Source organism: Salvia miltiorrhiza, chromosome 8, assembly GCF_028751815.1.
Source record: "Salvia miltiorrhiza cultivar Shanhuang (shh) chromosome 8, IMPLAD_Smil_shh, whole genome shotgun sequence".
Lineage (NCBI taxonomy): Eukaryota > Viridiplantae > Streptophyta > Magnoliopsida > Lamiales > Lamiaceae > Salvia > Salvia miltiorrhiza.
The window spans coordinates 21,407,860-21,536,937 of NC_080394.1; the positions used below are offsets into that span (position 1 = coordinate 21,407,860).

The window sequence follows — 129,078 nt, forward strand, 5'->3', positions numbered from 1 at the left end:
AGACGCCCAAAAAGGAAATTTGGGACGTTATTATTGGGACAGAGGGAGTAGTTAATTGTGACAGTCGGAGTGCTTTGCATTTAGCCAAGCATAAAATGTTTCATGAAAGATTGAAGCATATTGATATGAGATTGCATTTGTTGAGAGATTTGGTCAACAAAGGAGTGGTTAAACTTGTCAAAGTATCCACAGAAGATAATGCAGCTGATGCATTGACCAAGGCTTTACCAGCTACCAAATTTAAGTATTGATTGGAGTTGATGAAGCTGAAATCACTTCGAAGATTGAAGGTGGTATGCCCTCTGATGGGGCAGGATTGAGGGATGGTGGACAAGTTTTATTCTTTGATGATGATCATTGGTGAAGGTGGAGATTTGTCAGAAACTGTGACTGAATTGTCATCATTCTTGAAGGACTTATCAGCAGAACCAAATGGAAAGAGGGACTGATCAGCAAAATTGGTGCAGCTGGGATCTTTATCTAACTATCTGATCATAGTCGTTCAAAGTTGGAGACTGTGATTAAGTTTTTCAGCTACATATATAAGGTGTTTTAGTGTATATTGACAATTAATCTCGAGAGTGTTTTTGTAGGGAAAGATAGGCAAGAAAGAGGCTGTGGCAGTTTGTGTGTAAGTTAAGTTGTTTCTGTAACCTCTTGGAATTTCGTATCTCTTTCCCCTTCGATTGTTGAGCAATAAATCTGCCGAACCACATATATTGCTGTGTCCTTGTTTTCTTAGTTTCATAGAGGTTTTCTGATTGATGGTTATCGTGGTTTCAGTTATTGGTTTCATTCTCAATTTGTTCGTGTATTTGCAATTGCAACAGCAAACAAGGACATATTGCAACTATGACTAAATGAATTGCTGCAGAGACTAGACTAGAAATCGTTCTTCGTGATATACTTAGGTTAAAGCAATATCCAGCACAGAGCACAATTACTTCTCAAAACCAATTCAAAAACTAAAAAGCGTACCAACAAACAAACTCATAAATAAAGCTGAAGGAAAAATAAGGAATGGAGGAATTACCGGCCCGAGGTGACTTGGCAGCGGGGTTTTGGACTACAAGATGCGGCGGCATTTCTTTGTCTGGAAACTTCATGTCACTGAACTCATCACGCTGCTGCTCGAGAGAATCAGCAAGACACAACGCCTCCTCCAGCTTCACCTTTAAATGGGTTTGAGGCCGGAGCCTTGGCTGTACAACGAACAACCGGGGTGGGGCGTCGGGGTCCCTGTATGTTTCATCTTGATTTTGATTTGAATTCGAGAAATAGCGAAAAAAGGGGGAAAATTGAGATGGTATTGTTGAGAAATCCAAAGTTGATGAAGGGTTTATGGGGTTTAGGGTGGAATGGAGGGGTAGGGAGGAACGCCAGTGGAGAATGCTTCTTAGCATGTTTAGCTTTCTTTATTATATGTTTGATCGAACAATTCTCAAGTATAGCTGATCGAGATTCAGATTTCCGCTGCTCCGGAAAACGGTGAACGCAGAAGAATCAAAAATGGCGGTGATTTCTCTATGCATCGGTCCTGTTGGATGGAATAACGATGCTAAAACCAAAAGTACAACGCTTTGATCATTTTAGGTGTCAATAAAAAATAGTGTCACTTTTTATTTTAAGATTTTTTTATTTTTTATTTTTCCTTTTACAAACACCCCATACTTATAAAAAGATTATCTCTAATTCACCATTCATTTTAAATTTTGATAGGACCATTTTTTCACTACATAAAAATTATCACTCATTTTATTAAAATATGTGTCCACTAAAAGCATCAACATCGGCGGGTGCGAAGCCGGGATCGAGCCCGATCTATCGCACCCGCCACCCGCAACCGATGCCGCACCCGGGTGCAATGGAGGTGAAGCAAGGATGGGTGTGCTACACGCGCCCCATTTCCGTAATTAAAAAGAAAATTAAACGGTCAAATGACCGTTGCCTTCTCAACGGTCGAATTCGGCCATTTTTTTTTTCTTTTTCACCTATATATAATCACATATCCCCTTCCTCAATCACAAACACTATATCAAACTACTCATTTTCTCTTCAATTATTAAAAGAAAATGTCTTCATCCACCAATTCTTCCAACAATTATTCTTCCTCAAATTCTTCATCCGACGAAGAAGTTCATGTTGATCCCGCACAACTTCCTCCTCTTCCCGATCCTACTCAAGCCCCCGATTTATTTTTTATGAGATGTGCTGTGAATTTTATGACAGTGGCAAGTTCATATCGTTTTGATCCACCTCCACCACGCCCGAGGAAGAAGCGGATAGTGGTTCGTCGTGACCGTGAAGGTGGAGCCGAGCGCCTCCATCGCGATTATTTTTCTGTCGATCCTGTTTATGGGCCACAATTCTTTCGCCGTCGATTTCGCATGAGCCGGGAGTTGTTTCTACGCATTGGATGTTTTAAATATTTGTTGTTTTTTTTATTTGTAATGTTTGGATTTTTAATTGAATGAATTTTATGTTGTTAAAATTGAAGTTGTTTAATTTAAATTGAAAAAAGAATAAAAGTAAAGAGAAAATGAAATTAAAATCTATTGAGTCCGGGCGGGTGCAATACCATTGCTGAACTGGGTGCAATAGAAGTAGTCTCACTTCTATTGCACCCACTATGGGTGCACGGTTGTTGATGCTCTAAAAGTACAATATTTTTGGTGGTTGAAGGGAGTATTTTTATTATCAATATTTTATAAAAATTATCACTCATTTTATTAAAACATGTACCCACCAAAAATATTACTATACTTTAGTTGGTTGGAGAGAGTATTTTGTTATCAATATTTTTGAATTCTTTCTTGAAGCTAGCTGGGCTTTAACTCTCATAAGTAAACTGTATGTTATTAATATTTTTCTTTTTTACGTTTTATTGTTATTTAGTTGCAGAATAACTTGCCTTGTACAGTTAGCCATGATTTTAATAGATAAGTAAAAAAGTGGATTAATTAGGACCAAGATAATAGGGCAATTGTTCCTATTTTTCAGAAGCATGATTTTCAATCAACATTTCACGACAAACTAACAAGCAATTTTAGGGAGAGATTTTGTAGCGGTTATAGGAAGAATCCACACGTGGAAAATCGAGCATATTGACCAATGACCACAACATTGCCACTCTATAAGAGTTGCAAGAAGGCTCTCTCATGAGTCATGTGTACGACTTGGAAGTGCTTTATCACCGAGCTAATATTCACTACAATCATTTTGTCATTTTCCTGCTATAAACGTGAAACGATTGCTTCGAGTATTGCTTGACGAAGGAGTTTTAAGCAGCTAATCATGTAAAGATTATCTCTGTATTGTTGGGGGACAAGGGTAAAAATCGAAGATCAAGGTGTCATTAGAGCGTAGCAAATTGTTTATTTGATCGTTTAATCTTAGATCATTTGGCTATTTTATGTGTTAAATCAATATTTGATCACGAGGCATTCACGGATTATATTATATAATCCGTGAAAATATATCATGCATGTGTTATGTTAAATTTTGTTGCGTGTCAATTTAAATGTTATTAATATTATTATATTAACATTACTCTTACTCTTACAATTAGACAATATACTGTGATAAGTTGAAGCACTTCAGTGTTTCGTTGACAAGTGAGAGTTTCTAACTTAGTTATTAGAGTCCATTAATTTCAATTATTAACTTTAACTAAGTGCAATCTCCAACCGCCTTCATCTATGGTCTGGTTTCCACACGGTTCATATCTGAGGATATAATCAGATACTACATTTTTTCTTCTTCTTCTTCTTTTTTGGCAGCACAAGAGATCTTGATGTTTCATTTATATATGACATATGAATTTCTCAGTTTTTATCATTTTTAAAAGTTTTAGTTTTTAGTAGTTTAACTGTAATTAGGAGTATTAATTAGGATTTAGTTTTCGTAAGCATCCCTAGTTTTACTTCGGCGCTATATATGGAATTTATACATGTTTGGTATTATCATGTTTCTAGCTCAATATTGAACTTTTTTATTTATACTTGAAGAACGATGTGTGATGGTATAAAGAAGTATTTGGAATTTAGTTCAGAAAACATCTTTAATATATTTATTTTTCTTATTGTTCAATCAAACTTTTGAATTGTTGAATTATCAGAGTTTCATGTGTAATTTAGTACATGTACATCAAATTTTAACATAGACCTCGACAAATCCCTTGCGATTGAAGAGAATATCCTGAGTTGTTTGACATAAAATCGAAGGATGATTATCCCAAAATTTTAAATTGGAAAGTATATACACAAGGATTGATTGAGAAGCTGCTGCAGTTAGCATTTAATACACAACTATGCACACATTTTCGACATCTGCTTATATTTCATTTCTGCACAACTCTACTGCCTCTTCTTTCTCATTTTCACAGTAACCGAAACCTCTGCCACCATTTATTTGATTGGAGGAGCTCGAAAATACGCAGGAATCATAGCAGGGAAGAACATTTGTCTGAACCCTTCAGCTTTTATGATCGGAAAGATGATACCCGATGCAGCCTGAGAGATGAAAATGTGTCGTTCAATAAAGTTGGCAGATATACGAGCAGAAATGTCCATTCAAGAGGATGCTGTATGCATACCCAAATTAATCTGGCTCCAATCCACAATCGTTTTGGAGAAGGAAATGGAACCAACAACCGACCAACACCGAATATAGCAACAGCGAAAAAGTGGAGCACCAAGCTTAGTGGGCGAGGATTTAGACCTGAGAGCAAAGCAACAGGTCCTCTTGAACAAAGCCCTCCGATGCTCAAGTAATCAAAACATGCTTCGCGCATTTCATTCCTTGCTTGATCGGTGGAGGCACAGAATACTTTGTACAAGGCTCCAGCCAGAGTGTTAATGGTGGATGCCACTGGCTGTTAAGAGCACCAAACAAACCAGGAAATTAGAGACTTTACAATGGAGATCCTTTCCTATATACCTATAACCCATTTTCTTGGGATTGAACACGTTTCAGACTAGTGCATGCTTCATTTCTCTGGAATTAAAAATGTAGGAAATTCCCATAGATCAAGTACTTATAACTTGTGTAACACGGCTTCTAAAATTTAGATTGACAAAAATTAAACTTATAGGGGCACTTTAAGTGGATTGATTAATAAAAATAATTTAAGCTAGTCTACCATTTACTTTGATGGATTGATTAAATTTGCACTTATTTGACCATCTTATCCTTCAAATACTCAATCCTATATTTTATCATTCTATCCTATCGCTCAAAGTAAACGCCCCTATAGAGTAGTGTTCTTCCGCCTTCCTACGTCCTGCCCCCTAAAATATGAGTCTGCAGAATCATTCAAGACATCAACAAACATGAACCATAAACTAGCTTTACCTTACGTAAGGTGTAGAATGACTCAAGATATCTACACAATGAATCAGCATCCTTCAAGTCATGCAAGGGCTTCAGAAGATTCTGTAGCACAACAATGTCAGAGAGTGCCACGGTCATCCCTCCACCAGTTAAAGGATGACGCATATTGAAAGCATCACCCATCAATAGAGCTCCAGGGGTAGGATAAGGTGCTGCTGGCATGATTCTGTTGGGCATGGTTCTAATGCTTCCTTTATCAACAGCAGAGATGAAGGCATCATGCAGCTCAGTTGGAACCTACACTAGTAGCTAATTGGCATAATGCAGACCAAGTCCAGATGACACTCTCAATAAACAGATGTTAGAGAAACTAGAAAGCCATGCATACCTGTGGAGCTACTAGTGTCTTTAAATATTTTGCCATCTCACCACTTGAAACAGAAGGGAGCTTTTGCCCTGGTATATCAACCAAACAGCGAATCTCTGAGCTACTAATTCGATAAAACAAGATGGGAGAAGGATCTGCCAAAATAACATGCCCGTGGTTTTCAAACGGAAGTTGACAGTTCTCCAGTACCAAAGCAACAAAACATGAGGGGATATCTACCTGCAAAGAGACCGCGGTGTGCCAAATTTATATTCTCATTATTTCAAATTAGAGATTAAAAAGAAAAAGGTCAAAGTTGTCCTTTTATTATGTTAAGAGGTTCTGAAAATTTTACCTTAGGATTGCAGAGAGCACGCCTCAAATTTGAAAAACATCCGTCACAAACTATTGTTAGAGGGGCATATGCTTTTACCTCCTCACCTGCTTTGGTCTTATACTGTACACCTTTAATAGTTCCGTTTTCCTCGAGCAGAGATGTTACAGTACCTTGCTCCAGTTGTACACTATTAAACATTAATACGGATTGGGGGAACAAACTAAAAGTTATAGACGTTGAATATGTATATGCACTAAGACGATCCCAGTTCTATAAGGTGATGTACAAAAGAAACTGTGCATGATAAACTACTGAAAAATTTAACTCTCTTGTAAACAATTCCAGAAGTTCATTAACACAGCCAATATCCAATACTGTTCAGGACAACTCGGAGAAAGTGGAAGATGCTTATTAAAATTCATATATAAATTACCATTTTCTTTTCTCGTAATGTGCTTACACATAACATGCCAAAAATAGGCTCATTAGATATCACCCTTTACAAGTCAATGTCTCCTGCCTCCCTTCAAATCAAAATTATGAATCGGTACCTAAATTTTCTTATCTAACTTAAGGGCAGTAAAAGTTGGCAAATATATCAAATACAAACTAGAGAGCATGTATAAGGATGATGGTGTGAGTACTTGGGAAGTGTGGCTGCTTTCTCCCTCATCCTCTGTATGAAGCGTCCATTGTGAAAACCTCTTCCAGCCACATTAGACTGAAACTTCTCCAGGGGATAGGACAATTTAGTGCTTTTCCCATCCTTGAAAAGAGCATAGCCAAGCACATGCTGAGCATCAATATTCTCAACACAATCTGCAATTGATAAAAATATGTGTATACAATTTCATTCTAAAATTATATGATCCAAAGAAACAACATAAGTTGGGAAGTTAAACTGAGACTTCTATCAGCGAGACACACAAGAGGGGCGGAGCCAGGCCCCTAAAGACAAGGGGGGCAGAACATGATAAGAAAATTTAACATAACTTTGATAAAAATAATTCTCTATGATCACTCATATTCTGAAAGCGACGTAATATCAAATCATTATCAACTGTCTCAAAAATTTCTTTCTTAGTATAAGTAACTAATTAAACAATCATTCATCAAACGATCGCCCATTCGATTTCGAAGCTGACTTTGACAATCTAAATAGCAGAAAAAACTATTTCCACAGTTGTAGTTGTCACCGGTAAAACAAGTGCCAGTTTAATAAACTTATACACCAATGAATACACAACATCTTTTTTTGTCTTCACCATCTCCATTGCAAGACTTCTGAAATTGTGCAAATTTAACTTCTTTATTTTCTTTCCGATCTCCATGTTAGACAAAAGAAAAAGAATGTAGTTTATCAAACTCAACTTTTTTCCAATCTCCACATTTTGCCCCTTTTTTCTCAAAATTTTGGTGGGGCAAACTTTAAAAAAATAATAATAATTATACATATATATTAATATAGTAAGTACGCTAATTTTTTTTTGAAGGGGGGCAATTGCCCCACCACCTCATAGTGAGTTTCCCAGTTCACATTAAGTTTGAATTAATGTCATAGCCATTGAAGAAGAATAAAAGAAAAATTTGGTGAAGATCTTAAACAACACCTTCAAGCCCCAGTTCAATGAGTTTGAGATACCCCCCTGGCTGTAATAGTTCACCAACAATTCTGTCCGGCTCTGATAAGTCTCTATCAATGGCACGTACTCGTCGGCCATCCTGCAATACCACAAAAGTTTCAGTAATTTGTAGTGTACATGTATGAAGATTTAAACAAAGATATACTATGAACTGTCCCCAGATGCTCTTCATTCCTTTTTCTGTTTCTGTTTTCCCCATTAACAGGATTCAATATATACAAAATATAATTACTTGAATGGCATATCCACAAGAAGAATAAAAACATCAAATTCTGCTGAAACGCTGACCAAGCTGTATAGTGCATCTAAAAGATTTCTCTAAACTCTCACAAATGTCAAAGGGGGAAATATATTGGTGAATTGTGTTAAGATATAATTATTCTTTCATATATGAAAATTTTGCACTATTTTTTCATTACATCTGAGGAGAATCTTGTTCTAGAAATCTCAATGCACATTTCATCTATGTGCAACGCAGTTGCAAGTCGACTTAACTAAAAGTTCCTAAATGTCCGAGTATGCATATGCCAGTTCTATTGACAGGCATCACGATGGAAAGGAAAGAATTTAACTCATCAACTTTTTAATTTAGAAAATCAAGAACAGAACAATGAAAAAGTTACATGAGATCAACTCCTACTCGATAGCAATAGGATCCTGTAAACTGTTCCACCTATTTATCATATTAACACGTTCATCTTATCTTAATCTTTCTCAACAGAGCACAAATCTTTTGCTCCAAACACGAACTGTCTCCAAATTATAATACTAAGTTTCTCTTCTGAGTAATCAACTTGGGTCGGCAAATCAAGTATTATAGTGCAAAAGGTTGAAGAAGACTCCATCCTCTAAATTCGGAGATGCTTATATTTATTGTCAAATATATTAAGAGAAGATGCTATATCACCAAAATGTCGGCACACAATGTCCTGGATCCAACCCATCACCACCATTTAGCATGAATAGTAAGAACTAAGAAGTGAGTGAATGAGAGATTTTCTTCCCTGCTCACATCTCTGAACACAAACAACAAAAAAGGTCCTACTCATAACAGCTTAAGCCTTAGGCCGAAGTGATCATTCATCATGGTTTAACTAATCAAGCCAAATAAAAGGTTTATACGTTGGAATCTCACTACCACCAACTTATCAACGTCCAGAGCTAAAATACAAAGTAATCACACAGCCTAATCTGTTTCAAATTTCAATAATATGAAACTCTGACCTTTCCAAGAGTATAAGCAAGAGCCGCACCGGCAACGCCGGCTCCGACTATAATAACATCCGGTTCGGAGTCCTCATCGGGTCGGCATTCGCCATTGCTCGAGTTGCTCCGAATCTCAGACCCTCCACGTTTCATGCCATCATTCTTTCCCCTCGCTGAATCGATGCTCTTGCGGCGTAAAACGCACAAGGCAGTGACACCGAATAGAAAAGTGAAGAATGTCCAGACAATGTTGGCCTCCATCCTCACACAATTGAAACTGCTGAAATTCCAGCTCGAATACGGAAGGATTGCGCTAGTGTTCATGTGAAGGTGGAAAGCGGGGAAATATTTTTTTGTTTTTAGTCTTGCTACGCGGGAGATTCCGGCAGGAAAACGTAATTTTGCGGAGGCGGAAGAAGGCGCTGCAACGGCGGAGCAGAGGCGGTGGGATCTTATAAGATGCATGTGGATCTCGGACTCACCGGGGAAACTTTTTCTAACTAGCTTTGAAATAATTATTTTAATAATTTGAGAGTTATTTGAATAAATAATAAAGTAACTTCTATTGGAAACTTTGGTAATCAATTTTTTTTTCTTTGAGAACCTTAAACTTCAGTAGTATCGAAAGTAAAACTAAAAATTATTATTCAAAGTCAGTCCATAGAATTTTATTCGTCCATAAGACTATTCTCACTAATGACTTTTCCTCAATCCAACCTTCAGTTAAAATATTCATTTCTCTCTTTCAATATATACAATTCAACATTTATCTTAAATCTACTCCCATTAGTGACACTCACATGACCTAAATATTTTTTTTATTTTATTTCATTTTTATTCTTATATTAGTCATAATAATTTTTAAATATATTTTCAAAATTTTAAAAAATAGAGAAAAAATAAAAAATAAATAAAATTCAAAATTTACTTGATCATACAACAAAAATTACAAGAGTTAAATAAAATTAAATATACATAAAATAAATTACAAATACATATAGAAAATTTAAATTACAAGTACAATAGATGCAAATTACATATTCAATTAGTCATGCCAAATTTTTCCCATATATGCTCAATTAAATCCTTCTGAAGAGCATTGTGAGAGCTTCACGATTGTGAAGTCGATCCCTGTGATAAACACTCATTTTGCATAGTCTTTATATGGTTGATATTCTGTAAATTGTGTCGAGATTGTGCCCGTTGTGTTATCATTAGCGTTTATTTCATATCATTTCATGATTTCACGTTTTGGTGTAGTTTTGGCTAATTTGATGCAGGAATGAGTGTTATTGGAACATTATAAATGAGGGAATGTGTCTAAGGAAAGAAATGGAAGAGAAACAGGCTCAAATATCAAGAAAAGACTAGAAAATCCGTCTAAAGAAGCAAAACGGTGATCGGGGGTATTGGTCGCCGATTTTGGCTGTTTTGAAGAAGGAATTCGGCGCTCAAAACGGCGACCGCCGTTGAGCTCGCCGAAGTCCCTGTCTCAATTTTACGTTATGGTTTGGAAAAACGGCGTCCGTCGAGTTTGGATCTTTTGGAGGAGGATTTCGGCACCCTAATTGGCGATCGCTGTTTCACCCACCGAAATATCTGAACTGAATTTACACTATGAAGCAAAAAATCGACGGTCGCCGATTTAGAGGATAAATAGAGAGGAAACGGCGACCTGATCGGCGGTCGCCGATCCAGCCGATTCTAGGGTTTGTAAATAGTTAATTGAATTCATGTAATTAATTTGTTAATAACTTTTTGCCTTCCAGTTTATAATTCATAATTCATGGTACTTGAATTTTTGTGAATTATCTTATCAATAGTTTGCATGTGTAGTTGTTCGGTTTGAAACCTAACGGAGATAACTGTTTAGCGGATTCAGGAATGTATGATATGATTTTAACCTTGAGACCTAACGGAGATAGGTGGATCATAGGGAGCTATTCTTAGGAGCTTTTGGGAGTTAGTAGATTTTCTTAAGACCTAACAGAGATAGATAATTTACTAATGTACTGTTATTGCTGCTCTAGCGAGTGTAATATGAGTGATCTCTCATCATAACTGGATTAAACTGGTAAATAGGATTAATAGATTGAATACGTGAATTTGGTTAATGAATTTACTTCCCTAGGATCAGTCGTTTTATCATTTGATTTTCTACCTTAATTTTATTTGCTCTGTTTTAAATTTAGTTTTAATTAAACCTTTCATCTTGGTGTGCTGCCTGAATATTGCTAGAGTTTTCTTTAGGATTATTTAGAGTAATTTTCAATTATCAGTATTCGTGGATATGATACTCTGCTTGCTATTTGCTGCTACAATTACACTGCTATAGTTGCAGTTTTTGTTGCTAATAAATTAGTGATCACCATGTTGACCATTTAATTAGACAAACTTGCAATTCTGTCAGTTGAGTAGTGAATAGATGCATCTTCATCTGAAGGTAAATACATCAAAAATTCTGTGGGATCATACTCACTCCGTCCACAATTTAAAGCCCTACTTACTCTTAAATTATTTTTGTCCACAAATTAAAGTCCTATTATGTTTTTTGTACTTTTTTACTCTTCTTCTTTTCCTATATTTACTACTATTTGCCACTAATGGACCCACCTTAAAACATCTTTATCATTTTTATATTTTATCTTTACTACACTTTATCACTAGTTGACCCACTCACAACACCTTTATCACTTTAGTCAACTACCCTTATATTTCATCCACATCACATTTTTCAGCTTTCTTAGTCTCCGTGCTCACACCAAAGTGGGGCATTAAATCGTGGACGGAGGGAGTAATAGTTTTGGTATGTGTCTCGTTCATCTTCCACTATTATATTGTGCATGATGATACAAACCATCATAATTTTTCCCATCAAAATCTTATCCCAAATGAGACAAGGACGTCGAATAAATGCAAAACGAACTTGTAGAACTCCGAAGGCTCTCTCGACATATTTTTTTACAGTCTTTTGGTGTTGAGCGAACAACTTGTGCTTTTGGAGCACCGGACTTGCAATTGTCTTGACAAATGCAGCCCAAGAGGGATATATGCCATCAGTGAGATAATAAGCTCTATCATTCTGACGATCATTGACCACATAACTTATCTTTGGTGCTCTACCTTTTAAAATATCACTAAAAATTGGAGATCGATGAAGTACATTAATATCATTACACGAACCTGGAGTTCCAAAGAACGCATGTCATATCCATAAATCATATGATGCAACGGCTTCCAAAATGATTGTTGGTTTTCCACTTCTTCCTACATATTGACCAGCCCAGGCAGTAGGACAATTCTTCCATTCCCAATGCATGCAATCAATACTTTCAATCATGCCGGGGAAACCACGTTTTTCCCCAACATATAGTAGTCTTTGCAAATCTTGTTGATTAGGCTTTCTAAGGTATGTGTTACCAAAGCAAGAAATGGTACCTTCTACGAAATGAATGACAACATCCCTCGTGACTGTTGAACTTATTCGTAAGTATTCATCAACGGCATCGGTTGCAGTTCCATAAGCCAACACCCTCATAGCTCCAATGCATTTTTGTAGTGGTGAAAGGCCTTGCCTACCCGTGCAATCGGGTCTTTGTTGAAAATATTCGTCATTAGCAGTAACGACATCCACTATACGATGGAACAATGATTTCTGCATGAGAAATCTACATCGGAAGAGCACCGAAGTATACGTTGGATTAGGAAAAAAAATAGTCGTTCATCAAACGTTGCTCACCAACTTCACGTTCCCTATCACAATACATTTTTTTAGTGGTGGAAGAAGAAGTTCCTAAAATAAGATTGAGATTGTTTATGAGCACATCGTCAATAATGCAATCAATTTGACGATTTTATTGATAACGTCGTTCTTTCCATTCATCTGAAGATGAAGATGAAGATGAAGAAGACATGTTGGCTTTAGAATGGGTTAGGTACTGGATATGAGGTATGTTATATAGAAAAATAAATGCAGTTATAAAACTCAATTTTAAGTTATCTAACATATGCACATGAACCATTCCTTTATCGTTGTTGACACATTTGGATGCATGTGATGTTAGGTCCGGGGGGTCTCGAATAGGTGTATGGGGGGGGAATACACCTATAGGCTATTTTTGTGACTATCTACAAACCTCAATCAGAGGAATCTCAGTCAGAGATAGAAGCGAAACTTTACATGCAAACAAGACACCTGTTTAACCGAAATAAGTGTTGACCAACAGGGTTGACGATTGATACTGAAAGCTCTTCAGTAAAGAGTTATCAGTTAAGTCACTGGAACTTAACTGATCCACGTAAGGGCTTCAGTCGTGTTTGCAAAGATGAAGATGATATCTCTCTTCCTTACTATCAGAGGATAGTGAGTCAGATTGATATCATACGCAGCGGAAATTAAACTTAGTTTCGAATAGCCTCGGTGGAGCAGCTAGTTGGATTAAGGTTTCTCTTTTCAGTTAGTCAGCATTCAGTTTTATCAATTGAAATAACACAGTTATGAATGTAAAACTGAAAGCTGTAAATAACACAGAGACTTTTACGTGGTTCGGAAAAACGCTTTCCTACATCCACGGCTGGTTGATCAGACCAACAATCCACTCCGCAAGTGCTTCCCTGGTGCACTGCAAACCGTGAACTGAAGATAAACTCTCTCTTCAGCACCTACACACCTCGCGTAGGGTTTCCCTACCTACACACCTCGCGCAGGATTTCAGCACCTACACAGCTCGCGCAGGATTTCCTTGCTAAGCACACCTCGTGCTCAGACTTCCCTATCAGAGTTCAGAACACCTTCTGAAACTCCGAGTCACTCAAACACTCTTATGGGGGAGAGGTTTAAACGAGTGCCAACTATACTTACAAAGAACGAGTTCTTTGAAGCAAGTTTGACCTTTGGCTTCTGAGTACACAGAATATATGCCTAGGGTCTAAGAGAATGTATGTAATCAGCAGTGACTGATTTTGGCTTTGGAATTCTCTTCTTCGATTCAAGCTTTGGGCGGTTTAAGATTTAGGCTGAGTAGCTATTTCGGCAGAGCTTCAGCTTATGTCGTTGAATCGGTGAAGATTGAAGTGATCCTCGAGCGCTATTTGTAGGAGAACTCTTGAATAGATCCGTTGGCGTAAATCGTCCTCAAGATTTCTTCCGTTGGAGAGCAATTCGAATTTGGGCTGAGGCTTCAATCTTCGAGGTTCCTTGTCTGTGTGGAAACGGCTCTCTTTGATGGACAGGAGATGTGACATCTCTGAAAAGTAACCACCAGATAGGAATGACCTCTGCAGAGATAAGATATTAAGATATCTCTGCATTTAATGCGGCTGTACTTGAGCGTACGTGGCTTCCTCTGAACGTTGGAAGATCAGTCCTAGGAGGAATGTTCAACTGATACTTGACTTTAGTATCAGTCCATGGCGCGCATTAAATAATCAGTCTTCAACTGATTCTTCAACTGATACTTCAGTTGGTAACTGCAGTCTTCAGTCTTCAGTCTTCGTTCTTCAGTCTTCAGTCTTTGACACCGCAACTAAACTAGAAACGAACTCTAACACTTGAGTTCAAAAACGATTCTAGTCTATTACATTTAAGTCCTATGAATTTTGGTATCATCAAAACAAGGGTTAGGATATTCCACAAGGTTCCCAACAATTTCCCCCTTTTTGATGATGCCAAAACCACACAGCAGTTCTAGACAGCAAAAAGACTGAGCTCACAGTACAAGTTCTAGACAAGGGGTGAAAGCTGTTCCCCCTTAACAACAGAACCTAAATAACTTGTACTCAGAGCAAGAACGAAAACAGTTCTAAACACAGAACAGCAAGAAGACAGAAAAATAACCATAAATCAGAGCCTGGACAAAGAGTCATTGTCTTCAGGGTGAGATCAATAAGAAGTTGTCCTTTTTATAAGGGAAGCATCAATCTAAGATTACAGCTTGAGAATATAAAAAGAACATTACAGAGTATTGCAATCTAACTTAAGGTACTTGATTGTAGAGTTTGCAAACAACTTCCCATACCTTTTTGGCTTCTTTGGAGTCTGGATGAAAGTTCCAGATTCTACAGACGGCTCTGCATTCTTTCTTGATCTTCTCTCTGTCAACACCATTTCTGAACCTTGGTGGAACTACTACTTTCTTTTGAGGGTCAGGTATGCTTCGTCCATAAGCCTTATGAGCTTCCAACATTTGATGAATAGGTTCATGTTCTTGGAAATGCATCAGGAAGTACTTCCAGGCTTCATACCTGCGCTCCTTTTCGCCTTGAATATTTGCAAACACCATCCATTTGGTGTAGCGTTCCTTGAATTGTTCCCACCAGTCATTCAGCTTTGATGGTATCCATTTATCTGGTCTCTCAAACTTCTCCAGATAGGATACAATCAGTTCACTCTTGAGATAATGCTCAAGCTTTTGACTTTCCTTCAGAGTTGAGATGAATTCGACCGTTTTCTTCCTCTTCAGTTCTGATTCACTAGAAGAGTTTTCTCTGTCTCTCTTCCTGCTAGCTTCAACTGAGGCGAAGGTGGGAGCTACTCTTGCCGTGATTTCCTCAGCCCTGTTTTCCATCTTTTTGAGAACATCGGGGAGCATGTCCGCTTCTTTTTGCATTCGTCTCAATATATCCTCTTCCCCCTTTTTGGCATCAGCTGGAGGAAGTTGGCTCTGTAACTCTTGAAGATCAGTGAGCATTTTCTGAACAAGAGCGGTGTCAGTCGATTCTTTGGTTTGTTGGAGTTCCCTTTCCACATTTGCTAATCGTTCCATTATAGGCTGTACCGTGGTTGCAACTAGTTCCTGAACCTCTGTTCTTGGCATGAACCTCTTTAGGAACTCAAGTTCCATTTCCTCGAGCTTTGTGGTTAGACTGAGGAAGTGTGTCTTCCTTTCAATCTCTGATTCGAGAAAGAGAGTGTAGAGTTCTTCGTGCTCTTTCTGTACTTTGGGAAAGCCAATCTTTGTATCAACCATTTCAAGCTTGTAATTGATCAGAGAATCTATCTGTTTCTTCATCTTCTGATGGATCTCCTTGATCAACCCGTCATGATGGATCATATCTTCGGTTGCCTGTTCTCCGACTTCTTTGAGCTTTTTCATGAATTTTTCACCATAGATTCGCTGCCCTTCAAGCTCGTGTCTGAGAGAGTCGATCTCAAGCCTTTGATCAGCAAGCTGATTCAGCAGTACATCCATTGGGCTTTCTTCAGTATCAGCTATCCTTAAGAGATGTCTGCGTGGCCGATTGTGCTTCCAGATAGTAAGACGCGCATCAGTTTCTTCATCTGAATCAAATAGAACAGGTCCTTCCGGGCGTTCGACGTGTTCTATTGGAATGTCTGATTCGTCAGAGGAGTTCTCCTCTTGTTGACGTTCTTCTTCAGTCTTGGATGTGGAAGCCTCAGCTTGATTGGATGTGGCAGGGTAATCAGTTCTTCCTTCAATGGGTTGCAGAATCTCTGGTTCTTGACTAATGTTTTGGTCTTCCGGTGGAATTGCCTCATCAGTGTTTAAGAGCGTTGATGAAGTTGGTGGAGATTCGAAGATGTTATCAACTCGTTCTGGAATAGCTTTGTCTGCTGATCTCTCTTCTTCTACAGAAGGAGGAGTATCAATCGCCGTGATGCTCGTCGGATCCTTTTCAGCAGTGACAGTCGGATGGGTGGATGGTGGCTCCGGTTGACTGATTGAGTCAGTCATTGGTTGATCATAGATGGCATGATCAACAACAGCTTCCTCCGGTTGTTGAATGACTTCTTCTGTGATGAGAGGTTCTTTCAGCACTTTTGAAGTTTCTGCTTCTTTGTTGTATGTCAAGAAGCGTCTGTAGTATTTGGAGGAGAACAAGTAGCTCATGGCGAAGTTGTCGAAGTCATGAATTACTTCCCAAACATTTTCAATTTGGAAGAGGCTGAGTAGGGAAGCCTCCTCCATTTCAAATGAGTCTTCAGCTCCAGAGCCGAGAAGACTGTTAATTCTAGGGCATGGCGCCGTTTTCAGCAGAGTATACGTTAGGAGTCTGTGAAGGTCCCGGTAGACTCCTTGAGACAGATCCACATTTCCAATAATGCTTCGGAGGTGATTGGTGGCACATTGTTGAGCTTCAGTCAGAAAGTCGACTGCTTCCTGAGTTCCTTTCAAAGCAAAAGTGGGAGCTGATTCTGGTACACTCTCTACAACTGTTTTGCCTTTGGATTTAAGAGAGAATTTCCAAGGCATCTCTGTTGGTATTGACGGTTTCTTGGGAAGGGTGGTACGAGTACGTCGAGGTACTCTTGTGCGAGGATTTGATTGAGATGAAGCAGGGGCTTCAGAATCTGATGATGGAGGAGAAGAGATGTTGATTACCTTTTCCTTCGAGGAAGGTTTGGTATCTCTTCTGGCAATTTTGAAGAGGCGCAGGCTGTCTGTGAATTTGATCATCTGAGGCCAATGCACATACTTGTGCTTCTTTGTTCCTTCGATGATGATCTGAGATACTCTGTTCCCCTGTCGAACCATCGTTGCCGGTCGTGTGTTGTGGGCTTCATTGTACAGAAGCTTTAAGTAAGCTTCTTCCCAGTTGAAGCACTCCTTCTTCATCAGAGCAGCCATGACATGCTTCTGCGGTTGAGAAGCTTTGTCTGGAGTTCCTGTAGCGCCTATCCAGCATTTCTGGATAATCTTGCCCAATGTGGCAAATTCTGGATGAAGATGAGACAAAGTGATCTGACTCTTTGTTGATTCAGATTTATCCTTTAGTGCAGTCTTGAGGGTTTCATTTGCTTCATCATCAGTCAGTGAAGAGAGTAGAAATCCGTTGTTTGGGAGATTGAACAATTCCCCAACAATTTCAGAGATGTTGAGAGTCTCTTCAAAACGTTTTGCTCCATCAATGATGCTGACCTTTGAGGTAAGTACTCCCGACTTGTTGAATTTGAGATTTTTGTAGAACTCTCTGACAGCTTCATCGAGCAAGTAATTTGGTTTACTTGTGACAAACTTCGTCCAACCATTCTGGCGAAGTATTTCAGAGACCTTCAAAAATTCTGGCTTCTTTTCAAATGATTCTTCATGTATTGTCTGTTCATATCTGACTTCTTTCTTCATTGAAGCTTCCTTCTCTTTGTCAGTCTTCTTCATGTAAGTATTGGCCATTTCGAACAGAATATCAGTGAAGAGAATTTCTGCAAAAGGGGATCTCACAGTAGATTGCTGTGGATTTGGAATGTTAGAGAGAATGTGCAAAAGCGATGGAGAAGGTGGAATGGCAGTAGTAATGAAGAAAGTGTGATCGTGGGAGATGAACAGTTTCATAGGGTAAACGAAAAGACGTGGGCGCGGTTTGAAATGTGCGCGCTAAATCAATTATAATAAATTTTGACGTCCGTAGTAAGTGCCCTACATATAAATGCCTAGAAAAATGAGATATGCACTGATATAGAATATTTGTCATAATCATTTGCCGTAAATAGGCGGCGTGCAGTGTTTGCAGAGATTTGAAAAGATATGCATAAAAGGAGTTTTTGGAAATTGAAAGTCTAAAGACGAACGCAATCTCTCCAGTCAGTCAAAATCACACCTAGGCCCTATTAAAGATAGGACAAGTAAATGATACGAATAGGTTCCCAACAAATAGTAATTACAATCAGTCAGGTCCTGAAGAAGAAAAACAAGAACTTAAACATTGTTCCCCCTGAATAGTGTAACCCATAAACATCGTGTGAAAAGAGGCAAAGACTGAATAAGCATGAATCATCTATGAACAAAGTCTAAATCAAAAGGTATCATAAATACGGAAAATCATAACAAGGAAGAGCTAGCTAAGACAAACCAAGAACATCATATACAAAATAATGAGTTTCTGTTTAGATGACATTCCTTGTTCTTTCTTAGTCCTTAGTTGATGCGGAGTTGTTTGTTTGGCTTCCTTGGAGGACTTCCTTTTGATTCTTCAGTCAGCTTCCCTTTTCCTTTCCTGTCTTCTTCACGTGTCTCCTTGTTACAAGATTCAGGGACATTGATGACTTTGTCCTGGATGTCCAGTTGTTGTTGAAGGTGAGTGACTGTTGATTCCAGAATCGCGATTTTTACTCTTAGCTCATATGAGACTTCTTCATGAATGAGCATCCTTTCTTCCAGCATCTGGATCCTTTCATCAGTGGTATTTTCAGTAGGCTCTTTTTCTTCAGATTGCTTCTCTTTTTCCGTTGCTCTTGTTGAAGCCGACTGATGAAGTGGAATTTCATGGTGGACTTCAAAGTCCTCATCATTGTCTTCTTTGAGAAGACCTCTGGAGGTGAGGTACAGTCTAAAGTTGGGTGCCCAGTCGTGGATGCCATCCCAAACATTTGTGACTCTGAACTTCTCAAAGATGCTGTTTTCCAAAGCTTTTATCTCACCATCAGTGAGAACTTCATCAATCTCTTTGTATTGAGATTTGGGTAGAGTCTTGATGAAGATATAGAAGAAATAGCTGACAAGAGCTTGGAACTCTTCAGGATTCAGGGAGGCTAAGACTGTGGGAAAAAGGGTTGTGACACAGTGTTCGGACAGTTGTGTCACGAAGCTTTTGAGAAGGGCTTTTTGATTGACAAAGGTTGAGGATGAGGGTGTAGCATAGCCGTTAGAAACTTCATCAAACTTTGCCTTCTTGTTGAACCCTTCAAGACAGTAATGGAAGAAACCTCTGAGAGGAAGTTCTTCAGATTCTGTTTTCTTGTCAAAGGTTGCTCGAGTCTCCTCTGTTGGTTGATTTTCTTCATCTGCAGGAGTGACAGATGGAGTCTGTTGTTGAGGAGTTTCTGTGCTTGGCATTGGAACTTCTTCAGAAGATTTTGGAGCATCTTCTTCATGTTCCTCATCGTGGGATTTCAGTGGGGTGTCCAGCGAGATCTTGACTGGAGATGACATGCTATCGAGCTTTCTTTTGGTTGAGCCTCGAGTCTTGTATCGTGGCTCGGATGTAAGGAGAGGAATTTCAGTCGAGATGATGGAATTTCCTCTGAGTGAGCTTTTCTGGTTTTCAAACAGATGAATGGTGGAAGACACTTGAGTAGTGTTCTTCCAGAAGCAAGGAGTCCCCTTAGCACTATGGAGGATGAGTGCTGAGACTCTTGTTCCTTGACGCAGATGTCTGGTGGAGTGAGACTCTTTCTTCTCTTCAGCGAGGATCTGAATGTAGGCCTTCTCCCAGTTGAATGGGCCTTTCTGCATCAGGGCAATCAGCACAAGTTTGTGTGGTCGTGAGAGATGACCAGGAGATCCATGAGTGCCGAACCAGCATTTCTTGATTATCTTTGCAATGGTTCTGAGATGAGTGTGAATTCTTGAAATGCTTAGAACATTGGTGATGACGCGATCGGCAGTCGCATTGCTTGTCAGTGCTTCCCTCATATGCTCAGTGGCTTCTTCGTCAGTGAAGAATGGAGCTGATCCATCAGTTGGAAGGTTGAACATCTCTCTCACAGCTTCAGATACATTGATGGACATCTTGGTTGATTCTGAGAAGTCTTCGTTGGTGAAAACAGAAATCTCTGTTTTAAGTTCACCAGTCGATTCATCCGTCTTGATGTTGTCGTAGAATTCTCGGATGATCGACTCGTTGAGAAAAAAACTTGGTGAACATTGGACGAACTTCATCCATCCATGTCGTCCTAAGATCTCATCGATCCTTTTGAAGTCAGCAAGCTGTTGGAGCGACTCCAGTGTTACCACAGATTCGTAACACACAACTTGTAGCGAAGCTGATTTTCCCATTTGGATTGTTTTAGAGGTTTTCTGCAAAAGTCTGAAGATTGATTCTCACAGAGAAGGAACTGTGGATTCTTGCTGTTAGTTTTGCAGAGAAAGACACACACAAGAATTTTGGCACACTAAGATTTCTCAGAGATTGAGAAAATCTTTAGTCGAAGATGAAACGTTTTTGAAGAAAGTGTGAGAGATCGTGCAAAAGGCGGTTTCAATAAACGTTTGAAATCCGTGCAAATGGAGTCGTGCCACGTGGATCACTCCGCTTGTTAGTAAAAAAAAGGCGGGATCGTGTGATCGTGTGACAACCGTTTTCGAATAAATGTACACGTGTCTATAAAATAAGGAGTTTAAGCATTTAGACACATCAGATTTGAGTATAGTACAGCCAAAAACAAGTTATTAAAGAAAAGCAGTCATAGATACAAGTGATATTGTTGAGAAAGGCTTACACAGAGAGAATTACAAGATATGACTTTGTTTGAAGTGTAAGTTCCCCTGAGACTTATGACTGATTCTCCTTTGGTTTTGAATCCGTTGGCTGTTGTTGTATGCTTCTTTCTCGTTCCATCTTTCTTCTGTGCAGTAGTGATTCCTCACGAATCACTCTTTCAAGGACTTCTGACGTCGCTTTGAATTCTGTCTCTATTTCCTTGAGACGTTGAAGAAGTTCTTGTTTCTGAGACTGAAGTAGTTTCAGTCTGTGTGCCTGAACATTTCTTTTGTCTGCTTCGTCTTCATCTGTTATGAAGTGATGCATGACAATCCATCGAGCATCTTGCACTTGATCAGTCTCTTTGAGGATCTGTTTGTGCTCCCTAAGAAGATTTTCAAATCTTGTACTTAGGTTTTGATACTCTAGTCGTGTTTGATCATATCTGCTTGTTGCTTCTGTTTGTGAGTGGGTTGGACTCTGATTTTCTTCTGGAAAGATGAATCTTTCTTCTTCATCAGAATCCAATGATCCCATCTCAAGTCCGCTGATCCCTCGAAAATATGTATGAACATAGTCGCTGGTGGGATCTGTCTTGTTCCTGTACATGGTTAGAGAATGAAGGTAGAAGCACACAGGAAACAGGATATGGACACAAACCAAGCAGACACAAGGGTAATCTCGAGAAGAGATTTTTGATCAAAGACAACGGTTCCCCCAAAAAGGATCTAGTTCAAGTAGAACTAGTCAGAGACAGATAGTTCTTGCGAACAACCTGCTCTGATACCAATTGTTAGGTCCGGGGGTCTCGAATAGGTGTATGGGGGGGGAATACACCTATAGGCTATTTTTGTGACTATCTACAAACCTCAATCAGAGGAATCTCAGTCAGAGATAGAAGCGAAACTTTACATGCAAACAAGACACCTGTTTAACCGAAATAAGTGTTGACCCACAGGGTTGACGACTGATACTGAAAGCTCTTCAGTAAAGAGTTATCAGTTAAGTCACTGGAACTTAACTGATCCACGTAAGGGCTTCAGTCGTGTTTGCAAAGATGAAGATGATATCTCTCTTCCTTACTATCAGAGGATAGTGAGTCAGATTGATATCATACGCAGCGGAAATTAAACTTAGTTTCGAATAGCCTCGGTGGAGCAGCTAGTTGGATTAAGGTTTCTCTTTTCAGTTAGTCAGCATTCAGTTTTATCAATTGAAATAACACAGTTATGAATGTAAAACTGAAAGCTGTAAATAACACAGAGACTTTTACGTGGTTCGGAAAAACTCTTTCCTACATCCACGGCTGGTTGATCAGACCAACAATCCACTCCGCAAGTGCTTCCCTGGTGCACTGCAAACCGTGAACTGAAGATAAACTCTCTCTTCAGCACCTACACACCTCGCGTAGGGTTTCCCTACCTACACACCTCGCGCAGGATTTCAGCACCTACACAGCTCGCGCAGGATTTCCTTGCTAAGCACACCTCGTGCTCAGACTTCCCTATCAGAGTTCAGAACACCTTCTGAAACTCCGAGTCACTCAAACACTCTTATGGGGGAGAGGTTTAAACGAGTGCCAACTATACTTACAAAGAACGAGTTCTTTGAAGCAAGTTTGACCTTTGGCTTCTGAGTACACAGAATATATGCCTAGGGTCTAAGAGAATGTATGTAATCAGCAGTGACTGATTTTGGCTTTGGAATTCTCTTCTTCGATTCAAGCTTTGGGCGGTTTAAGCTTTAGGCTGAGTAGCTATTTCGGCAGAGCTTCAGCTTATGTCGTTGAATCGGTGAAGATTGAAGTGATCCTCGAGCGCTATTTGTAGGAGAACTCTTGAATAGATCCGTTGGCGTAAATCGTCCTCAAGATTTCTTCTGTTGGAGAGCAATTCGAATTTGGGCTGAGGCTTCAATCTTCGAGGTTCCTTGTCTGTGTGGAAACGGCTCTCTTTGATGGACAGGAGATGTGACATCTCTGAAAAGTAACCACCAGATAGGAATGACCTCTGCAGAGATAAGATATTAAGATATCTCTGCATTTAATGCGGCTGTACTTGAGCGTACGTGGCTTCCTCTGAACGTTGGAAGATCAGTCCTAGGAGGAATGTTCAACTGATACTTGACTTTAGTATCAGTCCATGGCGCGCATTAAATAATCAGTCTTCAACTGATTCTTCAACTGATACTTCAGTTGGTAACTGCAGTCTTCAGTCTTCGTTCTTCAGTCTTCAGTCTTTGACACCGCAACTAAACTAGAAATGAACTCTAACACTTGAGTTCAAAAACGATTCTAGTCTATTACATTTAAGTCCTATGAATTTTGGTATCATCAAAACAAGGGTTAGGATATTCCACAAGGTTCCCAACATGTGAAATCTTAGAGAATCTTATGGATCATAAAGTTGCATGTGGAATGGCAGAGATTAATAAGTATGCATGTGAAATGGCAAGAAAAGTGTGATGGACATTTGCATGTTAAAAGAAGGAAAAGTGTGATGGACATTGAGATGTGAAATGGTAGGAAATTTGTGATGAACTACCACGTGAATAGTGTCAGAGACTCTTATATTCATTAGTTGGATTGAAAATTCAAACAAATTACACAAGGTAAAATTACACAGGGCAATACAGAATTGAAATAACATAGTACAATATTACACAAACTAAAATTACACAATTGAAAATTACATAAATTAAAATTACATAATTGAAAACTACTTCGGAAATAAAATTACAATGAGATGACTTTTCATCTCTTCTTCTTATGGAGATAAATGATCATTCGCCAACAATGCGACAACATTTTTTTTCCATCTTCAGAGAATTCATTTTAAGCTTTTCATGTTTCAATTCAATTTTAGCAGTCATTAACTCATTTTCATGATCTCTACTAAGTCTCAATGCACGAATTTCTTCATACATTTCATTATATTCAGATGTCATTGCCTTACATTTTCCTTTCCTTTTAGCTTTGTCTCTATGTGTGTAAATTGAAGAAGGCCATTTATGGTTTGAAGCAAGCCCCTCGGGCATGGTATGATACGCTCACCACTGAGATTTGCAGCTTGGGTTTTAAGAAATCTACCTCAGGTTTTTCTTTGTTTTATCAGAGAACATGTTTTCCCCTCACTCTTATTCTTGTTTTTGTGGATGATATCCTCATAACTGGTCATGATTCTGCTCTAGTCAACTCAGTAATAGATCATCTTCATCAAAAAACTTCAGTCAAAAATCTTGGTGATGTCAATTATTTTTTGGGTATTGAGGTTCTTCATGATGCTGATGTTTATTTCTTGTGTCAACACAAGTATATCCATGAACTTATTGCTAAGACAAAGCTGTTGGATAGCAAATAGTGTGCTACACCTATGACACCTGCTACCAAATTATCTAAGGAGGGTGGTGTTCTATTTGATGATCCAACATTGTATAGGAGCACTGTTGGGGCACTCCAATACCTTACCATTACAAGACCTGATATAGCTTACTCTGTGAATAAGCTTAGTCAGTTCTTGACTGCCCCCACTACTCTTCACTGGACTGCTTGCAAGAGGTTACTATCATTAAGCCTTCTGCTACCTCTCAAATTGTAGGATACTCCAATGCGGACTGGGCAAGTTGCTTAGATGACCGTCGTTCAACAGGAGGTTACTGCATATATTTGGGTTCAAATCTTATCATTTGGTCCGCTAAGAAGCAGGAAGTGGTCTCACGCAGTAGTGCAGAATTCGAATACCGCAGTATGACCACTACAACGACAGACATTGTGTGGTTACATGTCGTGTGTGTTGAGCTTGGTGTTCATCTGCCTTCTCCGCGCAAGTTATGGTGCGATAATGTCAGTGCGCTTGCCTTGGTTGGGAATCCAGTTTTTGATGCAAGAACGAAGCACATCGAAGTCGATGTCGATTGTGTTTGTGACAAGATCAAGGATGGTATAGTAGATGTGGGTTATGTTCCTTCGAATGATCAAATTGCCGATCTTTTTACAAAGCCTTTGGCTGAAACACGCTTCTGCACACTCAGAGATAACTAAACTTGGTTGTCATCGATCATGGCTAGGCTTCAATGGGGGACTATTGAAGTATTCACATATGGTGAATGGCGCATGCAGCTCAGGGCTCCTCTACCACGTCACTATACCTTTAGTTAGATAATTACATAGTTGTTATGTAGTTAGTTATAATCGCTATTGTGTAAACATTGTATATAGTCTATCTTCTTCACAATGTATTCAGATTTGATTTTCACAATATTGAAATGAATACACAGCTCTTTAGTTTTATCTCTCAAGCCTAGCTTATCTAACAAAATTATTATTTACATATTTAGATTATATATTTAATTTAATATTTAATATTTAATGATTTGATACAATAAAATAAGACGAATTTATGATTATAAATAATAAATTGAAATTACATTTGATGATATTGTGAACTTGAAAAATAGGAACCTTGAATGACTAGAGTCAAAATTGTAAGAGCTTGAATCCATCATTTTAATTGGCATGAAAATGAAGCGAAGAAGATTGGAATGTTGGAAAGATGAGTGAAAATGTAAAATTGAAGAATAGATATATGTACAGGATTTTGCAAAAAAATAGCCGTTAGAAAAATTAATAAAATGGCCGTTGGAAATACTTTTCATTGGCACTGAAAATATTAATTATAAATAGGGAAAAGGTGCAGATTGGCCCCCGAAGTAGTAGCCCCCTATAACGTATATAACCCCTCTTACTCACTGTGTGCAACTAAACCCGTGAACTCCGAGAAAAGGGTGCAAATTCCTCCCCCCCCCTCTGACCTAACGCCGTTAAGTATCCGTTAACGTTTGGGTTTAATTGCACCCTCTACTTCAGGGGTAGATCTGCACCTTAATTTTTATTTTTATTTAATTTTAGCAACCCACCTCCGGCATCAACTTAACCACCCCCGTACTCATCGATTCGGACTTGCACCTTGTCATCTCGCACGCGCCCAATCTCTTGGTTGTCGACTGCCCACCGCTTACATGCAGCAACGCCACCAGCTTCTTCACCCCCCCCCCCCGCACAACAGCATCTCCTTCAACACCTTAACCTTTTAGGCTTATCTTATGATATTAATTGTGTATATATTTATCTATATAATATATATTTAAATTTTATTTATTTATTTTTGAATAATTATTAAAACTCTAGATAATAATTATGATTTTATTTTTGGTTAATTTAATATTTGTAAATTTATTTTAAAAGAGAAAAAAGAATGGATCCGGGTCAGGACTCGAGACCCTGTGAATCTAATGGATCTGGACATGAATCTCGTTTTTCTGGATCTAATGGATTTGGACCGGATCCTGACCTAAGTAAAAAAATACGGATATGGATTTGGATCAAGCAGGATTCGATCCAGGTCCACATCTGGAGTTGGTGATGATGCTGCATGTCGGTAGTAAGCAGTCGACGATCAAGAGATTGAGCGTGTGCGAGCTGAGAAAGTGTAAGTTGGAGTTGATGAGTACGGGGGGCGGTTAAGTTGATGCCGGAGGTGGGTTGCTGAAATTATAAAAATAAAATAAAAAATTAAGGTGCAGATCCACCCCTGAAGTAGAGGGTGCAATTAAACCCAAACGTTGACAGACACTTAACGGCGTTAGGTCAGAGGGGGAAATTTGTACCATTTTCTCGGAGTTCAGGGGTTTAGTTGCACACACAGTGAGTAAGAGGGGTTATACGCTATAGGGGCTACTACTTCGGGCCCAATCAGCACCTTTTCCTTATAAATATTTATATAATATAAAAAATTATAAATATTTATTATATAATCTATAAATTATGAATTTTGAACTTTTGAAATATCATCATTTGCTCGTCTCAAATTCAATTTGTACGATTTTATGTAGAATAAAAACTCCCATCATGACCTTTAACATAAGATATATGTTTCATGTTTGACATATTTTATATGAGTTAAAAGGATCATATTGTAAAATACACTAAAAAAATTCGAAATGAAAAACTATCAGAGAAGAAAAAAAAATTTAAAAGCTGCCAGTCGCCTCACGCGCCAACCAGCAAGTGTCGCACACGCGCCTTGGTAGATGATGAGGAATAATATATGTAGAGCAGAGAAAACGTCTTTATCAGAGGAATGGACCTCACCAAAGGAGCGGATATGTCAGGAAAATCATTCCCGATCAGAGAAATGGCTTTTGCCAGATAAATGACTTTTGCCAGAGAAATGATTCTTGCCAGAGAAATAGCTCTTGCCAGAGAAGTCATTTACACCAGAGAAGTCACTTACGCCAGAGAAGTCACGTATGCCAGAGAAGTCGTTGAAGAGCAAAGGAACCGCCCGCCTGGGGGGCAAAATTACCATTATGCCTTGGACCACGCGGGAAGCATGCTTCGAAGGCGAAATCACTATTTTACCCTTAGCATGTAGTCTATAAATAGTCGCATATACACACTTTGTAATCTTACGCCTTCAATACTTTTACTACTGCAGCAATCTTTCCTCGTGCTCTCAGCAATCTAGCAATCTTCTATCATTTTTACGATCAATCTCTAGGTAAAATCCACAATTCACCAAACAAACGATCACCGTTCATTCATGCTTTACCAGTAGACAAGCTGGATAAGAGCATCCGCAACGCACCTAGTCGAGTGCCTACTCGAGTAGAGCGTTGCACTCGAGTAGGGCGTTGCAGGGGGGGCTACTCGCGTGATACTCGAGTCTTCGAGTATGCACGATAGGGGGAGAGGGAAGGCGTGTGCAATGCAGGCGCCTTAATTTAATAAAAAAATAGAGAAATTCGAATTTTAAATTCAAAATTTGATTGTTTTTCCTCGATCTCCGTGCTTTGACCGACCGTTTCATATTATTTTTTCTTCTTTTTCTCCTCTTTAAAAAACCCATCCTCCTCCATTTATCCTCACATTTCTTCTTCTCCAATTTTCTTCTTCTCCATTTCTCTTGTAATTTTATTCCTTCATGGATCCACGCAACCCTTTCTATGATCCTAATTGGTGCCCCGATCTCTCCGCCGATTATCACCCCGATATGGGGGAATTAACTTGGAGGAGACCCCAGCCGAGGAGGAACCAGTTAGTGCAGAGCAAAGTGCCTCCAAACCAAAGAATGGCGGCCGGATGAAAGAAATGGCCAACAAAATCAAGCACGACAAGGAAGTAAGGATCCGTCATACTTACCTTCCCGAGCATACGGATCTCATCGTCCAAGTTTGGGCGGAGGAGACGAACGACGCCATCCGTGGGACGGATCAGAAGGGGGAGGCGTATTAGGGACGGATCCGCGCACGTGTCAACCCCATCATCAAGGCCCGAGTGAGCGCAGATGTGCGTCTCTGGGAAGCTATTTGGGTGGAGACGCGCAACAATTGGCCTTCCGGTCATTCTGACGATATGCTTCGTGACAAGGCCCAACTCCTCTTCAAGGCTCGAAGCCCACAAAAAGGCCGCATTCAATTTTTGGAACGCGTGGAAAGTTCTCCGGAACAATTCCAAGTTCAAGTCGATGTACCTCGTTGGAGACGTGCATGCCTCCAAGAGGACAAAGACTACGGAAGAGGGCGGCTTTACCACCTCGGCGTCGGGCGAGGAGATCTCTTCTTCCCGACCCATTGGCAACAACGCGGCGAAGGCGGCGGCAAAGGGGAAAGGGAAGGTGTCAGCGTCGCAGATGAGCTCGGAGCCTCCACCCAAAATAGTGGAGAGGTTGGACAGGTCCGACCAACAGATGAGGGCATTCACCGCCCAGTACACACGGAGGAACGATATCAAGGAGAGGGAGCTCGATATGCAGCTCCTGAACGCGGATACGACGCACATGACGGATGCACAAAGGGCATTGCACGCGTCCATGGTCGCCGACGTGCTCAGGCGTCGTGGTCTAGACTAGGATTTTAATTAGGGTTAAGGTGCAGATAGGCCCCTCAAGTGGATGCCCTTAGAGCGTTTCAGTCCCCTTACTAACTGTGTGTGCAGATTGGCCCTCAAACTCAAAAAAATGGTGCAGATCGCCCCCTCTGACTTAACACCGTTATGGGCCGTTAGTCAGAGGGGGCGATTTGCACCGTTTTTTTGGAGTTCAGGGGCTAATCTGCACCTTTTCCCTTTTTGGAGTTCGGGGGCTAATCTGCACACCGTTCATTAAAAAAAAATCACATCTCATCTTCTCCGACCAACTTTTCCGGCGTCAATCGCCGTCAGATGAGGAAAATCACGAAATCAAGTTCCCAAGCCCCAAATCGGGAATTCCAAATCGGCGTCATTGCTCCCGAAAATCACAAAATCGAAATGGAAACTCGAATTCTCCCTCGAACGTCACCGCCCCCCAATTACAGAATCACCCCCAACGAATCGAACTTCGCCTCGCCGTAGGCGGTGATCGTGACCCCAATCGAGATCGAGATCATGTTGGCCATGGTCTCTGATTTGGAGGCATCATTCTTCAACAGCACGCCGATAGTGTAGATGGCGACGGGCATCGTCGGCCTTTATCACCAGATTTCGCCGGATTTGAGAGAAAGAGGCGACTCCTTATCGAGAAAAGCTAGGCAACTCCTCATCCAGAAAAGTCAGGCGGCGGGTTCACCGGATATTGCGGCGGCGATTTATGACGGAATGGGAGAATTAGGGCTCGTCCTTGACGCTAAGCGTGTGCAGTCGAGCGAGCTCCGAGGTTTAGGGCCCAAGAGAGGAAGAAAGGGGCGGCGCCCTCCGCCGGCCTCGCCGGAGCTTGAATCAGCGACAACGACGATCAAATTTTGAGCGAGAGAGATGAATTAATTAAAAAGTTAAAAGGTGCAGATTAGCCCCTGAACTCTGAAAAAACGGTGCAGATCGCCCCCTTGACTAACGGCCCATAACGGTGTTAAGTCAGAGGGGCCGATCTGCACCGTTTTTTTGAGTTCGGGGGCCAATTTGCACACACAGTTAGTAAGGGGACTGAAACGCTCTAAGGGCCTCCACTTGAGGGGCCTATCTGCACCTTAACCCTTTTAATTATGTAATTTTAATGATGGGTTTTTATGATGTTTTAGGTGTTTTTAATTTTTATGTAATTTTTTATGATGTTTTAGGTGTTTTTAAATTTTATGTAATTTTTAATGATGTTTTAGTTTAATGGCGTATTTAACTATTAGAAAAATATGTTATCTAAATTTGAGCAATTAAATTTAAATGAAAAACATAAAAATCAAAACTAATGTTATCAAGTAGGCTATCAAGTAACCCCAATGCAGCATTACTTACTCAATGTGGTCCCTCACTATCAAGTAGGCTATCAAATAAGCTCATTGCTGATGCTCTAACGCTGGCGAGGCCGACAAATTTGAAGGAGAAGGAAGCTAGCTTCAATTTTGGAACTCGGTTTCTGGTTTCTGTCTTCCTCTACTGGTAGAAATTGGCCTCCAATATTTGGTTTTGATGATCCAAAGAGAAAAACATTTTTGGCTCAAGTCTCAAGTTTAATTGATATATGTTTGATATCTCATTTCTCATTAGTCATTTCCACTACTATGATGTTCTTTATGATATTACATTTTGGCCGAATTTTTAAAATGATTTTCTGTTTAAATTAGGCAAAAATAGATTCAGCCACAGCTTATACAAGATTCGTCAACTGTGCCAGCGGCCAAACCCGACCTAATTTAAACAAAGTTGAATGAATTTATGACGACAAAAGTTCAAATCATTAATTTAAAATACAACATTAGACACTCCCAGCTTGATCCATTTGACTTACCAGATGCAACACCAAACTGTAGCAGGAAATTGAAATTGGTTGCCAACATTATATTATGATGATGATACTCCAACCAAAATTTTCAGCAACAAGAAATTCCATTGATCAACTCAATGTCTTAAAAGTATTTGACACTCAATGGCATGACCAACAATATCAGCAAGTAATTAATTTAACGGAAACAATATACAATTCTTGAATATATCAATCCTGTAGCTTGCATATAATCTACTACAATCTACCAAAATTTCCAGTGCCCTGTAACTATCTCCTCCAACATGAATATAGAGGAACTTTCTAACGATTTGACAGCCAACTACACTTTTCCCACATCACATAACAGATTTTTCAATATCTACCAGACTACCACTATTCAGAATCAATGTGTGTGTACATTTTTTCTTTCTCATTTTTGGTTGAGTGGTTTCTGGGCTGAGGTTCGAGTCGAGCTCAATAACAAAGTCTCTGAAAAAAATTCATCTACCATCTTAAATCTGTAAAGGAATGTTGTCACAGCTGCTATTCCCTGGTCCTTGTGGTGCAGCTTTTTAATCTCACCTCATGATCCTGAAAATTTCATAGAACTGATTTTTTTTCCCTTTTTTATGTAACAGCAATGCAATTAGAAGGCACACATGGGATGGACTGTCCCTAACCAATCATACTAATTATGGACTTTCACAGCTAATGTATGTGAAGATTCGTACCTCAAGATTAATAACATCCACTTTAACTATAAGTTAATACTGTTTTCTGGTGTTAGTGTCCGTCATCCTGGTTTTTACCTTTCCTCTTCGTTCCACCTTTATGTCCCCGCTTTGGTGCCTGAAACCAAGACTTTATTTAAAAGGCAATGACATGGATACTTCTCAAAAATCACACAACAAAAAACTGCAATTGGTTGGCAGCTCTCACTCAAATAATTGTAGAAATAAGTTAAGCCAAAATAACATTTATGGTACAAGAATCCTATATAAAGAAGCAATTCAAATGCACAAATGTTGGAGCCATATGCAATCATTTGTGAGAAGAGACATGCAATACATTTTCAACAAGGATTTTTCCATTACGAAAAATTTGCATTGGACCTGGGTTCCTTACAAAGCAACTAGCAAAAAAGAGAATATAGAAGACGATAGTCACACAAGAGCTGGAAAGTAGTTTACCTCAGCAGAGAATGTTTTCAAGGGATCTCTGCTTTTTTTGAATTTTCCTTTGAACCCTTTGCGACGAGTCGAACCAGTATTTCCCATGGCAGCTCTAGCAAGCTTTACAATCTTGCTAGCTTCTTTTGTTGTTGCGTCCAGTAAGTACTCAGGCACATCACGAAGGTGCACTGCAGGTTCCTTTTTGCTCAGAACTTTGTCATGTTTCAACAGATCTGCCCAAAGAAAAAAAGCAGCTAGGCATCAACTATCCAAAGAGTTGATGATATTTTTATATAATCCAGTAACATTTCAGTTTACCTAAGTCGTTTGGGTTATCTTGAAAATGAGCCTTCAACCTACACATTTTCAGAAATATGACAAGCAGTGTTTGAAAAAATTAGATAAAATCAATACTAACATGCAATTGAAGTCAAAATATCCATTGCTACTATAGATGAGCCTAATATAAGACATCCATTCAATAATGCAAGATATGGAGCAAAGATGTTGGTTCATAACCGAAGTGGTAAATATCTCTAAATAAAGTCTAAAATAGAAGCTGAAGAACAAAAAAAAAAATGTGATATGGAAGAAACTAGTTGCTTTTCCCAGAAGAGCTCTCGTCAGAAGATAACTCACTTCTGAGAATTAAGAATTTCATTTCTTAGATCCTGTGCGCGTGATTCTCTCACTGCAATTTTTGTTATACTCCTCGCAACATCCTGAAATAACAAAGTTAAGGCTATGCATTCTGCATCAATCATTATAAATAAAGTCAAACGCCATGCATGTTTTATGCTGAGAACACAATTTATTTACATTCGAAAGATACGCTTATATGAAAACATCAATCACTGTAATTGAGCAATAATAATTATTAATTAGACAGCTCAAACAAGTCATAGGTTGTGCTTACAGGGCAACAGTTTTACTTTTAATGGCCTACAGAAAATACCAGTACCTTCTACAATATTAACTCTAAAAAGGGAAAATACAATTAAAAAGTTAATCTGAAATATGTTCAAGGTTTCACATTCAGTAAAATGAAGAGCATATACCTTGGGAGCAACAAAGAGTAACTATCATTGACAGGATACAGGTCACAAAAGAACTGATGCAATTGCTACCGAGTGAATTAAAGACGTTATTAGGGAAATTTAGAATAATCAGAAGTTAACATATAACAGTTCCAATGTAAAGATTTTCCAATCTTCAGCAATCATTTTCTCCACCAATACCCTTCCTGGGGAACTAAGATCATTGACGGAAATCTATTTGGGTGTTTCTAAAGTATATTTTGGGAGAGAAATGTATCGCATGATGTGGCACATTAGAAGGGAAACATGATTCAAAGATTGTGACTCATGTTTTTGCAATATTGGAAAGAAAAATGTTGTGATGGATTGTGGTTGTGGAGAAGCATAGCCTCAGATATTCTACACGACCTAATTTACAACACAGAAGAAGAATCACAATGTGAACTGCATGTTCTTTGTAAATAGAAATGTATGACATTATTGAAGGGGTTCTTCCAATTGTACAATGAAACTTTTACTGAAATGAATAATGAATTCAATTTACCTCGGCTCTGTAGCGTAAGGAGTCCACAGCATTTTTACTAAGCAACGGGAATGGAGCAATATATTTTGAGTCCTCCGTATCATTTTCACCCAAAATAGATTTAATCTCATCAAAAATTTCCATCTCCTCAGGACAAACCTATTCAAAGGTCGAAAAGGTTAGTGGAAGGCATGAGAAAATTCGAGCATATTCAACAAATGCTGCTACTAAAGAAAACTTCATTTAACTAGGTGAAACAAAAGTAAGTAATAACTAATAAGTCCTTTTGAAGGTGCAATGGAGATATCATGAATAATCTTACTAAAGAGACAGATGCACCAGTATTATATGCTCTTCCAGTACGTCCAATCCGATGCACATATCCAGCTGCAGTTTGAGGCATGTCATAGTTCACCACCTATAAAAAATTAAGATAGATCAAACATGCAGCATCAATTTGTCAGAAAAATAATTATCAAATAAACAAGCTAAGTAGTGCACAAATTATGTTAATGAAACAACTCGAAAACACAAATTTGCCATATGATCAGGGTTGCAGAAATTGACAACAAAGTCAGACTAGGGAGCATACAAGTTTCACACAGATAAAATGGTAAAATTACAATGTTAAATCAACATGAAATTAGTCATAAAAAATCTTCAGTTCATTTCACACACAAAAGTAGATAATATAGATTAGGAGACTATCACCAGAAGCCCATCCAGAATGACATACATAAACTATCTGACAATACTCAACTAAGAGATACAAGTGGCAAAGCATCAGCTCACCGTGTACACATTTTTGAAGTCTATTCCTCTTACTACACCGAATTCTGCATCCAACTTCTTCTTGGAGTGTTTTTTAGATTTTTTTTTAGAAGCATGATTTTCCTTATCATTCTGCTCTTCTGCTGATTGACTGTCGTCAGTAGCAACAAGGTAATCAAACAGACCGGCATTGAACTCCTGAGATAAAAATAAAAGTTTAGAATTGACTAATGATTGTGCAAGACAGTTCTAAAAAAAAAAAAAAACTAAGATTAGATCAGAACTAGCAAAGAGAACATTTCAAGTTTCAAAAATACCTCAAGAATATGTAGACGAGAGTTCTGAGGCAGCTCAGCATTTAAAACTGCAGATTTAATTCCAAACTGCCAGATTAAAACTGTAGTCAGTCTATTGATCCCCAATAACGAAAACACTATTACAAAGAATTAAGCTGAGTTAAACTATGATACTATTACTATATATTGGAAAATAGCATTTCCTGGTCAACCATCATGGCCATCGGGAGTTATATTAGACAACACACGGTCACATTCACTTGCCAATGATTATTTAAGTACATGTAATGGCCTATAAATTGGAATTAGTTTCAGCATTTAATTATAAAGAAAACAGGTCCAAACACAATAGTTATAATTTATTTGTAGTGATATGTATACATGCATATTTATCTAGAAGAATTCCAATTCCAAATTACATACAAGAGTTGCTTTTTACTTCTCATTTGTATCTGCAAGTATTTCTTTTTTCAATAATCTCTCATCGAGTTGCTTCCTTGTAAGTGATTGATATGTTCCTCTTCAATTATTCTGAGTTGAATCACAACAGGCAGAAAATATCATACTACAACACAATACACTTTTCTTGTCGGTAATGGTTTAAGGAGCTAATACTGATATACTGATTTTGACACTTTCTCAATGTTTTACCAAGAAATATTTAAGGCTGGACATGTGGTAATATGACTTTATACAACACATGGTCAGTCTACTTGAGAATTGAGAAAAACTTAAAGAGGATTCTCAGTTTCAATCACATTTGAGCATAAATATAACATCGCTCCATATGGTTAAGTGGTGAACTATTTACCTGTTCGAAGAAAAGCTTCAGTCTAAAACTCGTGTCAATAGAATTAACAAAAATCAGCACTTTCTTTTGAATCAGCTCCAGTTTTAAGAGAGCAAGGATATGGACAAGCTTGTCACGAGCACTACATGAAATCTAGACAAGTAATACGATCAACAACAAAAACCATAGTTAGGCAACAGATTAAAATCAAAATCCACTGAGGCAGGTTGAACTCAAAAATGGACATTAATTTACAAAGAAACATCAATAAAAAATTGAATAGAACAAGAAAATAGTTATTCAGTGCACAATTGTAAATTTGTAATATACAAAAGTAACATACCTAGAAAAATTACTTCAATAACTGTGGTAGAAACAAATAAGGATAACTTACATAAAATTGCTGAACATTTCTGGGAATGATATCATCCTTTACATCTCCCACCTCTGGTAGTGTTAGAATGTATGGATTATGTAGAATAAGCTTTTTCAGCTTTTCAACATCAGCACTGAATAATATCCAGGTCAAAGGAAGCATTAGAGCTGGCCATGTTTTTCAGTTCACAAAGTGAGAACATGGAAGCAAATATACATGGATTGAAACAAGCTAACTTGGTTAGAATGATAAAATACATTGATGACTGTCATGAAAGAATGTATGCAAGTGTGTGTGTGTGTGTCTTAAATGATTCAATTACACAGAAGAAACACAAGTTGGTTTAAACAGATAGCACTATGATCAAAGTCATCTGAAATAAGCAGCATGTACCTCACTTAGTTTAGAAAAAATACAAGTCCTATTTTCAAAAAGAAAAGGCAACTGGCTCCCACTGATCTAGAAAACAAGATATAGTTTTCAGAAAAGAAAATGCCAACTTAATGATTTATGGTTTTGGGTATATACATTAAGTCCAGATACAGACACAATATTGTATATGTGCATGTCTGGGTGTTTGTATGTTTGCAGGGATAACACACACAAGTATGTCGATGCCCACATTTAACAGACTCAAGCCACAGTCTGCCATGGAGCCAACTAGGGCTGGCAATTTTCGACACGACACGATAACCCGACACGAAACCGCACGAAATTAATGGGTTAGAAACACGCACGATAAGGTTCGGGTCCTTATCGGGTCGACCTGATAAGGATCTGATAATTTCGGGTCGGGTTCGGGTTGGGTCGGGTTCGGTTCAGGTAACCCGATAATAATATTATTATTTTTATTAAACATTTATTTTAAATTTTAAATTTTTATTTTCTTAGTTTACTTTAGGTTAGTAGGGTTTCATATCATTCATCCCTTCCAATTTCCCCGCCGCACACCCGTTTCGTCCCTTGACTCCCTTCCAATTTCCATTCTTCCAAGTTCCAACTCCGCCGCCCGCCGCCGCACTGCCCCGCCCCGCCGCCCGCACTCGACGTCGACTCTCAAGTCACAGCCACATCGACGACGACGGCCCGGCGCAGCCCTTCTTCGAGTCGCCGCCCCATCCCACTGTCGAATCTCACGGCTCCCTCTTCGCCGCCTCTCTCCCAAAGTTCCAGTCGGCGCGGAGGAGAGGAGGAGCAAGAAGAAGAAGCAGAGGAAGAGGAGGCATCGGAGTTACTTCTCGTCGTCTGAGTCCTCATAGTCGGATTCTGGTTCCGACTCTGATTCGGAGGAGAGGAGTCGTCGGAAGAAGGGTAAGAGCAGGAGGCATGGGAGAAGGCACTAATGGATCTTGATGTGATAAACCCTTTAGTTTTATGTGTTTCACTTGCAAAATTTGTGTTAATGGTTTGCAGAGATTCTCCTCTTGTATTAGGAACTATGCTTTGCTGAGTTTTATGTGTTTCGCTGGTTCCGAGTCTTCCGACTCTGATTCTCTCTCTCTCTCATGATCTGGATATTTATTTTCGAGATTGAGAAGACTTTGGATTGTGAAGAATTTAGGACTCGTAGATTTCAGATTTCTATGAGAAAAGAGTAATTCAGATTATTTCCTATTGTTTATTTGTTTTGTTTGGTAGAGACCACGTTAAACTGTTAATGGAAATAAGATGGTGTTAAACTGTTAATGGAAATAAATTGTAGACATAATCTACATTTGGAAAAAGATGATTTAGTTTCGAAAATGAGGCTGTGTTACACTTTCCCTTTGCTGCTGTTCTTGTGATCTCAATTTTTGATTGTCTTTTATTGCTCATTTAAATCTTATGTACTAATAGTTATTTGTTCTTTGTTGTTATAGGTAATTATGTCTAGCAATGATGATGATGGTGATGAAAATACTTTTACGACATATACAAGTGAAATGCCTTGTATTGCTTCTACTGCTAGCCCTGCAGCTGCTGCCCCTTCTGCTGCCACAGATGCAGAAACTGGTTTAGGGACGTCCAATCCTACAGCTAAGCCCCCAACGAACAAAAGAAAACCGAGGTCAGCTGTTTGGAATCACTATAAAGTTACTACTAGTGCAGATGGTTCCAAAACATGTGTGTGTGTCTATTGTGGGCATCGTTATTACAAAGTGACAAGCAAATGTGGAACTGGAAACTTGAAACGTCATTTAGATGGTTGTCAAAGGAAGAATACACATGATGTTGGTGAATTGATGACTACTAGTAAAACAAAATTTGATCCTGATCACTTTAGGGAGTTATTGTGTGCTGCTATTGTTGTTCATGATTTGCCATTTCGATTCGTTGAATATGAACGCATTATAGCTATTTTTGAGTATCTTAAGTGGGATATTAAGATGGTTACTAGAAATACAGTGAAGGCTGATGTTTTGAAATTGTATGAAAGAGAAAAGATGAAGATTAAGTCTGAATTGCAAAAAGCATGTGGTAGAATTTCCTTGACTTCTGATTGTTGGAGTTCTATTACAACAGATGGTTATATTTCTCTTACTTGTCACTTCATTGATGAGGAATGGGTGTTACGTAAGAAGGTGTTGAATTTTTCTTTGATGCCATCTCCTCATACTGGTGTAGCATTATCAAATAAGTTGTTTTCCATGCTTTGTGACTGGGGGATTGAAAACAAAGTATTTTCTTTGACTTTGGATAATGCTAGTGCAAATGATGTGTCTGTTGAGTTGTTGATCTCACAGTTGAACTTGAATAATGCACTTCTTTGTGATGGTGAATTCTTCCATATCCGTTGTTGTGCACATATTATCAATTTGGTAGTCCAAGATGGTTTGAATGATATTGAAAATTCTGTTGTTAAGATCCGTGAAAGTGTGAAATATGTGAGGGGTTCACAAATGAGGAGGCAGAAATTTTTGGAATGTGTAAGCAAGTTATCTTTGCAAAGTAAGAGAGGACTAAGGCAAGACGTCCCTACTAGGTGGAATTCTACCTTTTTGATGCTTGATAATGCACTATATTATAGGAAAGCATTCATGAATTTTCAACTTGTTGATCCCAACTACAAGCATTGTCCTTCTTCAGTTGAATGGGATAGAATTGAGAAGATTCGTGGTTTCTTGAGCTTGTTCTACGATGTCTCGAACTTGTTTTCTGGTAGCAATTATCCTACAGCAAATTTGTATTTTCAGCCCGTTGTCATGTGCTACAGTTCATTGAGACAAAGTTGCAATAGTTCGGATGTTTATATAAAGAAAATGGCTGAGAAGATGCTACCAAAGTTTGAGAAGTATTGGTCCGATTTCAGCTTGATCTTGACTATGGCTGTGGTCTTTGATCCACGCTATAAGTTTCAGTTTGTGGAATTCTTTTATAAGAAGTTGTATGGCCCTAACTCTCGTCAGTGTTCACTAGTAAGAGAGAAGTTATTTGCTCTATTTGAAGAATATCATAAGAGCAACAGTGACAGTTTTGGTCTTACTAGAAGTGGGGGTTCGACATTAAATGATTCAACCTGTGAATTCACAAACGAAGAATCTAAAGCGGTGGTTGAGGTAAATTACTAAATTATATTTACTTATGTTATTAATATTATTCAAATTTCTTACTTGTTAATTAAAATTTTCATTTGTATTTTAACTACAGGAGTTTAGTGCTTTGGATGAGTTTGGATTAAGCGAACAAAAGTCACAATTAGAGTTGTATATGCAAGAAGCAAGATTGGATGCCAAATCCAATCTTGATGTTCTTGGCTTTTGGAAAGGGAATCAATACAAGTATCCACAAGTAGCTCGCATGGCTCGTGATATTTTGAGCATTCCCATAACTACGGTGGCTTCCGAAGCTGTTTTTAGTGTTGGTGGAAGAGTACTTGATCAATATCGTAGCTCACTTAAAGCAAGCACAGTGGAGGCAATTATTTGCACTAGAGATTGGTTGTTTGGAGAAAAAGGTATAACTTCTTTGTGTTATTAATGTTGACATTTTAAATTATTGATATATATACCAATTCATATTTTTTTTTCTTCAAAGCCTTCAAAAGCGAAGTACCAACATGTGAGTTAGCCGAAGACTTTCTACATGGCGATGATGAACCTCAAACGGAATCCTCCTCGATCTCCACTATTGTTGTTGATGGTTAGTTTGAGCAAATTGATCCATTATTGAGATAAGATTATATTGAGTCTACAAATTATAAAACTTATGCCTTTTCCTAATTGGATTGACTTGATTTCAGCCTGATATGTTCTTATATTTTCATCTTGAAATTTTCAGGATGAGTATGTCTTGATATGAAGAACTATTTGTGGATTGGACTCCAAGAACGGGCACTAGATGGCGATATTTTTATGTTGTTAGACTTTTATTTTGTTGAACTTGAAACACTTCACTAGATGGCGATATTTTTATGTTGTTAGACTTTTATTTTGTTGAACTTGAAACACTTCACTAGATGGCGATATTTTTATGTTGCTAGACTTTTATTTTGTTGGACTCAACCTATGATTTATGTTGATGAATGGGACTTATTATGTGAGCTTTTAAATTTCATTGTTTTTTCAAACCATGAATCTGTTCAGTGGTTAATTTGATATGTAATTCACATATTATTGTATTATTATTGTGTTGTTTTAATCAGGTCAAATTCGTGTAATTATTGTGTTCGTGTTTAATCAGGTCAAATTCAGGTTATAAGCATATCGTGTCGTTATCGTATCGTGTCAACCCGATTTAAATCGTGTTGCTATCGGGTTCGTGTCGGGTTCGTGTCGTGTTCGGGTTTGAGTAAATCGTGTCGGGTTCGGGTTCGTGTCGAGCAATTCCTTAACAGGTCGTGTTCAGGTTTGGCCTTAACAGGTCGGGTCGATATCAGGTCGACCCGATAACGATCCGACACGCACGATTTGCCAGCCCTAGAGCCAACTAACTTTAATTCAAATGGTAAAGGTGCCAACCCAACTATCACGTAATTACTGCAACAATATTATAACTGAAATGAACCTTGAAGTAGCAGACATGAGAAGGCACTGGCAGCGCTTTGGAACATAAGCTGTAAGTGCTTTTATATCGTCCTCATATCCATATGACAACAGAAGATCTGCCTGAGATAATATTCAGAATAAATCACATGGTACAACTTTATCAACTTTATATTATTATGTAAAGATGATGAACATCCATAGAAACTACACACTTATAAAAAATACATGCTCTATATTTATTGATTCTTGGATGGTCTTGGCTAATAAGTTTATGTATTTTTGTATTGTGGCAGGCCACTAGTTCTTCTTCTAAACACACAGTTAAGTGATGACAGATCTTAAATATCAATAACTTATAGAAAGCCAGTGGCTAATGATAACTAAAACTGGTATTTTTACTGCAAATACCATATCCAACACTAATAATATAATTAAATTTATGCAGATAGTATCTACAACTGATACGAGAGATAGACAATAAGCAGACGAGCAGGTGCATACCCTTTCATTACAGTCTATGTCTCTTTTCCTATAGTTTTGTCTACAAAACTTTCTGAACGAACTTTTAAGCATCGGTTCTACAAACAACTTTCAATTATATTTATGTTCTACACGTCAATTAGATTCTAATAGAATTCAAATTATTAACAGAAATTTTGAATAGGACAAAAGGGGGGCTGCATACCTCATCAAGGACAAGAACTGAAAGTGATTCTTGAAGAGCTTTAGCTTGAAGAATACCATTTTTCAAGCATGTTTGTACACAAGCAGGTGTTGATACAACAATATCAGGAAGCCCAGCCAAAGACGTTTTCTATGAGAAAACGAATAAGAGATTTCATACTTTGCAAATTGACATTACAATTCGAACTGATTAGAACAATTTAGATCCCAAACTAATTAGATTGTGCCAAACTAAATTTACCAACCAAGTCAGAATCAGACATCGTGCTCCGCAGCTGAACTACTTTTAGTTGCACTCTGCATGACTCAATCAGTGACGTCACTTCCGAATAAACCTTGACAAATCACGAGCAAATTAATAACCACCAAAAAAAAGGAAAGTGGAAAATTCTACATTTCTGAAACTAGATTAAAAGAAACATACCTGTTGGCACAGCTCTCGAGTTGGAACAAGAATAATCACGGCGGGAGCAAGATTCAATTTTGACGGCGAATCAGCAAACAGTTTCTGAAGCAGCGGGAGCAGATAAGCTAATGTTTTACCGGAGCCGGTTTTCGCTCGAGCCACCACATCTTTGCCTTCCTGCGTCATAGAAAACACAAATTGAGCTTAAAAAATAACTAATCGCAAATTTAGCAAATAAATTATGAAGAACACATACGAGAATGAGAGGGATAGCAACGCGCTGGATTGGAGAGGGCTTCTCGATTGATTTCTTCGATAAGGCACGAACTAGGCGGGCGTCGAGGCCCAATTCTTCGAAGCTCCGCTCGTCGTCATCCTGTTCTTCTTCTACTTCTCCTGCAACAACCGCTTTTTCTTGTTCCTTCTTCTCATTTACGCTGTCGTTTTGGGGATTGCGTTTTCTTTTCGCCATTGATGCTGGGAGTTTTCGAGTGAAAGGCGCGTTGCAGGTGACGACGATGTGGATTAGGGTTTTTCAGAGGTTTTTGTTTCAGAATTATCGGACCGGGTTGGACTGACTTCGCTTTTTTTTCTTCTCTTTTTCCTTGCTCTTGTGGCTGTATAATTTATTACTATTAATTAATTAAAAATCTTGTTAAAATCTAATATTTCGACGTAAAATTTTACACAATTGGTGTGGCTTTTATGCTAAATTTATACTCCCTTCATCCACGAAAGAACTTCCTATCTTTCCTTTTTGGGACGTTCACAAAAGAACTTTCTACCTATTTTTGTACTATACCCCACCACTTATAATCTTCTTACTTTTCACTTTTCACAACTTTCAATATTAATTATAACACCTTTTCACCACTCCCAATACACTCAACTACCTTTTATCCACTTTCAATACACTCAACAATATTTTTTCTTAAAACCCGTGTCACTCCCTCCTAGGAAGTTCTTTTATGGACGGAGGGAGTATATATGAAGGGTGTGCTATCATAAAAATACTTTTTAAGTGTATAAAATATGAACAAATTATGTTCATTATATCATAATGAATTAATTGCTCAAATCAAATTATATGGAGATCCGAAAGTTGTAACGGTTTCCCTTGCAATTCATACGTTTTTCTTATTACGAATTGAAAATATTTTTGTTATGAATTATATTCTATGCACGAATCTTAAGTTCTTTTGTTACGAATTATGTTATGATTAGACAAATTTCAAGTCACAAGATCAATCAAGATTTAATTAACAAGATTTGTTTATATTGTATACACTTAAAAGTGTTCTTATTTTAGTCAACCCCACATATATATATATATATATAGGGAGAGGTTCAAATAAGAACCACTAAATAAAATTAGAACGGAGAACCATTTTAAGTCACTCGATCATCAAGATCTACGGTGGATGCATCATCTTGGTGGATGAATGCAGATCCTGAGTTCGAATCCTGAAGGGAGCAAAATTTTTATTATTTTCGGATGCATTAAATTTAATAGCGAATGCATTAATTTATATAGCAGATGCATTGATTTTAATGGTTCTTATGTTCTCACGATAAGTGTGGTTCTCATTATAACCACACCCTATATATATATATATATATAATTTTACTTACATGAATAATTAATATAAAAATAATAAAGTAATACTCATTCCATCCTTATAAAAAAGTAACTATTTGTAAATAGCACGAGCTTTAATAAAGTAGTTGAATATGTTGTGAGTGAAGTAAGGGTCTCACTTTATTATGAATTGAAACCTTACCAAACATAGATTGAATACATTTTATGAGGACGGACGAAAATGACAAATTGGATATATTTAATGAGGACGGTAGGAGTATATTAATACATATACTTCATCCGTCCACGAAAGAACTTCCTAGGAGAGAATGACACAAATTTTAAGAAAAAAGTTAAATATATTGAGAGTGGAGAAAGGTTGCTGAGTGTTGAAAGTGGTAAAAATGTATTTTTATTAGTATTGGGAGTGGTGAAAAAGTAAAAAGTAAGTGGTGAGGTATAGTTCAAAAATAGATGAAAAGTTCTTTTGTGGACGTTCCAAAAATGAAAAATAGAAAGTTCTTTCGTCGACGGATGAAGTATAACAATATTCTAAGAAATCTCTCTATGAGTATAAATACAATTTTCATCATCATCTTCGAATATAAGATTTTTTAGACATGACAATGAGTAACCCTTATCATATATAGTTACAATAACTATAAATAAGTACAAACCAACATATAAAAGAATATTGGCATTGTCCTAATTCACATACATTTCGCTCAAAAATCCTAATTGAACAACCCAATTTTCAATAATAAACAAATTTATATCAAAACTCTAACAGCTAATGGACAAAATCGCAATAAACAAAAAAAATTGAGGCCTACCTGTCTGTCATAACAGTTACAACTATGTCTCGATCAGGGACCACCACGTTCTCCACGGCATCTCTCTTATTCCTTGAAGACCAATCGCAATAAACAGATGTGTAAAAGTGTCGGAATTTATTCTTTTGATTCTCTGAAAATGATAGAATCGCAATCTTTAGCCCTAATTATGTTTTTCCCTTAGTATAAATGTATAATATCCTATTTAACGACAATACGATGTAGTTTAATTACGCCATGTTGAAACAACTTCATGTTTACTAATACATGTATATATATGTGTGATGTGATAAAATGACATGTTGAATTTCAGGACGCCGGACTTGATTTTTTTATGAAAAAAATTTGAACGAAGTGTTTTTATTATGGTATTAAAATAGTGTATCCCATTTTGAACTTGTTTTCTTTTTGTCTTTGATTTTTATTCTTCTAAATGGATCATTTTCTCATCGCTGATCGAAAAAAAAAGTAATAGTTACTCTTAATGATTTAAAAAAAACATCGAACTAAACAAAAAAATAAAATAAAAGCATCTGCTATGTTTTCCAACACTATTTTGAAATGAATATGATCGTAAATCGATTGTAAAAATGCTCATTTTATATGTAAAAGACTTGCACTAGATTTATGTATAATTAAATGAATGATGTTATTTGGACAAAATATTTTCGAATAAAAAAGATTAAATATTTTAAAAATTATTTTTAAAAAATTGTTTCAATTTAAAAAGAATTTAGTTAGTTTTATTATTTTCTTCATATTGTAGTTTTCTTATAACTTTTTAATAATTATTAGGATAAATAGCGCAAAAATTCACCAACTTTGAACGAATTCTCATTTTGTTCCTTGACTGTCAAATGTTAGTATAAAATACATAAATTTGGGATTGATTTTTATTTTTACCAAGGTAAAGTCTTTCGGCCATACTTTTGCTGACTTATAAATGACGTGGCTTACTAATATTGACTTGAAAACGATGTCGTTTGATAAAATAGATAAAACGACATTGTTTTAGTCACTGATTTAATTAATAGTCCTAAATTTATCATAAATTCATCATAATTTCATATTTGTTTCTTATTTTACTCTCATTTGTGTGCAAACACTAAGAAGTCACTGTCTCATGCCTTTCTAGTGGAGCCATTGGAATTGTTGTAGAAAATTCTTGTTTATTGAAGATGAATTTCGCTTGTTGTCTAGGACGGGGATGCAATTTATGGGAAAAATCATACTCAATCAAAAGTTTATGTAATTTACATTAACATTTGAAAGTCATAGGAAAAATGAGAATTCGCCCAAAGTTGATGAATTTTGACTCTATTTGTCCTAATTATTAAAAATTACAAAAAAAAACTATATAGTGGAGAAAACATTAAAACTAATTAAATTATTTTTTATTTTAATTGAAGTAAACAAAAAAAATAAAATAAAAGCATTTGCTACTATTATTTTTCAACATTGTGGATATTTATTGTTAAAATCAATTGTAAAAATGCTCCTTTTCTATATAAAAGGCTTGCACTAGATTTATGTATACTTGAAGCTGAAGGAGCAATGCTATTTGGACAAAATATGTTCAGACCAAAAAAATGTTAAATATTTTTAAAAATCAATTTATGTGAAATTTTGGTTCAGATTTAAAAATGATTTAGTTAGCTTTATTGTTTTCTCCATATTATAGATTTTTTTTATAATTTTATAATTTTTTATTATTCTTTTATAATTTTTGTACTTCAAAAATTATGAAAATATTATTTTTTGAAAAAATTAAAAAAGAACTATAATATGGAGAAAATAATAAAACTAACTAATTCTTTTGTATTTGAAATAAAAATTTTAAATAGATAGATTTTTTAAAATATTTAATAATTTTTTATTTGGATATATTTTGTCAAAATAATATTACTGTAATTGAAGATAGTATGTGGTACATGATGTTATACATAAATGAGCAGCGAATGGGATGAGCCTATGAGGGACTCAATGTTTGTGATTTGTGAAACTTTACAACAAACATGCGTTGCCTGGCCCCATTTCCATCATCACCAAACACGCCCTTCTTCTCCCACAACCTTTCATCACGTCTCTTGTATTTTCATACGTGCAGTAGTTTACAAATTATTTAGAGGGTGGGTGCTCGTCCTCTTTAGAGTATAAACTAGTTGGTAACCCGTCGATTTTTCGACGGGATCTATTAAAATATAAATTTTTATAATTATTCAATACATTTTTTATTTGAAGAATTTTTTTTCACTAAAATAAAATATTTAGTGAATATGTTTTTAAGTAAAAGATGTAATATTTATTTGAAATTAACTTAAATTAAATGTCTATGTAAGCAGAATTTTGATCCAAAAAATATTAAAAGTGAAATTGCAATATTTTAATTTTACTCATAGGAGACCGCATAAATAAACACATGCAAAATTTTTCCTCATGGAATGTGCATCTCTAATACATTTATCACCTGCTACTCTTTTTCCTCTATTCTGCTTGGCACAGCATGCACCTGAAATATAGAACACATGCTTGTAGCTGGAACCAGTAATTGAAAAAATAAGAAGAAAATATTATAAATAATATTAATAATGACTTAAAACATCTAAATAATGAATAAAATATTAAATTTGCATTTACCTCACAATCTACACCACGTTAGTTGTCGTGTCTTGCGTATGACTACTCTCATCACATACTAAAATCTTTAGACCTCTTTTTCTAGTGACTCTTAAGATTTCCATGTAGAGTTTCGATAGGTATAATTTATATTTGAAAGAGATTATCCCTGACTTTATTTATTGTCATAGCAAAACAATTATCTCGTTAAGGAACTGATGAAACTTTTTCTTGAACGCTATTGAGACATAAATTACTAAATTTGTAATTAATTCATAATCTAACGAAAATTTCATCATACACCATGTTAGTTGTTGTGTTATGCGTATGACCACTCTTATCATATACTAAAATCTTTAGACCCTTTTTTATAGTGACTTTTGAAATTGCCACGTATAGTTGTACATGACTAATCACATGTTATGATAGGTATAATCCTACATTAATTTGAAAGTGATTTGTCTCTAACTCTTGTTTATTGTTATAGCAGAACAAACATTCACTAAGAATTGCCTTCTTTAAAACCGAATAGGAAATTTAGTGAAAATAGTATAAATTGAAAATTAATAATTTTACAAAACTATTTATTTAATAAAACTATGATAAAACTTACTCATTCATCAACCACGATCATTTAAAGTGCTTCCTTGCTCAATTTATCTTTATGAACTCATAAGCGCAAAATTCTGACCACCACATTTTTATTTCGTATTTTTGAATTGATGGCATTCAAACGAATAGCTTCATTATTCATTGACATTTCCTATATTTAGAATAAATAAATCAATTATCAAATACGTAATGAATCATACAACAAATGATGTTTCGAATCATGCAAATCAAACATTACTCTTATTAATTATTTAACTTGATATAAAGTTATTTAGTTGGTAAAAAAAGTTCTTTATGCTTTGAGAAGATTTTCCTCATTATGAATATTTCATCATATTTAAGATTTTATTTTATTAAATCTATTTATGTGAAGAAAAATATTAAAAATATCCCTCCCAAATATATACATTAAATATTCATGTCATCTAATTTATTGAATTAATATCTATCTTAATTTTATTTAAAATCATTCTAAATATTTCATCATATTTAAGATTTTATTTTATTAAATCTATTTACGTGAAAAAAAATATTAAAATTATCCCTCCCAAATATATACATTAAATATTCATGTCATCTAATTTATTGAAGTAATATCTATCTTAATTTTGTTTAAATCATTATACATGATTGCAAAAGAAAAATTAGCTGCTTAAGAAAATCACCAATTTCCTATTGAATCGTTTTATGCGATGTAATCTAATTTAAATATTATATCTACCTGATTTCCATTATGCCAATAAGTAACACTCAACCAATTAGCACAAAATTAAAAGACACCAAAAGAAAAGGGATATAATTAAAATACAACGAATGGTATCAAAGCTGAGAAAGCAAAAAAGAAAAGTTAATCAAGATAAGATTAACCAACACAATGATAATTAAAGGGATGAATGAATACATCTACGTAGAAAGAGAGCATACAGAGAAATAGAGGAGAAATACTGGTATATGAACTTGCCAACCGAGAAGAATAGTTGAGGTTAAAGAAATAAAATTAATTATACACCTTTTTATAGATGAAATATAAGATAGTTAATTTCACAAAGAATTCTACCTTTGATAGGATTCATCTATATTTGAGTCAATCTTGAAATATTTGAAATGATAAATATTGAGGATAATTCAACGAAAACAAAATCAAATTTAACACTCTTGAAATATTTGATCCTATCTTGATGATAAGGTGGACTCAGATGAAAATACTACTGAAATATTAATAAGTAATTGTTGCACTTTCTTTTTTTTTGTCTTATATCCTGAATGCTAAGAACTCTCTCAGTGTCAACTTATTTATTTTGCTCATGCGAGATGCACTATACTGAATATCTAGATAGTATTCGTCATCTACATAAATGAATATTAGCGGATTGTGTATTAGTAACCTGTTTTTCCATTTCTTCCATGACTTGGACAACATTTTTTTTAAAGAAAATAAAGTGCATTGATTAGAGATTTAGAAAAAAAAAATAGTAGATTTGTCAAAGAATTCTTCTTTTGATAGGAAAAAAAATAAGAATGAATGAGAATTGGGAAAAATTAGAATGAAGTGATTATACGACGCCACATAGGATAGAGTTTATTTTGCTTTTATATATATATATATATAGATTTGCACATAACTGTGTGCGTGTGTTGGCATAGTGGTAGGAAGTTTAATGCCTAAAATCTGAAGTGTTGGGTTCGAATCTTTCGTCACGCAATCTTTGAATTTATTTATTTACTTATGTAATTTATTAAAAGAAAAAAAATTGCACATAGCCATACATTGCTTCCTACTTTATTAAATTTTACAGGCATATTAGAAGATGAATTGATTTTTTAATTAAAGTTATGTGCGACATTTCACAATACGGAAGATATAATATACTTAATTGACTTTTTCTAATAGAGAAAAATTATTATGATTAAAATTGTAAATGAATATAGCTACTCACAAATTATTCGAGATCCGACTTAAAAAAAGTTTGTTCGGAACTTGATTCGATCGAACCTAATTACGTTTATCTCGTTGAGCTCACGAACAAGTTCAGATTTGTTTGTTTGGAAACATGTTCGAGTAATATATTGATTAGGATCAAGAGCACATTTTGAATATTTCAAGCTTTTCATGAGTTTTAATGAGTTTGAGCTTGAGCATTGTTTATACGAATATCTGACGAATCGAGTTTGAACTCAAGCTTGAATTTGATCATATATATCAAGTGTTATATGAGACGAGCTCAAGCTGAACTCGAGCTCGATGAGTGAGCGACGAATCAAACTTAAATATTCAAATATTTAAATGAATCGAATTTGAACCTATTAATATTCAATTGGACGGATTTACAACCCTATTTTTTGGTGGATGTCCCATTCACAATGTTGAGCCAATATCAATAAGATCATGTATCATTCTAAAAGCAACATTACAACTCTGTAGTATTTTAAGATTTCGTTTGCTACGAGATACTTATGGTAATCTAATAATTTATATTTAAAAAATAAAACTCTCAATAATGCACGATCCAATATTTATGTATGCATGCGTAATAAAAAGTAAAAATGTATCAAGTACCTCGCCAAAATTGGGACATGTGATAAAAAGTCTCGTGAACAATGGCACATATAATTTAAAGTAAAAAAAATTAGATCATAAAAATCATGACGAAACAAGTAGCCACTCATCCACCAACCTCAATCATCATACCTGAAACGGACTTCTTGTTTTTTACTACAGCTATAATAAGTTTGTTTCCCACACTCAAACTCTACCCTTTTCAAAAGTTTCCAAAAGTTTGACTATTAGATTTTAATTTTATATCTATTTTTATTCATATGTATATGTAATAGTATAAGAAAGTGTTAATTACATTAATATGTACTCCCTCTGGCCCACTAATTAAGACACACTTTTTTTTTGAGCTGTCCCAATAATAAAGACACATTTTCAAAAAAGAAAATAATTAGGGCATAAGATACACTAATTAATTGCACCTTAATAAAAATACATTTCATTTTGCCTCTCTCACTCTCAATCCAGCTCTCCGCCTCTCTCACTCTCTCGTCTCTATCTCAATCCAGCTTCTCCGGCGAGCCTCTGACCACCGCCGAGCACCCCTCGCCTCTCCGACCACTGACGGGGGCAGAGGGCCGAGACCTAGCCCTAGCCCCGCCGAACAGCGCGGCGCCCCTCCCCTCTCTTCTCCTTCTCCGCCGCCGCCTGCTTTTCCTTCTCCAGCCGACGGCGGCTCTGGGGCCGCGCCGCGACCGCCTTCCTTCTTGTTTGCATCTCTCCCTGTCCGACTCCTCTCTCTTCCCCTCTCGGTTCTCCCTCGTCTCTCTCGCTCATCTCTCTCTCGACCTCTGTGTTTGCCGCCGCCGCCTTCTCCGACCGAACAGCCGCCACCCATTCTCTTCTCTTCTCCGACAGATCTGGTTCTAGTGGCTAGGGTTTGCAGGGCAGCAGAGCTGGGGGCTAGGGGCTAGGGTTTGCAAGTGTTCGATTTTGGGCAAGACCCCCTCCGCCTTGGTTCTAGAATCCTCCATTATCGCCGCCCATCTCCTCGCCCCAATTCTGCCACCGCCTCCCTCCTCCGCCAACGTCCGTGGCCGGTGTCACTGCTATTACAAATTTGATGTTAATTTTGAATCAAATTTTGGGGCTAAATTTTTTGGAATTGTTTGTGGGTTCGATTATCTCTTGGTTTGATTTGCAATTGTTTCTGGGTTCCGATTTGCAATTATTTTTGGGTTCGATTTTTCAATTTGCAATTTCCAATCTGTCCAATTGTTTCTGGGTTGATTCAATCAGTGCAGATGAGAGAGAGAGAGAGAGTTGGGGTTGGGGTTGGGAATCGACGATCGTGGTCGACGGCGGCGACGGCGCTGGTGGTCGGCGGTGGTCGGAGCAGATGAGAGAGAGAGAGTTGGGGTTTAATAAAGATATTAATCAACTACATTAATAGTGGTGGGCCACAACACTTTAACAACTAATCTATCTTTCCTTAATCTCCGTGCCCAAAAGACCTATGTCTTTATTAATGGGACAGAGGGAGTAATATGTAAGAAAATGTTAATTATGTATAAATTATTAAACTTTTAAAATATTCATATTTTGCATAACAATTTTTAAATTTGTATTAAATAGTATTTTTTTAATCATTTTACTATCCTACTCATTTTTTTCCGGCCAAAATTAGTGCTAAAGTAGCCGTCTGCAATCCTATGTATCCAAATTCGTCCATTACTAAAACTACGTCTGTTTGCAAAGGTAGCAAAATGAACGAGTTAAAATCAGTCAGACGGTTACTTCGGCAATAAGTTTGATTGAAAAGTTGGTGATATAAAACTCTAATTAGAGATTAGTAAACTCTAATTAAACTGATTGTCCGATACATTAAAGATGTACACAAATTTTTTCTATATAATTTCACATAACCTCGTTTTTCATGATTAAAGTGTTCCGAAAACAAAAAAGTAGTAACAAATTCGTGCAATGCCGATGCGTGAAATATGATGCCGATTAAATGAGGTTTGGGCTTTAAGAATGCAAAACATATTTTTGTCCAAACTGAATAAAGGATAATTGAAAAATATGTTGGAAATAAAATATATATAAACTTTAAAAATTTATAATTGAAAATTATAAAGCAAATTACATCAATAAACTAAACCGGCCGAATCTACATTTTGATTTCACATACAAATAAAAAATGGAACCCAACTCAAAATGACATCAAAACCAACCCTAATTCCCCTGCCACCGAATTTCAATTTCGATTGGATGTTGCTCACCCCTCCTATTTCCAAATCCAATGTACCAACTTCACCCAATCTTGTCACGTATGGTCAAATAAACCATTAAAAAAAAAAAACTTAAAAGAAATATATACTTGAGCCCCTGCCCTTCTACATGTATACTGGGCCCCAAATTTCCTGTATTTACATTACATTGTATTAAAAAGCGAATAAAAAAGAAAGGGAACAGATAAGCTTAAAAAATATCCCAAGGAAGCAATAAAAATGATATCATAAAAGAGTTGACTGAATGTCGCAACAAGAAAATGGGTTTCAAAGTTGGACTCAGCTTGTATATGAATGATGGATTTGAGAATTGGTAGAATGAAAAGAAAAAGAAAAGAAGGTAGTAATTTGTATAGAGTGGAAAAAGCAGATATTTCGATTCCATGTAATTAAGTAAAAGGGCCACGAGCTGTGGGTGCCTTCTTACCTTAAATTATGGAGCCACCCAACATTTCTGGTAAACGATGCCGGAAAGTCGTTTTGCGCATTTCACTAAATCATTTCCATATTTTCATCATTGTCATGTGCATTTCATTTCCTTTCGCACGCCAACAAATTTACTTTTCCGACACACGGATTCAAAACTCCAAAATTCATTCATTTCTTTACATATTTGTACTGAATTTGTCAAGAAAATGTACTAAGCTTAATTAAACATACGAAAAGAATCACGAGATGAGATGAGATGAGATGAGAAGATAGAAACAACAATGGCTTAGGCTACACCTACCCAATTACACTAATAATCCCCATTAACAATTAAAAAAAAAAAAAGCATACCTGCAAAATTAAATAATCTCCGAGCAATTAATGAATGACGATCTCAATAATCGGGCATAAGCTGGCTGATCTTGCCTTCATCGTTTTCCGATTTCTTATCGGTGACTCTCAACCAAACGCAGACGGCGGTGAAGCTGAGGACCAAGCTGAGAAGGCCGCTGCCGAGCCCGATCCCGACGATGGCCAGAACGGAGAGGCCGCTGCTCTTCATCGGCGGCAAGGGGTAGCCATAGAGGCCCTTATTCCCCGCGTAGGAGCTCGCATTGAAGCGGGGCAGGTTACCGCTCCGGTTCCCGAGGGAGGAGGGAATGGGGCCGGAGAGTTTGTTATTGGAGACATCGAAGACAGAGAGCCTCACCAGAAGCCCTAGCTGCTGCGGAATTAGGCCGGAGAGCTGGTTATCGTGGAGATCGATGACGTTGAGGTAAGCGCAGAGGGCCAATTGCTGCGGGATGTCGCCGGAGAGGTGGTTGGCGGAGAGATTGAGGACGGCGAGGTTGACGAGATACTGGAGGTCGGGCGGGATGGGGCCGGAGAGCTGGTTGGAGGAGAGGTCGAGGGCTTGCAGATTGGTGCAGTTGGAGAGGAAGGGGGAGATGGAGCCCTTGAGAGAGAGGTTAGAGAGAGAGAGCTTGTAGATGCGGCCGTTGTTGCAGGTGGCGCCCTCGAGGAAGGAGGTGAATCCCTGGCAAGGGCTGGCGAAGGTGTCCTTGGTCCAGTTCTGGAGATTCCTGAGGGGATCCTGCAGCGACTGGCTGAGGTGGGTGAGGCAGCGCTCGTCGTTGGGATCGGCGGCGGCGGCGGAGAAGAGGAGCGCGGCGGCCACCCAGCCCCAAATAATGCCCATCATTCTATTTCCAACACATATAAGATGCACGCCAAGTGTTTGTTGAAATGGCAGAGCGGTTTAGAGGATGATGATGGTGGTGATTAAGATAATGGTGTTAATGTTGGAGGGGTATACACTATGCAATACAATACCAAGTGGAGGAGTAATCAAATGTAATTACTAGCCTGCCTTTTTCTTTTTCTTGTGTTTATTTTTGTGTTGAAATAGGAATATGGAGATGCGTGTTGGCATGTCATGAATATTAATTTGATGATTATAGAGGTGTATAGTGTATATATATAGGTCACATGTGGGTGGGCAGCACTACCACTACACTTAAAATATGGATGAAAGTGAGAGAGCTGCTTCCCAACCCCACTCCTCCGCCTTTTATGTCCTTTAACTTTCTCACCATTTTCAATTTTACCTATTTGCGATTTTAACACGATTTCCAAATAATTAACTTTCAATTTATCCCAATTTACACCACCAACAACATAGCATGTACAATCTACTATAAACATCCTCAATTTTACAGATTATTGAGACTGCTATGACTTGAGAGTTGTGAATGGTTAAATAATCAGTACAAGTCAACGATTTACTTTGTTTTTGTTTATAGTCATTGTATATGAGATTATGAGTGAAAATTAGTATTTTGTGAAATATGTTATACCTAGCAATAATTAAATTTAAAAAGTCAAAATAGAGAATTCAAGTGAACTTGTTAGCTCATCTTATATATTTATCAAGACTAAATTATGAGCATTAAAATAATCCAGTATTCCATATATATTTTGTTAACTTTGTCTAAAGTCAAAAATTCTTACTGGTATATGAGCATAGAAGATCAATATTTTTATTAAAATTTAATTTTTTTTATAGATATATTGTTTTGTTAACCAATTTTGTTGCGAAGACTTATCTCCATTCAAATAACTCTTAATTTTAGACCAGACCAAATTATGTATAAATAAAATTATTATAAGCGTGTATACAAAGATTTAAATAATACTCCCTCTGTCCTAATAATCTTGTCTCAAAATTTTTGGATACGAGAATTAAGAAGGAAGTATAAATTGGTTAAAGATGGTAAAATCCACACATTTTGAAGGGTTAATTATACATTTTTTGAAAATGAGACGAAATGAGTACCACAATTTGTATGTTGTTTATTGTTTATTGTATGTTTATGGTGTTATTAATTTAAATTATAATATTTACAAACATATTACACTTTGAAACAAATAAATTTTTATCCTGTGTTAAATGTCTCAGCTTTGATATAGTTGATATTTCTTAACCCCATAAGAACTTAATTGCTTCAAATATATATAATAGGTAGTGGTTAAAGGTCTCGTTATACTATCGTAGTTGTTCAAGAAACTAAGCTTTTGCTACCCAGATTTTAAAGGTAAAAAGAAAACATGTGCGTATCCGTCATATATAATTGAATACAAGCCAGATTTATTAATTTTTAATTAAAATTTATTAATTATAATTAAGATCTAATTAAAATGAGAGCTTAAAAGCCTCTTCAAGTTGTCCATCTCAATCCAGCCTAAAATCCGTAGGCTGACCCGACTAGCCCGATAATTCAAGAGGATTAACGCTGAAAATTTTTAATCCGATAAAGTTACAGCTCGAATAGCTCGACACCCTATCGGTTGGCCTGAAAATAATTCGAACTCTATAGGGTTAACCCGAAAATAATGTATTCGCCTGATTATATGAAAATTTTCCTGTTATTTGATTTTCAACTTCATTACTTTGCTTTCTGAAAATTAGTATAATAAGACTTTTTTTTTTTGCAAAATTGTGAAATGTACTTTGATTCAATATTAAAAAGTTATACTCATTGATGAGGATGGAATTCGGGGCTCTAGTTTTTGGTCTCTGGACAAAACCGAAAGCCCAAATACCTCGGACATCCCAAAAAGGAAGACGCGTCTACCAGAGCGAAACCCGCTCGGAAGGGAACTCAGAGCGAAATTCAAAAGCAGGGGAACCTCGTTTATAGGACCCTTTGAGGAGAGATAAATTCGAAGAAGTTACCCCCTAGTACCAGAGCCGAGTGGTACAAGGTCTTAGTCAGATCGTATCAGAATGGGAGAAATACGGGCGAAAAGAAAGTAAATACGAAAAAGAGAAGTGTACTTGCAGACATTTAGTATAACTGAATTGTAGGCGGTCATTTTCTCCTTTTTTGCAGACTAACAATTTGTCGGTTGACGTGGAAGATGCTCTAAAGTAGAAAGGACCGTTCTACCCTCCCCCATAGCGAAAATGAGAAGTAAAAGGTCGGAACTACCCCTCCGTATCTGAGCAATGAAATTACTAGATTGCCCCTTAGGACATGCATTCTATAAAAGGTAGGGATATCAGTCTTTGAAAGTCCTAAGTTCAAATTATTACTCAAATTCCTTAGGAAAAGTCCAAAAGAAATATCTTGGTCATCCTCATTTGAAAAATCCTACCGTTAAAGAAGAAAGAAGAGCTTAGGAAAGAATAATCGAGGAAAAGGGAAGGAACACTGAAAACCTATGCGTCCCATCTTACTCCATGAGTTCGAAACCAGGTTAGGTCCGAGAATTGTGTCTTAAAACTTTTTTTTTTGGTAAGAAAAGCATTTTATTCAAAGGAGGTACCAGCGGTACCAAACTTACAAGATTCGGGAGAACAAATCATTGGAGCTCCATAAGGAGAACTCCATCTCATTGTTTAAAATACCAAAGCATCTATTCCAGCTCCACAGTCTAGCTTTAAGCTCCAACACCAGATTCTTCGGCTCCCAGTCCTTGTCCTCGAACCTTTTGCCATTCCGTCTTTGCCATAACAGCCAACAACATCCAACCCAGATCGCTTTCAACAGCTTCTCGATCTTCTTGCCCTTGCGAATGTAACAGAAACTCCGCCAGTGGTCAATCGGCGAGGCAGGCTGAACTGTTTGGATTCCGGTCCACCGCTGAATTTCATTCCACACTTCTTGTGTTGTTGAGCATAAAGTGAAAACGTGGCAGATCGATTCAGTGTGTGATCCGCACTGTTTACATCGATCTTCTCCTTCACCAAGGTTGACATTTCGCTTTCTCAGTTCGTCACAGGTCGGAAGTCGTTTCCTCAAAATTCTCCAAGCGTTGACGATAGCTTTTTGAGGCGCAGGCGTCTGCCAGACCGACGCAGCAGCCATCATTTCTGAACTTGGAGCAGCAGCCTGATATCTCCTTTCTCTGATGACGTTAAAACTAGTGTTGGTAAAAACCACATTCACCACTCATCATTTCATTTCTCTGTGTTTTTAATCAAATACTTAACATAAAATATTTAGATGTAGAAATTAAAAAGTGGTAGTTATTTAACAAAAATATTGCATTTTTATATTTCTAAGACTTGTATATTTGTTATCATATTAGTGGATGTTAAAATGTCACTTATTTATGCGTGTATTTGTTTATTAAAAATATATAACTAGCATTTGCATCTCATGCAATGCACGGAAATCATTATTATATTTTTATATATTAAATAAAAATGATACCAACTCAATTATTATATTTATAAATATAATAAAATTTTAATTTTAACTAAATATATTTGAGTTGAATATTGAAAAGAAAATATAGAGAAGAATTCACTATAAAAATTGATATTATGAAAAAGCAAAAAAACACTTAAAGAAATAAAATATAAATAAAAAATAATAGAAAAATAGATTTATTCAAAATAATATGGGTGATGAAAGAGAATTTTTAAAAATTTTAATCTTTAAATAAATATAACCTTTACAATTTAAATCAAATATTTACATAAAATATATTAAATTAAAGCTTTTTATCGTGATCTTTAATTTGCTATGCATATTAAATATTTTATAATTAGTCAAATTTTATAATTTGAGAAAGAAATAAAACAAAAAAAAATAAAGAAAAAGAAAATAGAAAGAAAGTGGTTTTTATGTTGATGATTTATTCATAATTTGACAGTTGAGATTTAATCTTTGAAAATCGTGTGTAAATGTCTTAATTCTAAATAGAATACGTTTGAATTCTCTTTGTAAACGTTAGAATTTCAAAAATTAATTTTTTTTGCTCCCTATGAGATTCAAACACATAACCTGTGATGAGTTCACAAAAAATAAATCACATTCAACACATTTAAATTGGTAGGGAAAAAATAACCTGATATGTTAATTAACTACTTTTTTAATCCCCTTAGAACACCCACATCATTATACTTGAAGGGGCTTACTCGAGTAAGCTCTGCGATGAGTAAGCCGATGTGGGCACGGCCTTACTCGAGGCTTGCTCGAACGGTGATAAGTACACGTGCCTATTATAAAAATAATTGATTTTGAAATTGGGTGATTCGACCGTTTCCAATTTTTTTTTATCTTTTATTTCCTTCTAACGGCTATTCGACCGTTTTAAATTTTTAATTTTTTAATTTCCAACGGTTATCTTTTCAATTTTTTTTAAAATAATTTTTCTTCTATTTAAACCCTCTTCCTCCACCAAAATCATACACCCACAACTCAATTCTCTTCATCCTCTATCTCTCAAACTCTTTCAATTTCCTCCATCAAAATGGATCCGAATAATCCCAACTACTACTCCCCAAATTGGACCCCTAATCTTGCCGGCGACTACCATTTCGATTTATCGGGATTCAACTTAGGGGAGGGGCCCCCAACGGTCGAGGAGGCGGCGGAGGAGGGGGGTGTGCCGGCGGCCCATAGTGAGACGGCGCCGAAGCATGCCGGGCGGCAGAAGGCGCCTTCAAGGAAAAGGAGCCGTCGGCGAAGGGCAAGCTTCGTCACACTTACACCCTTGAGGAGACGGACCTCATCGCTCGAATTTGGATAGAGAAGACGAACGACGCCATTCGTGGTGTCGATCAAAAGGGAGAGGCTTATTGGCAACGCGTCCTTGACCGAGTGAACGCCATCATTGGTGTCAACCTCAACCACCGCCAAATAAAATCTCACTGGGCTCGTGTGAGTTCGGAGGTCAAGTTGTGGGAGGCGATTTGGGTCAAGACCAACGCAAAGTGGCCTTCTGGGCATTCCGACGACATGATTTGGGAGAAAGCCCAAACTTTCCGCAAGGCGGTGCGGTGCCTTCAAATGGTAGAACGCGTGGAAAATACTCTGGACGAACTAAAAGTTTCAAGAACTTGTACCTCAACGGAGACGTGCATTCCTCCAAGAGGACAAAGACGAGTGAGAGCGGCAACTTCACCACCTCGGCTTCGGGTGAGGAAATCTCGTCTTCCCGCCCAATTGGAAACAAAGTGGCAAAGGCGACGGCGAGTGCGGCGAAGGGGAAGAGAAAGGCGAAAGGCTAGGCGTCACAAGGCTCAGAGGCTCCACCTGAATGCAAAGAGTACATGACGAATACGAACGCCAAGTTCGATCAAATGATCGATGAGTACGCCACGAAGAATGCCCTCAAGAGGGAGATCCACACGATCAGATCTTGTTTTTGGATACCTCCAACATGATGCCGGAGCAGCGAGAAATCCATGCGGCACGGGTGGCGGCGATTCTAGCTCGGCAAAAGGGTGGAAACTAGCTATTATTTTTTTAAATGTAATTTTAAATTATGTTTTTAGTTTTTTTTAATGTAATTTTTAGATTTTTTAAATTAATGAAATTTTAATTTGAAGTAATTGTGTTATTTAAGTTGGTGCAATTAAAATAAAATAAAAAATGCAAAAATCAAAATTAATGAATATAAGTAAGTGGCTGAGTCTCCCCAATACAAGCTCCATTGAGTAAGCTCCTTACTCAATTGATATAGATGCTCTTAAATAATCTTCCACCTATTAATGCATATTTTCATTGTAAAATACACAAGCTATTTGCGAGAAATATACACAACGCTTTGGATATTTAAGTTTTTCATTAGTTTAGGTTTTATTGACTTTTATTGTTTTATTCTAATAGGAGTATTATTTATTTTGAGCATTGCAATTATTATTATTATTGATGAGGAGCAATATGTGCAGAGCAGAAAAATGACGGTACCAGGGGAATCATGGGGAGCAGCGAGACGGCTCTCGCCAGAGGAATCACCCTCGCCAGAGGAATCACATTCGCCAGAGGAATCACCCTCGCCAGAGGAATCACCCTCGCCAGAGGAATCGCCTTCGCCAGAGGAATCACACCAGCCAGAGGAATCGTTCTCGCCAAAGGAATGGTTTTCGCCAGCGGAATCACCGAAATGCGGGGAAATCTCCTGCGTAGAGGCGATTTTACCATTATGCCCCCGATCACGCAAGACGCATGCTCCGGTGCTGATTTTACTATTTTACCCTTCATATGTAAATCTATAAATACCCGCATGCGTGCTCCTTTGTATTTTACGCTATCTCTACTCTTAATACAGCAGTAATCAGTTTTGTGCTCTCGACTTTACTTTCTTCTCTCGATCGTCAGTAACACTAGGTATAGTTCGTCGTTTTACCTTAATTCTCCAATTAAATCTACACCTACTAGATCATGTCTCACCATCTGGCGCCGTCTGTGGGAAAAAATGAGCTAAGATGTGAGAATTCCACCCCCGCGCATGCAGATCTGGAATCGCCGTCGGATTTGCATGCGCAAGGCCCGATTGCGTCGTTGTTTGGAGTGCCCAAGCTGTTCTAGCTCGATTTTCATGTTTTTACGCCGATCTACTTGCCGATCTGGGAAATCTGTGTTCAATTGCGTTTTTTGTGCATGGGGAAAGGTGGCGGAAGCTGTAAATTGGGAGATCTGTGATTATGTTTGATTATCTTACGGATTAGTTTGATAATTGTGTGTGGCTATGCTGATTTTGCGCTTACTGCCTGTTTTCATTATGGATCTGACGTATTATACCGGTGATTTGTCGATTAGCACTCTGTTTTTGCTGTGCTGGGTTTGTGCTGTTAATTTACGGCTATTGTCGTATAAGGGTGATAATTATCGGTGTTTTTTCATGTTTTCTCAGATAATCTTCGTATTTCACCGATGGATTGTGGGGTGGTACTCTGTTTTTGTTGTGCTGGGTTTGTGTTGTCGATTTATGGCCATTTTTCGGCTAAAGGTGATAATTATCGATGTTTCTCATGTTTTCTCGTATAATCTTCGCTTTACGTCATGTCTAAACATGTTTTGCTAACATTCTGATGGCCTGATGGGTTGTTTCTGCTATTTTTGGGTTTCATGGTTATTTTAATGCATGATCGTGGTAATTATGGGTTATGATTTTTGTGTTTCCTCGCATAATCTTCGTTTTCTACCATGCCTAACGCACTCCGCTAACGATTTTCTTGGTTGTTACTGCTGATAACGTGTTGCTTCTGCTAGATCTTAATACGAGTTCAAAGGGGACATCTCTATCATTCGTACTCTGTTATTTCGATCTATGCCCTGGGTTTATTTCCCAGCGTATAGAGATATTTTGAGGGAGAATTCATAACGGCCTCCGCGCCGGTGCTCTGGATTTCTTATCTCTCAGGAATTTCGATCATTAAAGGAGGATCGACTCATTTATTATCTGGATTTTTCTCACATCGTTTATGTGTAGGTACTATGGGATCTTCAGATGCTCACCGCACCTTGGAGAAGGAGTTCGACTCCGCTGCCCTCACCACTGAGGTGCCTACTTCACTGTTTAACGGCCTGCAGGGCAGCACCGCCTTTACCACGCTGCCGGGTTTTCATGCTATCTCGGCCACCCCGCTAGCAAGACAGAATGGCAGCTTCCAGAGATCTGCTCTGGTGACACCGGGTTCAGATACGCCAGGCTTGGCCCCCACGTCTGGTGGGGGCAGTTCAACTTTGGGTTGACGGAGCAGATGATGGCCCTGCTCCAATATTCGGCCGTGCGTCAGGCACTGGGGAATCCTCTGCTGACCATCGTTCCCGTTATAGCTCCCCTGGTAGGAGCGACCAATCCGCAGGGCACTGAGGCCCCACCTCCCGCTGCGCTGGAGGCAAACAATCCGATAATCAACAAACAGGCTGTGGCACCTGGGGAAATACAGAAACTACCCGCTGAGAGGGCACTGGAGAGAAGGCTAGAGGGGAGCCGGGTTAGGCTCAATAGCGTTGTCAGGAAGGAGAGGATCGACGAGTCTGATAGTCAATCCATCTCTCCCGTGTTCGAGGAGGAGGGGCCGAGGGAGAAAGCGCGACTGAAAGACCAAGTGTCGCAACTGAAACACCAGCTCCAAGATTTGGAAGAATCACTGAGGGAGGAATCCCAGAGGGACGATAGAGGGCAGAGGTCAGAGAAATCAGACAGAGCAGAGAAGTCGTATCGGTCAGAGAGATCCCATCGTTCAGAGAAATCACGTTACATAGAAAGGTCAGAGGGACGGGAGCTGGAGTACTCCTCTGGCAGACCAGGGCACAAGGGTCACAAGCGCCACCACGCTCACGACTCCCCAAAGGAAAGACGGGAGAGGTACAAGGAGGATAAAAGGGCCAAGACATCAAGGTTCCACCCCATCAATAACCGCAGTCCGTTCTCCGACGACATTCTGGCAGATACTTTGCCCAGAAGCTACAAACCTATTTCGCTGGACTATGATGGTACCACTGATCCAGAGGTACATCTCAACCGATTCGAGGGACTGGTTACTCTACACATGTATACAGAGGGCATCAAATGCCGCATATTCTCCACCACGTTGACCGGCCCCGCTCAGCTGTGGTTTGGGACGCTTGCCCCAAATTCCATCCATTCGTTTGAGGACTTACGAGTACATTTTCTGAGACAGTTCGCGAGCTCGCGAAGGGTTGGGAAATCAGCCATCTCGCTGATGGACATTAAACAAGATCAGAACGAAACTTTGCGGGAGTATACTGCCAGGTTCAATCTCGCCGCTCTGGAAGTGCCAGAGGCGGAATCCCAAATCAAGAATTGTGCCTATGTCAGAGGGCTAAAGCCAGGGCTCTTCTTTGATGAGCTGCAAATCAGACCGGCTAGGGACTTCGACGATATCATGTCTAGACTACCGGGATACTTACAGTTGGAAGATGCCAGGATGGCAAGGAAAGCTGAAAACGACAAACACAAGGCTTAAAAAGCCGAGGAAACACCAGAGAGGCAGCAACACCAGGATAGGGCCCCTTTCAGAGGATTACCCCCGAGGGTACCTCCCACCCAGGCAGAGGGACCACACCGCCAACAACGCACTGTGAATGAAGTTACTCGTTTCGACGAGTACACCCCTTTGAACAAGACATCGGAGGAGATCTTCCATCTGATCAAGAATCAACCGTTTTTCAAGGCGCCTGGGACTTACCGAGATGGGCAGCCCCAACAGGGACCTAACAACAAACTATGCGAGTATCACAATGCCTATGGGCATTTTACCAAACATTGCGGGCATTTGAAGCATCAGTTGGAGCTTTTGGTGCGGACAGGTAACCTGGATCAATTTATAGTCCGAAGGAACGAAGCCCAGGCACAGAGGCCAGAACAGAGGCATGTTACTTAGATGACACGACAATTTGTAGACCGAATACTCTTTTTCCCCACAGGGGTTTTAACGAGGTTCGGGGCCATGATATCAATAAAATTGGATACATGGTTCTAGGGAATTCCCTGGTGTTGTCTAGTTCATTTTTTTATAATCGTTTTTTCAAATTGCATATTTTACTTAACATGTTCATGCAGAGGCATTGCACATGTCACCAGAGGGGGGAGTAGGGTGTATACCCGTAGTCCCCAATTTACAAATTCAAAATTGCTTCTGAGCAAGTTAAGGGAAAAGCAGAGGAATCATTGCTATCGTAAGCCGCGAAAGTTGGTTGCACCCCCAGGGTCTTCCATGCTTCGCGCAGAGAAATGGAACGCGGAATTGCTTCTTAGCAAGTCAAAGGAAAAATAAAGGGCACCGCTCGAACACAGGGAAGAGCAGAGGAATCAGACTGCCACCAGAGCAGATGGATCATGCTGCGACCAGAGCAGAGGGTTACACTTAACCGTAAGCCACGAAAGTTGGTTGCACCCCCCGGGTCTTCCATGCTCCGTGCAGGGTATTATTTCTGTTCAACCGTAAGCCACGAAAGTTGGTTGCACCCCCCGGGTCCTCCATGCTCCGTGCAGGGTATTATTTCTGTTCAACCGTAAGCCACGAAAGTTGGTTGCACCCCCCGGGTCCTCCATGCTCCATGCAGGGTACTATTTCTGTTCAACCGTAAGCCACGAAAGTTGGTTGCACCCCTCGGGTCCTCCATGCTCCGTGCAGGGTACTATTTCTGTTCAACCGTAAGCCACGAAAGTTGGTTGCACCCCCCGGGTCCTCCATGCTCCGTGCAGGGTACTATTTCTGTTCAACCGTAAGCCACGAAAGTTGGTTGCACCCCCCGGGTCTTCCATGCTCCGTGCAGGGTATTATTCCTGTTCAACCGTAAGCCACGAAAGTTGGTTGCACCCCCCGGGTCTTCCATGCTCCGTGCAGGGTACTATTTCTGTTCAACCGTAAGCCACGAAAGTTGGTTGCACCCCCCGGGTCTTCCATGCTCCGTGCAGGGTATTATTCCTGTTCAACCGTAAGCCACGAAAGTTGGTTGCACCCCCCGGGTCTTCCATGCTCCGTGCAGGGTATTATTTTTGTTTAATCGTAAGCCGCGAAAGTTGGTTGCACCCCCCCGGGTCCTCCATGCTCCGCGCAGAGGGTTACTATCTAATCGTAAGCTGCGAAAGTTGGTTGCACCCCCCGGGTCCTCCATGCTCCGCGCAGTGTGTTCAAGCTTGGATGGGAAGCAGCGAAGGAATGCTTGGATGGGAAGCAGCAAAGGAATGCTTGGATGGGAAGCAACAGCGAAATCCTCGCCAGAGGAGTCAGCGAAAATCCTCGCCAGAGGAGTCAGCGAAATCCTCGCCAAAGGAGTCAGCGAAATCCTCGCTAGAGGAGTCAGCGAAAATCCTCGGCAGAGGAGTCAGTGAAATCCTCGCCAGAGGAGTCAGCGAAATCCTCGCCAGAGGAGTCAGCGAAAATCCCCGCCAGAGGATTCAGCGAAATCCTCGCCAAGGGATTCAGCGAAATCCTCACCAGAGGAGTCAACGAAATCCTCACCAGAGGATTCAGCGAAATCCTCGCCAGAGAATTCAGCGAAATCCTCAAAACAGGAGTCAGAAAAATCCCAGAGAGGAAGATCAGAGAAGCGCTTGGAACAAGCACAGCGGGCCAAACCAAAGATGTGTCCAGCAGAGGAATCACAAAGACTTCAACAAAAACAGAAAATCATACCATACTTTACAAAAACATACATCATAATGGGAGATCCGGGAATGCAAGCTCAACATCAATAAACAACAAAAGGGCATAAAGCACGAAAGGAAGCAGAACCAGCACAGAGATCTAAAAGCGCAACAAGCGGTGAAGAAATTTCATTGACAAATGCCAAAGAAGCAGACTACACATCAAAAACCACAGATAGGTACTAAGTTTTTACAAATCAAAAAGTTACAAAAATATCCATCAAGTCAAACAGGGAGATTAGGGCCATCAAGGAGGAGGAACCGAGGAGTCTGGAGCAGTATCAGAGAGCTTGGAAACAGCAGCAGCAGAGGGATCCGGGACAAGGGCAGGGATGGCAGAAGACTGGGGGGCAATAGAAGCTCCACCAGAGGGACCGCTCACCTCAAGCACCGGCAACATGTCAGTACCCCTCACTCTAGGGAGACGGGCTTCCACATCCAGCAGCTTCACAGCTTCTTGCACATATGATGTTTCATTTCTGTATAGGGCAAAAAGCTGATCTACCGCAGCAGAGGAGGAAGCAGAATCCTCGAAGGCCGAGGCCTTGAAACCAGAGGGCAGAGGAGGCTCCAGGCTGTATTGAGAAAATCCCCGGGTGCTGCTAGCAGCTGGACCTCGCAGCCAGTTCACGAAACCTAGCAGGGAGGCACAGAAGGCAGGCGTGTACACCGGAGCAGCAGGCAATGAGTCAGACCCGACCCCAAAGGCAAAATAGGGAAGGGCCTTCTCCAATACTGAATACCACCACTCCGGCTTCTTCGGGGAATCCTCAGTGATCCCCATCAGCTGGTTCACGTCTTCATCCTTGATGTTCTCCATCAAAGCCAGCATGTCCAGGGCAGCAATTTGCTCCGGGGCCACCCCCGCCATCTCCAACGCCTTTGTGGCGGACTGCTTTATCACATAAGCGAAGAGGGAACCGAAGCCCTCCAGGTAGTCTGGAGTTTGCTTGAAGGCCGCCAAGGTGCCCTCCAACATCATCCCCAGGAAGTGGTGACCTTGCGGAGACAAGAAATACTCCAGACGCTGGTCCCGTGCCCCCAGGACAGAACCACGGTTCTGAGCCTCCACACAGGTTTTCCTCCAGCCACGCCTGGCCTCCTTGTAGTCATCATCATACCTCGCCTTGAGTCTGGCAAGGCTCTCATGACTCTCCTTCGTCACCCTCGCCAGTTCAGAGGCCAAGGAGGCCCTCTCCACTTCTGACTGTGCAAGCATGGCCCGCAGCTCAGCCAATTCCGCCTCTGCCTTGCTGAACTGCTGCACAGTACCAGCAACTTGCTCGTCGCGTTCCTCTGTCCGTTTCTTCTCCGCCTCCAAATCCTTCTCCAATGCACCGTAATCATCGATGCAATGGACCACCGCCCGACCTGGGATTCCAGCTGTAAGGAATTGACGGGAAATAGTTAAAGCACGAAAATCAAAAGGTCAGAAATATAAAAATGCAAACTTGTTAATGGATGCAGGGTACCTGAAGCACCGGGCAGCTAATGGAATTCGCCAACGCAGCTTTTGCCATCTTCTGCGTGGACTCCCTATCCTTGGGATGGATCCGGGAGAGAAGGGTGTTAACGAAGTCACGCCCCTTTAGGGACGAGACTGGTTTGAAGCCAGGGCCCTCCGATTCTTCCTCGGGCATGGCTACTATCTTACCCCTTTCAGCACCCACGGAGGCAGCCTCCGCTTCACTTGCCAGCCCAACTTCTGGGTCTACGAGCTTGCTGCCTTTTTCGAAGCGCGCCTTGCGACGCTTCTCCGCAAGGTCTTCCGCGGCAGACTTCCTTTTATTCTGGACCACTCGGGACCCGGGAGTGGGAATGTTGCGGAGTGATCGGATAAGGGGCACATCATCCTCGGCGTCCTCAGCATCCTCCACAACCACCACTGGGATGATGGATTGTCCTCCACTTTGGCCTGCGCCAGAGTCCTTTGCCCTTTGGCTATCCGGGCTAAAGGAAAGAAGTACCTCCATGTTCTTCCCCTTGCCAGGGGGAAAGTGTTGCGCCGGAATAGTCTCCTCGGGCTCCACAGGAATCATCCCGGAGATGTCCACCCCGGTGTCCGCAGGCTGCCCAGAGCCTTGGCCCTCTGCGCCAGAGGGAAGGTCGGCGGAAAGATCGGACCTACATTTGTTCCTCCACGACATCCCTGCAAACAAACACAATCTTATCACCAAGAACAAGGTAACAAATAATTTTCACATACGCTACTAATGCCTATTTTACCTATGGATCCAGGAGGGTATAGGGGAAACAGGCAATTGGCTGCCAAAGCCGAGAAATTTTCAGTGAGATCTTTGCAGGGGAATGGCTCTTGGGTGTGGAGGGCATTAAGGTTACGCAACACTCCCAGGTCGTGATCGGAGGGGATTCCTTGGGAGACCGGCTGGTATGTGGTGCGGGAGGTATGCCATCGCAGCTCTTGGGCGCCATACTGGTGCCAAGTACCGGAAGTAGTCTTCACATAGCAATAGGAGTGAAGAAAGTCCTTATCATAAGAACTCAAGGAATTCAGGAAAAGGGCGGGATATGTCTTACGCGCGGCAAAGCTTTACAGGGGCCCCCTGCAATCTTAGGGATTGGGTCTGGATAAACAATTTAAAGGTATCTTTAACACCATGAGCGGTGCAAAGAATGTGAAAACAGTACAACCTCCGAATGGCTGAGGGAGCTATTTGATAAAAGGGGATTTTGAAGTGATTGGCCACGTTTACTATAAGCGGAGGAGGGGGAAGCCTCAGACCGACATCTATCTGGGCTCGCCAGATAACCACCATATTCATGTTCAGTTTGTCAAAGGCGGGCATCAAAGACTTGGATTGGGGTACGAATTTTAAACCCGGAGATTGCCTACAGAGGTCAAACATCTTGTGAAGGCTCTCCATGCTTAATCGGGATTCAGGCATGGATTTGGGCGTCCTAGGGGCTTTCTTCTTGCTCTTGGAGGTTTTAGGGGTTTCGGAAGTGGGGAGAGAAGATCCAGAAGCCGATGGAGAAGTCCGGGGAGAACTAGGGTTCGAAGGAGGGGGAGAATCAACCGGGGAGGGTACAGGAGAGAGAGAAGGGGAGGGGAAAAAGTCGGGCTGGGCAACAGGGGCGGAGGAGGAAGCCATTATCGAAAAAAAAAATCTAAAAAATCCTAGGGTTTTTCACGCTCAATCAGAGCACCAACAAATCTCAACACCACTTTATACTAAACACAAATATCGGGAGAGGAGGATACGCGAGTTACCTAAGTCAAAGAAAGATCGACGGTAAAGACTGGAACAGAAGGGTAGCAGGAAATACGTCGGAACAAGGAGAGGATCGCCGGAAATCGCAGATGAAGGAATTTGGAAAAACTGAAGGAGATGAATAGTGGAAAATAAAAATTCGAATCGACTAAGTAAAGGGTACGCGGGCAACTACCAACATACGGGATGAACGACACGTGGCCCTAAAAAAGCAATCAACGGTAAAGGATTTCTGCGGGGAGGCGAAAGGACGCGAGGGCTGAAAAAGGTAACCTGGGGATACGGAAAAGCACTTTAGAAAGGGCAGGCATTTAATGCGGGTGACGTCAGCCACGCAGATGAATACTCTGACTAGTGGCACCGTTCCAGAGCGAACTAGTCAGACCAGAGGGGGGAGTAGCAAAAATTCTAAAGAAAAATTTCAGCACTTTGATTAAAAGGGATAAACACGCCATTCTACAAGAAGGAAATTCAACTTGGAATTACAATTCCAAAGTCAAGGGGAAAATACTTACCTTTGCTTTCTTACAATATTAGAACTTTTATAGCTTCATGATTTACAGGGATCAAGGAAAACAGCATAACACTGGCTTTAACAATAAGTTCGCTGGTTGAACACGAAGAATACCCGGTTCAACCAGACTAGGGGGAGTAGCTGATGAGGAGCAATATGTGCAGAGCAGAGAAATGACGGTACCAGGGGAATCATGGGGAGCAGCGAGACGGCTCTCGCCAGAGGAATCACCCTCGCCAGAGGAATCACACTCGCCAGAGGAATCACACTCGCCAGAGGAATCACCTTCGCCAGAGGAATCACATTCGCCAGAGGAATCACCCTCGCCAGAGGAATCACCTTCGCCAGAGGAATCACACCAGCCAGAGGAATCGTTCTCGCCAGAGGAATGGTTTTCGCCAGCGGAATCACCGAAACGCGGGGAAATCTCCTGCGTAGAGGCGATTTTACCATTATGCCCCCGACCACGCAAGACGCATGCTCCGGTGCTGATTTTACTATTTTACCCTCCATATGTAAATCTATAAATACCCGCATGCGTGCTCCTTTGTATTTTACGCTATCTCTACTCTTAATACAGCAGTAATCAGTTTTGTGCTCTCGACTTTACTTTCTTCTCTCGATCGTCAGTAACACTAGGTATAGTTCGCCGTTTTACCTTAATTCTCCGATTAAATCTACACCTACTAGATCATGTCTCACCAATTATTATTATTATTATTATATCCCAACATATTAGCATTTTAACGAATATGTCATATCATTTGAATAAGTGCAAAAAAGTATCCAACGTATGAAAATTTTCTTATTTTTGTCCTGTAAAAATTTTCCGTCGACGGAACAGTGACGTGGATAGACGGAACAGTGATGTGACTTTTATGGCCATAAAAATTAAAGAAAAAGAAATAAAATTACATATCATTAACATTAATTCAAATGACTAATTACATAAATAAGAAACATAAGGAAACAATCGAAGAACACAAAGCTCCTCTAACTTCGAACGCTCCATCATGCCACATCCTAAGCAATACCACGAGATTCGACATGCTGAAAATATTTAAAACATGTTAGCTGCTGTAGAAGGAACTCAGACCTAAACCTAAAAAAACCAAATAAATCAAACTCAACAGTCGCAAGCATCTTTAATTGATTTAAGACCAAGAATCGAAACTCAACCCTAAACCTAAAAAAACGAAATTAAGCCCAATTCTCAACAGATAATGGAGCGCAGATTCGTCAACCACAATAAATCAAAAAATAGCAAAGTGCAAGCTGCATTGAGGAGCCACAAATTCAGCCCTAAATCTAAGTAGCAGAAATTGAAACGCACAATAAAGCCACAATAAAGCAAAAAAAATACTAGTAGGAATCAAAACGCCACACATACCTATATCAGAATCGAACTTGTTCTTTCTTCACTCCAAAATTTGGGGAAAATTTAGGGAAAACTTGAACCGCGAATTTGAGGGAGATTTCAGACGCGGGAGTTTTAAGAGCTTTGTGTTTCATAATCGAAAGTTAGAGGAATTGTGAATTCGAACTGCGAATTTCAGAATCGAAAAGCAAGTTTTGGGTAAATTTGAAATTTTAGACGCGATGAGCTTTCTCTGTCCCGTTTCTTTTTTTCTTTTTCTCTGTAACTAGTCATTTGAATTTGAATTAAAGTTAATGATGTGTAATATTATTTTATTTTATTTTTTTAAATTTTCGGCCATAAAAGCCATGTAGCTGTTCCATCTATCCATGTCACTGTTCCGTCGAAGGAAAACTTTTACGAGAAAAAAATAAGAAAATTTTCATACGTTGGGTACTTTTTTGCATTTATCCGAACGATAGAACATATTCGTTAAAACGCTAATACATTGGGATATAAAGTGATATTATTATTATTATTATTATTATTTTAGGTGGGCAGATGAAGGAGAGGATAGGAGCCCGTTGCTTGGATAGCTGCTGCTCTCGTTCGAATGGTTTGTTGGAGAAAGAGGCAGCTGATGCACGTTTGTGGTGGGACAAGGTAGGTTTTGGCGAGCTGTTTGTGGGGTGCGGCTGCCATCTTACTTTGGGTGTTTTTAGGTGGTTGGGTTTGGAGCGCGCCATAGCTTTTTCTCAGGCTTCGGGCGAGCTTGGGTCTAGAGTCATGGTTTCTGCGCTCCGTTGGTTTCTCCGCGTTGGCTGTTTTTTGCCTTCGTCGTCGAGTTCTTTTGTTCGCCAACTGAACTGTCATTGTCGAGTTGGTGATGAGTGTTGTTGCTCAGATCGTTTTCCTTGGACGTTGTTGTTGGTGCCGGCTAAGCGCTCTCTTCCCTTTCCTCCGGTTGGATGTCTTCTTGAGAAGCGTGGGGTTCGGATGTATTTGGGGGCGATGGTTAGGCCGGAGCTCTTGAAGTGCTTCCTCCTTGCACTCTCTTTCTTTTTGTTTGGCTCGTTTGGTCCTCTCTTAGACGAGTACTCTTTTTCCTTGTTATGGTTTTTCCCATTGGATTTTCCATACCAAGGTTTTGATGAGGCTCGACCCTGAATTTGCTTCTATGTGCATTCAAGGGTTCTTTTAGGTTTTTTCTCTTTTTTCGTCCTTAATAAAATTGTATTTTACTTATTATCATTATCATCATCATCATCATCTTCTTCTTCTTTCCATTTTTGTCCTGCGAGAATATACTTATGGGGTTCAATTCAGTGTAGTGAATTCACATTTATCATCTTAATTCTCAAGTACAGATTCAACTGTTGAGATATCTTCTATTTCCTCCATCCCTAAAAATTATAATAGTGAGAGGAAAAATTTGTGAGATCATTTTCAAATAAAAAATACCATAATTTTTAAGAAACGTCTTAATATAATAATAAAACCATAATTTTTAGGAACGAAGGGAGTACACTGATTTTTCTTTCAATGTGAATTACATATAAGTAAATGCACACACAATTTATTTGTTTATTTCTTGAAAAGAATACACACAAACACGTAGAGTTGAAAATTTGTGTGAGAAAACTAGGCATAATTCTATAGCTAGCTATACAAAAAAGACAAATAATAGCAGAAAGTGGCATGGTCCATTCTGCCCTCCACTTAGCTTGCTCATTCATCATACAACCATTAAGAATGGTCCTAAACGCATCTCATCTAAAAATAAAAAAACAAAAACCACAAGCAGCAAAAAGTCTGAAAATAACGGCAGAAATCTGTTTTTGATTGTGGAACCGAAATCTGTAATCACAAATGCAAACAAATATCCTACTAGTCCTGTCAAGATCACCTAATTGATACATTAAGTGAAGTTGTGACTCAAATAACATTATACCAATCATATTTATGCCTTTTTTAATATAATTTACGAGCTATATATTGTTAATAAGTTGGGGCAACCAAGATTTGAGTGAGTATATGAAAGGAAAGCAAAGAAGATCCACTACATAATACCTGGTCCAACAGACAACATAATATCAAGTTGTTAGGATGGAAGAATAGAATCTAAGCTCACACCAGAGAGAGAGAGAGAGAGAGAGAGGGAGGTTGTGGGAATATGTTAGACAATCCATTCTTGTTTGACTGCGACATATGTCCCTTGGTCTTGCTTACTTCCAATCAAATAATGTTTGTTACTTGGAAACATTAAGAAATTAAAATGGAGAGCTACACCGCGCCTACATTTAATATCTCTGCCAATGTTCTTTAGCTTAATTCAATTCAAAGACTTACTTGCATTTGTTTCCTAAGCTGTTCTAATCTAAAAAACGTGAATTCGGAACAATTTGCAAACATATTATAGTCTAATATCCGAACTATAATAAAAATGTCAGAGCTATATACATAACTACAACCAAATACCCAAGCTATTGCCATTTTTATAAAAATATTGTCTCCAACTATACATAATTACATTTACAATGAAATATCCTAACTATCACTAAACTAATAAGATAAATGTCTTATAATCAATTTCTGATCACATGAAGATTATGTGGTTTGTCATATGCTAATGTAGATTTCTTAACACAAATATATTGGAAATAAAAGCTAGCATCAAAGCCGCGCGCCTAAAGTTATTTTATTTTATTATTAATGTCTAATGAGCCACCTAATCATTCATTATCCGAAAATTGAATTTCGGGACATTTTTATTAGTGGTGTCGTAATTCGGTTATTTAATGGTGGTTATGCATAAGAGTTCATGGTGAGAAATATCATTTTGAAATAGTGAAAATTAATAGTTGTTCATCAATTTAATTTCAATAAATTTTAGCTAGATTTGTGTTAAAAGACGAAATTACGCTTATTTTTACATCACAATTCTTTATTTTTCATCTGGTCAATTTTTACAACCAACTCTTTCTTTGTCTTTTGGTTCTCTAGATCTCATGATATCTCTCTCTTTCTATTTTCTCTTTTTGAATTCTTCCTCCTTCTATTTTCTTTTTTCCAACTCTTTTGGTTCTATATTCCCTTCAACTCTATTTTGAATTTAAATATATGGTACATTTAGTACGAAAAGGAATTATTCGTACCAGGTGTGCTACTACGTTGCTTGCTTGACTCATACCAAATGTATGGAACACATGGTACGAAAGGAATTATTCGTATCAGCTGTGTTAGGATGTTGCGCACCTGACTCGTATTGAGTGTATGGTATACTTGTTTGTATCAGGTATGCAACCATGTTGTGTGTCTGACTTGTATCAAACGTTGTGCACCAATTTTTGAGATGAATGGTACGAAATGGTCCATTCGTACCATTCATGCCACGAGATTGCGCACCAATTCTTGGGACCAATGGTACGAAAATATTCCTTTGTACCAATCTTTCCAATTGTTGTGTGCTACCGCTTAGGACGAATGGTACGAAAGAATTCATTCGTACCATTCATTTCAAAATATGTGGCGTAAGGTTGACAATCGTTGTGCGCCGCCGCCCTCTCGTAAAAAATAAAATTCTCGCCAGATCTACTTTTGAGGCCTTTAAACGATCTCTTTGACTCCATTCCCTTAAATACGATATCTTTGTCTCAGAAACAGTTTTCCGTGGTCACCTGAATAAATTCAATAGGATTTCTATGGCAAAAGTTACGAAAATTGCCATTAATAATGACGGTGACGACGTGGTGGTGACGGCAGAGAGAAGTTCGATGGATTCTGGCAAGACAGACGGTGCTTTTGCGGGATTAGATGGAAGCATTTGTCGTCAGTAGCGGTGAATCCGAGACGAGAATGGCTTGGTGCAAGTGATGACAAGAAGAGACTGACTCGAATCTACGAAGTCAACTGTGCGATGCCGACAACGGCGATTTTCAGAGGATGAGGAGTTGCGGCTGCGATTCTCAAGGGAATGTATGACAGCATATTTCGAGACGGATGATGGTTGAGAGACAACGACGGTCGCAATCTGCAGAGGTGGCGACGCTACAGCCGCGATTCTCAGTGTAGAAGACATCGTGGCAGCGCACAATAGGTTTTGAAAAGAGGGGGAAATTAGGATTTTATTTAGGAATTTCGTAGATAGGGAGAAAAAGATAGGCGAGAGGGAGGTGGGAGGCAATCGCTCACTGGAGATGGAGCAACGACAACGATGGTGATGGCGATGCAGAATGGGGAAGTGGGGATCGCGCACGGAAATAAGAAGGGGGAGAATCAAAAAGGTGAGAGAGATAGAAAGAGGCGGACAAACTTTGAGTGGCGACGGCAGCGGCTTTGCAAAAGGGAAAGGGTTGGATGGGGGCGGTTAAAGTTTAGGTGGGAAGGAGCGGCGTGGGTTTGGAGAGGGGGGAGGGGGGTTTAAAAATGAACTTTTTTTGTTTTAATGATTAAACGTGTGTTCCCTTTGATCGATAAATTTATTATGAGAAAAGAAGGGATAACAAAAATTTATGTCTTTATTATATGCCTATTTTCTTTTTCCTTATTTTCTACAAAAGAGAAGTTCACAATTTTTCATTTATTCTTTTAACTTCAAGGAGAGATAATATTATCACACCACATTTAAAGACATAAAAAAGTGGGAAAATGAGGGGGGGAGGGGGGGGGGAAATGAGGCATATAAAGACATGGATTTTTGTGATCCCTCCTTTTGCCATGATAAATTTATCCATCAAAGAGAACACAACCTAAGTGTAAAATTGTACATTTACATAAAAGAAGTTACCAGTATTTTTAGTTTGTTATCTTTATGAGTATTATTTCTTTTTAACAAGTGAATATATAAATAGGCCTAATATATTTAGAACTTCGATCGATTTGCTTTGGACCGAAATTTGAATTGTCAAATTAAACCAATTTAATGTATCATACTTTGCTACACTTGATCCAAACCGAAATCGAATTTGCTAAAAATCGAACCAAAATAGTACGATTTGGTTGGGATTGAGTTTTGGTCATCATGTGGTCTTATTTATCTTCTCTTATATGTTGTGTCATTAACTCTTACCATTGTCATTTGGGACGCCATATTTAAGTGCTGAAACTAGAGTTGTTTTGCCTGTTAGCTGGTAGACATAATTCTTTAATCAGACTTGCTTGGATGGTGATTTATGAGCTCACCTCAATCATTTATATATTGAATTTCTAACCACCATAAATCACATTTGTGGTAGGTAATAAACTAAAATTCAGGGGCTGTGCTCAAGAATTGGAGATGTGGTTGCATTATTATCAAACCACATCATCTCAATTCCAATGGATTCTTTTCCTAATGCTATGTAATACAACTCTACATAGTATGCTATAGAACCACGTGCTTTAATCTGATTAGAATGTTATACAGAATTCAAGAACCATATCACGGAACAAAAAAAATCAGTTGGAAATGAAGACGTATTTTATATATATATATATATATATATATATATATATATATATATATATATATATATAAATTTAAAATCAACTACGTCATTAATGCTTTGGTTAATAATGAAATGAAAGTACTTTACAACTCAAAAGATTTAAGTTTGCCAGGCCCAAAACTAACCACACGGCGATACGCAGGGCACATAAAATAAATTATGTAGGTAGCATGCATATACAGCTGGAAATTGATATCCCAAATGTGTGTGTATACGTCAAAATTGAAACGTTAGCAAGTCGACCCACAATGGTCTGATGGTCTCGAAGGTTATGATTACTGAAAGTGAGAAATATATTGATTTGCATGCGACACTCAGACAAATTTGTTGTAGAATAATTTTACAAAGTGTATAAGGGGACCCCAGAGGACCAGCTACATTTTAGTTTGTAATTTTAATGGATATAAGATAAGAGTCCGACTCAATTTTGGATTTCATTCACTCACATATTTATTTTTTGAGGCACAGCCACGCTCTGCATCCGTTGATGAAATTTAATTTACGAACAAAAAATCAGAGAGAATATAATCTGAGACGTTACAATTGAGACAGACAAGAATATGCATTCCCCTGAAAATCGAAAGATTGAAGCAAATCAATCGGATTCCGCCGATAACAGCATTGTTAGCAGTCAAGTAGTCCTGATTTTTCGGAAGTTTGTGCTATCTTGAAGACCGTCACGTGTCTGATAAATAAGGGGTTATCTTGAAGATATGTATAAACTTGAAGAATTATAGCTATTATAAGCATAAAAGGAGTCATATTCCGACTATAATTATTAATGTTTTAATCTATATATAAGTGTAAAGTCTCAATATAAATGATCATCGCTTACATCTCATTACCTATGCACACTCAAATCCCTAAGTTAATACAAATTCCCAAAGTTTCACCCCATATTCGCGTTTCTTTAATTTTCTTTATCCTTTCATTCAAAATGTATGTAGTTTCATTCATGATAAAATATTCAATATATTTCTCTAATTAAATATCATGATAAGAATTTTAATTTGATATATACTATTTAGAAAATAGATTTCAAATTAAAAAAAATAAGAAATTAGACGTTTTAAACTAATTTATTTACACTTTGCTCTCTTGCAGAAAAAAGGTGTTTCATTTTATTGATAAGATAATTATGTAATTTGATGGTAGCACATAATTTGAATTTAATGAAATCATCTATGTTTTATTTGAAAGTGATTGATATCGGTCTCATGTTCAATCTATTTTTTCCACTAAACCATATAATTTAAAATGTAAATGTATGCAAAAATAATTGTTATCATGTTTATTCAAGTTACATGACTCACTAATAGCACCATTGTCATCAACTTTTTTAATAAAATTGAAATTCAATTAAAATAATGCAACATTATATTCAGTGTTACAATTTTTTTAGAACCAATGTTACAAAATTAAACTTACTAAATCAAGACAAAATATTTATAAAAATAAATCTTATTTTATTTGCAAAATCACATAGAAATTATGAATGTTGGTCCCGAAGTGAGTATGTTTTGGTGTATGGGGGATCAAATCGAATTAACAACTTTTGCTCGTGTTTCTCAGAGTATTGAACAACTTAACTGATAATGAGTTAGCTAGAGAAAGACATGTCAGCTTGCTGAGAGCTACCTTACTGATAATTCAAGTACGCTTACTCACATTAGGTGGACAAACATGGTTCCTGATTAATAACAAATGCAGAACTTCGTGGACAGCAAAACTCGTTCTTATGAAAATCTTTGATGTGTGTACAACATCAGTGAATTGAGTCAAACTGATAAGGTTTAGAAATCAGTGTGTGCAAGTGTAGTTTGTGTGATGTGTGAGGTTAGCTTGCTGAAAGGTTTGGCAGATAGAGCAAGACTAAACCTAAGTACAAATTATAAAAACACAATCAATTTTCTTTTGCAGTTGTCTTGTTGGTTTGGTGACAGATGATAAATCAAGGTAAGAACATATTTAATAAGAAAAGAATAGAAAACATGGATGACCAGTGTGGTCATTAGCTCACTCATAAGAATTTGAGCTTTCTTGAGTAGAGGGAGTTAATGATGGGATGTAGAGCCAAATTCTTAAGATTCTTAACTGTCCTAGATCATCACTGAACACAAATGTATCGATTTTGAAGGACATAGTTCACCACACAAGGAATCATTACTATGCATCCAAGGGTAGCTGACATGGATCACGCAAAGCATTACTGCGCAGGTACGCTGCATCAGCATCCCTCTCCACTGGGAGATGTCCTTAGCTGTCTCCCGAGAGAGATGTCTGAGACAATGGATGTAAATTTACGCAATTTCCATTATCACATTGTCCCATAGTTTCTCTCAGCTCGAGCCTTATGACCAACCTCTTTTTCATTGAGTTACAGATTGAGCGCTTTGGAGAGAAACTTTAGCTTTAAAGATCACAATGAACATCCTCAGGTCATCTAGGATGATTACTGAGACGACGGATTTCAGTTGGGCTATGTTCCCTTTCCAAGGCCACGATTTGGATAAGAAGATGAAGAAATTCGATTGTTCAAGGAAGATTCAAATGTCGTTGATATTGAATTTGTTGATTGTTGATGATATTTATTACTCCATTTACTATTTATTACTACTATTTATTTTTAAGGCCTTAAATTTTATTTAAATACTTTGAACTGTTGTTAAACAACTATTTAGAGTTTTTATTTATTTATTTATCATTTTGTTTGAATTGAATTAATTGATGTTCATTATAGTGTAATTTAAAATTTTTGTTTTATTTATAATTATGATTGTAAATTGATGTTAATTAATTTTATTTATTTATTTTTCATTTTTTAAGTAAGAAACATGATTTATATTAAAAAAAAATATTAAACGGATTTGACCCGATGGCCAAATGACCCTAATTGAGCTAGGTTGATCTTATCAAATTTCAAATGGATCGATATTAGGTGTAATAAAACTTGATCCCTGCACGTGTCACCCTATTGACTTGTTGCAAACCAGCCCAAATATACCGAACATTAAAAATCGCTTCTAATAGATCCAAATTTAATATTCCCTCACCAAAATTTGATTATCCAAAAAAGAAAAGCAATAGAAAAACGAAAACTGTGAAGTTGATCCAAAGCCAATTATTGCAGAATCCGTGGTTGTCAAATCATGATATGGGAGAGGATAAGAATTGAATAATTTGGCACTGGAAACATTTCCACTTAGGGTTGGCCAGAGATTCACCAAACCCATATCTTATCTTTCAGCCCAAATCGTAAAGATGGATTTATGATTTGACAATCAGGCCCACTTCACATTATTATTTCTGTCTATCTATATCTATATATACTCCCTCCGTCCCGCTTCAAATGTCTCATTTCTTTTGAATACGGAGATTAAAATATATGTATAAAATAAATAAAGTGTGTATAAAGTAGATAAAATGGGGTGGTGAAAATTGTTTAAATATTAAGTATAGAGAGAGAGAGAGAGTGTATTACCAAAAAAAGAAATGAGACATTTAGAGTGACTAACCAAAATAGAAATTGAGACATTTAGAGTGGGACGGAGGGAGTACTGTATAAAGTAGAGTTGCGAGTAAAAATATAAAGTCTTGATTTTAAAAAAAAAAAATCTTTGCACTTTCCATTAATGTAATTCTTAGAAATACCCATTTTATAAAGCAACATGTAGTTAGTAATACGGTGTAAAAATCGTGATACTTATGAAAATTGTCCTTTTTAAAATAGCTAATTTGTAATTTTGTTAGCAAAAAAAAAAAATTAAAGTTTCAACATGACATTATAAAAAGAGCACTCAAGTTCTTTTGCTATGCCAACCTGCAATGTTTCAGAATCCTCATTTGAGAGTCAAATTGAAAAAGATATAAATTCGTTAATGACACCAATAAAACTAAATATTACTACAAATTAACACAAAGTTAATAAACCTTTCAATATTTTACTCTTAAACCAGCTATAATTCGAATATTATCTCTCAAATTTTTTGTGTACAACTGTCCATCCATGTCTCACTATCAAATTTATTATTTTCATGGTATAAACTACAACTAAAGCTTACAAAAATTACACTCTAATTATGGCATAATCAATCGTAATATTCAATTAACATAGAATTAAAATTAAATGCTACAAATATTATAGATCCTAACTGGATACTCAATCTTCATGAACGATTATTAATTTAAACTAAACACAAATTTTTGTTGGACTCTAAAAAATTAATAGTAGTGGACATGTTATGCCCACAAATGAAATAAGTAGGAGAAACATTGATCTATTGTAATGTGACCTACAATTTTGGAGTCTGGAGAAATATTTAGTGTAGGCAGTAGGCCCACATCGTTTACTCTATCAATCGCCCAAGATCTTCGAGAAACAGTGGTCGATATACACGCGGTTCACTTTACATCGTTATATATTTATAATTATAATAAATAAAATAATATTTATATCAAAGTAATGAATTTAGAGGAAACTTATAAAAAAATATCATTTTTTAAAAATGATATGTTTTTTAGCCCCTTTTTAAAAACATCAACCACATAGCTAGATTCAACTATTAATTTCAAAGTTTGGCAGATTATGTGCGAATCTCAACGCTTCACGTCTACCAGTGAATATATGCACTCATTGAAGAAGTCCAAGGGGTTGGATGGGCATAGCACGACTACATTTTCCTAGCTAAACATAACAACGAAGCCCCAATGCTAGAATCGGGCATGCATGACAAAGGCAAAGGGAAAGAAGGTGGAGTCTTCAACGGGTGGAGACAACGCTCAATACTACGAGGCACTGAACCGCATCGCCAAAGAAACCGAGCTCTTCAGCGCCTCTCACAAGGAAGCCACCGATGTTAAAAGGGAAGCAACATCTGTCAAAAGTATGCTCTCGCGTGATTTTAAAATTTTCAATACGGACACTTTGAAGATATTTGGAAGACAATTGACATTGCACAAAAGTATACTCGAAGAAGTCATGTAGCGTAGATGATTAATGTAGTCTCAATTTTAATTATTGTAACAATTTTTTAAATTATTATATGTTATTTTAAATATTGTATTTTATTTTAATTAAAATAATATTGAAGTTTAATTTTAATAAATGTTGGATTTGAAAATTGAACAGTTAAAAGTAAAATAAAATGAAAAATTAATTCTCATTTTCAAGTGGGATCACCTCCTTAAAATCTCTCTTAGAGCCTCAGCATTGAAATGCTGTAAATAATGAGAAAATGTATCGAGATTTCCCTCCTTCAGGTGTTCATGTGTTTAAAATGCATTATTCCTTAATTAAAAAAAAAAAAAAAAAACGCATTTTTCCTTGTATCGCCTTGTTAAACAATTTTTTAGCACATAGGGTGACGCAAATTCACATTCTACTCATAGTTCATCATAAATTCCGTCCTCACACTCTTATAAGATTCTAATAAACAATTATTGCACACCAATTTCATGGTGAACAAATTTACATGAAATTTCATCGTGATTTACACTGATTTTAGTGGATGAGATTATCTGTTCTACAGTTTATTATGCATGTCTCATTATTAATTTTATTATTCTCTTCATCTACTAAATGAGTAAGTTCATATTTGTGGATGACATAAGTTTTAAGAAATTGATTAAGTATGTACGAGTAAAATAAGAATTTCATTTTTAATGTGAATGAATTACGTGGTACATTTACCAAAAACGAGAATGAATATTTATTTTGTGAACATACCAAAAAATAAATATGAATATCCATTTGGTAGACGAAGAGAGTATTTTATAATTATTTATTATAAAAATAAAAAAATATAATGAAACCTAGTTAATACTTTATTATTAAAAAATAAAGCTTACAAAAATTATATACCTTAATTTTGAATTAATCAACTCTAATATTCAATTAATAATTCAAAATTTCTAAAATAGACATAAAAACTATGAAAAACTCTAATTGAATCAGCGGATTCTAATTAATTATTTTAAAATTATAGCAAAATACTCCCTCCGTCCACGAAAGAATTTCCTATCTTTCCTTTTTGGGACGTCTACAAAAGAACTTCCTACCTATTTTTGGACTATGCCCCACCACTTATAATCCTCTTACTTTTCAATTTTCACAACTCCCAATATTAATTATAACACTTTTTCACCACTCCCAATAGACTCAACTACCTTTTATTCACTCTCAATACACTCAATAATATTTTTTCTTAAAACCCGTGCCTCTCCCTTCTAGGAAGTTCTTTCATGGACGGAGGGAGTATGTATTAAATTAAAATTGAAAATATATAAAGAATTATAACAAATTAAAAGTAAAACATAGAGTGAAGCACTAAAAATGGGAAAAAAAGGATCCCATATGAAATTTTAGGTGATCAAATTCGACGGTGCATGGGAAGAGGGTAAGTGAGGTAATGATAAAAAGGAAAGTGAGAATGTGCAATGATACCAACCTTTGGGGAAATTCTTCATGGGGTAGTTGTAAATGTAATGATAGGGCAATGAATGAATATCCCACTCTCTATTGTATTATGTATTGGCCGGCAAATCTTGCAGATGCCTGCAAAAATCTTAGACTTCCAAACATGCATCATTCTCATTCTACAGTCGCATATCTATCCAAATTGGACACGACGCCACTCTTAATGCCCTTCTCCCATTGGCCACACCACTATTAATTACTACTTAACCAAGATTCAATTACCAGTTTCTTAATGATAATCATGTTTGATCTGAGGGAACATTTCCCATGTTTAACTCACACAGTAGGGGCTCTGAATGAGACTGGACAGCGCAAAAGGAGGAAAACTTGATTACGTTCTAAGAGATCGATTTAAATGCCAAACCCAGTTTTCGTAGAAAGGGAGATGGAAATGAAATCATTACTCTGCATGGAAAGCTTCACCAAATTGGAGAGATTGAATCTTTTTTTTTTCTTAACTAGTTATGGCCAAGTCAACAAGAGTTGAGCAATAATTGTTGGAGTGAAAGTAAAAGGCATTTGTAACGCAGTGAAAAATGATTCATAATATTTTTTTTCATTGAAAGCTGCTGTCCAAACCGATTTAGTGGAAAAAGATTGGAGCTTGGTAATAAGAAAAACAATGGAAAAAAGCAACGCATGCAGCCTAGCTAGCACTAATACTTTGTTTTGTACAAGCAAAAGCAGAAGACATGGATGGGGAATTAGGAGGAAGCATCTGCGGCCCAGGCAGAGAAGAGGGGCACCTGCGGCTGAGGCCTGATCCACGCTGCATCTTCAGGCGCCGTGGGGCAGGGGAAGAGCTTGGAAGCGGGCAGGGACAAGTGGGGCCCAGCAGCAGCAGCATCATTAGAGTAAAGCCACTCGGTGCTGCTGCTGCTCTCCTTGGAGGCAGCTGCTTCATCTTTGGGGCGGCGCGCCATTTCGCCGGGAAGAAGGCCGTTGCTCTCCATGATCCTCTCCACGTCGTAACGCGTGATGTCGAAGTTGGTCACGGCGTTGACGCCTCGGAATTTGATCGCTGCCACGTCGTATGCCTCCGCGGCCTCTTCTTGCGTACCTGCTCGTCACCAATCATCATAAGACAAGTGTCTCAAACATTAATTCTGGGAGCAAAGGAAGCAAGTCGACTCACTGAATGTGCCCAGGTACAGATCCTTGTTTCCGGCCACGCGGCCGATTCGGGCTTGCCACCGCCCGTGTTGATGATGTCTGCTAAATAACAATGCAGATTTCAAATCAAATTTCATTTTTTAAATGAAAACTGTAATTTTAGTGAATAAAATAATAAAGGAAAAGCATGCGACGTATCCAGACCTTGTGACTCCTCTGTAGATTGAAGCTCCCCTGGAGAAACCACTGCTTTTCCTTCGGAGATGAGCAACATATTCCTGTCTGCTCATGTTCTTCATTTCTTCAAGCTCTTGTTGATAATTTTCCAACTGAAGTAATTAATTTGTTAGTAAATTGAATGGGGAGTAAGTGAAGAAAGAAAGGGAAAGGGAAAGGAAAAGGAGACCGGAAAATTGATGTGGGTGGAAGGTCCCCAGTACTTGAGTGCGGCTAAATCATAAGCCCGGGCCGCTTTTTCTTCCATATCATATCCCCCTAAATTGGCAAGACATAAATAAGCCTCTATAACAAGAAATGCTTCCCTCTCTACAAATAGCATTACAAATAAGAGATTTTTTACCAAGGTAAACTGCAAAAAGAGAGTTGGTCCGCGTCACGCCACAGCAACCGAGATTAATTTGATGCCCAAGAACATAAGTAAAGTGAGTCACATGAAAAATAAATTAGCATAGTTTGATGGAGTACAGTACACTAACCTTGCCTTCCCTTCCTGCTCTGCCCTTCTTTCTTACAACTATTGTCCCATAAATGTGCTTCATATCTCCCCGTCCATCGATGTCTGATTTTCAACATTAAAAAATAAATAAAAACCATCACGTGATTTTACTAGTAAATTTAAAAAAAAAAGAAAAAAAAAGGGGGTAATGAGGAACCTGGTGACACCTCTGTACTGCGAGGTCCTCTGGCCGAAGGTGTCAATGGATTTGCGATGAACAATCTGCTTCTGATCGACTTTGTCTTGGCCCCTTTTCTTGTTCTCCAAGTCAGGTACGGCCGGAATGGCGGTGACGCAGCTGGACTGCGAGCCGGGGCTCATCGACAAGCTTAGTGTTTGCAACTCGCCGTATCCCATGGAGCCGTCGTCAGCCTCCTTGTACATCTCCTGAGCTGAGTAATGGGGGTATTCTTGGAGCTGAAGGTGGTGGTGGTTGTCGGAGTTTAAGAAATCCAGGACGTTGCTACTTTGAGGGTTGCTGTGGTAGTACATGCTGTCCAGGCTCAGCGCCATTGTTGCACCGCCGAAGAAATCCTCCAGTTTCGGAGCTGCAGTTTTTTCTTTTTTTGGTAAGGAAGATTGGCATGCAATGCAAGTAAGACATATGCACATACCTTGTGGTTGTGAGCGGTTGATGGCTTCCATCAAGCACAAGGAGCCGTCGGATTTGAGTGGCATGACAGTTAAATGGGAGTAGAAGGTAGGGGTGTCGTAGCAGAATCCGGGATAGTTGAAAGCAGAGGAGAAGTTAACGGGGACGGGAGTGGAGACGGCGTTAGAGCAGGGCTGGGAGTGATCCATGCTTGGACTTGGACTTGGACTTGCAGATGAGAGGGAGAATCCCAACCAGTTGTTGTTGTTACTTTCGTCACCCATCTTCTATGCCTCTACCAAATAAATGTAAAAACTTCTTCTTCTTCTTCTTCTTCCTTTCTTTAGTTGTTGCGAGAAAGCAACTCAATCATTGGAAACAAATACACTAATGATGTTTCTTTCTCTCTCTTTCTCAATTCTGAAGCAGCTGCGTTTGTTTTGTTTTATAGCTGCAGACTTGAGTTGAGTATAGAAACAAAATCTACTCCAAAATCTATCATCCTCTGCTGATCATCGCTGAATCTATGGTCTCTTTCTTTTGCTTTTTCTCTCTCTAAACAGAGCAAAGCAAGGCCCTTTAAACTAAACAAAAAGAATGAGTTCCAGCAAGCAATGCTGGGCATCGTTCCAGCATTCCATAGGGATCCGTGCTTGAGAAAGACATTATCTTTTGCTTTCTCTTCTGCCTTTCACACTCTTTTTCCAATCTCATACGTCAAATTAATTAGTGCCATACTACTATATCAAAATATAAATATCAAAAGGGACCAAATTGAATCATATGCGCATTTAATAAACAGCTCGCAAAATCCAAAGCTCGCTCACATATTATCGCGATTATTTCTTGGACCCAATTATTTTTCACAAACACTTGAAAATGGAAATTATTTTATTTAACTATGCGAGTAAAGAAGCGGGCGGCTAAAATTTAATGTCGTATAACGTTAATCATTTTCCAGCTAGCTCCCAAGTCCCCACTTCAAATCTAACAAGGCCCCCCCAAAATACAAAAATCTTACTTGTGTTTTTCAATTATTATCTATATATTTCTACTTGCACCTGCTGAATTTGGAAATTAATGGCACACTGTTTTCATTCTTGAATTATATTTTAACTGCAAGGCGTTGCATTTTCTTTAATATAAATCACGTCGGTCTCATTTAGAACATCTGGTGCAATACCTTTTTTTTTTTTAGTTAATTATGGTGCAATACCATTTGATGCTACGAAATTTTCCTTCTTAAATCATACCACTATGCAAATTGCATGCAGACAGAATAATATGTAAATATAAAAGAATCTACATAGACATGAAGAAAATTTGCATTGTCTATATATCATCCCATTCAATCAACATTATTTGCCAATAATGTAAGCAACGTAATTTTTATGGATACCTACACTTGTTAAGAAAAAAAAGTGACACTCATATTGAAATTAAAATAAAATCTATTAATCATAAACAATTGCTGTTGCAATAGTAGGTTGAACGGCAGGATATGACCGCCCCCGTTGTATTTATTTGAAATTTTGGTCCAAATCTTATATGGAAATTAAAATATTGGTAAATTAATTAATGGACAGTCATTTCAAAAAGAAACAGTATAGACGTGTATGTTCTGGAGCTACTACACAGTCTAAGTAGCTACGATTCGTTGCATGGCAAAGGCTAAACGATGCCGTCTAGATAAAGTGTTGATAGAATTCCAGAAAAGTGTGTGACCTATCCATGTTCAGCGTTACAGAAATTCAGAAAATATGTGTAACAGTTTGATTTTATTTTTTTAAAGAAAAGAAAAGTGGTTTGACTGGAAATGCATGCTTGTGCTTTTTTCAAGTTTTATGGCAGTAAAAAGGGGGTTGTGTTGTACCTTTGTGAAGGGGGAATTGAAGAGCCAATATTTGAACTGCACATTGTCCAAATGTGGTTATTGAGCAGTTTCCAAATCTTAAATAACTTTTGTACATTGCGTTGCATTATATGTACGTACGGTTGGACTATCCATTTATTGTTCATTGACAATAATGTAATCCATCGCATTTTCAAACTCAATTTATACTCCGTATGGGAATGGAAAGAGTGGAACACCCTTTTCAAGTACATACATACATTTATTATTTTTACAATAATAATGGATATACAGACATCACATGCATCCATTTTTTTCCTTTTTCTTCAAGATATAAAAAATATATAGTAGATATCATATCGTGCTAACAAGTTTTTGAAGGTCTCAAATTTAGATCGGAGAGTCGTTATAATTACTTATTTGAAATATTGATTCTTATTAGGGCTGGCAATGGGCCGGATCTGGACCAGATCCAGATCCGCATTTTCTTATTTAGGTCTGGATCCGTTGGATCTAAAAAATAAAATTCAGGTTCAAATCCATAAGATCCACATGGTCTCGGGTCTAGACTCAGATCCATATTTTTTTTCTTTTTAAAACATTTATAAATTTTAAATAAACTCAAATTAAAATCGAATTTGATCTAGACTTTCAACAATTATTAAAAAATAAATAACTAAATCATAATCTATATAAAAAAATTACTATAAAAATTCATAATAAGTAAGAATATAATAATCAAGTACTAAATAATATATTAGTATTATAATGAGATATACACTTATTGTAACTGTGTATGTAAAAAATGGTGAAAATTAATTATAACATCATTAAAATCAACTTCATCTCTATCTTCAGCATAATATTTAGTAACAGTGGAACAATGTGTCTTCTATTTTGACATTGAAAAAAGAATAAGAAGAATAATAATAATAATAATAATAATAATAACAACAACAACAACAACAACAACAACAACAACAACTAAAATTTAAATTAAGATATAAGGAAAATATTAACTTTAATAGAATGATATATTATTGAGGAAAAGAGATGTATAGATTGGTAATAGATTTTAGGGTAGGGTCTTAAAATTTTTGCTCCAGATCCAGATCCGCAAATCTTAGAAGTGATCCAAATCCGGTCCAGATCCATCGGGTCCATTTTTTACAAGGCCCAGAACCTCTAAAAAAGATTTGGATCCGTGGATCTGGACCGGATCCAAGATCCATTGTCATCCCTAATTCTTATGGTGTGTGGTCGACTTGTCATCGACATGGTGGCCTCATCGTATTATTTCTTGTAGTACTAATTTGGTTCTAGAATTGATTTATATTAGTAATTACATCTGACTTTAAATGTGTACTCTTTACTTTAGGGATTTTTGGATTTTTCTCTGGATATTTTTATGAGGTCCAGACTCTTCCCTTTTGTAAGTTTTTGAACTCTGCTTTGCTCTCATGTTCTCTGCACTATATAATTAAATCTCTGGTTTTATTTTACGTCTCATATTTTAATGAGGCAGAAATTGATGATGGGCGTCCTGCAACAGTTAGATCAAATTATGAGATTGGATAGAGAATCAATGAAACATCAATTCCCTAAATTTCTACCAATAGTTTGGAAGAGTATTTATTGGTGCAAGTCGTGACATAATATTCTTGATTATACAGTGTTTCTAGTCAATAGAAAAACTAATTTGGTAAACCTTTAAGATTCCTAGTATATTGGATTAATTTGGTGTATTGGTTATTGAAGTGTCCCACATTGGATTGGAGATAGTGGCATGAGCCACTTTATATGGTGAGGCAACCCTCTCCCCCAATATCCATTTCTAACATGGTATCAAAGCCAACCCAATCCAATGATGCCCCCCCCAATATCGTTGTTAACAGATGGCGTTTGGGATAGTCCACGCTGCGCGTGCGGGGGGTGTATTGAAGTGTCCCACATTGGATTGGAGATAGTGGCATGAGCCACTTTATATGGTGAGGCAACCATCTCCCTTATAAGGCCTTTTAAGGGAGGAATGGGCCCAATATCCATTTCTAACATTGGTTGTAAGATATTTGTGTTTTTTTTGTTTCTATTCAAAAGAAGAAGTTGAGCAAAGTAAATCGGACGTCTAGTTTGTGTAAAGCTCACCACCGATTATATGAATTTTAAAATCACCAGAATATTATGTTGCCATGTTAGTTATAAGTTGTGTATGTAGGTCGTTTATAAAGCAACGCGGACTTATATGTATTCATACAGATTCGTGTGATTTTATATACTGCCTTTTAGATAAGATACTTAGGGTGCGTTGCGTTCTCTTTTGTTGGAAATTTATCATGAAAAAAGAAGAGATAAACAAAATTTCACCTTTAAATCATTATTTTATCTTCCCATATTTCCTACAATATAAAATTTGACCCTTACTCATTTGACCCTTTGAAAATGAGGAATGAGTGAAGGTCAAATTCTATTTTGTAGTAAATATGGGAAAATAAAGAAAGGATTTAAATGATGAAATTTTATTTATCCTTTCTTTTTCCATGATAAATTTACAACCAAAGAGAACGCATCCTTAATAGATAATATAATGTGTTAATAGGATGAAATACCCACAAAAATACCCACCTGCCTAATAAATAGTGATTTTTTATGTGGACACATATTTTCCACGCCTTTGAAGATAAAAACGTGGAATCGTATTATTGTTCCTTAAAATATGATGATTTAGGGTTTTTTGCATTAAAAAAAAAACTTAACGTCTTTTTAATATTCATAATGTTTTAAAAAAATATACATAATATTAATTAGTTTTGTTTGATACCACCAGCTGACGCGAGACGCGTCCCTGTGGGGTTATGATTTTCTTATTTTGTTTTTTCTTAGAAGACATCTATTTCATGTCACGTTTTATGCGTCCACATGTACAAAATATGTCTTAAATTTAGATTTATATACTACCTAAGAGGTTCTATTAGATTCAAACTTTTTTATATATATATATATATAGGGAATGACTAAAATAAAAGTATTTCTTAAGATATAAAATAAGAATCATTTTCAACCCTTAGATCATCAAGATCTACAGTTGATTCGTAATCCTATTGGATGGATTTATGGTCCTGAGTTCGAATCCTAAAGGTAGCAAAAATTTATTTTTCACAATTCATACCTTTATACAGCGAATTCATACGTGTTCTACATAAAATTCATACATTAAAAATTGCTCTTATTTCTTATTTTAAGATGTGCTCTCACGGTAGCCCACCCCTATATTATATATATATATATATATATATATATATATATATATGGAAGAGTTCAATGGAGACCACTCCCCTATATAGAGAATAAAGACCAAATCAGAGCCATTGATCTCACCAAAATCAATGAATCAGATTCATCCGAATTCTTTAAGTTTAGGAAATCTCGTAAATTCCTCATTATTCAATTCTGGGAACCAACGAACATTATTATGAACTTACGAACATAAGTATGTTTATTTGTATATTCATTTGTTTTTATACGAACATATCGACGAACATTAGTATGTTCATTTGTTTTTTATACGAACACATCGACGAACATTAGTATGTTCGTAAGTTCATAATAATGTTCGCTGGTTTCCAGAATTGAAAAATGAGGAATTTACGGGAATTCCTAAATTTGAAGAATTCGGATTAATCTGATTCATTGATTTTGGTGAGATCAATGCTCTGATTTGATCTCTATTCTCTCTATATATAGTGGTCTCCATTAAAGCTGACCCTATATATATATAGTAATTATAAAAAGTGCAGTTATCATTAAAATATTATATTAAACATATAAAATTATCGCATTCATAGCAAAGTTTACTGCACTTGAAAAGAAAAAATATTCTCAACTTTGATAATGTCAAAGAAATATTAAATTATAAAACATTTTAAAATTAAAATTTCGTACACAATTATAATAAATCCAATCACACAATAAATTATATATTAACAAATTCTTACACAACATTTTAATTATAATGTTATTACTTTATATAAATATTTCAATCAAACATATAACCCCTTATTATATATTATATGATAAATTTCTCGATTATGACGTGGGCTAATTTAATTAGGAGAAATAAAAAGTAGTGATAAAGTATACAAAATAGTCTAACAATTGGACCAAGATATGTTTTCAACCAGGCAGGCTTGAAGCCTTTTTGACTACTAAAGCCTTTAGGCTCAATCTCATCCAAAGAATAAATAGATAGTAAAATTTATATCCCCTCAAAAAAGAAATAAAGATAAAATTTATGTATATATAAAGACAAAATTAAAGCATGGATCCGCGAATATTACACTTTGACACTCTTTGCAGCTTCACCCAAATATAAGAGTGTTATCTGCATTAATATTTTTTTGGCAAAAAATATTATTTTTTTTTATTTTTTTTAGGTGCAAGTATTATTTTTAAGCAAAATTTTGCCAGAATGCACACTTACTGTCAAAGAGTAGTGCTATTTGGAAAAAAATTGTCCAGACAAAAATAAGGTTAAAATTTTTTAAAAATCAATTTATTTAAAAAATTTGATTCAAGTTAAAAGGATTTAGTTAGTTTTATTGCTTTCTCCATAGTGTAGTTTTTCGTAATTTTTTAACATTTTTTTTTTGTTATCTTATTTGTAGTTTGTGTACATATAAAAAATAATAAAACTAGCTAAATTCTATTTTATTTTGAATCAAAATTTTTAAATAAATTTATTTTATAAAGTATTTCATCATATTTTGTCCAGACAAATTTTGTCCAAATAGGGTAAGCCTGAAATTTATTTACTGACGTCATGATCTTCCATAATTTATCTCTGTCTATTTTATATATAGAGATATGTCAGTAATAGACTAATAGTCTAATACATTAATTCTGCCGCTAACTAATAATTAATCTATAATTACACATTTTTTTATACAAATAACTGAAATTAAAATAAGGGACGATTAATAACTTTTTACAATAAATTTATACAGCCACATTGTGCCCACCCACAAACTAGTATAATAAGAAAATATTAATTTATTTAATTTATTTATTTTAAAATAAAAATAAAATTTAGTTATTTTATTATATTCTCTACATTGTACTTATTTTTTTTGTTTTTTTTAATTTTTAATTTATTTTTTAATAAAAATAAAAAAGTTGCCAAGAAATTGTAAAAAAATAACTACAATGTAGAGAATATGATAAAATAACTAAATCTTATTTTTGTTTTAAAAAATAAATTAAATAACTTAAATTATTTTCTATTTAAATAAATTATGGGTGACCACAATGTGGCTGTTTAGCATTACTCAATTTTTTTTATTTTTATTGGTAAAATAAGATAAAGCGCAAAGTATACAGTTTTGTTGGGAAAGCAACAATACATTAATTATTGAAACTTATGAAAGCACCAACTCAGCCAGGTTAGATTTCGTGGATACGAGTATAAACTTGAGTGAAACTTGTTAGTTAGGGTGGCATTTATAAGGTTGGGACTTGGGAGGTTAAGACACGCACGGCACGTGCATAATTATGCACTTACGTAGGGCATAGTAGTTCTTTTGAATATGTCAAGATGGATCAAATTTAGAATATGTATTAATTATGGATAAAGTGAGATTTGTATTTTTTTTATGTGTTCAATAGAAAAATATGGAATGCAAGTAAATTATAAAGTGTTAGCAATCTAAAAGCACAAAGAATTTAAGGTTAGGGGCCTCATAAGAATTCGTGGATCAGTCTAAGATTACATGATTGATCGGTTGACTTGCAATCATAAAATAAGGAATTCTAAGATGAATTAGATTTTCTTGTTAAATCAGATCTGTGGATGTAGGAGCACGTTAAACTCTCTTTGTGACTTACAGCTTTCTATATTTAACTTTACATATTTTTGAACTGTCGTCCTTCAATATACAACTTGATCATTAATTGACTTCATCAGCTGATTTTGCATTAATCTAACTAAGCTTAAGGTTGATTTTTTGGACAAGACTAAGCTTAAGGTTGTTAAAATATCAAAAGTTTCTTTATTACGCGAGTAAATAAGATCGCCACATTTCGCACAATGACCAGTATTTATATTCACTATCCAACAATCAGCTCATAGTTGAGACATTTGCACTATGATTATTCCACTCGCAAGAAAGCAAAAATTGTAACAGGTGTATGTCTCCCACACACCAGTACGTACTTGCCTGGAACCAACAAGTGATATCAAAGTGAGGGTTCTAAAAGACATCTATTTATATTTCACGGTCTGATTTTGGAGAGCTTCTTACTGCGTCTGATCTATTTTAGAGAGAGAGAGAGAGGCGGTTGAGCAGCGAATTCAACGAAATATCAGTCGCCGTCTCCTGCGAGTTAGCTTTCACGTAGGCGACCCAAAATTTGGAGAAGAAGTGGGATTGGTGGAATGGCAGGAGAGAGAAAGGGATTTAAACATGTTTTAAATCTACATTAAACTCTCTAATCTATCCTACCTTAATTAACGTGCCCAAAAATATTGTGTCTTTATTACTGGGACATAGGGAGTATTTTTTGAAGTCATGTGCGAAATGCAAATTCGGTGATAGTTGGTGTATTTTCGGCCATTAACCCTCAAAACACCACATTTAATTCAATCTTAATCACTTATTTTATTGGGTTAATTCTCTCTAAATCCTTAAACTATAGTCATTTTCCGGTTTTTCCCTCAATCTTTGAACTTCCCACAAAAAACCCTCAACTTTCAATTTTTCCTAATTTTCCCATGACGGGTTTTCCGGCCAAATCCGAAGTCGGAATTTTCCTATGTGGCGTTATTCATGCCAAATCACCCTATACGTGGCAAATCACACCCTCACACGTCACTCTCCCCCTCCCACGTCACTCTCTTTCTCTCTTACCCCATCCCCCTTCCCCCTCTTCCCCGTCTGTCTCCCCCCCTCTCTCTCACTGCCACAACCGCCCAGATTCTGGGGACGACGGTTTCCAGGAGACGGCACAAGCCGAAGAGCGGCGTCGACTCTGCCGGAATTTCAGAGGCGGCGAGCGAGCTCAGGCGGCGCCGGCTTGAGGGCCGACGTTTTCTGGGACCTCCGTCGACTCTCCCCCTTCCCCTATCCCCCACCGCCGCCACTTCCTCCTCCCTTCCCCTCCCTCTCTCCTCCACTCGATTCCCGGCGCCGATTGAAAATCCACGTTTGAAAACCCACTTCCTCCCCCTCCTCCACTCAGATACCAAATTTCAGATACCAAATTTGAAGAGGCTCGGGGCGTTAGGCGGCGTGACTGGGAAACAGAGGCTCACCGGAGGAAGCAAGTCAGGGCGACGCTGCTATTTACGGCGCAAACCCTAGGCGGCGCGAAAAGGGGGCAAAACCCTAGCTGCAACTCTGAAAACGTGAGTCAGAGAGAAGGGTTCTGAGGTCGGATCTGCAACAGACAAGGATGAAGGCGGTAGCCTGCCGGTTTTTTGGAGGAGATGAGCGGCGGCGATCGGACTTTAAGAAGAAGGTGGTAGACGTGGCAGAACGGCGACAAATTGAAGAATAACAAGCACGAAACGACGTTGTTTATGTATAATAGATACTACGTCGTTTTATTAACAATCCGGCGTGTCCACGTCACTTAATTCCGATTCCACGTGTGATCGAATTTGGCCGGAAAACCCGTCATGGGAAAATTAGGAAAAATTGAAAGTTTGGGGTTTTTTGTGGGAAGTTCAAAGATTGAGGGAAAAAACGGAAAATGACTATAGTTTAAGGATTTAGAGATCTTTTTTCCACTAACCACCTATTTTATTAACGCAAAAACTTACGTTCGGCCCACCGCGTAGTATGTGGTGGGGTCGGTTAACCAAGCAATATATAAATCTCTTCACAATTGAGAGCATAAATGTTGCGGTGCAATGGTTCGCATCTCACGCCATTATCCCTAAGATCAGGGGTTCAAAACCCATTTGCACCATTTTCCCCCCTTTTTCTGTTAGTATTTTTTTTGTTTTCTTTTTCTGTTTTTTCTATAGATGCGATTTTTTTTTTATGTTTTTGGTTCATTTCTTTTTATGTTTTATTTATGTTTCTATTTCGTTTTTTTTTTGTTTTGTTTTTACTGCTTCAATTTTTTTTCTTATTTTGATTTTTTACAATGTTTTTTATTTTATTTTTTTATTTTTTTGTATTTAATTTATTTTTAGATTATTGCAAAATAATTATTATTATGACAAAAAGTAATTATGACAAAAAGTAATTATTTATTTTCTCGTTTGTTTTTTTATTTATTGTTTTTCTTTTGCCTTTTTATATATTGTTGTGAAAAATGTAATACTTTTAAAATATTACATTTCTTCATAACAATAATTACTTTTTATAACGACAATAATTACTTGAGCAAATAACTATTACTTTTATTCATGCGAATTTGTACTTTTAGTTATTTGATCAAATAATTATTATTGTAAGAAAAAGTAATTATTGATATGTATAAAAGTAATGTTACTTTTACTCGTTAGAACTTGTAAGTTTGTATATTTGGTCAAGTAATAATTATCGTAAGGAAAAGTAATTATTGATATGATGAAATGTAATATTTATAAATTATTAAATTTGTTTACGATAATTGTTATTTTTATTCATAGGAACAAATGTATATCTTTTGTTTATTAAAAGTTGTTGGGAACTTAATGAAATATCATAATCCTAGTTTTGATGATACCAAAATCAATAGGTTTCTCGTGTAATAAACTAGAACTGTTCGAACTCAAGTGTTAGAGTTCTTTTTCTAGTTCAGTTCTATTCTGAAGACTGAAGATGGAAGATCGAAGGACTGAAGACTGAAGTAGCCGACTGTTGTAACGATGAAAGGCAGAGTCAAATACTGATATTTGACTGACCAGTCCAAGAATCAGTTACGACTGATTACTTAATGCGAGCCACGTGGACTCAGCTAATTGATACTAAAGTCAAGTATCAGTTAGACATTCTTCTTCGGACTGAACCTCTAAAGTTTAAAGGAAGCCACGCACTCCAGAAGTACAGCCGCATTAAATGCAGAGATCTCAGGATCGTCCTTTCTCTGCAGAGGCCCTTCCTTTTTGGTGATTACCTTTTCAGAGATGTCCTATCTCCTCCTCCTCAATAGCCGTTCTTACCAAACAAGGGTCCTCGAAGATTGAAGCCTCAGTCCAAGTTCAAATTACTCTCTAACGGAAGAAATCTTGAAGACCATTTCAGTCAACGAATCTATTCAAGACGTCTCCTATAAATAGAGTTCGAGGATCACTTCAATCTTCACCGATTCAACTACATAAGCTGAAACGCTGCCAAATTCGTCACTCAGCATTCAAAGCCATTCCAAAGTTTGAATCGAAGAAAAGAATCACAAAGTCAAAAATCAGTCACTGCTGATTACATACATTGTCTTATAACTTAGGCAAATATTGTATATCCAAAGCCTATGTATAACTGATTACAGAGAACTTGTTCTTTGTAATCTAGTTGACAAGTTTTCGAACCTCTATTCAACTGACCGAATTGAGAGTTTGAGTTGTAAAGGAGTTCAGACCAGTGTTCTGTCTCCGAAGAGATCTTAGTACCCAGTGTGCGCTAAGAGTGAGAAATCCAACCAGGTGTACGTGTTGGTACTGAAGATATGATCTTCAGTTGTCTAGGTTTGCTATGCACCCGTAAGCACATGCCCAGTGAAGTTTGTCAGTGTGATCGACTGACCGTGGATGTAGGAAGTATTTTTCGAACCACGTAAAAATCTCTGTGTTGATTACATCTTTCAGTTTTTACCTTCTTACTTGTGTTCAAACCTTCTCCAACTGAAAACTGATTAACTGCAAAGAGAAACTTAATTTCTGACAACGTGATTAATCTCACAGGCTATTTCGAAAGAAAAGTTTTCCGTTGCGTGTGTTATTAGTCTAACTGATTAATCTTCGGATAGTCAGTAAGATTCATAACATCTCTCTGTTCTACAAACTTGACTGAAGCTTTACGTGTATCAGTTAAAGTCTCAAACTTAACTGATAACTCCTTACTGAATAGTATTCAGTATCAATCATCAACCTAAACTTTACTAAACTCCTTTAATTGAAAAGGTTGTGTCAGTTTGTGTTTCAAGTTTTGTTTTGAAAAATAACATATAGGTGTATTCAGCCCCCCCATACACCTATTCGAGACCCTCCGGACCTAGCAAAAGTAAATATTCCTATAAGAGTTTAGGGTTTAAATTTCAGGGTTTAGAAAATATAATACTTTGTATTGAATTAATACGTTTGTGCTAACAAATGTATATCTAATGCTTATTCAACTTAAATATTCCTATTATGATTTAGTGTTCAAGGTTTAGGGTTTAATGTTCAGGGTTTAAGGTTTAGAAAATGTAATGCTTTATATTGAATTAAGTTAAATATTTATATTAACATAAGTATACATTTGTGTGAACAAATGTATATCTTATGCTTATTAAAAGTAAATATTCCTATTAGAGTTCATGATTTAGTGTTCAGGATTTAGCATTCAAGGTTTAGGGTTTAGTGTTCAGGATTTAGAGTTTAGAAAATATAAGTAGTACTTTATATTGAATAAAAGTAAATACTTATATTAACATAAGTATACATTTATGCTAACAAATGTATATTTTATACTCATTAAAAGTAGGGTTAATAGCCAGAAAATACACGAACTTTCATCGAAATTGCATATTGCACACGACCTTCAAAAATAGCCCCATAATACACCACCTTTTAATTTAGTCGCAAATTGCATCACGATTGGGTACTTCAAAGGTGCAATTTGCGACTAAATTAAAAGGTGGTGTATTATGGGGCTATTTTTGAAGGTCGTGTGCAATATGCAATTCCGATGAAAGTTCGTGTATTTTCTGGCTATTAACCCTTAAAAGTAACTATAATCTTAATAAAAAAAAGTAGTTATTCATATGAAGAAATGTAGTATTTCAAAATTATTACTTTTTTCACGAAAATTATTATTTTTACTCACAAAATCTAATAATTTTAATTATTTGATTAAGTAATTGTAGTTGTAATGAAAAATAACCATTGATGTGAATAAAGGTAATATTAAAAAAAATGAAGAAAATAGAAAAAAAATTAAAAAGTGTTGAAAATAAAAAAGTAATAGAAATATAGAAGAAAATAATGGAGCTAACAAAAAGAAAAAGAAAAAAAAGTATAAACTGAAAAACACAAAAAAGTTGAAAAAAAGGAAAAAAAAGCAAAAACAAAAAAAGGAACAAAAAAAAACTAAAAAAAAAGGAAAAAGTAAAAAATGGGGGAAAAGGGGTTTGAAACCTTTACATTCAAGATATTCCAGATGCACCCGCATAAAGCGCCGGGCCCGGACGGCTATCCCCCCTCTTCTTCCAAAAATTATGGGGTGAGATTGGCGATTCGGTCACAACAGAGGTTCTCAATGTGCTCAACGGAAGAGCGAGCATTAGGGAATGGAATAAAACCTTGATCGTGCTTATCCCTAAAATAAAACAGCCTAAAGAAGTGAAGGACTTCCGCCCTATCAGCCTTTGCAACACTACCTACAAATTGGTGGCCAAGGTTTTAGCGAATCGCCTGAGAGCCCATCTGCATCATGTGATCGACGATTCGCAGAGTGCCTTCATCCCGACCGCCTCATTTCGGATAATATTTTGCTAGGATACGAGTGTATGCATTGGCTCCGAAACAAAAAGCTTGGCAACGATGGTTTCGCAGCGGCAAAATTGGATATGAGCAAGGCCTATGATAGAGTTGAATGGCGATTCCTCCGGGCCATGATTTCAGTGCTTCGGTTTCCTCTCCACTTGATCGATTTGGTTATGCAATGCATCTCAACCGTGGCATTCTCGTTCGTCGTCAATTGCAAAGTTTACGGGTCACTTATCCCCTCACGAGGCCTCCGACAAGGGTGTCCCTTATCACCCTTTTTATTTGTTATCTGTGCACAAAGGTTTTCTTCGTTGCTGAGGAGTTATGAGAATCAAGGCTTATTCAGCGGCATCACTTTAGCACGTCATTGTCCGACTATTACTAACCTTTTTTTCGCCGACGACAGCCTTATTTTCTTCAAAGCAAGCAAAGAGATTGCTAAGGGCCTTAAAGAGGTTTTACACTTTTATGAAATGACGTCTGGTTAAATGATTAATCTCGATAAATCCACGGTCTCTTTCAGCCCGAACACGAAGCAGAGTGATATTGATGGGGTGCTTGAACAGCTTGGCATTCGCGAAACACAGGGGCACGCCATGTACCTCGGCTTGCCCACGGTCATTCTTAAACAGAAGAAGATCCATTTTGAGTATTTGCGTGATCGGGTTTTTAAGAAACTACATGGTTGGGATAACAAATTCTTTTCAGCGGGAGGAAAAGAAGTTCTCATTAAATCGATCCTTCAATCCATCCCTACCTATGCCATGGCGTGTTTTCGAATACCGATGGGGATTTGCTCGGATATAGAAAAGGCATGCTGCGATTTCTGGTGGGGAGTGAATGATAATGGGAAAAATATGTACTGGGCTTCCGGAAACTGAGTGCTTTTAACCAAGCCCTACTTGCTAAGCAAGGGTGGCGACTTTTGAAGAATCCAAACACTCTTTTGGGAAGGGTCCTCAGGCAACGATATTTTAGAGATGGAAACTTGATGAAGGTGAAGGTCTCTCCGAATTTCTCCTTTACCTGGCGCTCCTTATGCTGGGGCAGAGAGCTCATTGCTCGTGGGATGAGATGGAAAGTCGGAGACGACAAAAGTATCAGGGTCAATAAAGATCGCTGGATCCCGGGAAGAGACATCTGGCAGGAGCAGCGAGCACACACAGAGGATAACAATAGGAAAGCTGCTGATTTTATCACAGCTGAACGGCGGTGGGATGTGGACAAACTGAAGGAGGCTTTTCCAGATTTCTTGGTCTTCGCCATCTGCTCAATTGATTTACCGAAAGAGACGAAATCAGATACTTTCTTCTGGGGCTTTGATGAGAAGAGACGCTACTCTGTTAAATCAGGGTACCTGTGCGCTACTAATTATTATTCTACGCCAGAAAACGAGTCCTCTTTTCACGACGCCTGCTGGTGGAAGAAAGTCTGGAGGCTGCACGTTCCACCAAAAGTTAAGCATTTCTGCTAGCGAGCCCTTAATAACTTGGTACCGGTCGATGCTATTCTCTCCAAACGGCACTTTCCGGTCTTAGGTATTTGCTCTTGGTGTCGAAGAGATTGGGGAACGATTTGTTTAATCACTTGTGTCAGGGTTAGAGGTGCTTGGAAGAGTTCTTCTTTATGGGTTGATATCAGCCCCTTCTTACACCTATCGTTGCATGATCTGAGCGGTGTGGTGGCTGATCGGAAAGGCGATGACGGCCTCGAGCTTTGGTTTTTCCAGCTGTGGTTTGTGTGGAAGAGCTTTTGTGATTTTAAGCACAACCCAACGAATGAGAAGGCTACAGTTGAGCGGCAAGACTGCCGGCTTTGGCTTGATGAGTACAAGAAAGTGAGGCTGCATACCTCTATTCCTGATTGTGTCTTGCCTCTTGAGGGGGAGCGGCGATGGTACCCCCCTCCGCTGGAAATCCTACGGCTCGACGTTGACGTTGCCTTCGACGACGGAGGACAGTGGGTGGGAGTAGGTTTTTTGCTTCGCGACTCTAGGGGCACGATCGTGGCTGCCTCCTGCCAACGGATTGGCTATACCCCCACGGTGCTTCTCGGTGAGCTTCATGTCATTTTACTTGCTGTTGGGTTCTGTCTCGAGAATAATTTTGGTCTTGTCGTCCTCTATTCGGACTCTTTGCTTGCTATTCATGTACTTTAAGAGGAGTATTGGGGATCCGACCTATGCGAAGAGCTTAGGGAGGCATTCGATCACGCGAGGGAGAACGTTGTGCTTGAGTTTTTTCACGCTAGGCGTGAAGCTAATAGAGCTGCATACGAGCTAGCTCATTTTGCTCTTTCTGTTTCTGATGTAATGATCTGGAAGTCGGGATTTTCAACCTGGCTTCAAGACATTGCTCTCTCTGATTTACAGTAATATAAACTTTTCTTCCGCCTAAAAAAACAAAAGATAAAGAGGGCACACTCAGCCACTATACAAGGCAATTGTTTTATCTATATTCACAAAACGTTAATATACAAACCTTTGATGCGGGTGACCGCAGATCATCTCTTTTATTAAAATTTGTGCTCAAAGAATATGTCCTATTTTTAATGGACGAAGGAAGTAATTTTTTCAAATTTTATTTTTAATGTTGTCAGTCATTTAGAACTTATATCACTGTAAATTCAATTTAATGCTATAATTGCTCAAGTACGAAGTATCAATGAATTCAGCCCTCGATTATGAGATAATTAAAATGCAATAAGTTTCCAACCATTAACTCAACAACTTTGCGGGCGTCCTGAGGCTATATATAAGTTTTCGTGTAAATTCTATAATATAATTCAATACAATAAATTCTATATACATTTTGTTGAATCACATTGCCATCTGTTTCTTGATCTAAAGAATCCGATCAATTTCTTCTTTAGTAAAAATTTTCTCACGTTCAAGAATCAAAGTTGGTGAAAATTGACTACTAAAAGCATTACTTCTAATTATTAATTTATTGAGGGTATCATAGTATTAAAAACGTGTAACAAATATTAAATCAGATTTCTTAGAACAAAATGTACGACACATCAGCCAAAATTAGAGTTAATCAATCTCTAATTAAAATTTTAATTATGACGAATACAAATGCACCAGAGTGTGCTTCAATTTAATTATGTTGTAAGAATTTGCTAGTGGCCCAAAGTTTGCAAAGTTGGAATTCTAAGTTTATTTATTTACCAAACCAAATTAAACGGAATACCTTAAGGACTCGCTTGGTACGCGGTATGAGATAAAATGTAATATGTTTGATTGAGATATCTTACATTATATGTCATATTATATCATATTTAATAGAATGCATTCAAATATCTATAAAATATATTATATTTTTTGGTACGATGTACTAAGATTATATAAAGTTAATAGGAATAGTTATAATTAAGATTTGTATTACGTAAATGACGAAGTTGTCGTTTCGATTTCGTACAAATAAATTTATACTTTGTCCAAAATAAGCGTAGTGCTAGTGATAAGTTAGAGTTGATCCCACAGAGAGTTGGTGTAGTTACGTCTTGATGTCACAAAACAGAAATAAAATATAGTGGGGTGGACTATCGTCCTGGTCACGAATTAACTTTACTTCGAATAAACAAAAGAAACTGAAAACACTAAACAAGAAATATCAGTAATAACAAACAATTTGATCAAGATGTCGAATATGTGGATATTCACTTACTATCGCTCCTTGGTTAAGATATTTATTACATTATGTGTCTACAATCAACCACATACTAGGACACCTCAGTACATGAAATTAAACCAAGAAGCATTGAGCCCTAGATAGACCTGGTATTGATATAATCAGACCACAATCTACTTCAACCTTCTGTGCCTACTAATACTCTCAGGATGCACAGTGATTGTACACACCCTATATTCTTGATTTATTGATGATCTAACTCTACTCAAATAAGTAATGGGTCTACTAACTAATCAAGTTGAATTAAACACTTAGTTATCTTGCCCAGCACATCGGGAACACACATGTAGTTTCTTAAGCACACAATTCAAACTCACAATTTGTTAGATCATATCCACTTAATCTATGTCTTTTCCAAATTTATAAACTTAGCTAGGCATAAAATAAATAAGATATGGAAATAAAAAGAAAGTAAACATACTATTAAAAATAAGGCAGATGTTAATCAGCCAGCAAAAGCATAAACTAAATTGTCTTGCCCAACACGGAACTTAAGAACGATAAATGCAGAAAAGTAAAATATTATTTTTGGTACACCCCGGATTGCCGGATCTCCTCTAAATGTGTGCACACGTGAACTAATATGAATAAGATATTTATAGGGAAATCTAGGTGTGGGCCGAAGGCCAACACACGGCTGGACTTGGAGAATCTACTTCATTTTGGAGTGTCCAGTTTCAGCCCTAAATTGAGTCTTCTCACTCTTGGACTCTCCTCGGATCAGCCTTCTCGAGATCTGTGCATATCCAAAGAAGTCAAGTATATCTATTCCGCGCGTGGGGAAAAATGAATATTCCCTACATCTCCTTCATCTCGCATCGGATCTGCCACATCAGCGTCCTGCCCCGGACACCGGTCATTCCCTGCTTGCTTCATGTTTTCCTTTCTTCCATCCGTCTTGCCCTGCTTTGCCCTCGATGCCCCTCGTGATGGAAGCTTGAATCTGAGCGGTAGTCAGGCCGATATCTTGGTCGACGACAATAGCCTAGTTTCAACATGCTCTCCTAGAATTCAGTTTCCTCTTGCCCTAGCAACAATGGAGCGCTTTCCTTGAGCGGTACTATCCTTCTGATCAACATCGCCCCCAACAGATTGACATGAGTAACTCTCGACCTTTGAAATGCATCCAATCTATGGACTTTGGTTTAACTTGATCGTCGGGACGTATTCTCAAATCCTAGACAATTTGCACCATTGTGTCCACTTTAGCCTTTCATGAGCCCATGTCTTGACAAGTGTTCTCCCAAACACAAAACACACATAAAAAAACACAAGAAAATGGCTATATCTAGATCTAGACATGAAAAAAAAAAGAGTACAAAAGTTGGCTCGTCAGTATACCACCTCCGTAGGTGGTATACAGAATTTCTCAAATTAGTATAGTATTTACGAGCTTTTAATTTATAAAGAATCGTGTGTTTTGTATTACTTTTTAGTTTTTACCAAATAAAATATTAGGTTTCTAAATCACTTGTACAAACGGGCCCTAAATCAATTATAACGTCGTTAGGTTTCTTAATTATAGTCATAAAGTTTCTAGTTTTGTCTAAGAGGGTGTTTGGCTGAGCTTATAAGCTCCTCAAAATAGCTTATAAGCTGTTTAAGAGCTTATAAGCTCCTTCAAAGTGTTTGGCAATATAAGCTCCTCAACAGCTTATAAGCTACAAGAGCTTATAAGCTCCCCAAAAAATAAGTTCCTCTACCCCAACTTATTTTTTTATAATCTCATATGCAACAATCTTTTTATAAATATTTTTCAACTATAATTTATTATTTTCATCATATATCATTTAAGTTCATTTTTCTTCGATTTTCTCTCTAGCAAAAAAATTCTCTCTCTCTAGCAAAAAAATTCTCTCTCTCTAGCAAAAAAATTCTCTCTCTATCTTATAAGCTCAATTATCCAAATACTTTGACAACTTATAAGTTCTTAAAAATGACATCTTATAAGTTCTTGAAACATCTTATAAGCTCCAAGAGCTTATAAGCTCTTTAAAATAAGCTTAATCAAATCCTCCAAGAGTACTATGAATAAACTGCTGCTTCTACATATAGCGAGCTATTCTTAAAATATTTCAGGCTTTATAGTCGATACAAAAGATACCATCTCATCTTATTTGTTTGGGATGGACAAAATGAATCTGCATAGAATATACTTTCCATATTTGACTTTTGTTATTATTTTATATTCATAAGCATAATAATAGAATATACTTTCCATATTTGACTTTTTTATTATTTAATATTCATAGGCATAATAATAATTATAAGGATGCCACGAATATAACTCAACTTTTACTCTTCCATCCGTGCTATGCACGATGAATATCGAAATTAAACGATATTTATAAAAAATAAGTATAAATATTAAACAGAATGAATATATAAATAAATATAAAATGTGTTAAAAATAAAATAAAATAATTCATGTCAATTACTTAATAAAATTCCAAATTAGCAAATGTAAATTTTCAACTCTGTATAAAGTGTAATGGTCATTATAATTATTAAATAATTTTAAAGTATTTGATAATGAAAATTAACATTACACATTATTATTATAGAGAATTACACATTATAATAAATAAATAAATATATATTTTTATACACAAACATAAATAAAAAATTGTAAAATTTTAATGAAGAGAGAGAAAATAAAATATTTTTAAGTTTTCACAATTATTTGTTTTAAATTTATTTTTGACGATTTTTTTAACATATTAAACATTTTTTTATGAACTTATATTTAAGATGCATATTAAATATTTTTTTCATAAATCAAATTTGATGATGTTTAGAAAATAATAAAATTATATAAAAAGTAGAGATAAAAATAATGAAAAAATTAGTGAGAGGAGAGAGAAAAAAAAGAGGGAAAAAACTCATTTTTATATATTATGTAGATTTGTAATTACTACACTCTTTTTTACAATGATTGGCTTTATAAATCGTCACAATAATAACCGTCTCTAGTTCATCAGGTAAAGTTTGTCATTTTACTGATAAAGAAAAGGGTTTATAGTGTTTTATGTCCCAAACTTTCAGTGTTTTTCATAAAATATCTCGAATTTTTATTTTCTTCTAAAAAATTCCGAATTTTTACTTTTTTTTCATAAAATATTCCGCTATACAAAATTCGATGACGAAAAGATGATAAAAAAAAAATCAAACTTTCAGCTTTTTTCAAAAATGTGGTTCCTAATATGATTTTCCAACAATGACGGTCACCAAAATATTTCTTTCGACGAGATAATTCATCTGTTTATCACTGAATTTTGTATTGTGAGCACAAGACTTTATTTGCGCGAAGCTAAACGGTGGCTTCGTCAGGGGTTCACAGAGCGGGCGCGCGCATGCCCCCTACCACTGTCGAGCTCGAGAGGTGCGAGCATCACCCACAAATGCGCACCGAGTGCGTGAGGAGAGAGATAGAGGGGCACATGCTTTAGATGGCCAAATAAGAAATATGCGGCCAATTAAAAAAAAATCCAAAAAATGTGGTAACATCATTCTTGTCGATTTTTTTTTCTTGTTGTTGATGAATGCAACAACATTCTTCTCTTTTTTTTACTCGCTCCGTCCACAAAGATTGTGTGTGTACTACTATTTTCGTACGTCCACAAAGATTGTGTGTTTTTATTTTTAGAAACCTTATTTATACTTTAAATCTCATTCACACTCAATATTTACAAAATACTCACCCTTTACTTTTACAATTTGGTGAGCTCAATACTACCCTTTAACACTCCTCTACGGCCGCGGTCACCACGACCACCTCTATAGTTCTGATATGGCTTCCGAGGGGCGTGGTGCTGCTCCTTCATATCGGCATCGGCCAAGTCTTGATAAGCATCACCGTCAAGTATGCCATGAAATCACATCTTTCACCTTTTATTAAAATCTATACTCTCCACTTCACGACACACTCTTTGTGGACGGAGTGAGTATATTCTATTTTTCTCCTATAAATACTACACTTCTCCACTCTTTTTTTCACACAAAATTTTTCTTCATCTTCTTCATCCTATTTCAAATTTTCTTCCTTTCATTTTATTGTGATAAAGAAAATGAAGGTGATTGTGGAAATTGGTGGAGCACCGCCCCTAAAATTTGGCCCACGTCTGGCAATCCAAATTCATCCGGTGGAGCTTTTCCACCGTCATCTCAAGAATCAAATACCCTCTCTCCAGCGAATCTTGAGGTAATTAACTTGAACAAAAATGTTGTTTAGGAAGATGATGTGGCAGAGATACCTTTCATGCCGACGACGATGAAGCAACAAGGTGGCTACACTGTGGCCAAGACGACGCTCAAATGCACCTTGTGGCCCAAAGCTACTTTAAACACCATCAAGGGAACCGATCAAAAAGCTCTCATCTGTTAGGCGGCATCGTCATGATGTACAACGAGCAATGACCTCCCAAGACCATTCCACACGACGTGAAGCAACTCAAGTCGCACTTCCAACGCGTTCAAAAGGATGTTAAGGTGTGGGAGGCCATATACAAAAAATGTCGAGCGAATCGGGGCTCCGGTATCACTCATTGATCAAGCTCAAAAGTTGTATGACTTCGAGCATGGGGTTCAATTCAAATATTGCCACGTTTGGCATGTGCTTCGCGAATCTATAGGTGAGATATTTACTCCACCAAACGTTCGAAGGGATCGGACAGTCTCCACATGATGATTTCTAGTGATCCAAGCATCTCGACGAGATCCCAAGGCCAAAAGATGGCAAAAAGAGACAAGAGAAAAGGAAAGAAGAAAGAAGAGTCATCGAGCGAGCAAAAAAGAGTAGCTGCGGCCATGGAAAACATGGTGAAAGTTATGGATATTTTCTCCAAACTCAACGGGACCTGATACCAAAGATACGTCGCAAATGAAGCCCGAAAATTTGGAGTTTCACATGACCATGGTTGCAAATATCAAATGTCAGTAAGGACTTTAAATTTTTAGTATTGTAGGATTTTATTTTTATTTTAATTTAAATTAATGTAGGCTTTTTTTTATTTTAATATAATTTTATTTTTTAATTAATATATTGTTAAATATTAATTTAAATGAAATTTATGTTATTAAGTTTAATTGAAAAATACACTAAAAAAATGAAAAAAAAATACTCCCTCCGTTCCATTAGATTTGGACACAGAGATTAAGAAATGTGTAGAAAGTAGATAAAATGAGTTGGTGAAAATTATTTAAATATTAGATATAAAGAGAGAGAGAGAATGTATTGCCAAAAAAGGAATGTGACATTTGTAGTGGGACATCTCATTATGGGAAGTGAGATATTTGTAATGTGACAGAGGGAGTATATAAGAGCCCAATGTGGGAAATGGATTCAGAAATGGTGGCGACCATTTAAGAGCCCCTTAAAAAGGTTCTCTGTTGTGGATGCTCTTAAGTTCGTGGGAAAAACTTGAATATGTCTAAAGCTCGTGTATTTATACGTAAATAACCAAAATAAAAAATTGACTCGTGTACACCATGTAGACAATAAAAATTGTCATGTAGACGCCAAAACAATTAGAATTCGAACGGAATTGCACGCCATGAAAAAATCAGACGAGCTAGCACAAAGTTCGTGTATTTAGATTTTTAAAAAAAATCATGAAAAAATATTAAAAAATTGTGTATTTACACACAAATAACTATATTTTTTAATCGTATTTTGTAATTACCTTCACGTTTTTATATACATAGATATAATTTTGTCACTTCATACTTAAATTCCTAGCTTCCCCTAGTCTCGCCCCAAAGAACTTCTTAGAAAATTATTATTATGATCCAGCCCGGTCGAAAAATCAATTTTAGTGCTAACCTCCTGGGGGGCCTTGCCCGAGCTCACGGGGCAAATCAACATTTTAGATTGGGATCATAATTTATATTATATGGATATTATTCGGTCATGATATAAGCTTGATTATTTGAGAATTGAATTTTTTTTAAAAATAAAACTCTTGTGCAGAGAAATTATAAATCATTCTTATATTTCCATATTATACTTTTGAGACATGATTTGACATTTATCTCAAATATTTTTGTTTACAAAAATAATTCCCAATATTTTTTTTATGACTACAAGCCCTAATCACAACACGAGAATCGACTAAGCGCCTATTTGGCCTATGAGAAAACTATTACTCCCTCTGTTCCATTATAAATGGTTGAAAACTTTTTAATATGAAAATTAAGGAGAATGTGTAATTGAGTTGAAAGTAGTAAGGCCTACACTTTTTTACGGATTAAAATTTTTCATTTATGAAAACGTGCCACTTATAGTGGGACAATCCAAAATGAAATACAGACCATTTTTAATGGGACGAAGGGAGTATTTATTTAATACCTACCCTATAAATAGGAATCTCAATTTAGGGTTGAAAAGTTTTAATTTAAAAAAATCACAATCCAAGTATTATGTAACTGAACACGCAACTTGATAGAATTTGTCAAAAAATAGCTCGAGTCCAATAGAGTTGACTCAAAAATAAGTCAATTGACGTGGTCAATTAATTTTTTTTCTCAATATTTGATTTTTTCTAACTTCATTACTAACTTTTAAAAGTTAGTAAAAATAAGTTTTTTTAGATGCATGTGAAATGTATTTTAATTTAAATTTGAAAGTTATACTCTTCATTTCGGGGGGTATTCAATTCAGGATTTAAAAGATTTTTTTTGTATTTCAAAAGTCCATAGTTATTCAATTCAGATTTTAAAAACTCCTTAAACATCTGTTGGTATTCAATTATGATTCTTAAATATCCATCGAAATCTGGTGATATTGAAAGTTTGTAGGATTTTAATATGTCATGGACTCTATAGGATTTTAATACCCTAATATAAATACAAAAAAATCTCTCTAGAAATCTCACCTCTACCTAAGAGATTTTGACATTCTCTCTCCCAACAAGAAACAGAACAGAGATATCAGGTATGTCAAATTTCCCAGATAATTTCGTTCATTTTTCTCTCAATTTTTTTTTGCTTTCTTCTCTCAAATATTAACCATCGTTCTGGAATGGTGCAGCGAAAGGGAATTTTGGCAGTTTTTTTTATAAATAAATATAAGGACACTTCTCAATCAGATATATTTCTCGCCAAAAAAATTGATCCATTAGCAAAAAAAATCCCGTCTTTTTCTCAATATATTGACTAATCTATATATATATATATATATATATATATATATATATATATATATATATTGGTGATTTAAGGACCAACACCTAATCTACAAAGCGATAAATATGGACTATACCTAGTGTGAGTGATCGGAGAAGGCAAAGTAAACAATCGGAAAACTCAGAACATGAGAAAAGTAGCTCTTGTATTCGAAAGTAAGAGATAGCGTAATTACAATGCACGAGCTCAGGTTCTATTTATAGATTACACAAGCGGGCAAAATGGTAAAATCATCTGTGGTGCATGCGCTTGGCGTGATAGAGGGGCATGTCGGTAAATTTGCCTTCACGCGGGAAATCTCCCGCGTCTCTGGCGATTCCGCTGATGAAGGTAGTTCCTCTGGCGAAGGCTGCTTCTCTGGCGAGGGTGACTTCTCTGGCGAAGGTGACTTCTCTGGCGAGGGTGACTTCTCTGGCGAGGATAATTTCCTCTGACGAGTACGCTTCCTCTGCCATACTTATTCCGCTGGTGGAGTCGATTCCTCTGATTTGCATCATTTCCCTACTCTGCACATATCACTCCTCATCATATATATATAAGCTAAATCAATTTCCCGCTAAATTATCCAAATTTTCTATCAAGACTTTATAAAGCCTATAAAAATAGAGATAAATCAATCTAACAGAATCTGCTAAACTCTACATAGAATTAAAATAATCCATGAAATTAAGAGAATCCACAGATTATAAAAAATCCGTCAAAATCTTTTAAATTCTGAATTAAATACCCCCTCTCTATGTTTTTATTCTAACTCTTAAAATAAATATAAGATATAAAAATGAAAAAAAGATAATTATTTAGAAAAATTATGTGTATCCTTGCCTATTTTTGTTTTTACTTTGGGGAAGGAGAGCTATAGGGTTTAAACCCTAGACCTCGCTGTTTATAAAAAAAAGTTTGAACCTCTTAAATGTCAATATTGAAATGATACATTTAATGTGGGTATTTGTTTGTTATGATTGAAGAATTATTAAAATAAATATATTAATTTTTTATATAAGTTTTCATGCCCGACTTGCTCAATGGATTAGCCTAAAATCCTAAAGACTTGGGTTACAATTAGGGCTGTAAATGAACAGAGCTATTCGCAAGCTATTCGAGATTCGGCTCGAAAAAAGTTCGTTCGGAGCTCGATTCGATAATAAACGAGCCGAGCTCGAGCCTGATTTCGAGCTCAAAAATTTTATCGAGCCGAGCTCGAGCCTGACAGTGCTCGGCTCGTTGAGTTTGCGAACATGTTCGCGAGCCTGTTCACGAACCTTCAGTCGAGCCTTCAATCGAGTCAGTACACGAGCCTTAAACGAGTCGAACTTGAACTCGAGTAACATATTAATTAAGAAGATTTTCTTAAATTTATAACAAATTCGAGCTTGAACATCATATATACGAACATCTAACGAGCCGAGCTCGAGCTCGATTTCGAATTTGACATTATCGAGCATCACCTGAGCCGAACTCGAACCGAGCTCGAGTTTAGTAAGTGGGTGACGAGCCGAGCTCGATCATCAAGATAAAAGCTCGAATCGAGCTCGAGCCGAGCTCGAACACCCGAATATTAAAACGAGCCGAGCTCAAGCCTGCTAGTATTCAGCTCGGCTCGTTTACAGCCCTAGTTACAATCAAGAGTTTTTAGTCCAAAAATATTACAATTCCGTATTATGTACTCCCTCCGTTACACTTTAATAGGTTCACTTTTTTTGGGCACGGAGATTAAGAAAATTTATTTTTTAGTAGGAAAGTGGTAGTAAAGTGGTGTGGTCCATACTAGTTAAGTACTCCCTCCGTCCCAAACGAAATGTCCTGTTTCTTTTTTTGGCAATACACTTTCTCTCTATACTTAATATTTAAATAATTTCCACCAATCCACTTTATCTACTTTATACACATTTCTTAATCTCCGTGCCGAAAAGAAATGAGACATTTCATTTGGGACAGAGAGGGAGTACAATTTTTTTACCTAAAAAGAAAAATGAGAAAAATGAGACTATTAGAGTGAGACGGCGGAAGTAATTAATTATGTCGAAAATGAATGAGCTCGAAATTATCTAAAATTCTCCGTGGGAATCGAACTCTATTCCTCTATAATTGGAGGTGTGTTCTTGGTGTAATCGAGATTGGGGATCGACAGTCCACTGTCTCTTGTTTTGTGAGAGGGTGATTGATTCGTGGAAGAAGTCTTCTTGGTGGTCTCTCCTTAAGAAATGTAAGAGGTTGTCGCTTGAAGAGATTTGTAAGCTGTTTTTTGAAACTTTTAACATTGCTTCCTTCGAGCTCTCTTGTGTGGGACTTTGGAGCAGTTGGAGTTGGTTGTGCGCTGCCAAGCATGGGAAGGCTTCCTCCCCTTATTTCGATGATCTGTCTAGGGGAGAACAGTACCTGGAGTCGTTTCAGCAGGCCAAGCTGCAGATTCATGGAAGTCTCCGGCTGCTGCCGAGGGAGGGAGACGGCCGCTGGATTCCGCCTCGCCGCGGTCTTCTCCGCCTTGACGTTGATTTCTCCTTCCACGATGTTAATGGAGCTGCTGGTGTTGGGTTCCTGGTGCGCGACTGGACAGGTTCGTTGATTGCTGCAGCGGCGCATCGTGTAGGGAGAACGGAGACCATTTTGATGGGGGAGCTGCAGGCTATGCTTCTGGGTATTGGTTTCTGCCTTGAACAAGATCTTGGCCCGATTGTGCTTTACTCTGATTCCATGTTGGCTATTCACGTAGTCCATGAAGATTATAAGGGTATGGATTCTTTAAGTGATGAGTTGTTTGAGACGTTTGTGGCTGCTAAAGATAGGATTGTTGTGGATTTTCGGCATGTTCGCCGTGAGGCGAATAGAGCCGCTCATAGTCTAGCGAATTTCGCTGCTTGGTCTGATGGTGTAATGATCTGGAAGCAAGGTTTCCCCGCCTGGCTTACAGATATTGTTCATCGGGATTTGAAATAAGATTGTTCCGTGGTTTTCTCCTAAAAAAAAAAAATCTATTTTGATCAAATTGATTTGGATTAATAAAGATAAAATAATTATAATATTAAAACTAAACATATATTTTGCTTTGAATACTCCTAATAAAAGTTTATAATTATATATATATATATATATATTAAATTAAGTTTAATATTTTTTTTTGAATTATATATATTTCTTTCACCGTTCTCTATAAATATATATAGGTGCTTCCCACACAAATTTCAATGAAAAATTGTTTAGCGTATTGATAGTGGAGAAATTGTCATACATAAAACATAAAACGTATTGTTAAGTAAATTGTGGGTAAATAATAGTATATGTTACAAGTGTAAAAATGTAAAAAATATGGGATAGTGTCCAAAAATAGGGTGTGCATAAATTTGGGGTACGTACTAAAATAGAAAGATATGCATAAATATGGGAACGAATAGAAAAATAATTTTATTTAAATAATTAACATACTTTTTAAAATAAAATGAAAAATTATATATTTTAATCAAAAATAAATTGTCATTTAAAAAAAATATATCCATTTAATGATGATTTTTGAAGAAAATTTAATGATGAATTATTATTCAATTAATAAATATAAATAAAACCAGTAAAAATTCTAATAAAAATATAAATATTTAATGATTTTTCGTTCCCAATATATATATAATTATATCACAATTATGAAATGAAAAATATATAAAGAGTAAAAATGTATTTTTATATTGAAAATTGAATATTTATTGTATTTGATCTAAATCAATCCATATAGCATCATCACTCACCCAAGATCAAATTGGTTATAAATTGAAGGGAAACTGGTAGATAGGAGGGTAGAGAAGCAGCAAATGTGCATAAATAAACAAAAAATTAAATGAGATAGGAGGAGTGATGTAATGGGGAATTCAGAAAATCCAAACAAGATCTAAGAAAATCACAGCTATCCCCAACACGAGTCAACTGTGGAGAAAAAGTGCATATTACAGAAAGCAACCTAACTGAGAATGACCACAGAAATCTGCTCTTTGTATGTGAGAGCAAAACCCCTTTAGATAGTTTTAATTTGCTCTCTTTCAATTTCTATGGAGAGAGAGAGAGAGAGACTGCATTAAAGTTGCCTTTATTTAAAACTCTCATGCCAATTTTCAGCAATGCTGCTTGCATTGCATGACTACTATTCTCTCTCTCTGAATGGTCACACTCCCAAGCATGAGTGTCATGTCATATTCACCACGTAGATTCTGTATATCTACAAACAACCCAACTTGTCATTTAATTATTATTGACTTTCTTGTGCTATATTCTCATCCCTCATCCAAGATTAAGATCCTAATTAATATCACACCCAATGGTACTTTGAATTCAGATTGATGGGATTGAAACTGGACATCGCTACTTTGATATATATATTTCAAGTTTAATTGAAATTTGATGTGTTTAAAACTCATATCAACTACTTTTTCTTAGAAGTATTGACACATTATCAAGTACTATAACACAATTGCAATACTTACCCCTAAAACAAAGCAATTAAGAGAAAATCCTTCCTTTGTTCAAAGTCCTTAAAGATTAGGGAAATTATGAAAAAGAGTAGGAAAATGAGCAAAAAAGTAGTACTACTAAATTTTGCATGGGAAACTTAAGAGTGGTGATATACTCCATATAAATATAAACATGATAAAACAGCAAAAGGTTGCTACAAGTAGTAGAGAAAGCAGAGCTACAAAACATGCTTTTAAGGCATCCCAAGACAACACAAAAATACCCATACATGATGCAATCCTAGGGTTCTTCTTAGGCCTGCAAGAAAGCCTCATGACAAACAAAATGGATAAAAAGAAAAAAGAAAAAAGAAAATTGTATTGGAAAAATGAAAAAGGAGAGAGGGAGAGAGAGATATTACTCCATTGGAAAAGCATTCAATTCAACTGCGAACAGTAGCTGTAGGGTTTTACTTTGAGAGAAAAATCCAAATGGTTATTCACAGAGAGGGGTGCCTTTCATGTCTGCTATACTGGACCTTGACATGAGTTGAGCTTCATTTCCCACATAATATGTTGTCGCTCAAACAAATTACAAACCAATCTCACTACCTCCCAACTATATATATATATATATATATAGGGTTAGCTTATATTGAGATTTTAAATATTTTGAGATTTTGAGATAAATGAACATATCAATAAATTCTTTGAACATAACCAATATAACTCATGAACATATGAATCTATTTAATTTATTTAAAAAACACGCCACTTGTAGGGATTGAACCCCAGACCAACGCGCGTTCATAAAAATTAATTGACAAGTTCATCAAAATGTACTTATATGTTCATTTATCTCAAAATCTCAATATATATATAAATCTCAATTGAACCAATTCCTATATATATATATATATATATATATATATGGGGAAGACTAAAATAGGAACCATTTTCAGCCCTTAGGAACCATTTTCAGCCCTTAGATTATCAAGATCAGCGGTTGATTCGTCACCTTGTTGGATAAATTCATGGTCCTGAGTTCGAATCCCAAAGGTAGCAAAAAATTATTTTTCGCAATTCATGCATATATACAGTTTATTCATGCGTGTTATACATAAAATTCATGCATTTTTGCTAGTTCGTAATTCTTAAAATAAGGGTGGTTTATTGAATAACCGCCCCCATATATATATATATATAGGGAGAGGTTCAAGAAAGAACCATAAATAAAAAAAGACCGGAGAACCATTTTCAGCCATTCGATCATTAAGATCTACGGTGGATGCATCATCTTGTTGGATGAATGCAGATCCTGGGTTCGAATCCTGAAGGGAGCATTTTTTTTAGTGCATTAATTTTAACAGCGAATGCATTAATTTTTACAGTGGATGCATTAGATTTGATGGTTCTCCCGTTCTCACAAATAATGTAGTTCTCTCTAGGGCACGATCTGGTGCGTTTATTTTGTCAATCCTATGGCTGATATTGTATCTGGAGGATTTTTTTCGCAGGGTTCGAATCCTGGAGGGAGCAGAATATTTTAAATTTTGTTATTCATCAGTATATATGTCTTATTCATTACGAATTTTTTTAATTTTATTTTTCATCAGTATATACATCTTGTTCATTAGATATGTGTTTTGTTCATTAGTATTAAGTCTTATTCATTGTACTCATGTTACACGAAAAATAGGGGGTCTCACTGGAGCGCGCCCCTATATATATATATATTAATTTATTTACTCATCATTTTCAAAGAAAATTATTTAGACTTATTTTCAAATATGAATAAATAAAATATAACCCGAATGTTCTGAAAATGACAAAATCCAACGGATTTAACTCATTTGATTGTTGACGCTAGTTTAGAGCATGGAGGGAAATGCTCCATCAAAGATCTTTATTGGATCAAAATTGTTGCAGATGTTGGTGGGTGCATTTTTGGCACTTTCTTTTTTTTCTTTTGCTCTTTTTGTGTCAAAGTGTTTGGTTGACAAATGTAGGTAGGGGTCGAACAAAATTTTGAGAATATCGAAAATCGAATAAATATTTCGATTATACTCCCTCAGTTCTGTGAAACTTCAGCAATTACTTTTCGACACGAATTTTAAAGAGTTACTAGTATTTTGTGTGTTAAGTATGTTAGGTGAAAAAAAATGAAAAGATGAATAAAGGGACAAATATTTGCCACATCAGGAAAGTGTTCAAGTTTCGCGGGACAACTCTAAAATGAATACTGCTAAAGTTTCGCGGGATGGAGGGAATATATGGTTAAGTTAATTCGTGTTTTTGGCTCGATTATGGTCAATTAAGTTTTAACAAATAATAAAAATTTTGATTTAGGACCGATTAATTTGAAATAATTTCCCATCGAACAAATTGAACAGACTGATCGAATCTATTATATACTCTCTTCGTTGCATTTCAAATGTCTTATTTTGGTTTTGGGGCCGTACGTGAGATTTTTTAGGTCCACATCTTCCCTTTAATTCTACAGTACCACACTACACCACTTAATAATCTGATTAATCTTATCTTAAATAATCGTGCCCAAAAAAATAGTGACGAAAACAGTGGTAGGAGTTGAAGGCAATGATCTCACCAACAAGGATAGGCAAAGAGAGCGGTAACAGTGGACAATGATGGCGACATTGGATGAGACGATGGCGAAAGTGGAAAAAGAAGCTCGGCGCATTATAATTTTAGGGCATGTTCAATTCGGGGAAATTTGAACCTGTTGTGGATTTTTATTTATTTTTGTTGCAGTTGTTTCGATAGAAAAAAGTTGTTGCAAGTTTAATATTCGTATTAGTATTATTTTCGGCGAAGAGCTTACTTTGTGGGGAAAAAGAATCTACGCAACATCATCATCTTGAACGAAATGAGCGTTGTTCAAGTACCCGTAACGAAGGCGTTCGACCCTTGAGAGAATGGAGAGAAGCCCATTGGAAAAGAAGTTGGGATCATTGGAGACGAAGTGCGATTTTTTCAAAACTCGTTGAACTCCCAGTCAATTTTTTCAAGAACAAGTTGAAAAGAAGAAGGTGTTGAAAGTGGAAGAAGATGAGAGAATATATGAGGAGTTGATGTATTGTGGTGTAAAAAGGGTGTAGGAGGTATAGTATATATAGATAAATAAATGAAAAAAAAAGTGTTGAGCTAATATAAATAATTAAATAAAATAAAATTTTCAGCAAAATAACCACCAAAATTGAATTTTAGATGATTTATTATTTATTTATTTATTTACTTTTTTGTGTAGGCGCATGCATAGCACACGACATACATACGGCCGCTAAAGCTGAGTCCGATGGGAAGGGTCGGGGTTCGAACTCAGGGTTGCGGCAGCACAGAGCGATGTGAAGTGGGGCGGCTTGTGGCTCCCATTCGCGATGCTCTTATCTCTTAGTTATTGTGCTTTTGTTAACTTTTTTCTATTTTTTTCGTCTCCAACGAGGATTGGCTTTTTAGTTTACGTGAGTTATTTTGTCTAAATTTTTTATAATTAGCCTAACCTTGTTGAAAAGAATAGCAAGAGTTAACAATAAGAGATCATTTGTGAGCGTGAGTTAACTTAGCGGTAGAGTGATTAATACTTAAGGTCGAAAGTTTTGAGTGTTCGAGTTTATTGTGGCGCGGTCTTTATTTATTTTTTTTAATTATTAATTTATATAAAAAAAAAACAATAAGAGCTCACTTAGATTTGATGGGTTTATGAGAAACCATGCATGATATAATGATTGATGAGTTAGCAATGTAGAGTGGATTTAGAAAATCTATATAATTTAAAAAATAAATTTTAATTAGAAATTAGTTTCAAATTAATTATAAAATTGAGTGATAATTTTTAAATTATTATAAGGTTTATTTGTAAATTATATTTTTTCTTTTTCTTTTTCTTTTCTTTTTCTTTATGTTCTTATTTTTTTGTTTTATTTATTTTTTAAAATTGTGAAATTCAGCAAATTACAAAATATTTTGATATTCATATCAACCTAAATATCACGACAAGAGCTTTAATTTGATACATTTTATGTAAATATGAAATTTAAAATGTAAAAATTATATTTATTTAAATATTAAAACTTAACAATATTCTCTCTACCCACTCATCTTTTTATTAATAAATCTATATTTAATTCTTTTTTTATTTTTTGTTTTCATTGTTTTTCTTTTAACTTATTTTATTTTCTTAAATTTTTCCCCTTACATAATATCAATTTGTGTTATTGTAAGTACTTTTTTTTTCTTCTATTCACCTCAAATATATTCAATTAAAATTATAATTTTTATTATATTTATAAATATAATAATTAAATTAGTATTATTATGTATATAAAAAATATATAAAAATATATATTTATCGTGCACTGCACAGATGCAGATGCCATTGAACTAATAAAAAGATTTTATTCCAAATATGAGGCCTGACTAATTAATCATTGAGATACTGCTGGCTAAACTAATTTGAGGAAACCACCATAACTTTTAAAGTAGACTAATCATTTTTCCTCAAAAAAAAAAAAAGTAGACTAATCATTCTTCACAAAATAACTTGACGATATCGAAGTGTGCTTTTCTAATCGAATGGAGAAATTCAATTGGATTGATGATTTGGAGTTAGGTGCTTTGCCACCCAAATGCTTGTTATAATTCGGGCTCAGATATTTGGGCCTTTTAAGCCCATACAAAAGTCTAGTTAGATACTTGTAATAATTATAGGCCGAGCGATTCGTATCGCTTTTGACTGCAAAGTGAAAGCATTATTGTCCACAACATTTGAATATAATCTATGTATCTATATCGATAACATATTACAATGACAATTTTTAATTTAAAATTAATTTCAAAATAAGTATTTTTTTACTTATAATTAAATTGAAAGTTTATTTATAAATATATTTATCTTCTTAGTTTTCTTATTTCATTTAACTTTTAAAATTATGAAATTCGCCTAATTATATAATAGAATACACCATGCTTGATATACTCCACATCAGTATTGTATTTTGGTGTTCGGTGGATAAAATAAAAGGGTTAAATGCATGTAATATCATGAACTTAAAGTCGAATTTCAAATTAGCACGGACTTTAAAAGTTCTAATTTATATGGGTAATTTTGCTCTGTGTTCAATTTTAGCATCGATTATTTCAATTTAATCATCGATTAGGGGCCCGACGATGTCTTAATCCTACGTGTTAATGATGTGTCGTCCTAATGACACATCATTAAAAAGAACGATGTCGTATTATTTAAGAACGAGTGACGTCGTTTTAGGGTTGAAGAGAAAACATTGTTGTTTCAAGGGGAGAAGTCCAATAGATTTATTCCCAAAATTGATTTAGGGATTTTAGCTCTTTTTCAACGAAGAATCTCTGCAAGTCTGCAATATTCTCTCAATTATGCCATATTCTCTCAAGTCTTAAGAAAACAAAACTCTTTTTTCAGTTGTGGTCCCGGAAGCGAAGAAGACAAGGCTTGTGGACCCTAAGAAAAACTCATCGCATGCAGTTGGTGCTCCTTCTTTAATACAAGTGTTGCGGAAATGGCCGACAGGTAGGCCAATGTTTCATTTGTTTAATACATCGAAATTCTTCGCGTAGCTATAACAATGGAATACTGATTAGATTCCATTAGGGTTTATTGTAGTTCTTATTTCCAGTTAGGGTTTTTATTGATAAGAACTCCATTCACTTTCATATGCAGTGACACATTTGGAATTTACATCCATCACGGAGGAAAACTCATTGAAATGAGGAACACGACTGTTTATTCTTGGGGGGGGGTTTACAAATTATTCACTGGATTGGACGGAGATAGATTTGGGTATTTGGACTTGGAAGAGTTAGTTGAGAATTTAGGCTAAGGACTGGGAGGTAATTGCCTTTAAAATTCCTAGAAAACATGAATTTTTATTTCTTATAGATGATAAGGATGTAATGCATATGATAACATACCGTAGTGATAAGACTAAGTTTTTCTAAGTGTTTGTGGATAATGGTGTTAAGACAATTGATGGGGAGGGTAGTAAGGGGAAGGGTAAATTGATTGATAAGGAGAAAGGTAAATTGATTGATAAGGGGAATGGTGAAATGAGTGATATGGCTACTGATAAGGGGAAGGGTGAAGTGAGTGATATGGCTACGGATAAGGGGAAGGGTAAAATGAGTGATAAGCCTACTGATAGGGGGAAGGGTAAAATGGGTGATAAGCTTACTGATAAGGGGAAGGGTAAAATGGGTGATAAGCCTACTGATGAGGGTATCGATGAGGGTGAAGGCATGGTGCATGATGACAGTGACTCTAAGGATGACGACGACGTATCTTAGGATGTAGACCAATATGATATTGAGGACACTTTGGGTGATAGTGATTTCCTTGGATGATGAGGAGTATAAGGAGACAAGAGTTAGAATGAGGCTAGGAAAAAGAGTTGTTAATGATGTAGATTGGGCCACAGACATGGTTGACAACAATGTCAGTGAGACATTTAATGGATTCATACTTAAGGCCAGGAACAAGCATATCATTAACATGCTAGAAAATATTACAGTGTCTTTGAGAGAGAGACAATACAAAAAATTGCAAATGGTGAATAGAATGCAAGGTAGGTTGTGCCCTAACATTATGAGTAAAATGGATAAGTTGAGGCATGATGTTAGGTTCTGTCATGTACATCCAGGTCTGGGAGGTAAGTTTGAGGTTCAAAGACATGATGATAGGTTCATAGTTACTCTAGGTGAGAAGTCATGCACATGTAGGGTTTGGGACCTAACAGGTTTACCTTGTGTGCATGCTATATCTGCAATTTACTTCATGAAAAAGACTATCTTGATTATGTGCACAAGTGTTACACTGTGGACACATACTTTAAAGCTTACACATATGGGTTAGAACCCATTAACGGGGAGAAGATGTGGCCCAATGGAGTAGGGTATCCAGTGTATCCTCCTCTGGTTCGAATAATGCCCGGGACGCCAAAAAAGAAGAGAAAGAGAGGCCAAGATGAACCTGACCTAAAAAATCCTACAAGGCTAAGGAAGATTGGAGTAAAAATGACTTGTCAGAAATGCTTGCAAGAAGGCCGCAACAGTAGAGGCTGTAAGAATGAGGTGGTGAAAAGGTGGAAAATGAGAAGGTAATATTACACATTTTATGATGATTTCAGTTATGTATGATGTATGTTTATCTATAATTTCCACTAATCATATGTGCAAAATATATAGGGAAAGAGGGGGAAGTCGAGGAAGCACCCTATGGCATCACCTACACCTACACCTGTAGGGAATGAAATGGAATCATCATCAACTGCACCTACTATTTCTCGAGATGCAAGAAGAACAGTTGCAAGGGAGAGGGCTCAAGCAAGAAGGGGAATTGGTGTATTGCACTGTGAAGGGACAAGGAACATGTATATGTCTACTAGTACTACGACTACCTTCATCCCACCAAGACAAAGGGGGAGACCGAGGGGAACTTCTGGAGATGGAACAAGTGGAGCAATAGGTGGTGAAGAGATGGTGGAACACAAGAAAGTGTAGTCGAGTAGTACTATGTGTCTAGTGTTTTGCTAATTAAGACTAATTTGCTTTGTGAAATGATTTCAGTTATGCAACAACCTTTTGAGACATTTCCTATAGCTCATGGATTATGTAAGACATTTCCTGAAAGTGGTTTATGACATATCATTTGTTTTGTTTTGTTAAGATAATTTTCCACTTCCATTGCCAAGTTTTGTTATGCACACTGATGCTATAGAGTGAAAACAAGTTGAAATATGTCAACTTCCATTACATAACTTCAATTATACCAGGGACTTACATAAATAAGATGAAATACTTCAATTACATCTTAAAACCCACAAAACATAGAATCACTCTTCTTGGAGTACATAGCATCTGCAATTTCTACAATACTTTTAAAAAAACATAGATGAGCCAAATGGCCAAAAAAATGCATCCAAAGCGCATCAAAGCTGCTTGTCTCTCAAACTTCGAGTTCTTCACCTTCAAACCAACATTCATTGCCTCCAAATCATGAATCCTCTGTGAAAGTTGGTCAACATGTGTACGGAGTCTTAAACTCTCTCAAATCCAAAAGTTCATCCTTATGGGCAATTCTCCATATGCCCACAACCTTCATCAACCCATTGAAAGAAATCACACTGCCCATCGAATTCCAAAAAAAAATAAAATCAACTATACCAAATAATTGCTCAAAGAATTCAAAGTCTTAAGACACTGAGAATTACTTTGCGAAATCGACAATAATAAAAGAGTCGTCTCGGATTTTTAGCGGTTCTTGAAGTAACTACATTTGTGGGCTTCTTGGAAATGCACAGAACTCCCATATGGCTACCATATGACGAGAATAACGAAGTAGATGACATTGTGCTTAGGAAGATTTCGGAGAAAGAAGAAGACACTATAGTGCTGTGTATTTCGAAGATTGTTGGGGGGAAGAAGAGACCGCATTTCACCAATTATGGTTCGAAAGAGTGTTGGGATGAATTTCAATTGTTTCAGAATTAATTGAAAAATGATACCGTTTTAATGTTACAAAACAAAGCGTTTTCATTACCGGTCGGAAAATAATAAAGCTTGTGCCGGCAAGCCACATCATTGACACGTAGGATCCAATTTGAAAAAAAAGGTGCTAAAATTGAACACGGTGTTAGATCCCGGTGGGGTACTGAATTGGTGTATAGGGGGAGAATACACCAGTAGGCTGTTTTTAATCTGAAAACTGAAACTAAATTACTGAAGACTGAAGACCAAAATTATTCCCAAAATAATTTTGGGAATAATTTGGGTGTATGGAGAAACAACTGAAATATTTATATCTAAAATTAAACTGGTCATTTATATTATATATAGAGTTTCTCTTCTCACCCAAAATAATCAACTCGATGGGGCTCATTGCCTTAATCCAACTCCATGTACAAAAAACAATATCATCAATCGTTCTAGTCACATCGGGGACCCCATCTTTGAAGATTTTCTCGTTTCTAACTTTCCAAATCTTCCAGCAAAGACATTGCCAAATAGCATTGAAAATTATCATTCCAACCTTCTTCCCGCCCATCTCAACAAACTCAAGGAAGTGATTCATAATTGACGTCACAGAAATGAATGAGATCTTCAACCAGTTGCATATCTTCTTCCACACCAAAACAGAAGATGAGCAGTGTAACAAGATATGATCAGAGGATTCCACATGAGAAGAGTAGATTGGGTAATTGTGATTGTTGTCGGGGATAATTATTCTCTTCATCAGATTTTCTCTAGTGGGGATTCGGTCTTGAAAAGCTTTCCAGATGAAGGATGACACTTTGCACGGGATGCACTTCAACCAAATTCTCTTGAGAGCTATCGGGATGTTGTTCACGATCATCAAAGCTTTGTGAAGAAGAAGATACATTTCCTTTGTTGAAAAACATCCTGATCTTGAACCCTCCCACGAGATGGAATCAACCTTCGAATGATGGAGAGATACCCTGCATAAGATAGACCACAAATCCACAAACTCAACAAATTCAACATAGTTAAAAACTATATTCCAATTAAAATTCCAACCCCATTCTCCCTCATTAAAACTGCCCATTTCCCCGACCTTGAAGCATTACTGAGAGGATAAAACTTAAAGGTCCCCTTTCAAACCACGGGTCATCCCAAAAAAAGGTAGACATCACGTTTCCTAAAGAAAAAGAAATATTGTTACAAAAGATCTTACCCTCCACCCCGTTAATCAGATTTTTCAAATCCCTCCACCAAAAAGATTCTAAAGTTACCTACGGCTCCCTATTATCTGTATAGAAGCTCTCATACCTAGACCTAAGGACCCTTGCCCACAGAGCATTTGATTCTTAGCAAATCTCCATAACCATTTACAAAGAAGAGCTAAGTTAAAAGATCTTAAGTCTCTAATTCCAAGCCCGCCATCAGCTTTGCTCCTACACACATTATCCCAACTAACCCAAGTAATTTTATTGCAATTTTCCTTCATTTCCCATAAAAAATCATGTTGCAGTTTAATAAAGGATTTAGTAATGCTCACAGGGGCTTTGAAGAACGAAAAGTAGTAAAGCGGTAAAGCTGACATAACCGATTTCAAGAGAATAGTTCTTCATCCGAAAGATAGAGTTCTCTTCTCCCACACAGATAATCTTTTGCGAAATCTCTTGATCACAACATTCCAAGTGTCTTTTTTCCTGTGATTTGCACCGATCGGAAGGCCCAAATAGCATAAGGGAAGATTTCCCGTTTTGCAGCCAATAATATTGGCAAGGAAGATAAGGTTCTGATTGTTCACGTGAATTCCATAGAGAGAGATTTTTGATAGGTTAACTCGAAATCCGGAGGAGATTTCGAATAGTTTAGCATTATTGAGTGAGGCTTTGCCAATAATCACGGTATCATCTGCAAATTGCAAATGGCTCACCATCACATTTTCTCGACCAATAGCAGCGCCCTCAAAAAGATTAAGATCGATTCCCTTCTTCATTAAATAATTGAAACCTTCCGCTGCTGTAAACACAAATTTATGTATTTAATTTAATAAATACAAAATTGCGTACAACTTTAATATTTGTAGATCAAATGTATTTGTGCGGGTTGCTATCTCTATTTGTTCATCCGATTCTTCTCTTCAAGTTGATTTTTGGATGGTCTTTTAGTAATCCTTGAGATTTGTTGGAGAAATATGCCCCCGGTCTTCTTGGACTTGATCTTCAAGCTTTATAACATTGGCATGGAAGACTTTGTCTTGTTTCCATGTATACGTTGACCTTCGAGCTTTATAACGTTGACGTGGAGGACTTCGTCCTGTTTCCCAAATATATGTTGAGCTTGACTTGATCTTTGATTCCAAAGTATATGCCGATGTGGAGGACTTATGCCTTGCTTCCAAAGTATATGTCGGTGTAGAGGGCTTCGCCTTGCTTCCAAAGTATACGCCGATGTGGAGTGCTTCACCTTGCTTCCAAAGTATGCATCGAGCTTCAAACTTTATAATGCCTACGTGGATGACTCTCGCCTTATTTTCGGATCGAACGCTGGACTTGACTTGAGCTTTGGACTGCTTTCGCGAAGAACGCCTTGAACCTCGATGGGATATCTTCGATTTGGTGTGTTTAGAACTGATGTGAAGACCCCTATTTATAGTTGTAGGAAAAGTCAGGCAGGCTTGAGCCCACATGATTATGGGCCTAGGGCTGACGTGGCACGATCCTATTGGCTCTTGAAGATTGATATATATCAATATTAAGATTTGACTTGCTGCCAAAGAAATTAATCTCTATCTTTGAGATATGGTAGTATCTTTATCAATAATATATTATATTTATATTGAATTTCATAAGATTTCCAAAATAAATAAAATATAAAATCAATAAATATTTAGTAAAAAATCGTGTGCCTACAACTACAATGAGAAAAAGAAAAGGAGAAAGCGGGTCTTCTTGTTTGATGCCTCTTTGGAGAGGGAATTCACACGAGGGGCTGCCATTCACAAGAATAGACATAGTTGTTGACGATAAACAGACTTTCATCCACACTCTCCATTTTGGACAGAATCTCATTCCTTCCATCATTTCATCAAGAAAATCCCAAAGGACTGAATCATATGCTTTTTTTTAAGTCGGTCTTGAAGATTAGACTATTGTATCTCGATCTTTTGAGCCAATTCAATGATTCATTGAGTATCAAGATATATTTTAATTTTTATATTCAAACTTAATGAGACATTCGTAATGAGGGGAGGGAACCTTTTTATTTTTTTTTTGTAGTGCTGGAGCCTAGAGCTAGCTGGATAGTCTAATCTAGGGTGTTATGATCAAGAGAGTTTCTAGTGATGTGAGATTTGAAATAAAAATATCGCGGCTTTGGCAAGTATTTTATGAATAGAGGTCACGTGGGTGTGAGCTGGACCCTCTCCGACAAAAGATATACTAGTAAAATTTGGATGAAAGAAAGCCATGCTCGCGTAACTCGGAATTACACAAATACCCTCCGCTGAAATGCATTTCTTACGCCAAGAGGAATAACGGAGTGGATCAAAAAAAAATTATTGGAAGCAACTTACATTTGCTAAAAAGTAGAATAGAGTAGAACCAAAGTTTTTAATATGTTTCACAATCCCATCAATTAAAATTGCAAGTTGGGTTTGCTTTTCAAGATTCAATCTTTTTATATGTTTTAATTGTAAGTTAGTAATAAAATACCTTCTCACAAAAATTTCTATAAAATGATCTTATCATAAATTGGTAATATATAAGACCAATATAATCTCTTTGGGGCTTGTTGCTTAAGTTATTTAACTGATATATCTTATATTGTATAATATTTTAATATTATATTTGATTAGATGTAGTATTAACTTATTTATTTTATAAACAAATTATAGATGGTATACATAATTCCAAAGATCTGTATAATACATAAAGACCTCATGTTTTGAAGCAACTAGCATTTACACTCTTGCAAGGCACGAAAAATATTTGTATATTTCATTATATGTAAATTTGATATTAATTTGATTATTATATAAAAAATTCTTAATATAATTAAAAAATACTGTAATTTAAGATAAATATTTTAGTTTAATATAAAAAATAAAGAATAATTAACATTAATAAAAATTGATATTGTGAAAAAAGAAAACAATATAAGTTAAAAGATATTTGAAAAAAAAATAGATTTATTCAAAAAAAAAAGAGGAGAGAGGAGAGATAATTTTCTTAAATTTTAATCTTTAAATAAATATAATTTTTATATTTTAAATCTAATATTTACATAACATATATCAAATTAAAGCTCTTGTCATGATCTTTAATTTGATATGCATATAAAATATTTTATAATTAGTCGAATTTCACAATTTTAGAAAATAAATAAAATAGAAAAATACATCCTCTATATATGGAAAGTTCAAAAATCATCATATAAAATGGTGGGCCGAGCCGGGCTAGCCCGACCCATCCCATTTGACAGTTCTAGACTAAACAATGTAATTCAAATGGTAAATTATGGTTTTTAAATTATTTGCAATTTGCATATAAAATTTGAAAATTGATCGAAGAAATAATAAACATGTAATTAAAAGGGTAAAATTGTTGCATTACTAAAGAATTAAGAGAATTAATATGTTTTTATTTTTGTGGATATTATTAACTTTTTATTAAGTAAAGTGGTAATAAAGTATAATTGAAAAATTATTAGTAATTAATAAAGTATAATAGAAAAATGATAAATTTAATTGAATTTATCAAAGGTAAATACATGGGTTAATTGCACCAAAATACACGAACTTTAGTCACTTTTCCATTCTGCACGTGAACATTAAAATTTTCATTTTTGTTCATGAACTTTGCAAGTGTTCCAAATTTTTCATAAAATTGAATTCCAACTTCCTGAAAACTAACGTGTCATTGTAGATGCCATGCTATCTCGTCTTGCGATTGTTGGAATTACAAGCTTACGGGCGTTTACATTGTAAAGAAATGTAGAAGATCAGAATACAAAGAAATAAACTATATTGAAATTACACGGAAATGAAACCAGGAAAAACAGAAGGCCAAGTCGAGCAGGATCCTCTATCCGCAAGACAAGATACGCCCCGGTAGTGCTCTTGGTGTGGCGTGTCGTTTCCAAAGATGAAACAACTTCGTCTTGTGGGTAACAGCACTGCAGACCAATGAGCTCCGGCTTCTATGTGTGGATGCATGGAGTGGCTATCCTATTTATAGGCGCAGTCCACCCATGGGGGAACCTGCAGCCTTAATTCCTATTGATCGAATTCAAGTGTTGCTGGGGGAGTTACAGAAGTAACAACCCTGCTGTTTGAATCAGCCAGGTAACTCCGTCTCGTCCAATAATGACGGTAGTTACGTTGTGGGAAGCTTCTGCTGGGAGACCAATGGGTCCTCCCGTTGGATCAAGCCCCTGTGTGCACGAATAGGCCCAAACGGATTGGGCCTCGTTCTTTGGGCCTATAAATCGTTGGTCCAAAAAGATAAGGTCCGATGGGAGCTAAGGTTAGGCCCAAAGGCCAGCCCAAAGACCAATTTTTAAGTACACGGCCGCGGTCGGGCGTCGGGTGACGGGTGACGGGAGCCGAGGGTCGGGGCCGGGGCCGGGCGAGCGGCGGAGCGCGTGTGGGCTTTGTAACCCGTCACGTGTGCACACAGTTTTATTACATGCTCTGATGTAATAACTTTTATAGTGTAATAAATGTTATCCACAAATCAATGCGATGAAGCAAGATTTAACACCCAATGATAAAGCATATAAAAATATAAGATAATACGAGAATTTAACGTGGTTCGATCTTTAAAGATCTACCTCCACGAAAATCATCCAAGTAATTCCACTATTTTCTGAGGAGTTCGCAATTACAAATGAAGTAGTAAGAATGAAAAAATCTCTCCATTTCCATGTACAAGAGCACTATTTATAGATGATTAATCGGGCCTAACCCTAAAGCCCACAAAATAGAGAAATAAGGCCCAAGTCGGTGATATGGCTGAACCCGACAAGGCTAAGAACCGGCAAGGCTGGAGCCCAACAAGGCTGAAAACCGACAAGGCTGGAACCCGACAAGGCTGAAAACCGACAAGGCTGGAGCCCTACAAGGCTGAAAATCGGCAAGGTTGGAGCCCGACAAGGCTGAAAATTGGCAAGGCTGGAGCCCGACAAGGCTGAAAACCGGCAAGGCTAGAGCCGGCAAGGCTGGAGGCCAAAGCTGGCACTTCCACGGTGTACAACACTGATGCATATTTTACTCCTCATCACAATGTGAGATAAGCATTAATCTCTCTTTAATGCTTATCATTTCCCACAACTCCACATTTCAAGTACCAATGATGAGGACTAAATTGTGTACCAGCGTTGTGCTTAACAGTGCTGGAATATTTCTCTCAATTACTATTATTATTAATGATATTATTGTTATTGTTTCGAATATTTGGTACTACGCTGCCCTGATAGGGCTAATTTTATCAATCGAGAAGTAACTTGGCTCCCAACGCAAATATTCCAAATTCGACTCCCAGAGTCGATATTCCAACTTCGGCTCCCAGCGCTGACGACTCAAGTCAAAGACCAAGGCTAATGTGATAGGGCTTAGGCCCAATTATTTAAGTTAAGGGGCCCAAATGCTAGGTTTATTTTGAAGGCCTGTAAATAGAAGCTTAGTTATGAGTTGAAGGGGGGCTATTTTTGATTGGTCCATCACATGTAAAATGTAAACTCTCAAATCTTAGTGAAAACATCCGAAGACCGACCCGTGGACGTAGATTTTATGATCGAACCACGTAAAATCTGTGTCTCGTTTATTGTTTTAATTTAGGTGTTAATTTTTAACTTATCACCCAAATTTAATTAATTATTTCTCACTCACCAGGAATCGGTTTTGAGTAAATAAATATATTGCGATCATCTACTCGGAACGTAGATCGATCATGTACCATTTAATTATGCTAAATTAAATATTTTTGGTACTCGAAAATTAGTCAAATATTGGTCAACTTAAAACCAATTTCCTACATGTATGAGTTCAGTTTGTTTGATTATAAGGTTTAAATAAACAAAGTTAAATCTCTTTGGTCTACGCTTGCCGCAATGGATTTTCTGGGATTTGAATAGTTTCTACTGAGATAGGACTAAAAAATTTGTTGAAGA

General features: G+C 37.0%; 6 protein-coding genes and 1 long non-coding RNA gene across 12 annotated transcripts in view; 1 reads left to right on the top strand and 6 right to left on the bottom strand.

The window, feature by feature from the left end:
* LOC131001819 (GTP-binding protein At3g49725, chloroplastic) overlaps positions 1–1,622 on the bottom strand; it is a 5,322-nt gene extending 3,700 nt beyond the window's left edge. Inside the window, exon 1 of the mRNA XM_057928417.1 lies at positions 1,034–1,622. Coding sequence (XP_057784400.1) covers positions 1,034–1,403 — 370 coding nt within the window. The 5' untranslated portion in view covers positions 1,404–1,622. The remainder of the gene's footprint in view (positions 1–1,033) is intronic.
* A 2,532-nt stretch (positions 1,623–4,154) lies between these two features.
* On the bottom strand, positions 4,155–9,400 carry LOC131001820 (squalene epoxidase 3-like). Of its 2 annotated transcripts, XM_057928419.1 has the most exons (8): positions 8,903–9,400; positions 7,646–7,757; positions 6,680–6,854; positions 6,054–6,222; positions 5,720–5,938; positions 5,353–5,628; positions 4,595–4,873; positions 4,155–4,511 (listed from the first exon to the last, which is right to left on the bottom strand). In XM_057928419.1, exons 1-8 carry the CDS (start codon positions 9,347–9,349, stop codon positions 4,407–4,409), a joined length of 1,782 nt encoding a protein of 593 aa, XP_057784402.1. In that variant the 5' UTR covers positions 9,350–9,400; the 3' UTR covers positions 4,155–4,406. The 2 variants fall into 2 exon arrangements, with proteins under 2 accessions (XP_057784402.1, XP_057784401.1); XM_057928418.1 differs by having other exon boundaries at positions 4,155–4,873; positions 8,903–9,391.
* A 21,539-nt stretch (positions 9,401–30,939) lies between these two features.
* On the bottom strand, positions 30,940–42,397 carry LOC131001822 (DEAD-box ATP-dependent RNA helicase 16). The gene is made up of 16 exons (XM_057928420.1): positions 42,047–42,397; positions 41,809–41,967; positions 41,630–41,719; positions 41,386–41,514; positions 40,720–40,820; positions 35,755–35,869; positions 35,382–35,513; positions 34,592–34,657; positions 34,296–34,472; positions 33,826–33,921; positions 33,525–33,662; positions 32,583–32,665; positions 32,262–32,299; positions 31,962–32,176; positions 31,503–31,620; positions 30,940–31,362 (listed from the first exon to the last, which is right to left on the bottom strand). The coding sequence occupies exons 1-15, from the start codon at positions 42,260–42,262 to the stop codon at positions 31,555–31,557; spliced, it is 1,821 nt and encodes a 606-aa protein (XP_057784403.1). The 5' UTR covers positions 42,263–42,397; the 3' UTR covers positions 30,940–31,362; positions 31,503–31,554.
* Positions 42,398–52,023: 9,626 nt separating this feature from the next.
* On the bottom strand, positions 52,024–54,190 carry LOC131001823 (receptor-like protein 44). 3 transcript variants are annotated; one of them, XR_009094038.1, is made up of 3 exons: positions 52,996–54,136; positions 52,643–52,833; positions 52,024–52,347 (listed from the first exon to the last, which is right to left on the bottom strand). XR_009094038.1 is itself a non-coding variant. In XM_057928422.1 (2 exons), exon 1 carries the CDS (start codon positions 53,843–53,845, stop codon positions 53,039–53,041), a length of 807 nt encoding a protein of 268 aa, XP_057784405.1. In that variant the 5' UTR covers positions 53,846–54,190; the 3' UTR covers positions 52,024–52,347; positions 52,996–53,038. The 3 variants fall into 3 exon arrangements, 2 of the variants coding, with proteins under 2 accessions (XP_057784405.1, XP_057784406.1); XM_057928422.1 differs by lacking the exon at positions 52,643–52,833 and having other exon boundaries at positions 52,996–54,190; XM_057928423.1 differs by having other exon boundaries at positions 52,024–52,833.
* Positions 54,191–69,702: 15,512 nt separating this feature from the next.
* Positions 69,703–70,647, bottom strand: LOC131001824 (uncharacterized). The gene is made up of 2 exons (XR_009094039.1): positions 70,202–70,647; positions 69,703–69,861 (listed from the first exon to the last, which is right to left on the bottom strand). It is a non-coding gene; the product is annotated as an uncharacterized LOC131001824 (long non-coding RNA).
* A 12,019-nt stretch (positions 70,648–82,666) lies between these two features.
* LOC131001825 (AP2-like ethylene-responsive transcription factor ANT) lies at positions 82,667–85,249 on the bottom strand. 3 transcript variants are annotated; one of them, XM_057928424.1, is made up of 8 exons: positions 84,593–85,249; positions 84,136–84,538; positions 83,959–84,041; positions 83,823–83,831; positions 83,649–83,737; positions 83,447–83,571; positions 83,265–83,344; positions 82,667–83,189 (listed from the first exon to the last, which is right to left on the bottom strand). In XM_057928424.1, the coding sequence occupies exons 1-8, from the start codon at positions 84,852–84,854 to the stop codon at positions 82,834–82,836; spliced, it is 1,407 nt and encodes a 468-aa protein (XP_057784407.1). In that variant the 5' UTR covers positions 84,855–85,249; the 3' UTR covers positions 82,667–82,833. The 3 variants fall into 3 exon arrangements, with proteins under 3 accessions (XP_057784407.1, XP_057784409.1, XP_057784408.1); XM_057928426.1 differs by having other exon boundaries at positions 84,136–84,526; positions 84,593–85,244; XM_057928425.1 differs by having other exon boundaries at positions 83,265–83,341; positions 84,593–85,243.
* A 13,326-nt stretch (positions 85,250–98,575) lies between these two features.
* On the top strand, positions 98,576–98,968 carry LOC130998188 (uncharacterized). Its single transcript, XM_057923620.1, has one exon. The coding sequence runs from the start codon at positions 98,576–98,578 to the stop codon at positions 98,966–98,968; it is 393 nt and encodes a 130-aa protein (XP_057779603.1).
* The last annotated feature ends 30,110 nt before the right edge of the window (positions 98,969–129,078 follow it).

Bases quoted from the DNA above. Each gene is read 5' to 3' on its own strand.
- LOC131001820 (XM_057928418.1), bottom strand. From the start codon at position 9,349: ATGCATCTTATAAGATCCCACCGCCTCTGCTCCGCCGTTGCAGCGCCT. The intron at 6,855-7,645 runs GTGTTGTTTAAG...TATCAATTGCAG, and splicing joins CATTGAACTGGGGCTTGAAG to ATTGTGTTGAGAATATTGAT. The intron at 5,629-5,719 runs GTATGCATGGCT...CTACTAGTGTAG, and splicing joins AGACACTAGTAGCTCCACAG to GTTCCAACTGAGCTGCATGA.
- LOC131001822 (XM_057928420.1), bottom strand. From the start codon at position 42,262: ATGGCGAAAAGAAAACGCAATCCCCAAAACGACAGCGTAAATGAGAAG. The intron at 34,473-34,591 runs GTATTTTTGAAA...TTTTTATCTCAG, and splicing joins CTCGTCTACATATTCTTGAG to GAGTTCAATGCCGGTCTGTT. The intron at 32,666-33,524 runs GTAAATTGAATT...TTGTTATTTCAG, and splicing joins CCTTACGCTACAGAGCCGAG to GATGTTGCGAGGAGTATAAC.
- LOC131001825 (XM_057928424.1), bottom strand. From the start codon at position 84,854: ATGGGTGACGAAAGTAACAACAACAACTGGTTGGGATTCTCCCTCTCA. The intron at 84,539-84,592 runs GTATGTGCATAT...TACCAAAAAAAG, and splicing joins CAACCGCTCACAACCACAAG to AAAAAACTGCAGCTCCGAAA. The intron at 83,345-83,446 runs GTCTGGATACGT...ATTGTTATTTAG, and splicing joins ATCTACAGAGGAGTCACAAG to CAGACATCATCAACACGGGC.
- LOC130998188 (XM_057923620.1), top strand. From the start codon at position 98,576: ATGATTAATCTCGATAAATCCACGGTCTCTTTCAGCCCGAACACGAAG.
- LOC131001823 (XM_057928422.1), bottom strand. From the start codon at position 53,845: ATGATGGGCATTATTTGGGGCTGGGTGGCCGCCGCGCTCCTCTTCTCC.